Source organism: Zootoca vivipara, chromosome 7 (assembly GCF_965207765.1).
Source record: "Zootoca vivipara chromosome 7, rZooViv2.hap1.1, whole genome shotgun sequence".
NCBI lineage: Eukaryota > Metazoa > Chordata > Lepidosauria > Squamata > Lacertidae > Zootoca > Zootoca vivipara.
In genome coordinates, this window is record NC_142590.1 from 51,289,740 (window position 1) to 51,411,635 (window position 121,896).

General features: G+C 44.0%; 2 protein-coding genes and 1 long non-coding RNA gene across 14 annotated transcripts; 1 reads left to right on the forward strand and 2 right to left on the reverse strand.

Annotated features, from left to right (window-relative positions):
- Positions 1 to 33,719: 33,719 nt before the first annotated feature.
- On the reverse strand, positions 33,720 to 83,044 carry LOC118088681 (uncharacterized). 2 transcript variants are annotated; one of them, XR_004693043.3, is made up of 6 exons: positions 82,787 to 83,044; positions 76,078 to 76,154; positions 53,482 to 53,625; positions 52,343 to 52,491; positions 35,126 to 35,297; positions 33,720 to 33,996 (listed from the first exon to the last, which is right to left on the reverse strand). It is a non-coding gene; the product is annotated as an uncharacterized LOC118088681 (long non-coding RNA). The 2 variants fall into 2 exon arrangements; XR_015951081.1 differs by lacking the exon at positions 52,343 to 52,491 and having other exon boundaries at positions 82,787 to 83,025.
- Positions 83,045 to 83,183: 139 nt separating this feature from the next.
- Positions 83,184 to 105,559, forward strand: HMGA1 (high mobility group AT-hook 1). 7 transcript variants are annotated; one of them, XM_088674194.1, is made up of 6 exons: positions 83,184 to 83,596; positions 84,375 to 84,461; positions 91,583 to 91,691; positions 94,859 to 94,942; positions 97,864 to 97,914; positions 103,014 to 105,559. In XM_088674194.1, exons 3-6 carry the CDS (start codon positions 91,584 to 91,586, stop codon positions 103,068 to 103,070), a joined length of 300 nt encoding a protein of 99 aa, XP_088530320.1. In that variant the 5' UTR covers positions 83,184 to 83,596; positions 84,375 to 84,461; position 91,583; the 3' UTR covers positions 103,071 to 105,559. The 7 variants fall into 7 exon arrangements, with proteins under 7 accessions (XP_088530320.1, XP_034978496.1, XP_034978499.1 ...); XM_035122605.3 differs by lacking the exon at positions 84,375 to 84,461; XM_035122608.3 differs by lacking the exon at positions 84,375 to 84,461 and having other exon boundaries at positions 83,521 to 83,812.
- Positions 105,560 to 107,230: 1,671 nt separating this feature from the next.
- SMIM29 (small integral membrane protein 29) lies at positions 107,231 to 119,348 on the reverse strand. Of its 5 annotated transcripts, none has more exons than XM_088674192.1 (6): positions 119,299 to 119,348; positions 119,004 to 119,077; positions 115,300 to 115,471; positions 111,961 to 111,986; positions 111,018 to 111,123; positions 107,231 to 108,722 (listed from the first exon to the last, which is right to left on the reverse strand). In XM_088674192.1, exons 3-6 carry the CDS (start codon positions 115,408 to 115,410, stop codon positions 108,660 to 108,662), a joined length of 306 nt encoding a protein of 101 aa, XP_088530318.1. In that variant the 5' UTR covers positions 115,411 to 115,471; positions 119,004 to 119,077; positions 119,299 to 119,348; the 3' UTR covers positions 107,231 to 108,659. The 5 variants fall into 5 exon arrangements, with proteins under 5 accessions (XP_088530318.1, XP_034978495.1, XP_088530317.1 ...); XM_035122604.3 differs by having other exon boundaries at positions 115,300 to 115,475; XM_088674191.1 differs by having other exon boundaries at positions 115,300 to 115,475; positions 119,186 to 119,348.
- Between the last annotated feature and the right edge of the window lie 2,548 nt (positions 119,349 to 121,896).

Below are 121,896 nucleotides of genomic sequence, written 5' to 3' on the forward strand. Positions count from 1 at the left end.
CATTCACCTGGCGCTTAAAGGTGTATAACGAAGGGCAGCTGAATCTCCCTGGGGAGAACATTCCACAAACAGGGAGCCACTGCAGAAAAGGCCTGTTCTTGTATTGCTACCCTCTGGACCTCTCATGGAGGAGGCAAACAAAGAAGGGCCTCAGATAATGATATCAGGGTTTCTTCTTTCTTACATCATGGATTTATGTTGTGGATCACAATACAAAATAGCTCGTTATATTTGGCACTGTAACCTCACAGAGGGTGGATGACGCCAATTCAGAGCGAGGGGACATTACCCTCACTCTGAGTGGGCAAGGGGTGAGGAATAGGGTTGTTCATGCCTACAAGAACAGGAAGAAGTGGAATGCCTACGTGTTACTGTCAACACCTGGGTTACTGCCTACCACCCAACACAGGCACTTCCCCACCTGCAACCTCACCTTCTGCACCCTCTTTCTAGTAAGACAGAGAAGAATTTTGCCTCTGTCATCCCCACTCCACAAAATTGCTATGCCCAGGAAGCTGTGGTAGCCCTATAAATGACTGTGAATTTGAGCTTCAGTCCAGCCTTGCATTCCAATGACAGGAGTTGAGAGGCTCTGTCTACTTTCAGCATAGTACTGTTGAGAGAGCTAACTAGAATCAAAGAATCCTTCTTCAGAGACAGAACTAAATGAACCCACTGCCCAATAATTAATGTTTATCAAATTATATAAACACATTCTCTCTAATCAAATGTCTTAAATATAATAATATGCCATAAGCAAGCGTACAATTAAATCTAAGTAAAGTCTATCAAGTCAGTAGAAAAATTCCAAATGTAACCAATCTTAGAGGCAATCGTTTTCAAAGCAATCAAACAGTCCCAAGTTCATGCAATCTTAGAAGCAAATCAGCTCAGTCCAATCAAAAGTGCCACATGCATTTTGACTCCTCTTTTCATCAGTGGCTGTTAGCTAACAAGCAAAATTGGTTACATTTGGAATTTTTTTCTGCTGACTTGCTCAGATTTACTAGAATTTAATTGAATGTTTGCATATGGATTATTATTGTTATTATATTAAAGATAATTGTTTAGCTTGAATTTGTTCATATAATTAAATCAGCCTTATGTTGATTATTTTACACAGCCTTGGGCTATATCTCTAATTTGCAGGGTGTTTGGGGGAGTAAGTTCATTGGTCCATATTAGCCTTTTAATTATCATGTTCACATTGTTTGCTACTAGAGCATCTTGCATCACAGCTTTCATCCAAACATCTCAAAAAGCCACTGGGATTTATCAGTGGGACTAGAGGAGCACCATATACACACCAATTCACCTTGCAAGGACCATAGCAATTTTACCTGGCAAGATCTACAAAGAAAATTAGATCTATTAAAATGAGGTCTCCTTTTTGCAGACTCCCTCCCAAACTGATTTGCTGAATAGATAGCAACAGCAGATAGCGTGGTGAGGCTATTCCAGTCTCTTGACTTCTGTAGAGCTGAGAAATGGCAGCACACTGGGGCTGAGAAGGGGAGGGTTGCAGCAAGGAGGTCAGGGCAGTGCAATGCACTGGCAGGAACACCAGACTGCACCATGCCATCCTCCCTCGCTCTGCCCTGGTATGCTGCAGGGATGCAGCCAGGTGGCAGTCAGTTGAGCTGCTGAGCCCCAGCATGCCACCCGCTGCTTCTGGAAAGGTCACCAACTTCTACTAGAGCCAGGGCCTTTTCAGAACTGGCCCCAACTTGGTGGAACGCTCTTTCCCAGGAGACCAGGGCCCTGCGGGATTAGTCATCTTTCCGCAGGGCCTGCAAGACAGAGCTGTTCCGCCTGGCCTTTGGATTAGACTCAGCTTGACCTCATGGCCTCATGGCTAGAATTTGGCTAGCGTTTGATGGATGGCCCTCTTCTGCAAGAACCGCGATCCAGGTTTGCTCTTTATGGCTCTACTGGCTCAGTGGGGCTAATGAGTAAAAGTATGTGAGAATTTTCAGGAGGTGAGGCCAAATCATTTTATAGTCCCATACTTTATGTTACAGGTGCTGATGTAACACGGTGCAGTTACACGGAAGTCAATAGAGCTATAGTGGTTTAATGGATTTTTCTCTTATCCCATCCCGCCAGCATCTGAGTTGCATTTTTCTGCTAGGTGAAAAGCAGGTTCTTTCGGTTTATCAACAGCCTAAAATTAGTGCTGTGCCAAAATCTGCCCTCCAATTTCTCTCTTGTTTTCTTCTCCTGCAAAAGAGGCTTCCATTTTTCTCGTTCACTCCCGAGGCACTTTAGAATTTCAGTAAGCCTGGGTCTCTTAGACACCCCTAACATTGTGAGGCAGCTGAGGGTGGCATGCTTGTTTCCCTTTTCCAGAAAATATTTCTCTAGAACACAGCAGCCTCCCTGGTTGCCCACATTTCCTGATCTGAAAAAGTCTCATGGGAGGAGTTACAGAATGGGCAGGAATTTGGTAAAACTTAGCCACAAGTTTACCAGTCTGGATTCAGTCTGACCCCTGTGTTTTCCTCCCTCATGGCTTGGATTTATGGAATACTTGAAATGAGGCTGCACTTTAAATTTTAATACTGTATTTTAATCTGTATTTTAATTAATTGTTTTTGATGTTTTATTGTAATTCTGTTGGTGTCAGCCGCCCTGAGCCCGGTTTTTGACTGGGGAGGGCGGGGTATAAATAAAAATTTATTATTATTGTTGTTGTTGTTGTTGTTGTTGTTGTTGTTCTTGCAAGCAGCCCTTCTACCTGTCCTAGCACCCAGAAGGGGCTGGTTTCTATTCAGCTCATACTTCATTAGATATATATTTTTTAAACCTTATTGTAGTTAGAGTCTGGCCTAAGTAGACAATATGATGGAGAAAGCTGTGCATTAGTAATATAAGGATAAGAATAATAATTTATTATTTCTACCCCACCCGTCTGGCTAGGTTTCCCCAGACACACCAGCAAAAGATTAAAAATACATTAAAACATCAGTCATTAAAAACTTCCCTAAACAGGGGTGCCTTCAGATGTCTTCTAAATGTCATATAGTTGTTTATTTCTTTGATGAGAGGGTGTTCCACAGGGTGACGCCACTACCGAGAAGGCCCTCTGCCTCGTTCCCTGTAACAGCTTCTCGCTGTGAGGGAACCGCCAGAAGGCCCTCGGCACTGGGCCTCAGCGTCCAGGCAGAATGATGAGGGTGGAGACGCTCCTTCAGGTATAGATATGAAGCCCTAAAGTTGGGCTGGGTGAAGACAAAAAGGCATCAAATGAACAACCCTCTGCTGCAAGACAGCTGACCCATCTCTCCTATGGTCTCTTTATCATATCCTCATATCTGAAGAACCACAAGCCTAAGGTGGCTTCTCACAAACAGCATGTGTAGTGGTAATATAATATAATAATAATAATAATAATAATAATAATAATAATAATAATAATAATAATAATTTTATTTATACCCAGCCCTCCCCAGTCAAAACCAGGCTCAGGGTGGCTAACACCAATAAAATTACAATAAGACATAAAAAAAGAAAACAATTAATTAAAATACAGATTAAAATACAATATTAAAATTTAAAATGCAGCCTCATTTTAAGTAGTCCAGAAATCCAAACCATGAGGGAGGAAAACACAGGGGTCAGACTGAATCCAGACTGGTAAACTTGTGGCTAAGTTTTACCAAATTCCTGCCCATTCTGTAACTCCTCCCATGAGACTTTTTCAGATCAGGAAATGTGGGCAACCAGGGAGGCTGCTGTGTTCTAGAGAAATATTTTCTGGAAAAGGGAAACAAGCATGCCACCCTCAGCCGCCTCACAATGTTAGGGGTGTCTAAGAGACCCAGGCTTACTGAAATTCTAAAGTGCCTCGGGAGTGAACGAGAAAAATGGAAGCCTCTTTTGCAGGAGAAGAAAACAAGAGAGAAATTGGAGGGCAGATTTTGGCACAGCACTAATTTTAGGCTGTTGATAAACCGAAAGAACCTGCTTTTCACCTAGCGGAAAAATGCAACTCAGATGCTGGCGGGATGGGATAAGAGAAAAATCCATTAAACTACTATAGCTCTATTGACTTCCGTGTAACTGCACCGTGTTACATCAGCACCTGTAACATAAAGTATGGGACTATAAAATGATTTGGCCTCACCTCCTGAAAATTCTCACATACTTTTACTCATTAGCCCCACTGAGCCAGTAGAGCCATAAAGAGCAAACCTGGATCGCGGTTCTTGCAGAAGAGGGCCATCCATCAAACGCTAGCCAAATTCTAACTGCAGCATCTTTAATACTGGTGTTTATGTACTAGTCAGGAAACTCTCTGGTGGGTTATTCAGGTGTCAGGTGGAGTTGTGGCCTGCTTTTGACATGTTAATGGAATGATCTGAGAGGTGCGGAAAAGAAGAAATATTATGCCACAGTATCTGCCTTAACTGCGTCACTTTTCAGAGTGCAAACCACACACTGCAACCACAGCTCTTCAAAGAACCTCCTGTTTCCCAACCACAGTGCCCCACACAACACACACACACACTTGAGCCACAGAACAAAGAGGATACTGCCTTTTCATAGTTTGTTGACTTGGGTTTTTTTTTATCCTAAGTATTCAGTTAATATAAAGCAGGAGTTGCTCTGCTCACTTTTGCCTCTGGCCCCACTGGCCTCCTCAATATTTTGGGGAGAGCCAGGCTAAAAAAATAAGGGGGTGGAGGGGGCTAAGCGTGGAGCCAAGTACAAAAGGAGAGGGGAAGGGTACAAAAGGTATAGGGAAGGTGAGTCAAAGCAGTCCCCTGCCAGAGGATGGGGGGGCCACTGGCCATTGAAACCATGCTGCTGTCACATTCAGCTCCACCCCTGGCTCCTCCTGACATCTTGTTGTTGTGTGCACAACATTGGGATGTTGTGCATGCGTGGTACATCACCCTCCCCCATTGCCCTCTCAAGCTAGCGCCTCTGTCATGTGGCCCCCAGGTTGCCTGGAGGGAAGAATGGCTCTCAGTCTGAGAAAGTTCCCCTGATATAGAAGAAAAGTTCTATAAGCCCCAGTAGAGCTGAAGCAGAGAAAGAGAGTCCAGGAGAAAAGAAAGCCTAGCAATACAAAGCATAAAACCATAGGAGAGACATAATTTGTTTCTTGTGCTACTATGAAGATATATAACAAGTCCTCAAAAAAGCTCGGTTGGACATGGTATGTTGTTGCAAGTTTATCCACTTATGACCATAACTATGGAAGAGACCAACATGGGAGAGAGTCAGAAGTGATCCAAGGAGACCTAGGTTCCTGTCAGTAAGCTTTGGCCCATCACAATATTTCCACTTAACCTACCTCCTTTGCTTGTTGTGAGATAATCTCAATGCCTCCCACCCTGACCTCCTTGATAGGAACATGGAATACAAATGGAACTCATTAATAAATGCTGCTGAAGTCAGAGCTAAACAACTTCAAGCAGCCTCACTGTAGGCAAGCAGAGAATATCACTTCATTACCCCACAGATGAAGGGGGAAAGTAGAGAAATAAAATATTAGTCTGTTTATTCATTCCAGCATTCATTCCATGGCAAAATGGTACCTAAAGTGTCACAAAGGGACTCCTAGTTGTTTTTCTTAAATAAAATAATAATAATAATAATAATAATAATAATAATAATAATAATATAGTGTATTAGACATGTGTTGTGCCCAGATACTGTTTTAATGGTATTCTGAGAACTATTGCACAAACATATGTATATGTCACCTGAAGATCTAGCTTTTTGGTGTAAATACTCACAGTGACACTACAATAAATTGATTGCATTCCCTGATTAAGAGGTATCGTTAAAAGCATGCAAATGAGGGGCCAAAGAAGGTACAAAGACAAAAGTTTTCTACAGAATGCATACTTGTTTTGCATACTTTGAAAATGCTATCATACATGGTATTTACTGTAGATTAGGCGGTCTCATTTCCTGCTGCACAGCGCAGCTTCACTTGTTAACCCCACTATTAAAATGTCTTTAGGCTCCCCAAATGTTAGTCTGAAGAACAGCAGGATTGAAATAATGTAACAATGAATCACAGAAGCTCTTGAAAATCCACATGGTGTATAAAGAATACCTGCCCATTTTATAGTTGAGTAAAAGGCGGCACAAAGTTGTTGCAAAATATATATGCAATTTGCTGCTCAAAAGAGGGCTGAGTTCACATGTACATGTCACTTCAATGCAGGAAATTTGCATGCACCCACATGTACATTGGTGTGTGTAATGAACCTGTGTCTTGCTGTCCAAATCTGCTGGACAGACCTTCCTCCACATTTGTCCTGGTGTGACATGTGCCTGTGGCAAAAAATGTGTGAATGTGATGTAATACTCACACATGAATTATATTATGTGTAGAAGAGCCATTATAGACCCCTCCCCACTCTATGTTTCCCCCCCTCCTCTTCAAATGTGGCACAAATCTAGAAATCCTATTTTTCTGTCTACAGCCTTAACCAACCAGCTGTAATTTCTCTTTCTCAGTCCCTTTTCTCCACCCAGGAAACAGAACCTGCCAATAAAGTGATTAAAACCCATTAATCCTAAATAACCTGATTTCCCATGTTGATAGCTCAAATGGACAGAACTACCACCTTGCGTCTGCTGCTCTGGCAGTTGTGAATTGCATCCCTGTCTATTCTTCCCCTTTAATTCAGGACCATTTCCTCCACCTGCACTAATCCTCTGGAGAGCAAGGGCAGACTTATATCAGCATAATACTCCAGTTAGCTTACACTGGTTTCCACACACATGCACACTTGAGAGGTTGTTATAGGGGACCTTGCTCTGGCTGTGGATTTTATTGCAAAGACTGTGTTTAAGTACAGCAGAACAAAAAAGAAATAAAGCTTGCATTGTTTGTCTGCTTTAAAAACCTTTAATCCGCTGGCTGTGGATGGTTTTCTTAGCAGCAAGTTAACAGCCTGAACATTATAAAATGATTAAAATACAGCCTTAATTCACTGATGCCTATATGAATTAGCATGAACTCTTATATAATCATGGCCCAATTAAAAGCCAGTTAACAGTTATCACCACTGAATGTGGTCCAGCTAATGACAGTTATCTCATGATGCTCATGATGTTCCTATCTCTTATGAAAGCTCAAGGCCACGGGGGGAAAGCCTGTAACCAGTCATAAGCCTGACAATTAATAACAATTGACCTCACAGTGCAGACTTTTAAAGAAGAACATTTTCATTGCCTAGAGCAGGGTCTGCTCAACTAAATCCAGGTGGTTAGCAAAGACTTTGGCTCAAAGCTCCACAGAGTTTTGGAAGAAATGAATGACATGCCTCTAGTGGTGGCACTGATCACAGCCTGACTGTCACTGCCTGCTCTACTCAGCATTTCCACTCAGCCTTCTGCCACAATCTTCTAAAGCAAAACCATTTTTTTCCTCACATTGAAAATTAAAAGTGCTGTGAATTGGGCGACCATGATAGACAGATCACAGGATTCTACAACGAGAGTGACAGGTGGAAAGGCAAGCAGAGCAACGGATTAGTCCTGGCAGCAAACATGTGCTAGTAAACAAACTCATCCAGCACATCTCAGTCGGAAGGGGGGGGGGGAGTCCATCTTTATTCCTGAGCTTGCCAAACGCAATGAAATCTTGAAATACATTTTTGATAGCCTCTTTGTAACTAGGGCAGCACATTTCCAAATGACAGTGGTGCCCATGTTGTAAGGAGGCACAAAGTAAAAATAGGTGCCCAGGATCTTCAAACAAAGCTTGCATTTGACTTCAATATATCTATGTACCAGGATAGCAACATGCGGAACACCTGGCACCCCTTCTTTTCAAACCAGCCAATGTTAAGCATCCTTAGGGCTGAGATATATGCAAAGTATTTTCAGTGGAGCAGCTCTTGATGTCCCCAGAGTAGTTTCTTCCCAGGCCATGATGCGTAATGCATGCATGTTAAGTCATTACGGTAATTTCAGGGGGGAAGGTTTTCTTATTGCTACAAGATAACAATAAGCAAAGGAGACTAGATGAGCAAAGCAGCAATGAGCATGCTCAGCTGGGCAGCAAAGATTACACAAGTGGAAATGGAGGTGGAGGTGGAAGGCTTGCAATGTTTAGGAAATGGCTGTTTGTTCTTCAGCAGTTTTCTCCTGACATATTTGAATGAGGGGCACAAAGAATTATTCGGCCACTCGACAGAAAAGTTACAAAGCTATGTATCTTTCTGGTGCTCAGTGGCAACAGTTTTGGGGTTTTGCCAGTGGGGGAGATACCAAAAATTAGTCCTTGGTTGTTTTCCAGCACTGACCAGAAGCCAGCCCAAGAATGCTATAAAGAAATTGTCTGTAATTGTCAGGGTTTGATAGGAGCTTTAAAATGCCAGACTTGTATTAATACGACACAGCCTGTGGTGCTAATATACATATATCATGTGTGTGTGCGTGTGTGCACAGTGCACACACACACACACACACACACATGCTAACAGCCACTTTGGAAACAATATGACTTCAAAAAAGCATCATTCTGATTAGGCTTCCCTATACTTCCCACACAGTTAATGGTGCTGATACTGGTTGTGGGCCTAGCATGGCCAGATGGCCAATATGGACAGCTAAATACTACATCCTATAAATCACATCCTTTGGACTCCTTGTGAAACCAGCTAAATGGTGAACAAAAATAAATACTATGGTCATGAGCATTATGCTTTGTGTGTCCTGATGGAAGAAGAGGAGCGATTGTAGCTTTATCTTATTTGTGAAGCTATTTGGTAGCCAGAAGGCTTGAAACTGTGGGGTAGGACTTGGCATTTACACTACCCTTATTCTACAATAGCTTGGATAACCATATTGGGTTCTACAAAAGCTTGGATAACCATATTGGGACCCACATATGATGATTCTATCATTCAGCAGGTATCTTCTGGGCTTCTTCCTCCTTCAGAACATCAGGAGGTCCTGAAGAAAGGAAATCTTGAGCTCCTCTGCATTCCATTGAACACAGTGGCAAAGCAGATCATTAGATCTGAAGATTATCTCTGGAATTTAGGTAGGAAAAGGTAGAAATTATGACATTTTAGTTATTCATAAAAATTATATACCACTTGATGGTAGGAAAAAACCTCAAAGCTGAGTTGGGGGTGTCCTAATGCTAAGGTACCAGATCGCTCTTTTATCCACAGGTTGTGCTTAAGATAATCCATTATGCTATGAAGCCTCCTGTTTGTTTGAGTGCTACCTTGTAAAATCCTCTTCAACTCTTCAAGCCAAAGGTGAGTCAACAACAGCAATGACTCATCCTTGAGCCTCATAAGTGCTGATATAATCAAATTGATGGTGGTGGTTTTCTGATAGGAAGTGGCTCCCCGCCAGGGTTGAAATGGGCATGGCAAATTTATTACAGCAAAACAAATGAGTGTGGAAGCTTAGATTCAGAGGGGACTAGAAAATGCTGTTTAGCCTTTATGTCCCATCAGCTTTCCTTATATGCAGAAATCCCTGATCCGTTTTTACAAAAGAACTGCTCAGAGAGCTGTCCTAAAGGGAAATACACAACCAATTATGCTTGACTACACTTCACAAACAATGCCTCAGCCTGGTGTCCTGAGATCTGTTCCAAGAGCAACAACACTTTAAACAAATGTGAAGGAGGGAAGGTGGCCTGGCCTTCCTCATTTTGCCCTTAACCTCAAAATGCCATCAAGTTGAGAGGCTTCTTCCCCTCTCCCTCATTAGTGTATAGTCAAATTAGAGCACACAGGCTGCCCCAGCATAGGCAGCCTTTTTTGACTACCTGCAATGGACACACAGACCTTTGGTCTTGTGCTGCTACTGAAGCCAGATACAAATATAAGTTTGTTAGTCTTCTCCTTCCCACTGCCAGCTATTAGTACCTCCTCCTCCTGAGAAGCCAGGAGGGCTCAAGAGACCATTGTAGCGGTTCACTGTAGTGAACTCCCGGAAAGATCTCTAGCCAGAACAAGTGGCTAAATGGACATGGCTACCTTGGACAGCTCCCTGCGTGGACTATTATTACAGTTTGGGGTAGTCTCTAACGTGAGTTCTACTCGGAGTAGACCCATTGAAATCCATAGACATGACTGGTTCAAGTCCATTTATTTCAATGGGTCTACTCTGAGTAGAAATGAGCTGGCTGCAACCCATTGCATATAGCTCTTTGCTGTTCAGGTGTATTCTCACCCAGCGACTTATCTTTTCTGCAGAAGGTATTAAAAATGCATCCCCTCCCCAAAGCGGCAAAACAATTCCATCCTGAGCTCGGTGGACAGGAGTTAAAGAGACGCTTTTGTTGTTCAATCTCCGAAGCAAAAGAACCAAAGGTTGTAGAAGTGTGTGTGTGTGTGTGTGTGTGTGTGTGAGAGAGAGAGAGAGAGAGAGAGAGAGAGAGAGAGAGAGAGAGAGAGAGAGAGAGAGAGAGAGAGAGAGAGAGAGCATTATCTTCGAGGAGGCAGCATAACATCAGGACCATCTCCCCATTCTGAGAGGTGGCATATAGTAAAAGGGGTGGAGAAAGAAAGCTTATCATGGGAACGATTAGCAGAGCACCAAGAAGCGATCCATCCACCGTGATCTAGGGTTTTCAAACGAAAACTATTAATGCAATTAACTCAGAAACAGAGGAGCGGAAAGGAATTGAAACAGCTCGCCAGGAATCTAAACCATGATGAATAAGCATCACACAGCACTCGGTCGACCAGGTGCTGTCTGGGTCTCCCTTCATAATCTCCTTCTTCCTCCCCATCCCCCACCCATCTTATTTCCTTTGCTCACCAAGCAGCGAAAAGCATCACTCCACTGTTCTGGCTTCATTTTTTAAAATAAATAAATAAATAATAATAATAATAACTGTTGTGTTTAAATGCCTTCTTAAATGCTGCAGCCCAAATTGCTGCAGGTTTCCTTTCTCGGCGCCGCTGAACTCCTCCCGATTTAAAACAAAATAACAACTAAAATGTGCATGCAGATGCATTACAGAAATGAATGGGGGAAATGCAACGGTGCCTGATCATTTGATAGAATATCCCTGTTTTCTGCTGCAGCTCTTTCCCCGCCTGCCCTCCATAACGGAGTCCTGTTATATTGACCACGGCTTTCCCATCTCTCCTTCCCAGTTCAGCCCTACAATCCCAGTGATTCATTGCAAACCATTAGCAGGACCCCGGCGCTCATCCTTCATCGCCCCATCCAATCCCCCTGGCAGTGCTGAGACGTTCATTAGCATATCCTCCAACATCAAAGCCCTCAACCCACAGCAAAGTTCCTCACATGTGGCGAGTTCTCCCCTCGCTATAGTAAGAAAGCTGGGCTAACAGCTCGCCACCGAGACACACAAATGCAGAGCTACACGCCCCTTGTTAGCTGCAATCTTGGGGATCCGGTGTTTTCTCAAAGAGGGGGTGGGGAGTGCATTTCTCCAACCCTGGAATATAGGGCAATTGCCTGCTTTTCAAGTTTTTGCCGGAGAGGGAAAGCTAAAAGAAAGCAGGGGGAGAACACAAATTCCCAGCCAATACGAGGGAGATCCCCTCAAACCCCATTCACCGCTATCAAGGCAGATCGTAGGACTCACCCTCAGAAACCAGGCGAAGTTGGGCGAGATCCTCCCATCCCTGCGTTTTTTAAATCCACGTTTTCCCTACTCCCTGCAAGCTTCACTTTCCTGAGGAGCTGAGCACGAAGCTATTCCCAGTGCTTGTGCTGCAAAACTCCTTCGGGTGTTGTGCTTTTAAAACTCGCTCTCCCTTGCCTTCCGCCTAGTAGCCGAATAGATCACACGGTGGTTGGACGCGTCTATTTCCTCTGTCCAAAATCAGGATGGGTCTTGCATAGTTTAGAAGGCAGTTCGTGATGGCAACTCTCGCTCTTTCTTTTCCCTCCCGTCTTTCACCTAAACATAGCCGGAAGGTTGTGCAGCCCCTCTCCTTCTGTGTGGGATACTGCAAGCCTGTGACTGTTGCAGGTTTCCTGCTTCCCTCTCTCACCTCCTGATAATTAATGGATATTGTTGGCTCTAACCAGGCTATCTAGCGGTCTGCGTCTCCCTTCTCCTCCGATCACACACACACAAATGCTTCTTCCGAAGTGCCTTAGATAAGCAATGCTAGCCCCAAGGAGCTGTCCGCTCGGAATGGTGCTGAAAAAGTCGTTCGTTCCAGAGCCAGCCGTTAAAAAGCTCTAGAGGCTGCGGGGGGACGGGGACTCTTATCCTCCTCGGATCTTGCCGAAGAAAAGCTGTATTCCAGGGTCAACGAAGCTGAAACAGGCTTCGATAGTGCACACCATCCAGTTGCCCCCCCCTTTCAATTACAAAGAAATCCTATAATCTTTTAACACATTAAGCAGCGAAATTCCTGCCGGGGGAGAGCGTGAACCGTGCGGTATTGAGTAAAACGCGATCCTTCTTGTCACTCAGGGGAGATAGAAAAGCCCCCCTCCCCAAAAAGTCCTCTCTTGTTCTTTCGTCGTTTGGGGATATCAGCAGGAGGAGAATGGTCCTTGGATGGAAAGATATATATGGAGAGGAAGCAGAGTGAAAGGGCGGGGGGGGGGGATCTACAGTCACGCTAAACTAAATTCAATCTGATAACATCTGCTGAACAGCATGCACGGCAGCCAGAAAGGAGGGAGGCTTGGAAGTTTTGCATTAAGAGCTGCTGCGAAGCTCAAGGCTTTGATTTCTGCCAGCCTTTTAAAGAAGTAGTACACCTTGGTATGGTGGCAAAGGAAGCTGAAAATGATCCTAGGAACTCATGCAATTCTATACAGTATAGGGCCATATTGGCTTCCCTGCTGGGCAGGGGGGGGGGTCCACCTACTCTTTTTAATGAATGTTTTAAAATGCAAACCTTAGAAATGTAGAAAGCAGCAGAATGAATATTGAGATCAGATGTGACACGATGACATGATGGATGTATTTATAGGCACAGACGACATTATAGATGTTAGCCCTATTATGTGTTCAACACTGTGATATAAACATAATGGATAAGGACTATGGAACTGATTGACTTTTTATCATGACATCTGTCACCCATTCAGTTACCCTCTGTAATCTTACCTTTTAAGAAACATACAGTCTAGCCAATATTAAGGACTTCTTCAGATACACAAAGAATACATGTGTGCTAGACTACAACAATTGTAACTGTGACCTTGTATACCATTGTATGACATGAAGCTCACAGTAGAGCTTCACTGTGCATAATACAATCAGGAATAAATATGCTTCTCCCACACATAGTCAGCATAGTTCTCAATTTGTAACTCATCTTGTGCTAATGAGCAGACTCACTGGCAGACCCTAGTGGTGCTGAAGTAGTCACTGCGGCCTATCAATTAATTAATCCAAAACTGGGCCCTCTAGAAATCATCATTGACACAACTAACTACTCCAATCCATCAAGATAATGTTTGATAGATAAATTGGTCATGAAAATCTATCTGAAGAGTATTGTACACTGTCACCTTGGGGCTGATAGATTGAGGCTGGCACAGCTACACCTAATTGTGCAAAGCGTTCCTTGTGTACAAATAATCCAGTTTCATATTCTGTTTTTGTTTTACATTGCAAGAGGGCTGCATATCTGAACCTTTGGAAAGCTCAAATCCCAATTTTCACTAGAGGGATCCCCTAATCTTTGGATGCAAGCCACTCCTTCTCCCACCACCACCCTAAAATCAATGGCAAAATTCCACTGATGCATGGAAATGGGTTGCAGACACACACACACACACACACACACACACACCACAGGGAAATCTGCAGCTCATGAAATGACCTTAGGGAGAGGGAGCAGGATCCTAGCCCCTGAATGATCATTCACACAGTTCAACAAAACAAGGCAGAGTTAGCTTCTACTTTTGAAAAGCTTGGAGTAATCACAATCCTCCTCCACACAGTCATTCCCCCCCCCAACCACCACCACCAACAGTAGATTAATGGTATTGATTGTCCCCTCAGGATTTCTCTCAACTGTTCACATTATAGCACTCCTGCAGAAACATGGTACATCATCAAGATTGGTTATTTCAGCTGTGATCGAAAGGCAAGGAATTCCCTGGGAAATTAACTAGCTGCATGCAGTGAGTAGATGCAGATGGGCAAGATGAATTCTGCATCATCAAGGTTATTACTGTACTTGTTTGAGTCAGAGCTGGCTCCAGCTATTTTGCTGCCTTAGGCAAAAATTAATTCCCCCTCCCCCAACATTTTGTTTTATGTAGTGGGGAGGGGGGGATTGTGTTTCCTCTTCAAGGATTTTCTTCATTGCAGCCGTGTTAGCTTTCTAGGCAAAGAAACAAAAGTAAAGGACTCTTACTCCATCATCTGCACAGAATGAAGAGGAAGGTCTGCAACTGGAAAATGAATGCATAGTTGACTTCCAATACCTTAAAGCAGTGTTTCTCAACCAGTGTGCCTCCAGATGTTTTTGGACTACAACTCCCATCATCCCTAGCTAGCAAGACCAGTGGTCAGGAATGATGGGAGTTGTAGTCCCAAAACATCTGGAGGCACACTGGTTGAGAAACACTGCCTTAAAGCATAATGCCCCATAGGTCTAAGAGGGAGGATGCTGGTCACCCAAGATTATTTTTCCAATTAGTTTAGAGCCCCTGAGATTCTACTATCCCAGACAACTGCCTGTATTACCTATTGGGTTAGGTTTACCCTGAGAAGAATTACCAAATGCCATATGATGGATTGCCAAATGACAGGTTCTGCCTCTTCCATTCCCCTTTCCATTGGGGTACTTTGATTAGAACAGTCATGCCATATGGAAGCCAGGGAAAGGGTTGTTGCTGTGCTAGTACCAGGACCAAGCTATTACCCAAGGTCATACTTTTATTCTGAACCCCCATATACACATGGAGTGGAGGATGGAATATCGTCTATGTTGCTCCATTCCAGCTATGATAAATGAAGGGTAAGGTTGATTGTGTTGTACAGCATTTGTGGCTAAAATAGTCTACCAGAGCAGCTTGCAGTCGTTGTCCTCAATCTTACAATCTAAAAGACACAGGACAAAAGGAAGAATGGGTTGGGTGGGAGAAGGAGAAAAAGCAAATTTAGGCTGAGATGAGCACTGTTCAGATAGCCCGATACAATGGTTGCTTCTAGATGACGGTTGAGGAAGAGCCAAAGGTCTCTCACCAGAGCTAATTGAATAGCTCTGCTTTTCTTGCTCTGCTCTACAGCCTGATGGAGTGGCTACTACCAGGTGATAGCTGAGGGAGAGAAAAGATTGAGTAAAGGTTTTATAAAGTTTATTCATATGCCACCTTTAAAAAAAAAAGCTCAAAATGACTCACAAGAGCAGCGATGGTGGAATCCTACCCCCATCTTTGCTCCTGGAGGAGGTTAGCATCCAGCAGACATTCCTTTCTATCAGTCTCTGCATGCAGAGGTAGGAGCGCTCCACCACCATGAAGGCCCCCCCCCCTGCAACCATAGAAAGTATGATGGAGGCAACACTGCTGCTGGTACAGAACCCCAAAATGCATGTTTCAGGGGTAGAGTGAAGCTGGGCTTGCCTTGCTCTCAAAGAAGAGTCCAACCCAGACTTCCTTGCTACACCAACCTGGAGTTTGTGCAGCAAAAAAGGGAGTAACTGCCACCTCCCTTTTCCCTGGCCAGCAAAATTTCACGTGCTCAATTGCTCCCCTCCACCCTGCTGCTCCCCAACCACAGATAGGATTACTCTGCAAACAGGTCAGTATCGTGGTACCTCAGTTTAAGAACAGTCCTGTTTACGAATGATTCACTTTACGAACTCCGCAAAACCAGAAGTAGTGTCCCGGTTTGAGAACTTTACCTCAGTCTAAGAATGGAAGCTGAATGGTGGAAGGGCACCGGCGGCGGGAGGCCTCATTAGGAAAAGCGCGCCTCAGTTTAAGAACGATTTTGGTTTAAGAACGGACTTCCGGAATGGTTTAAGTTCGTAAACCGAGGTACCACTCGTTACATCAAAAACATAGGCCCAGATACATTTCTTACTTACAGTATTTCCACATTTAGCAAATTGAAAAGAAAACATTCATATCAACATTTTCCTAAATATATGCAATACGTTCTAGGTGGCAGCAACCTCTGTAGCTAAAGTCATTCAGAGCATCCCACTTTCCAGGTGGAAATGGCCTAGACCAGGCACCCCCAAACTGCGGCCCTCCAGATGTTTTGGCCTACAACTCCCATGATCCCTAGCTAACAGGACCAGTGGTTGGGGAAGATGGGAATTCTAGTCCAAAACATCTGGAGGGCCGATGTTTGGGGATGCCTGGCCTAGACAAAGAACAGGGACCAGGCCTGGCAGGACTCGCAGCTAGAGGGTCTCTAGGTACATTCAGCCTTTGTAGCTAGAGTACATGTAAGCATTGAGTCCAGTCCCCCAAACCAGCCACCCCTCAATTTCTCCAATTGTTTATTACATCATGGTTTTCAGCAGCCTTTCTAAAATATGCTGAGTCTTGGCAGGATGGAAAGGATAGCACAGTAACAGCAGCAGCTCTAAGTTTAAAATATGTTTTATGAGAGATGACTGGTCCTTTCCTTCAGTTGCATTAAATATAGAAGCAGCTGCTATAAAAGCCATACTGGGGTTTGATTGACAGCTGCAGAGCCTCAAGGACAATATTTGTCTGTAAGACATGCAGGGTACAAAACACATACTGTTCAAGCCCCCCTGTGCTAAAACACCGGCATCCTCACTCGAAGAAGCCCAACCTTCACACCTGGCTCAGATCTATTGATCTGAACCTGTGGCGGAGAATATGATTTAGTCCTCCATTGCACTGTGACCATTACTGCCATGCAGATGCAGAACTCCTCTAAAGGTCAGTGGATAATTCCCTGTTCACTCCCATCCATCCACTGACATGTCTGCAGAAAACCATCGACAGGGCACTTTTTTGTGTGCTTGCTTGCCAGCAACCTGACTGAGGACCATTCTAGATAGGTCACATATGAAACTAAAGAGCTAAACATTATTACCCACTCCTAAGTCAGGAAACCCAATGAGCAAGGTATAACATAGGTGGTATCTTTCTAAGGTGTGTACACATCCTCGTTTCCCCAAGGAACTTGGCATTTGTACTACATTGATACATGGGTCCTCAATATGGTTCTCTCCCATAAAGGTAAAAGAAGACCCTGACTCAGACAGAGGTAATTGTTTAATGTTTGAGACCTATACTGTTGGTTTACAAGACTAACAAATTGCAAAGATGCATGAATGAACCCATATTTGAAATGGGAAATTGTGGTATTTGGACAATACACCAGATTTAGCATAAGCTGTAACCACTGCCTTCCTCTTGATCTTAATTATATTGATTCAATAAAACATGAGGGTGCATATAACTAAGTGAAAAGCCTGGGATATAATAAAACTTGAGAGCCATAATGGCTCAGCTCTCAACATACAAAAGCAGTAACTGTCTGCAACTGGGAACATACCTTTCTTTGATTTTACTTTATTTTAATCAGTCACCAGAGTTATATTAGGGGAGCAGTCAGGAGTCTTTGCAACATCTGGCCACAACCTTCAAGGGCTTGCATCTGCTCCCTTCCAAAGGACTCGACTTTGCTGTCACTACAGCTAGGTAAAATTGCATTTTCTTTATTTGGCTCTACTCCAGATGAGTGCTTTGCACTTTGCGGGATTGCTTTGAAATTATCAAAATGAGCAGGAGAAAATTGCATAATTTATCTGGTGACAAATCTTTAAGGTATGACTAGCTAAAAAGAAACTAATATTGATTCTGCTCACAGGAACATATCTAGAAAAATTACATAAGATCAATCAAACCATCTAATCAATCTAACCAATTCTAGCAAGCATTATTTTTCCATATATACGAAAAAAAAGTGATCCCATGAGCTCCAATTAGATTAGAATCACTCCTGGTGAACCAAGGTTGACTTTATTTCATCACCAAAGATTAATTAGTTTCTGCTTTGATAAAAATAACTTTAATGTTAATGTTTTATTTATTTGCAAATATTTCTATTCTGCCAAACTTTTTTTTAAAGAAAATATATCAAGGTAGTAAATAACATAAAATTGTGTATCTGGTATGGAAAAGTAACCAGCCCTTTGGGATAGCATACAAGGGCTGATTCTCATGTGTGTGCACATTTCTTGATAAGGTTCAGCAAAATGTCTGAACTATACATGTTGAATTCTTCATACTGTTAGCATAGTAGTCTTCATATTGTTGGCCATGCATAGATAAATCAGCCCTTTGAATTGTACAGGCATCTATTATATGAATGTCATTTGTAGAATTGAGATTTCCCTCATCCTTGCAATAGCAAGGTTAGCAAGAGATCTCTTGGCACCATGGTCACCTGTGATCAAGAATCTAATACCTAGCTAGTTGCCAACTAAATCCTTTCATTCATACTATGGGTACTCTACCATAGTAAACATCAGCTGGGTTGTCACTTTAAGGCCACTAAAAATATTTTGCTTTAGCCTCCCTATCACTATGAAATGGGGCGGCCAAGTTTATTTACAATTATTGATGAGTTTGTTTTGTGTGCATGTGAAATAGCATCTCCACCCATTAAAAATAACCCTAAGTGATCCTGCATCAGTACCTGGGGTGGGGGAGGGGGGAGAGAGATGAGAAATTCAGTCACAGTGTAAGGGGAATAGTTAACTTTTCTCAAAGAAGCAGATGCAGCCAGAATTAAGGCACCTCTGGATCAGACAATCAAGCATACAGAAAATCCTACAATTGTTTGCACCTAGCTTTCTGGGTAAAGGAACAGTGGACCTAAACATGCCATCTTCTAAGAGTATGGACAGTTTTACTGGTAACATACACTTAAACCTCACTGAAGTCCAAAGGAGCATGCAGAGGATTGTCAGCCACAGCCTTAATTTCTTCTCCCTTTCAGTCATCAACCATCCTGGCCTCTCTTCGCCCCAAACAGTGCAGCTTGTTCATTCTGCACAGAGTGGGTGACATAAAGGAACAGCTCCTAGGCTGAGATTTCACTTTGGGCCCAATTCTCTGAGACTCTTCCTCTAGCTTCAGCTATGGAGCCATGTAGGTGTTTATTTAGTCTCTTAGTTTCCTAGGAACAGAATTGCTTATAATTAGAAGTCCTTGTGACTCTGTAGATGAGCGTCACTTCCTTGTTTTCTCCCAAACTCCTGGTCAGGGTGGCTGCCTTTACAATAACTGTGTGATTTATCCTTCTCTCCATGTGCCCCTCACTGTCAGCCCAGGAGCCAAACATTATCAAAATGTGTGTCACAACCAGGAATGTCAAAATACAATTAACATTTAAAAACCCAGCTCAACCCAGCCAACGCTGTGCTGTTGAATGGCATTGTGCCTCCCCAGCAGAGACCTGTGTGTGACAATCAAAGAGGGAATTGTGTTTAGCTACCAGAGTGACTGGCAGGGGAAGGAGGAGAGGGAAAATTGGCTGTAACAATGAAGTGCATTTGCTTCATTAGGGCCAACTCTAGCAGTTTGAGAGGAGAGACGCCTGAAGATCACTATTGTCCTTCGTTCTGCAGGCTGTGCTTGTCTCCTCCACTGTTTGCAGCAAACTGCAGACATTTATCAAATAATGCAAAGAAGCCTGCTGGAGAAGACTGTCAGGGTGGGGGATCTGGTTTTTTAGACAGCTGGTCATCGGTGGGGTGGCGGAAGGATGGGGAGGCAGGATGAAATACTCAAAGATAATTCAGTCCCGTCAGCAAATGGCTCGCCATAAGCAGCACATAATGCAATATTTATCATTCACAGGAATCAATACAGCTTCATCATAGACAAACAAGAAGGATTTGAACAACTCACCTCTTGCCCTCATCACATAAAGGAGAGGAGCAGTCACTGGAAGCCTTTAAAATATCTAAGAAACAGCTTCCCAGCACTGCTGAATACAGTATCAAAATTGTGTGCGGCAGTTGAGCAATATCAGCTTGCTCAAGGTAGGGAATCTGCCTTATATTGAATTAGACCATTTACCCAGAGAGCTGTCTGCACAGGTGCAGAATTCTATCGACCTTTGTGACTGTAGGAAGTCAGCCATATGCTGTGGATGAAAGCAAAGCCTGGGCATGAGCTTGGTTACTTGAAAAAGTTGCAATAATCATTTGCAATAATTTTACTTAGGCTGTGGGTGCTAGACAAGCCTTGAAATCACATAACTGACATGATCCTGTGAATTATATAGACATACCAATTGCCCAGAAATGGGTCGTGCTATGCCAAAAAGAATTCTGTTTGTCCAATCTTTTCCTGAAAGCCTCCACAAGAAGATTCCACAGTCTCATTAGGCACCTTATGCCACTGGTGAATTGCTCTTTTAATTAGAATGTCCCTTCCTAAATCTTCCTCCTTGTAGTTTAAACCTATTAGACAGGATCCAGCTAAAGTACTCGCAAGTCCAAATGATTTCACTGGGGAGGGAACTGCTTGCGCAGAATTCCTCCACTGAAATCAGAGGCTCTAAAAACCAGGTACAAGGGGCAAATGACAGAGGGAAGCCATCATATTTTGCCTTGCTTGTAAGCAACCAGAGGGAACTATATCTGGTCCCTGCTGGAAACAGAATGCTGGACTAGTTGAGTATTGCCCTGATCCATTGGGGCAAATCTTACATTGCTTGCTTTTTTAAAGAAAAAATGGATCTTAAATGCATTCAACACATGGACCAGAGGTTCTCCGCTACTGAACTGACAGATTATGACAGGTCTAAATCCTAGGTGGAGATTTTGAGCCAGTTTTTTCACATTACATAACCCATGCAACTAATATTGCTGCTATTTATTTCTTTATTGGCAATGGTTACAGGTAGGTAGCCGTGTTGGTCTGGATCGAAGTAAAATAAAAAAATTCCTTCAGTAGCACCTTAAAGACCAACTAAGTTTTTATTTTGGTATGAGCTTTCGTGTGCATGTATCGTATGTATCGTATCTGAAGAAGTGTGCATGCACACGAAAGCTCATACCAAAATAAAAACTTAGTTGGTCTTTAAGGTGCTACTGAAGGAATTTTTTTATTTTATTGGCAATGTGACTTGAAGCTGAGCAGCACAAAGAAGTGACACAGTCACAGCTCAGAGACCTTGCAAGCTATTGATGGATACAACAGAGGTGGGAATGATTTCAGGGATAACAAGTGGGAGGGGATGCTGCGGTGGTCAACAGACTGTGTTACAGGGAATCCTGTGGGTGGTGGGTTGGAAGCTCATCAAGACTATTTCCGTCTTCAATAGCAAACATGTTTCTCTGAAGACCCACTTTCCCACCACAGTGAATCTTCCTAAGACACTCCAGGTTTGTGTTGGGTGCACTCTAGGCAGGGATACTGGGGGAAGGGAGAGAGTGTGGTGGTTTGTTCAGTACTGCTTAAGATAGATTTCTGCCCTCGTGAGAATGCTCTCCCATCACCAGTGTTGAAATAAGATTCAGCTGCCAGTCCAGTATGTGGAATGGAGGGTGCCATTTTTGTCCATGAACTCAACCACCCAAATGTCCTTAGCTGGCCCTGGCTCTTGATCACACCACCAGTTCAAGCGGAGCAACAGAAGTCCAACAGGTCTGCCCAGTCCCCCATTTGAACTGAGTGTACTCCTTAGAACATGTCCTAGAATCCTTAAGCATGCAGGGGCTATATGGTGGAAATACAGAAGTTTCCAACTAGAAACTCGGAAAGGCACAAATTGAAAGTCACATACAGACCAGCTCTTCCTCCATAACATGCAAAACTAAGAGAGTTCTGTTATTTATTTCAGCCAGAAATGACACAGGGCAGTCTCTCATAGAGCTACTGGCCTCAAAACCTCCTCCATCAGATCATTTCCCCCTTCCTTACAATGTGCAGATTAACTGCCAATAGCTCCTCTTGGTCCTTTTTAAAGAAAATAGCCATCCTCTTCAAGACTCCAGTTTGTTGTCCTTTTTCCAGTCAAGGTCATTTTCTCTATCGGCCAGAATTGCTATAGCAGTGGGGGTGAGAAGAAGGTAATACAGATGCCTTTATTGAAACAAACAAACAAACACTAAGACAACATATTCTGCACAAGAAAGCCACCGCATGTATTTAACAAAGCACTTGTGATTTTCTTGGTACAATGCTTTTCTAAAGGTAAATTTGATCTGGTACAAGCTGAAATTTCCTCCTTGTGCTAAAGGAAAGGTGTTAGGCTGGGCATCTTTAACTCATCAAACTGAAATATCTGTAAAACTCTAATGAGCTGTAATGTCTATGGAACTAAATCCATTAAAAGTTCAGCTGGAGGAGACAAAAAAGAACACACCACAAATGATAGATGGGGGGAAAAGTAGAAATGCCTTTTGTAGCACCCTGTTTCTAGACCAGCGCGCACAAAAAAAATCCCCAAAGCATCACATCTTCAAGGTACCAAAAATCATAACTAAGAAATGAGGAAGAAGTGGTATTGTTCTGCTCAAAGCCCGTGTTGCACAACAATGAAGAAGCAGGCTTCAAAGGGCCTCTTCCCAAAGAGAAGGGAAGAAAGATTACTAAGAGAGAAAAAGGCTCTTCTGTCCTGTTCTCCATTTAAGAGAGAAAATAAAGAGAGAATAGATCTTCAGCTATTATAAACCACTAAAGCTGCAACAATTCACAACTCTAGGAAGTATAATGAAATTCCCCAACAGAATCCTCAGCCGACATACTTCAACACACAGAGCTCTATCAGTTTTATATGGCCCCATTACCATGGCATGCTGTTCACTGCATTCCAATGTATTCATCCTCCAAGGTACAGATAGATCCAGATGAGGTACAGATAGCACATTCACAGTCCTAAGCATGTGCACCAGCACAGCTTTCTTCCAAACTGCAGAAACATTTTTGTTTGCAAGGCTGTACTGCAGTCGTTACATTATGGAGGTGCTGTTGGCTGGCACTGGAAGATTTAGGCTGAGTTCACATGCCTGGGTACGATGCAGTGACAACAACATTGATGGATGGGTTTTATGTGCAAAACAGCCACTACAGCAGTGGAGGCTGATCCATTATGAATGGAACGTTGCCCCACCATCCTCAGTCTTCCCTCAGATAGCATACAGCTGCCTGCCTTCTTACTGACAAGCATTTAGGGGTGGATCTGCTTGCCATTGGCTCCAGCTCCACCTACTCTTGGGACTGGTAGGCAGAAGACAAGGAGATCAATGGGCTCCAACCACCACTGCGCTACAGACTGAAACACCAAAAGCAGAATTCTCAAATCATTTCATGTTACCTTTAGGTCTAAACTACACATAACAAGAGAGACTGATGAGTCTTCTGACTTCTCTCTTTCTTTTTTACTGTAATATAAAGCTTTGCAGCACTTCAGATTTGATTATTCTGGTGCTATTGGAAGAGAAGTGCTTAACCTGTTCCCTGAAGGCTGTTTTTCAAATAAAAAAACATTCCCCCAAACCACTTCTCCACCCTGGGGTGGAAAGTACAGGAATCTCATCTTTTTTTTTCCCCTTGCAGGTGGGAAAACTACTTGATTGCAAAATAGCCTATGGGGAGGGGGTCACACTGCTGCTGTGATCCAATTCACAACCTCCACAATTGCTTTTCAATTTTTAAAAAAGCCAGAAGAGACACCTTGCATCTCACACATCACATCTGATGTTGGTTCTCAAACACAATATCAATGGATGCCATTCACACATTCAGATGAGCATCACTGACTAATGGGATATGAATCAGGTGATGTCCATGCATGTACTAACCAGCCCATATGATAGAATAACAAAGAAGGTCTTCAGATGGTACAGAGCATGACTGAATAGGGGCATTTTTCATATGTCCTATACACAAGCTCTGTGGTTTGATTTGCACAAGCTGTGTATTCCTCTAGGAGACAAGCATGATAAAAGCAGTGCATGTTGTTCTGGCAGCATAATCCCAAATATGATGTAGCCATGACATTCTGCAAACCCACATCCTTTTTATTTTTTCATAAAAAGCAAAGATAACTATGTTGGTCCTTAAGAAGAAGGGAAAGCACTCCAAATTCCATAGTTGGGCAAACAACATACTGCTAAATAATATGCAAGCTCAGGTGAGATGTTACACAAAGCAAGTGTTGTGGGGAATGTGGAAGAGAAATAAAAAATATTGGCCTGAATCTTGAAGCATTGAGGTCTGCATTTTGACACAATCTTAAGATGGAGACTGCATTAGTCATTGTTAGGTGCTTGTAGGTACCAGGTTACACCTAGGATTCTGGGGTGATTTCTTTTTTCAGGGATAGCCTCACATATACCTGGTAAATCATTAGAATGAAAAACCAGAAATTAAAGAAGTTTCCAGGAAGATGCATCTCTATATTTAAAGCAGTGGCAGTCATGAACAGATTGCATAATGAAAGTATCACAAAGATATAGAAAACTGGTAGAACCCCAACCTACCTGGCAGCAAGTCAGTGTGTCAAGTCCAAAGTGCAAAGGTCAGAAAATGCAGTCCAGGGACAATCCAAGAAGCCAAGTCTACAGTCCAGCAGTCAGGATACAGTCCAGAGTCAAACCTGAAGCACAGTCACCTCAGCTCTGCTTCCCTTTTGCATGCTGATTGCAGCATCTGGGCTTGAGGAGGCATGTGACCCTCACCTGTTCCAAGCCTACTGCAGCTGAGGTATCACACAACTTCTCCCAGAGCTAGCGAGCCCCACCTGGCCAGCTAGGGAGTTGGGCTGTGGGTCCTTGCCTGCCTTAGCCTCCTAGAGCACCACTCCCACTGCTCCCTATGTCGCAGAGCCCACCATGTTTGTGGAGACAAGGGCCTCTCTGGCTCCAGTGATGGGTCCTGCTGCTCTGGTTCCTGTGCACTGACCCCCATCCCCTTGCCATCCTCCATCACCCTGTCAGTACTTCCTTCCCCATCCAAGACTTGCCCCAGTGTGTTCCCGTCCTGGATACACCCCTCTTCCTCCTCCCCATCATCCTGCCAGTTCATGACACTCAGTGGTAGAAAGCATACATTTGGGTTTAATCCTGAGCATTTCCAGATAGGGCTGGGAAACGTTTGTGCCTGAAACACTAGACAGCCGCTGCCGATTGGTTTTGAGGACATTGATCTACATAAACCAATGGTCTTACTTCGTTTAAGACAGATTCCTTTATTTATGAAATGTGGTGGTTGCCATTCATTTAGATGGCTTTGAAAGGGGATTAAACAAATGGAAGACATCAATGGCTATTGGAACATTAATATTCAGAGGCCACTGGAAACCTTGGTGTCACTCAGAGCAACAGTACAGGAGGACTATTGCCTTCAAGCTCTGCTTGTGGGCTTCCAAGGGGCATCTAATTGGTTGTTGCTATAAACAGGATGCTGGGCTAGATGGCTGCTTCCCTCTCTCATGGCACTGTCTCCCTGTCTCATAATACTAAAACTTCTGGACACCCAGCAAAGCTTGCTCTTGGATGATTCAGGACAGGTGAAAGAAAGCACTTCCTTGTGCAGTGCATAGGTAAACTATGGAATTTGCTCCTTCACACACAGGAGGCCACCGACTTGGATGGCTTTAAAAGAGGATTGGACTAATTTGTAGAGGCTAATGCTATCATATACTAGCCATGATGGCTATGCTCTGCCTCCACAGTTGGAGGCAGTAATCCTTCTGAATGCCAGTTACTGGAAACTACAGAAGGGGGGAGTGCTCTTGTGCTTGGATCCTGCTTGAGGATTTCCCACAGGGGCATCTGGTCGGCCACTGGGTAAACAGGATGCTGAATTAGGTTGCCCATTGGCCTGGTCCATCAGGCTCTTCTTATGCTCTTATGTCTAGCTGGGCTGAAAAGCAATTGATTCCCCCAATGGCAAACTTAATATGCCTTCCACAGCTCTCTCCTCTATGTAGATGCAATTGTTTTGTAGCTGCCCATATGGCCGTAACAGCTGCCCTTTAAAGGCAGAGGTTTAAAGGAGAGGAGCCTGTGGCTCAACACATGTCATTAGACTCCAACTCCCAGCAGTCCCAGCCAGCATGACCAATGGGCAGAGATGGTGGGGAGATCATGTCAAATGACATCTGCAGGGCCACAGGTTCCCCCATCCCTCTTTTTAGGCTGCAAGAGGAGGGCAGTACCATGGTGGCTTTCTGTACAATTATCTCAGCCCCAACGCTAGAAGCCCTTTAATACTACAGGAGTTGCAGAAGCTGCACATAGGCATATTTTAGAAGCAAGCATGGATATTTTAGAAAGGGGGAAATGACTCACAGCAGCAAGAGGAGGGAACAGCAAGGGAGGAGGAGGAGGAGGAGCCCCACAGGTGAGAGGAGCAGGCTGTGGGTGCCCTCTTAAAATTGTTCTCTGCAAGGCTGCAGTACTGCATTTTGCTACACACAAAACCCTCCTACACACCAGCCAGCTGCTTGTTGCCAATAATAGGCATGAAATTTCAGCAAGTCAAAATGGGAAAGGATGCTTCCCCGGAAGAAGTCAGATGCTGTTTGTCAGGCCTTTTATACTGTATATCACGCACCACCTCATTATATGTCTCCTGCCTACAACTGCGCTCTGTGAAAAGGCATGGGGATGTGTAAGAAAGAATTAACAACACAGAGGGGTGAACATGACAGTCTCCTATTAGGCAGGGCCACCTTCTGTTCTGGAGATGCTAGTTGCAAAGTGCTGTGCCAACATTCCGCCAAGCAAGCGCAAGGGGCCATGCAGAGAACTCTGGGGAGGTTTTATTTTCCTCGGCTCCACGGGCTTATGTTACTTTGCAATATCCGGATGATGCCAAAGCTCACTGGAGCATGCTGAGCAAAGATCTCCTTTGGTGGACTGAGGCGCCGTCTAGTGCTGAAGCAACGCCTGCTTGGCTGGCTGGGTGGCTGGCTCACTCGAGCAAGCACATCACCTGAAGCGAGGAGAGTCCACATACACACAGACATCCTCTGCAGCTGTTCCCCCAGCAGATGTTTTCATTCGGGGAGGGGAGAGAATCTTATGAAATGCTGGTGCACAATCTATATTTTCCAAAGGCATCCCAGTGAACCGATTCATTTCTGCCACTGGGGAACAGGAGGAGGGAAAATGGAATGAAAGAGAACCGCAGCTTCCCAAAGGGCACAGGCAATCAGAAGCCAGATAGTAGCAATGAGAATTCGGAAAATAATACAACTGTGGTTGCCTTGCACTAGCACCTGATGAGCCTTGCGTAGCTCATTCATCTGTTCAAGTTGGGGGTTATCTTCTTTACAAGCACAAAGATAGGCACTCATGAAATCAGGCCAAGTCACATGTTTTCACTGCAGACAGTTTGTTTGTTTGTTTGTTTGTTTGTTTGTTTGTTTCAAAATATTTATACACCACTGGATTGCAATAAAGCCTCAAAGCAGTTTACAATAACAGGCAAAATGACAAGAGGTTAAAAAGCTAGCAGATATACAATTTGGAAATTGCATATTTCCTCTGAAAACCCCTACAAATGTTAGTATCAACAGGATGACTGAATGGGAGGGTTTCTGCAGGATTTTCCACCTGAGACTGACAGTATATTATCTGGTAAAGTGGGCTTCAGTCCATGAAAGCTTATGGCCACAATAAAGGAAAAGTGCCAAAATATCCTTTGTTGACATTTGCTACTGCAACAGACTAACATGGTTTCTTCTCTCAAAACTGTTAAGATGGAGCTTTGCAGACAGTGGGACTATAGAGTGATCAGCACTCAGTTCTCAGAGACTAGGATGTTTAGCTGCAAAGAGAAGGTATGGCCTCCCTCTCAACTAGTGTCATTCCTACATGCACTATAAGGAAATGATTAGCATTTACTTGTGGGGGTAAATGTTAAAGAGGTGCTGTGCTTGGGGATGTTGTTGTGCTGCAGGTAAAGATGTCCTCAGCCTCTGGCATCAGGTGGCCCAGCCTCACAGTGGGAGAAAAGTGCATTATGTCTTAGTGAGAAGAATCACACTGTACCCTCAGGGATTTTTCAGTAGTCAAACCCTCCCTTTACCCACCAGTCATAAAGACGAGCATTGTTCTGTTTTTTTATAAACCATCCCCACCTTCCTCCTGAGTAGTCTGCCAAAATCTTCTTTATATCAGCAGCAGGGTGTTTTTTTTTATTCTAGCTGTTGGTAAATTCACACATCTCCTTTTGCTGATTTTCATTCATCGTAACATGTATGCCAATTGCCACATATATTGCAAAAGACAGAAGAATCAGAGATAATTTTGTTGCACCTTCCTATTCTCTGGAGCAAAAAGCAAAGAACTTCCTTTCTCCAACACTTCCCTCTAGTGGCAAAATTGTATGTTGAAAAAGAAACAAATCCTGATGTACCCTTGATTGATCTAATTCAGGGTTTTCCAAACTTGGGTCTCCAGCTGTTTTTGGACTACATCTCCCACCATCCCTAGCTAGTAGGACCCATGGTCAGGGATGGTGGGAATTGTAGTCCAAAAGCAGCTGGAGACCCAAGTTTGAGAAACCCTGGTCTAGGTAGGTAGCCGTTGGTCTGACGCAGTAGAAATATATAAAATAAAATAAAATAAAAAATTGTCCAGTAGCACCTTAGAGACCAACTAAGTTTGTTCTTGGTATGAGCTTTCATGTGCATGCACACTGGTTTAGTTCATCTTTGTCTACACTGAGTGGCAGTTTCAGACAGGAATCTTCCCAGCTCTGTATGGAGAAGCTGGAGAGTAAACTTCAAATCTTCTGCATGCAAATCATGTGATCTGTCACTGACCTCTGACTCTTCCCTGCTTTTGATATAGCCATGGCAGTATGGGAAGCGCTGTTTCTCAAAGCAATCTTACACGTCTGTGGTCTGCAGCAGAGTCAATTTACACCTTACATTACATATGGTGCTGGATCAGGCAAGTGGTCTTGCAGTTCTTGCAGTGGCCAACCAGCTGCTCATGGGAAGCCCATAAGCAGGAACTGACCACAACAGCATTCTAGGAAATTAGCCAACCGTATTACTTAGGCCAGGGCCCTAACCACTAGCATATTAATTACAGTATCTGTATATATTTTAAATTTCTAACCCATCTTTTGACCCAAGTCAGGTCCTCAAGGCAGCTTACAAGCAAATAATAATACAATATTAAAAGCCACGTGAAATCAAAATTATTTTTAAAAAACCCAGCAAACACTAACAACAATTTAAAATGCAGCCCCAGGATAATCAGAAGTAAAAGCATTCCTTTCTTTATAAAGAAAACGTTTAACTCCCTTAAGTATGAGTCTATGAGGCCAGAAATCCAAACAAATCCACGAAGCATTTAATCATGTACAGAGCCCCCGATGATGGGACAAGTGTTCAATTTGTAAAGGCAGCTTCCTCATATAAGACGCTGGCTGTAAGCTCACAGACATTGTATATGGATGGTGCTTGCATCTTGCTTTAGAACTCTTTGTCATTCACAGTGTCATCTGTTCAGCATTTATTACCCATGCAATCCATAACATGTCGGATATCACATTATTAAAGAACCAGTATCACTGCATGTACCAATCATTTCAGGAAGATGAATAATACATTTATAAATAACGTTGCCTCAAACTAAAGTGTAACAACTGCAGGGAGGGAGGGAGAACCAAGAAATATTCGTCGGTTTGGGGGGGCTTGGATCAGATGTTATAGATGGCACAGGGATGCTGCCAAAAAAATAAGAGCCCTGTGTCACATTCTCCCCCTTTCTCCAGTGATGTCACCCTGTTGTGCATTTTCCTACCCTTACTAGCAGCAGCCAGTGTTGTAGAGGACAATGTGATGGCATCATAACATGGGTAAGTGTTGCTGCTCATTATGCTGTTCAGAAGCAGTTCAGTGTTGTCTGTAGCTTATAGTTTCATCCTTGGCTATCATGCTCTTTGAATACAAGGAAAACACCAGTTGGCTTCTGCAACTAGAAGCCCAGGCTATAAATCATTCTGCAAAACCACATGTGGAGATTAAACAATATTTAGAGCTTCTCACTAGGATCACTCAGGAAATGGTTTCCACCTTCAATGTGGGAAATTGCATGCTCTTGGTAACATTCTTCATCCCGCAGCAGAATGAAAAATAAAATTTGGGAGAAAAATCTGATAAGGATATCCAAAATCCTTTGTTCTGCACCAAATACCGCTCCTTACATAGTCATTTGTGTTCACACAATGCATGTTTTACCACACATATTGTTTTCTAGGATATTTTCCCCCTATACTGCCTGCACATGTGCAAGGTGAATTCAGAGGGGATGCATCACGGTGGACCTACTTCTCTGCTGAAAAGAAGACTAAGTACTTTTTGTGAATTAAAAGAAGTGAGGTTTTTCTTTTACTTGTTTTTCACTTCAACAAAGCCTTTGCTCTGATCGGGGTGATGTTAGAAATTAAATTAGGGTTGAGGGAGAATTGCTTCAGTTCAGATTTTAATGTGAACCTGCCTAATTTGCGCTGAAGAGAGGAAATGCAGCTATCTTTTGAAAATTGCACTTCTCCTAATCTTGTGATACAGTTCTGCAAACAAATGTTTGTGTACAAAAACATGTATATTATGGCAAAAGTGTGGAGATAGCATATAAAACAGGGGTCGGCAAACTAAGGCCCAGGGGCCAGATGCGGGCCCCCAGGCTCGTAAATTCGGCCCGTGCCAGGAAGCCGTAACCCGCCGCGAAGCTGAGACTCCCAGCAATGGCAACGGAAAAGGCCGTGCGGTGGTGGCTCTGCCAATCAAACATCGTACCTGGTTTACCTCAGTGCGGTGCGGGGACGTCTCTGCCAATCAAACGCCATGCCTGGTTTGATTGACAGAGCCGTCGCCGCTTGGCCTCTTCCTCCCGCCACCACCACCTTCGCCCTGGTGCTCCTGTGGGCCAGAGAGAGGAACGAATGAGCTCACTCTGCCTACCCACTTCACAAGCAGCAGCAGCGGTGGTGGCAGCAGCAGCAGCAGCAGCCCATGAGAAGGTAAGCCTTCTTTCTCTAGGCGGGGAGGAAGCCCGTTTCATGCCACTGCCGCCAGCCCTTTGGCGAATGAGGCAGTCGGCAAACCGAGAAGGCGGCTAGGGCTGGGGGGGGGGAGGGACAGGACCACTAGCCCACCTCGCAGTGTGCATAGGAGGGGGTCTGCAAACTTTTTTCGCAGGGGGCCAGTCCACTGTCCCTCAGTCCGGCCCTCCACAAGGACTGAGGGACAGTGGACTGGCCCCCTGTGGAAAAAGTTTGCAGACCCCTGATATAAAATGAATAATTTTCATGGAAATTGCTTGCATCAGAGGCAGATCTAGCGGAGCATGACGGGTTTGGTCACACCGGGAGCAGAGCTTCTGGGGCACCGCAGCAGGAGCTGCAACTTTGAAGTCCAATGAAAGGCAAGAGGCAGAGGGCGCCAGATTTTGGTGTCACACTGGGCACCACTGAAATTTGAGGTACCAAGGTCCGCCACTGCTTGCATAAATAAATGTGTGCATCAGGCTCTCTCGTATTTTGGCACTGCCCTCCCAGGCCAGGGACAGGGGTGCCTTCTGTCCTCACAAAGCCTCTGAGCAAACTGAGATCTGATTTTAAAAAAACATGCTAAAAAGAAAAGGCTACATAACTCGATGCTCTTTAAATATATTCCATGATTATGATGTCTATTTCGCATCCCTATCCAGATTGCATCCGGGACAGGTGCCCCCATAATTCCACCCTGCTAGTTGCAGTTCCAAGCCATTCTAACACTGGATTGGGGGCAATCGAGAAAGAGGAACAGGCTGTGTGGCTTCCTAGAAATCTTTCCAGTGAGGAAACCGTACTAAACTACAACGCAGACCTCAGTTACAAATACATTCAAACCATACACAACCGTAACTGGCTATAATAAAATGCATAAACTAATAAATGATATTTTGTCAATATTCCTTTATACAATGTAGTTACCAACTGAAGAAGCCCATCTTGGGCGAAACAGGGATGTACCCGGGAACCTTGTCTTTCCTTTTCCTATGGACAGTGCCTTTTTGCTGAACCTGGCACCATTGGACACATCTGCTGCCATCTCTTGGACTTGGGCCCACCGCGCCCTCTTGCCAGTGAATCCACGAGCATCTAGTCTACACCTGCTGCACCTCTTCTCTTGGGGTACTCCTTCAATATCTTACTCGTTTGGACTGCAATCTTCATTGACACTTTAAGTTTTGGGGCTGTACCCTCGCCTTTGACATAGTTTGCTTTTGCGTATATAATAATAAGAATTTCTGTACTCATTCTGTATTAGTTTATGCATTTTATGATAGCCAGTTACGGTTGTGTATAGTGAGGAAACCGTGGCAGAGTTATGTGAAAAGTGTGAGATGAGACAGCTGAAACCACTGCATTCACTGTACTTCTCCCTCCTCCCCCATATACGTCAATACTTTCCTACCTTGGCTCTGAACATATTCACATTCTCCTGAACAAGCAGCTTAAATCACAAAGCAATATGACCTTTCATCTCTATATTGCCACTTATTTTCATATTTCTATCTCCTTACTTGACAGACAAATCAAACTGCTATGCACGCCAATGCTTTAATAGCATATTCTACCTTCTCCTCAGGAATAAGTTATACTGAATATCTTCTAGCACAACGGTGGCCACTCAGAACACACATGCAAATCACCATTTATATACTGGACTAATGTGTGTGGTCTCTTGTCTGTTGTCTCTCTCTAGTGGCTGGATCTGGTACCTATCTGGCATTAACAATGCCTATGGAAGTCTGTTAAGCACCTGAAGAAATCAACCCTTCCATTCATGAAGTCATGTGTAGTTTGCTAGAATTACATTCATACTGGAAACATACTGCGCAGGCAGTGGTCTGTCACTATTTGAAGTCATGCTGATTGCAACTAAGCCAATGGAATTATTGTTCTCTCAGAAACTCAACGTGTGCTTCTGTTGCTCATGCGTTCTTGCTTTAAAATGTTTGTTTTGTCAAGACACAGACGATCGAGTTGGATTATGGTGTTTCCAAAAGCAATGCTTTAACATATGAACATAAGGAGGACAAGCTGGATCAAACCAAAGGCCCATCTGGTCTAGCATCCTGTTCTCACTGTGCCCAACCAAATGCCCATGGGAAGCCCACAAGGAAGACTTCAGTTCTATCATACAAATGCCAGTGTGGGGTCCTATGAAATAGAGCAGACATGAAACTCCACAAAGGATAGATAGCTAAGGTGTATGGGGCAGATTGTGAGGAGCATTAATATGAAGGTAGAGGTTGCAGGAAAACATGATCTGGAACTGGGTAGGTGGTATAGTAGGAGATCCGAGCCAAGTAATCTGGAACCAGGAAACAGAAATAGGCACTGGGACTCAAGGTCAGAGACTGACTGTTGATCAAGCAAAGATTGAGGCTTGCGCTAGAAGTACCATATTTACTCAAATGTAATGTGCAGTTTTTTGGCCATATTAGGTCATGAAAATTAGGATGGGCCTTAGATTTGATGGCGCATTTACATTCACCAGCAAATACTTTTTTTGGTTTCAAGGTTTTTAAAATTGAGGTGCACATTAGATTTGATGGCGCAGTACATTCGAGTAAATACAGTATGCAGCAAGCCAGGAAGTACCAATGGGCTGTTGGGATGGGCAGAGCCAAGTTGCAACCTGAGAGAGCAGTGCTAAATCCATTGATTTTCTACTCTGCATCTACAAGGGAAACCAGGACACAAATGAGGAAGTCACCATTCAGATCCTAATTGATCCTAACAACCAAGCTAGATCCAGAATCAAAATTAGGTCTTCACCTAGTCAAGCACACTTTTTCTTTGCTTATATTTTATTTCAACTACAATGCGCCATCTCTCTCTCTCAATGGCATAATCCCATCCACATGCCCAACCACTTGCAGCTGGGATCCTCACTGATAAAGTAGATGGTGTCATAATGCCTTAGAAGACAGAAAGGCAAGACTACCAAGTCAATAGGCTTTTATTTGGACTGAGATTTCAACTCAGATTGGTGACTGACAGAGACTTGCACTGGAAAGCAGTTGCTGAAGACTCCCGCAAGGCCACTCCGAACTTGAAATCAGTCACCTGTGAATGAAACACATATGTATTTTTGTTGATTGAGTGCTATATAAATCATGTTAAATTAAATTAAATATGCAACCTTTTTATAAATCATAACCATTTCCCCCTCTTTCATTTTTGTTCATGATCTATAGCTTCTGCTTCAAGACTTGCAGGTTTGATATATTCGTTACAACTTTTTTTCTATGTAGATAATGCAAATAAATGAATGGAAAAAGAGACAGATTTATTTGTTTGTTTGTTACATTTCTGAATCACTCTTTCTCCTAAGGGAGCCTAGGGCAATGTACAATAGGGTATAAAATACAAAATAATATCATAAATAAAGCATAACAATAACCATTATAACTATAAAATAACTAAACAACTCAGAAACCTCAACGCGCATAGTACAAAAAAGCATCTGCAGCTGTTTAGAAAAAGGATCACTTGTGCAATGCCATATGTGGCCATTATTGTCATGCAAACAAGCATGGATAAAGAGCAAGCCTTCTGAACCAAATCAGTGATTCCTCCTGCCCATTGTCCTGTCCCCGACTCTGGCCATTGTCAGATGATGTGCTAATAAAACGTTCTAATGGGGAACCTGTGGTTCTCCAGATGTTGTTCAACTAACTCCTATCAAGCCCAGGCAGCATGGCCAGTAGTCCAGGGACAATGGGAGTTGTAGCCCAATAGTTCAGTCGGTAGAGCATGAGACTCTTAATCTCAGGGTTGTGGGTTCAAGCCCCATGTTGGGGAAAACATTCCTGCATTGCAGGAGGTTGGACTAGAAGACCCTCATGGTCCCTTCCAACTCTACAATTCTATGAACATCTGGAGGGCCACATGTTCCCTATCCATGCAAGAGAGGAGCCTATTCCATGCCATCCATTCCAACCCTCCAACAGTGAATGGCATAGAATATAAATGTGAGGCATGAGTATGCTATCTTCACGAAAGATGCTGCAGATCATTCTTCTCTTGTCCCATCACAGGAGAAGTTCAAAGTCAAAGTATTGTTAAAAGAGAGTTTCTCCAGGAAGCAGGAGCCTTAAAGTCAAGGCTGTAAGCTTTCCAACTTTGTCTCACTGTTCTCATTTTGGAGTAAAGTGAGTTTTAAAAAAACCTAACTAACTAACACCTTACTTACGTCCGTTGTTTGCGCTGAAGAAGAACATTGTCAGTTGCCAAAATTGCCATGGAACAATTTATTCACAAGTGTGCCTTTCACCCAATATCAAAAAGATACAAGGTTCTCCCTCTTGGTGGGATTCTTTATGTTGCAGCTCCTCACAGCGAAGAGATGTGTGCTCACTCTCTACCTATTATGTAAAAGAAGAAAGAGCAAATGAATCTTTTATGGAATCCCGCCTAGCACTTTACTGAAAAGAGCACTGTAATGTTGCGTTTACCCATCCATCTCTGAGCAAGCAAAAACTGATGGGGAGGAATGGGGGGGGTTGATTAATATGAGATTTGAGGATCCTCTTGGCTCTCACCATTGGTTCTTTTTGAAAACTAATGAATCAAGGCTGGAGGATCAAAGGAGATGATGTTCAGTCTTACACTAATTAACCTTCCCAGCAACAGAGGAAGCTAGATGAGGGCGGGAGAGGACGTGTCACCATAATACTTTGCACGGTGGGAAAGCCTGCACTCAGCAATTAGAACAATTTTCAACTCTGCTGCTGATTACTTTGTCATGTTCAAAGAAGGGCAGATCATGGTCTGCCCAGGGCTCCATGCATATTATATATAAAGGGGCCGGCTCCCACCTACTTAGGCAGTGAGAGAAGATCTGATTGCTCCCTGCCTTACATAGCAAGGGAGTTTTTAAACAGACCATATAGTTATGGAGGATGCGTGATTGACAGGCGCTAACACTACCAAAATACCTGAGATGCAATCAAGGGCTTGCTGATTTTGTAACTGCACACGTTTTAAGAAAATTGATTGATGTGTAATAACTTGTAATGCTTCAGAATCCCTCCAAAAAAAAGAGTACCCGCGGTTGCTGAACATAAAATATGGTGATGCAAGGCATGATTGTTTACTTCTGTTCTGATTTCTAGGAGATAGTGCAACACTCACTTATTCAAGAAATCTTTTGAGCAATAAGAACTGCTGGCCTGTCTTTAGTCTGCCATTAACAACTAGGTGAGGCAGTAGATGGAAATAGTTTTTTACTGATATTTTTGTATGATTTTCATTGTTACTTGTATTGCGGGGGGGGGATTCGTGTTAAGGTATGTCAACTAGGCGTACTCAGCAAATCTGCTGGGTCTGCATTTCAAAGTGAATTCACCTGATCTACACTCTCCCACACCTGGGAGGTTTTCTCTGGGCTGTTGCCAGCAGGGAGACCACTGACAGCACCTCTGTCCACCTGCACATTTGGAACAGGGAGCTCCAAGCTCCCTGTCCAATGCATGGCCTAGTCATCCTGGCCAGCTGCTGAGATTAAGGTGAGGGTTTATTATGGTACTTTGAATTAAGTTGGTTGTTTTATTTTTTTAAAAAAAATCATATTACTGTATTAGACATGAGAACCTCACCTTCAAACCTTATTTTGTGGCTTCGAGTAGGTCACTCTCTCACCTTCCTTTTATAGGGTTGTTGTGAGCAGGTCAAGTGATAATATAGCAGGGATGTCCAACTCCCAATAGACCACGATCTACCCACAGTATTTAAAAAACTGGCAGTGATCTACCCATTGTCGTAAGAAAAACAAAAAAACCTAGCAGTGATCTACCCAAAGTTTTTTAGCTTTTGGGGGGAAGCAAAAGTTGTGGAGCTTTTTGAAGAAAGGCAAAGTTGTGGAGCTTTCTTAGAAAGCCAAAGTTGTTGTTTTTTTGTTTGCTTTTTTGCTTTTTTCTAAGGAGATCGCTTGGGGGGGCAGAGATCAACCAGGATCTACCAGGAACACCCCGTGATCTACCAATAGATCACGATCTACCTGTTGGACATGCTTGATATATTGCAACACGCCTTGAATGCACAGCAAAGGAGGAAAAAGAAACCTAAATAAGATCAAGCAAACGTCAGTATGGGTTTGAGACAAGCTCAAGATGCTACTGGAAAGCATTTGCCTGTTCCGGCTGCCAACCTAGACCATCATCCTAACAAAATTTCAACCCCTGCCGCCGCCCTCCATGCACACATGCCTTGAAATGGGTCTGGGGTCTGGCAGCCTTGCATCCATCTCATGTGGGGAGGGATGTCAGGAGTTGGACAGGGCAAGGCTTAGAAGAGGTTGTTTGTGTTTCTTTTTTGTAAGCCCAGTGCCCACTCCTCAGCTGGCATATTCAGAACAGACTTGGCACCCAACCACCTGGATCACAATGCAGGAGCAGATGGTCATGTAAAGGCCTTAGAAGGAATTTATTTTGGTTTTGGCCCGCTAACTCGATTGACAAATGGAAACAAAGGCTTTGGGGGATTTTTTGCCTAGTCTGTGCTGTGCTCTGGGGAAGGACTGTAGCTCCATGGAAGGCTGCATGCTTTGTATCCAGAAGGTCCCAGTCTCAGTCCCCAGCATCTCCAATCGGACACCTGTCTGAAGTCCTGAAGGGCACCTGCCAGTCAGCACAGATAACACTGAGCTGGAGGGACCCCTGTTGTGACTCTGTATAAGGCAGCTCCCTAAATCTACTCTGGAAATTCGCTCTCAGTGCAGGGCACAGGGTCAAAACAACATTTGCTTTTTGGTCACAACGCAAGACGGTGCTGAAAAACTGAACCTGAGATGAGGAAATATTTTGGATGCTTTAAGAAGGAGCCATTTATTGCTCCCATAGTTCAAGTGATAAATCTTTGGGTGCACGTTCATATCATTAACTCTCAACCCAATCTATAATCCATGCAAATCTGATATTGTCATCACCATTAAATTACCAGCTCGGCAGAGACTGGATTCTGATTGTGCAAAGTGCTAATATGGTTGGCCTGATCGGTGTTTAACAACATCTGGAAAGCCACAAGTTCCCCATTCCTGCTCTGTGGGCTTCACATCCCTTGAGAATGGCAGTCTGCATGTGGAGGATACGTGCACAGAGAAACTTCAGTATGTTCACATTTGATCTGTCTGCAAAATAGTAATGCACAGTCATGTTGGCTGCTTGATACATTTTGCCACTTTTGTGTGCCCACGTTCTCTGGCTCAACATATTTCATCTCACCCATTGGCCTTTTAGTTCATTAAGCAACAGCCACAACTCTCTGCTGGCAGACCTTTCAAATTGGGGAAGAGTTCTATATCCAGATTAAGATGATCTAAATTGCTAATTTTGATGGATATGAGTTGTGCTGCGAATGCTTAGTTCAGCTCGAGTGAGAAACAATCCTTGTCCTAAAGCCTTACAAATGAGACACCCAAGACAGGTCAAAGAAGCATAATCATTTCCCATCTTAAAAATGGAAAACCAATGAAATTAAGCGGCTTGCCCAAGGTCACGCATGGATCCAAATTTAAAACAAATTGAATAAGTTTCTTTGTGAGCTGGGAATCGTTTGTGTTCTCTGATCTCCTTGGCTCAGAGCTCAAGGAGCCATGCTGTTACAGTAATAACATGAGGCCAATAAGACTTATTAAGCCCTGGAGGGATTCTTTGCAATGCCCAAGCCACAGAGCTGCCTAATAAGCAGAGAATGTTGGCCATGCTAATGTCATTAGTGGTGCCATTTGTTTTAGGCTAAATGTTGTACAAAGCAAAATCCGTTTTAATCCCAATTTAGAACAGGCTTGCGGCTGTCACTGGGGGCATTTTTTTCCCCAGCCTATTTTTTAAAATAATCTGTTAGGCATGCCGGTTGCCAAAATTCTACTAAGAGCTCTATTCCAGGGCCTTATGCTTTCCGAAAGGCTTCTGCACGGTGCACGGCACGTGCAAACAGAGAGAAGGGCTGCAATTCTTGCTAGACAAAGGAAACATGAACGGTGTATTGTCGTTTGAGGAATGAACCACACAGAGGGCCAAATTCAGCCTAATAGCAAAATGATAGTGGGCATCAGATGTCACCTAGCACTGTTTCCATATCAGCATTACATTAGAATGCAGGTGACGGACCCTGTACTTTTCTGTAACTCTGTCAGGGGAAGGGACTGCAGCTCAATGGTACAAAAACTTTGCAAACAGAAGGTCCCAGTTTGAATTTTTAGCATCTCTGGTTATGTGCCTGAGATGGGAAAGAGCATTTGCCTAAGACCCTCAAGAGCTAATGGCAGTTAGAGCAGACCATACTGGGCTTAGTGGAGAAATGATCTGGTATAAAGTTGTTTCCCATGTTCCTCTGCCTTACTAACCTGTCCTTTCTTGCTCTCACCATTGCTAGAAAGGTCATTTTCAGATTTATTTGTATTACTAATTTACTCTGGCAGAAGATAGACAGAGAAACTCAAATGGAACATTTCCTCTGATTCAGCTTTAAAGAGCAAGTTTTCGCTTGGAAAGCTCAGGGCAAAAAAGAAAACGCAAAATGCTTGGGCATGGAGCGTTGAAGTGCAGACCTCTGCGTGGAAAGAGCAGGGCAAAAAGTAAGTGTGGATAAGCTCTTAGTTGAGTTCTGAGGGTAATACGTTGAGCAGAGGTGGCTCACTGGCATCCTCCAGATGTTGCTGGATTCTAACACCTATAAGCTCCAGAAATCATGGCCAACAGCCAAGGATGGTGGGAGTTGCAGTTCAACAACATCTGGAGGACCACAGGTTAGCCACCCCTGATTTATATAACTTGGTGGACAAGGATTGACCCATAGGCTCACCCTTCTGCCCCATTTGTAAATGATGTGTTGTCTCCAACATGTATTGGCAGAAGCCTAACAACCTTCTTTTGGCCAAGAGGAAATTATGAATGAAATCCATACTGAAGCATGCACATGTGCAAACACACAAACAGAGGGAGGTAAAGATTTAGCAGCAAATGAATAATTTAGACCTCAAAAGAAACAGGCACTGCTGTTCTGGTATGAGTTCACAAAAATGAAATATCAGCAATAGACATACCCTCCTTGCAGTATCATGCTCACTTTGGACATCACTAACTGGGGACGGTTCAGAGGAGATTGATGTCAGCTCCATACAATCTGTTTATTTAGCATTCATCCAGATTTGTTTGCCCAAAGTTTGCAGGGAGGTTAGGCGACATCAGTTATTTGTTGCACATTCATTCTGATTAATTTGCTAGGAGGTTATTCAATGTTGTATGAAACAAGTGTTATCCCACACTTTCCAGTACATCTCCCACCACTTTCCTTATTGCAAAAAGACTGATGGGGCAGATTTGTTGCACAAGAGCACCAAATCAAATTAATTGTGCAACCTGAATTTGCCAGTATGTAATTGAACCCCAGCAGAAAATAGCAACAGTCTGGAAGTGCCATAGCAAAGCTGACATACAGTAAATGCAGGAATCACAGCCTATGAGAAAATGACAAAAGAGATGCAATAACCAGGAGTGTTCGCCCTTCAGAAGGTCCATTCTTCACCTTTTTTGATGATAGCAGAGAAGAAACAATGGCTGTAGATCGGAAGAATATCAGCTTAAATAATAGAATGAGGGAAGACTATTTTTCTGCCCACAAGAGCTGCTGAACAGCAAGTTGAGCCACCAATTATTGTTTTCATCAACAGCTTTAGAGAAGCAGCAAATGCTCAGAGAAACATCAACCCAACAACATGTTTATCAATATCTGTACGTTTCTGCATTTCACTTTCTTCTGACCTCACTGTTCACAACCTCCCCGCCTTCCAAACCACATTTCTATATACCCGTGCAACTCAGGATGAAATTTATGCATCTGATAAGGTGGACTGTAGTCCAAGAAATCTTATAGGCATAATACATTTGTTAGCCTTTCATGTGCCACAAGGCTCTTGATTGTTTTTACCAGCCAAAAGAAAAGCCTTTGACTTATTTCATTTTGCTTTGTTGCAGAAGAATGGTGTACACACAGTCTTCTCAAGAGGCTCTGTGATTATGTTATTCCAAGGATATATTTCTAAGACTGCCGGATTGGGGACTTGAAGTGAGCTTGATGCAATTCCTGCCTTTTCGTTCCATATAATTTTGGATGAATCAAAGAGTTTCCCATCTGTAAAATGGAGCTTAAAGCATAGTTTATCTTTTGCATTATAAACACATTTGGAAGCCCTGCCTGCGTTAGACCACAGGATAAGCTGGGGCCTTGGAGTCCTTTACATCATATAAAATGCTCTTATATGAGAGAGTGAGCAAATTATTGAGCCAGGAAATTCCTTTTCCTGCATGCATCTCACTGCAGCCCCATCTGTTATTCTACATGTAGCTGGAGGGTAAGTTGAAAAAGAAAAAATGTGCCCTGGTTCCTTCTACTGACATACAGCACTCCAGAAATGTGATCATGTTTGCAAATGCCAGATATAATGATTTCCAGAGGGGAGGAAGAAACAGGCACATTCTTAGAGCTCACATTTTGAAATGTGTTGAGGGTTTTTTAAACTTCCAAAATCATTTGGTAATAGTAAACCATCTCTATTTTTCACTCCTTTATGAAAGTGTTTGGGGGTGAAATTAACTGTGACAGATAGCAAGCACATGCTCTCTCTGCTCCTGACATGACGATTAGAGAAAAATCTTTCACATATTAGCGAGAACAAATGCTACCAAGGAGAGGTCTAATCACTCATATTCCAGTCCCTACATTTTTCAAATGTTATTACAATGAACTTCACTTCTTTATAGCTTTGCAGCCTTTAGAGGCTGGAGAAGTGGAGGCAGACCTACTAAGGGCAGGTTTTTCTGGTCCAGAAACAGCCATAGCTGGGGAACTAGTGAACAACTGAAACTGATCCCACAGGTTGATCATCATCATTACTCCAGGGACCTCCAACAGGCCTGGACTAGATGTAGCATCAGGTTCAGCACATATCTGAGCAATTTTGACCTCCAAGTGTTTCACAAATCTTTTGCAGCAGGTTATTGAATAGTATAGACATCTTGCTTTTGGGAAGACTTCAGTTTTGGACATCTTGTCTTAACCACAGCTTCTCTCTGAAGCCCTTCAGGATCCTGATTTGCCCTGCCTCCATCCCTTTTCTCCCACTATGCATTACATGAATCCTCTTTAAAACAGCGAAACACTTGAATGAGTCCCATTATAATAGATATTTTAAAAGGTCAACTCCCACTGTGTTTGATAAACTACTGCAGTCATTATCTGAACAGCACAAAAAGATTGTTTCAATGAAGCAAGCAACATTTACATGTACCTCCTGTATTTTAATAGTATGTTTTCATTAAATCTTGTATTAGCAAGCATCGGTCCATAGCAGATTCTCAGTCACCGGAGTTTCTATGCTACAATTCCTCATTCCTACAATTCCTCATTCACTGTTTATATGTGTCTGTAGAGGTACATATAGTTGAGTGTTCCCCTATCTCACAACTTCCTGCCTCACTAATGGCATACACATGAACAGTATTGCACCCAATATTGAAGGGATCCTGTGTCGCATGTACCGGTATGCGCAGCATCACACACCTGTGACATCACACATGCGCATCGTCGATAGGAGGCTGAGCATGCAGTCCAGCGCTGTGTGGCTTCAGTGGCCAATGGCTCCTCCTCCCTTGTGCTCAGGAGGAGCCAGCCACTACTGCTGCATCATACATGGCTCAGCCCCCTGCCAACAAATATTAAGAGAGCCAAAGACACCTCCACCCCTAGGAATTGGCACCTGTGCATGTAACACGGGCCCTTTGCCATCTTGGAGTGCAATGGACAGCACAAAAATTCCCAAAGCAACTAGATTGTTCTCATACTGTTGCCTGAAGATCTGCCACTTTCGCTGGTTTATTTAAAAATGGCCTTTACCACTAAACTCATCTAATGGGCTAGCAGGGCACATGTGTGGAGCCTACCTGCTGAGTTACCTTGACCTCATTTCCTTGATCGTTAGAAGCCGTGTTGTCAGAAAGAAGATGCAGCAGATAAAACTAATCTTTTACTATCTCAGGCAGCTTTTCCCTGGTGTTTGCCCATTTGCAAAATTGTTCAGATCCGCACAGGAAAGCTACTGCATGTTGCTTTGCCAGTGCCCCTTTGCCAGTAACTGAAATCCAATTAGCTTTAATTGCTACGTCGTCACTGATCCGTTCAGTAGGACCATGAGAATAAGGCATGGACCCATGTGAGTACTTTGCCTATTGATGAAGCAATGGTGTCACACAGACCTGGCTCCTAAAGAAGCACAGCCATGTTTCTTGTATCTATTATGTAATAATGAAGTCAATATACCTATCAGCTCACCATGCCTGGAGAAAACAAAAATGGTTGCAACACAACAAGAATCCTGGTTTATTTAGGAAGCTGCATCGGGCTATTTGTCCATTTAGCCCTAGTATGTCTATAAGGGGTTCTCCAAGGCAGAGGCCTTTTTCATATCTCCTGCTCTTCCTGGACCTTTACCAGGGATTCAATTGGGGGCCTTCTGCATGCAGAGCACATTCAGTAAGTCTCTGAACACCTCAGAGGCAGTATGTCTCTGAATACCAGTTGCTGGAAATCGCAGGTAGTGAGAGTGCTGTTAGCACTCAGTTTCTGCTTACAGGCTTCCTACAGACATCTGATTCACCACTGTGAGATGCCCTTTGGCCTGATCCAGCAGCTTCTTATGTTAGTTTGTACATTTTTACATTTATACCCCATCTTGTGAGAAATAATCTCACAGCCAAAATAAAACTTCAAGCTTTGCTAGACAAGCAAAGGGTTAAGACACATGGAGTTCCCCCCTGTATAAATTCCTAGAGAGAACACTCTGTGAGGTCATGTCCCCTGCTTTCCCTGCCAGGAAAAGTAAATCCTTAGTACAGGCATCCCCAAACTGCGGCCCTCCAGATGTTTTGGCCTACAACTCCCATGATCCCTAGCTAACAGGACCAGTGGTCGGGGAAGATGGGAATTGTAGTCCAAAACATCTGGAGGGCCAAAGTTTGGGGATGCCTGCCTTAGTACTTCCTTCATCCTCAGAGTTCGGTTATTTCTCTCTCTCTCCAAGTAACTGAGGTAGGTTAAGGGACCTGATACACTCAAGAAATGTGCAACGCCACTGAGCTATGGAACCCCACTTTGTCACTGAATAGTTGAAGGACAGAGCAGCAGGACTCCACCAAAGATTTCCCTCCAGTCTGAGCATTCATTGGGTATGGTTGTTCAACCAGCTGTTGGCCCACCAAACAGTAGTACTGTCCACCCCAGTTTTACCATCTTGACAAGGATATTTCATGTGCAAGAGATGACTACGCACAGAGCATGAACTGCAAAGTCATCATATTGCAGTGCAAAGCATAAAATAGTGCAAAACACCACTCAGAATGTGAATTACTGCCAAGGCCACTGAGAAGTGTTATACATGAACACCTGGAATTAAGTTTTTAAAAAAATGACAGGGTGTTGCTGCAGAGGGTTAATGCTGCTGGCGTTCAACTCTTTTAAAATAATATTGCTGGGTGAGCCTTTAAGTGCTGAAGTTGCAAGTGGGAAGAGAGACTCTGAAGAATAGCCGTTTAAGAGAGAGACTACAAAAATGAGGTCACAGACATGGGGAGGGAGGTGTGCTATCATTAACAGAATCACAAATAAACGTGCTAGCGGCTGGGAGTCTTGTATTTTCCCAGATACAATTGCAGCTGGATCGCTGGGAAGAAGTGATGCTCTCGCCACAGAAATGGATCTTTGAGGGAGGGCATATGGTCTGTGTGAAACTTGCCACTATTGTATACCAATAGCTGATTACTGTATATCAAAAGACTCTGAAGCAAGCAAAACTTAGCAGCTAAGGCTGCAACCGTCAGCGTATCTGGCAGGGAGTAAGCCCCAATTGGACTTTAAGCAGAGGCTTGACAGGCATATGTCAAGAATGCTTTGATGGTGTTTCCTGCTCAGCAGGGGGTTGGACTGGATGGCCCTTGTGGTCTCTTCCAACTCTATGATTCTATGACTCCGTCAGAGCTGCTTCTCAATAAACATGCTTAGGAGTGGACTACCCCTCTTCGATGGGGCAGAGCTTCCCACTCCCAAGGCAGCAACAATAAGCACCACACAGATTCTGCTCTAACATGGACCATGACTCCCCTGACACATCCTTGCAGAGAAAAGAGCGGGTTGCCCAGCAGGTGTTTGTTCCTCAAGTCAGCAGCGATATGGCCTTCCAGCAATAATGGCTTGTGTTTCTTTTGGAACTTTTCCATAATTCATACAGTGGCCTCCTCTTAGCCATCAAATATTTATGCCCTGGTGATGCTTAGTAAGAAACATATTCTTCCTTGGAGCATGGCTGAACATTCAAGGCTAGCATGGATTTTCCTTTGTTCAAGTCATTATGTTCAGAATCGATTGAGCTTGTCAGGTGGATGGGGTGCGCTTCAGGAATGAAAAGAACACAATGCTTTTCCCTACACCCAAAGAGCAGCTGCCTGATTCTGCTTTTGCAGTCTAGTTCCCCTTCGACCACACCGAGGAGATAAGAATCCTCTCTTTGCAGCAATAAAACACGGGCTGGGCGGAAATGGCCTGCCAATGTTCTCCACACTGTTTGTGGGTGGGAAGATTCAGGGGACATTTTGCTGAGTATTCTCCTGGGGAGAGCTGAAATTCTTCAACATTCAAGAAATCAAATTTTCAAAAATTATTCAGACAATTCTTTTCTGAGAATCTTTGGCTGGGCACTAAAGATAACCACTCTTCTAGAGTTGAAGAGCCTTTGAAAGACGGAAAAGGCTCTATCTCCCTCTAGTGACCAAATGGGTTAGCATTTGATGGCTCGATTCAGAGGTCCACTTCTCACATGGTTGCTTCTCACAAGCTCCATCAATTGTGAAGGGCCACTTTGCTCTTGGGTTTGCTCAAAGGGCAGCCTCCAGCCACCCTGTCCAGTGTTATGAAAGAGAAGGCAGTGGAATTTGCTGCCAAGGAGTGTGGTGGCGTCTCCTTCTTTGGAGGTCTTTAAGCGGAGGCTTGACAGCCATTTGTCAGGAATGCTTTGATGGTGTTTCCTGCTTGGCAGGGGGTTGGACTGGATAGCCCTTGTGGTATCTTCCAACTCTATGATTCTATGATTCTATGACATAGCCTTCTTCCAGTGCACCCAACCTGCCTTCAACTTCCTCCTGGTCACTTGTGGGTCATAGTGCCTGCTTTTTTCCTCTGCTGGAGGTTGAGTCTTTGTCAGAGGGGTCGAAACAAATCCTTCCCTCCTTGCAGCTCAAGCTCTGCATCAAAGCATTCATTTAGTTGGGCAGATAACATTGTCCCATCAGCCAGCCTGGGTTTCGTACATCCTCGGGCATCTAGATCTACCACATTGTGCTCAATGAGACAAAATCCATCCCACACCATGGGGTTTGGGGCTGACCTTCTACTGTGCCACTGCTAACCCATTGACAAAAAATCCTAGAGTGGCTGTTCTCTGTGAGAATAGGGGGGGGGTGAAAGGAAGCAGATACAATAATAATTAATGCATGACCCATAAAATCCCAGTTTGCAGACGTATGCTCTTGCTGGGCAGTTAGAAGGCAGTGTTTTAAAATCCCATCCATTATTCATAGAGTAGTGCCATTTTAATAGTTAAAGTTGTTTCCAATTAATTTTTAATTAAATCCACTTTTTTAAAAACACAACATTTTGCCTGAAGCAAGATCCTCTGACCTACTGTGAAATCATAGCCTGTTGTCAGGACCAATTCACACATTGCCAAATTCCTACGCAGAAGATGCTTCCATGGAATAGAGATGTGATTTTTAGCATATTTGTTTTCCATACTTTCTCAAAGGACTCCAGAGTTACCCTCACAGCTCCCATGCAAGGTAGGCTACACTGAGAGAAAGTGACTTTTCCAAGGCCGCCCAGATCTCCTAGATCCAAGTCCATCATTGATGAGGACGCTGCCATCTATATACTGGTACAAAATGCTTTATGAAGAACATGCTTGACAAATCCATGTCGCAGAGGACTTACGAACATTAAAAAGGCATGTGGAAAACAAAGAGGAAAGGGGTGAAATGGAGACAGGAATAAACAGGGAAAGAATATACAATTATTTTAAAGACAGGTATTTTGGCTTAGTTGTGATATAGTATTGGGACCACTTAGTTGTTCCAAAAATGTCCTGGAAAAGGTCAGCTTTGAGGAGAGGGTAGTGGTCACATAGATGTGTTTTGGAGGGCAGTTCCGGGCATAAGGGGCAGGAAGGTAGGAAGGGTGGAAGCCGATGAATTATATCCAATGCAGCACCAAGCAAAATGTTCTGTCAGCACAAAGAGTTCTTGCACAGCAGAAATTTCTCCCTCCCTTCTCCCCCTGAGTGCCCCCTGAATCCATTCTGGGGTTCCCCCAACCCTCTGGTGCAGATTTGTGGGTGGATAATGCTGGGCACACATGGGTAGAGACGAAGGGGGAAATCCCTTGTGGGGGAGGCACTCTGCATGTACTCAGAGGCCCCCAGTGCCATTACATTACGCTGACATTCCCTGACATTGAAAGCAGATTCAGGGGCTTAACGCTGATGAGCCTTGGCTCAAAAGTATGCCCTGAAAATGGGGTTGGCATCTTCTGTGACGCTGAGTAGGAAATGAAATTCTTACCCTTCAAAACTGCCTACTCCTCACAGGCTTAGTGATCAGAACAAAAACGTTATAGTGTCTGGAAGATAAGTCCACTTAGCAGCTGCAAAGCAACTCCACGCACTAGAAGGGACCAGCTTAGCAGCAAATTCTCCTCTTACAAAACTCGTAGGAAGGCTAAAGCTCCCATTTGTTTTAGCGCATAGACGGCAGGACCAACCAGGTTATGGCAGAGAATAGAAATGTACACACACAAAATCCCTGACTTTGCTATCAGAAGGCTACGCCATATCTATAATGCTTAAAAATAAAACCTGCTTTGAACAGAGCTGAGCTGAGCTAAAATGACACCATGAGTTTAATTACTCCCATCTTGTTCAGAGCGATAGGAACTATAATAAAACATGGCCCAGATTTCACGGTTTTTCACACCATAAGCCAATTAAAAACTGCCTCTGACATGAGCCCTGCTGCAATTAACCAAGAGCAGACTTGCACTCAAAGGACATGTGTAAACAGAGGGCAGTCGCAAACCCATCTAGCTCGCTCCCCTATCAAGCAGCGAGGAGCTTAAGTGACAGCATCCTAAAAGAGAGGCTGCCTGCGCTGGGGGTTATTCCAACAAGAGGAGCGGGAAGTGCATCAAGTCCTCAACACCTCTAATGCAAAAAAAGATCCAAGACTCAGCAGTTGTGAAACCAAAGAGGGACAGATCCGTCTAGCATGCTGCGAGTAGGACAAGGGGGTGTGAAATTAGACAATGCCACAGGCGATACAAGAAAAGAGCTTGATGGATCAGTTTTCCTCCTGAGTAACGAAAAATGATCTGGAGAAACTGATGCACAGGGAAATCCAAAATTAAGAGCCAAGCCTTGGCAGGTGCCTGAAGCTATTTCATATAGCTCCTGTTCCTGTTCTGCCTTGAGGCCGAGATTTGCAGAAGTGAAAAGAAGCCGAATGCAAACCCAGGGCACAGCTTGTAAAACTCAAGGGAAGCAGAGAGGCTGGGGGATGGGGAGAGAATGTAGTGCAGCAGCAGAGTACTGTGTTCTGGTACTCTAACCATCACAGCAATAAGAGGAGCTAAATAGCACCCTACATTTGAAAAAAGGGTGTCTTTCCTCAGCAACCAGAAACACCATAACCAGACACTGGAGAGACCTGTCAGAAGTAAGTATGGACCAATGGTACCAAACAGTATGGGAAACAGCCTTACTAGAAAAATTAACCAATAAGCTGAAACTGACACGGAGACAAATAGAAGAAGATGGCTTCACCCCTGTATGGCTCCCTTTTATCACATACACAGCCCAACAAGACAATGACAAAAATCCACCAACAGCATGCAAATCAATATGGCTAACCTGATCCAAAACTCCCACCCACCCCACTCACACACGAAACAAAGACCACCACAGCCAACCACAAATGAACAACCATATCCTAGGCCAACCCAGCACCTCTCACCACCAAAGGAACACAAGTGAACAGCAGAGAACCTACACAAGCGATGCTGACAAAAAAACCACATATATTAAGCAAAATAGAAACATCGATACCCGACCCCACTCCACACCCACCCTCCCCCCATCTACCTCTCTCCCCCCCTTTCTTCCCAATGTCTCAATAAATGAAACTGATTTGTAAAAATGTTATGAGAGACATTGCACATATCTTTGTAGACCAAGAAAACCTTTAATTAAAAAAAATAGAAAAAGCATGTCTTTCGTCAATACATCTTGCCCAGGTGAGATGCCCTTCAAATGCAGCAGCAGACTTACAAGAGACCCTTTTCCATAACATGATCCCGCATGGCTGACGACTCCATGCACCCAATGTAACCATGCAGTAGGACCTTTCCTATATAGCTGGCACCCCTTTCTAATGCAAAAATAAATCCTTGATACACCCTGTCCTTGTGGTTGCATGAGCCACAGGTACCCAAGAGGCATAACGCGGAAGGACCGGGAGGGTCATGGTCCTGGACGCATAATTTTGAGGGGGCACAAACTAGGCACCCCTCTACAGACATTGGCTTCTGTGGGGATCCTTATCCCACCCAGGTGCATTCTGGTGGGCCCCATCCCAGGCTCCCCGTCCTTCCCTGCCTTCCCCTGGGGGTCTCTGGGCCCCAAAGCCCAGCTTGGCCTCACCGCCATGTCTCCAGCCCCCTTGCTGAATGGCTGCCCAGCCAGTACTCACTCTCTCCTCACTTGGCACACTCCCTAGACAGTGAGTGGGCACAAATGGAGGGAGGTGGGCAAGGGGCGACCCCAGCATGGCACTCCAGCCCAGCGCTCCTCTCCATGGGCCTCAGGGGGGGTTCACAGGTCAAACCATTCTATGAATAAGGTGATGGAAAAGGGGGCAGGTTTGGAACATAACCATGCAGACAGCCGCATTTGCAAGATGGGAACTGAACATGGAAACAGAAGCTGATAAAAAAGAACCGTCAGAGATGGCATATGTTGTTTTTAGGGGCTAGCTAGCGACACCTTTGCTTGGAAAGAGCAGGAGACGGCAACTGGATCTGGGGAAAGAAGGCTCGGCATACCATGCCAGAAGGCCTAGCAGTGGAAGCCAATGCCAGAGAAAAAGGTGCCAGGTGCCAGGCAGACTGACAACAACTAGAAGAGACAGAGACACCAGAACCCCCCGGGACTGCTAACAGAACAAGTCTGTGCCGTGCAGAGGCGCCAAGGTGTCACTGATTCTTGTCCTTTAGCTTAGTAGTGTCAACATGCTTTCTAGTCTGATTGATGACTCAGGAAGTCACAGAGCAGCCCTGCTCTACTGCGCTCTGATCTCACCCACGAGTCAGTGCATCAGCAGGAGCAGCTGCGACCAGATTTACTGAGGGAATTATTACCGCAAGGGTCGCCTGCTTCAGATGCCTTTGTCTGTATATGTCCTGCAATAAGTTACTCCCTAAATTTTTTGAAAATCATTGCAGGAGTCCAGAATCATAGGGAGCAATGTTATTATGTGGGACAAGTGAGAGCGTGCTTCCCAAAATAAACCCCACATGAAGCCATACCAAGAAAGGTAGTAATCCCGCCTTCCTTTCTGCCACCAACATTTCCAGTCCTGGCATACAGTTTATACACTATGCACACTGTGGAAGTGCATTAGGTGAAAGATTTTGATGTCATCCCATTCTTGACAATTCCGCTTTTCATTCTAGCCATAAGATTCAAGTTTCCTGGTGTGCCAGGTTCTAGCAAGGCATATGCAAGGCCAGCTACCTGCTGATTTCCTCCATAGACGTCTTACCTAACCTTGAATTATTTTTTAACAGGAGACATTTTCCCCTGCCCAGTGTTTTTCTGCTTCTAATTTTTAAAGTCAGTCTTTTGGGCCCAAATTAGATGCAGTGTGGAATAGTCATGATTATGATTCTCCTGCATTAAAAAGATAGGTGCAAAGAAGAGATACTGGTTAGATTAGGAATATGACACTAGAATAGGTAGGGTTTTTCTGATTAAAAAATTTTCTGATTAAAATTCTCTTGCCTGTATCTACCAGTAAACTACAGATGGCAGTGAGGGTTAATTGGAAGAATGCTACAAAAACAAAGGATTAATCTCATTCTTCAATGCTATGGTCCTGATTCAATTCAAGGGTCCCTGTGGCTTCCATTAAACAAGAAACAACAACCCATGTCTTGTTAGGTTCTTATTAATATGTATAGTGAGTACACAGTGGAATCGGCCTAATCTCCAGGATTTTCTGCAGAGCAGGTGCCAACACTGGACATTCAGTCCCAGGAATGTGATTCTTCTCATTTGGGGATAATGTTTCTCTTCTTCCATCTTGCCCTCTGCAGGCTTCCCATCTATCTAAAATTAGGTTGTAAGCTCTTCAGAGGAGGGATCTGTCTTCCGTGGTTGAATGCAAATGGCACTTCTAAGCTAAATCTATTCCTAAATTTTCCATACAATGGCTTTGAGACTAGGATCAAGCCCATCTCTACCACTCTACACAGGGCATCTTTCTAAGGAAACACACTCTTGGCTCTCCTACCAGATGATATCTGCTTTAGCCCTTAGAACAAAAACCAGCATCTATTGTCTCACAACTCCATGCACTTTCATCCGTGGCTCCTTATCTTTGGAACTCATTTGCCTCCAGACATTCATATGGCCTAGTTCAACCATATGAATCTTCTCCAACCTGGTGCCCTGCAGATGTTGTTACCTCCACATCAGCCTCAGTCCGCAAGTCCAAAGGGAGTTACTAGTTCTATAACATCTGGAAGGAGACAGGCTCGCCACGCTGAAGAACTGCATGAAAAGTTGGCTCTAGCCTAGGAAAATATAAATCTGTTCATTTTTTGAGGTGCCACCAGAGTCCTTGTTGATTTTGCCTTTTCACAAGTCTGTTTCAAACCATAAATCTGAAACTCTTGACTGTGGCAACCAGTTGCTATTGAAATGAGGCTTCAAATATAATAACATGAGTCCAATTTCAAACCCAACCTCCAGGACCAACGTCTCTCTCATCTTCACATTTTGTCTTTCCAATTGGGGCTATGTTGTCTGACAAAGCCAGCCAGCCTCTCTCAACAGGGAGCACTTTTTCTTTTCTTTTTTTTCTCTGGAGGTCACTTGGAAAGAGCAACAGCTCCTTCTAGAGGCCCTTTGCTAATAACACAATTTGACCCGTAAAGCACAGTACAAAAGGCTTCCCAGAGAGAGGGAAGGAAAGATTTTGCATGTGCTATTAACAATGGTAAATAGATTACAATTCAAGTTACAAAATCCCACAAGAACCTTTGCATTCTGTGGCGCTTCCAAGCTTCTTCAGATTCTGTTGCAGCATTCCTGAAAGCTCGTACATTCAGAAAAACCAAAGGAGAGTTTCTTCAGTGTCAGGGAAGTTAAGTGATTGAATATCTCTGTTTTTAGCTTTGCTGAACCTCCTGCAGCAAAATAATAGGATTTTTTTTTTAATAAAAAAAAAGATCCAGAATCAGATCAAAAGTAGAATACATTTGAATGATTTAGTTAAATCAAAGCAGACAAATAATGGGAACATAAATGAAATTTAAGAAAGCCATATATATATATATATATATATATATATATATATATATATATACACACACATATTTATTTATTTATTTATTTTATATCTTCTCTTTCCTCCCAAAGGACCCCACTTAACAAGTGATAAAACAATAAAAAGATATTGAAAACATATTGAAAAAATTCCAATTTGTATGCAGACTAGGAAAGATATTAACTTCAAAGGCTAATTGAAAGAGGAAGGTCAGGGCCGTCTTTAGCAGATGCGGCACGGGGTGCAAATATCTGCCCAGCGCCCCCAAATTACCATGGATAGTGTTGGGATGGCCGTAGCTGCGCACTGCCAGCCATCAGGGGCACAACTCTCCCCCATGCCACTGTGGGAGAGCGATTCCCGCAGAGGCTTGGGAGTGAGGTTGCGCCCCTCCCAAGCCTCCGTGGGACGAGAGTGCAGCTTCCCTCCCAAGCCTCCTCAGGAGGAGAGCGATCCCCACAGAGGCTTGGGAGGGAAGCTGCACTCCTGCCAGCCCTATGGTTGGTGGGGCGCAGCTTCCATCCTAAGCCTCTGCGGGGATTGCTCTCCTCCCGAGAAGGCTAGGGAGGGAAGCTGCATGCCCGCCAGTCTTATGGTTGGCAGGGTGCCACTGGCGGGCGTGCAGGGAAAGGGGAGGCCGCCGGCAAAGCTGCGCAGCTCCACCACTTGCTGGGACACTCCTGAGAGGCCAGGGCCCTGGCGCGACGCACCATTAAGCCCTATGGGAAAGACGGCTCTGAGGAAGGTTTTCAGTAGGCACTGAAAAGACAGAGAGACTGTGCTTGTCTAATAGTCAAGGGGAGGGAAATCCAAAGGGCAGGTGCCAAAACACTAAACGTTTGATTCCTACCTTGCGCAGAACAGACATCTTGATGGTGTCTGCAAGAGGCTCTCAAGTGCAGCACAGTGATTGGTTGGGTATATAAGGGGCAAGATGGTCCTTCAGGTATCCTGGTCCCATGCTGTAAAGGACTTTGCACATCAAAACCAGCACCTTGAACGATATAACGATTAATGGGGAGGGAATGAAATACCGGTATGAAATAAACTGTAAATACTAAAGCAACAGAAAATTAATCTAAAGGGCAAGGCAGTACAATGGGGATAAAAAAGATAGCAGCAATTTACGTAAGAATTGTTAATTAAAAGAAATTGACAAATGAAGGATAATTAGCCAAACAGCTACTGATATGGCTATATATTACTAAGTCCCGAGTTCCATCCTCTTAATAAACTTTCTCCTGCCCAAACTAGTTCCAAAATATTCTAAGCAATCACTCAGGAGCAAGACACACTGAATCCAATGAATCGCACTCCCAGGCAAGCACATACCTATTATTGCAACATAACTTCCTTAACTATTCTAACTACATAGTATTTTGGCATTAAATGATAGGTATAAGCAACCTTGCATGCCTCCTGTTGGTACAGAGCAGGCTTAAGACTAACAGTAAGAGAAAATATAGAACTGTGTATATAGGACTGCAGGCTAAATTTCACACGAGAAAACACAGGAATGTAGTACAAATTGAAGCAGTATGTGCAATAATGTGGACTGCCCAAGGCTTTTCCATATACATATGGCGGTTGTCTGGTTGAAACAAGTGATTGCAATGCTATGTCGGTTTCTGAAGCAAACCTCCCCATTGATCACAAGCAGCTGTGCCAATGTGTTGAATGATTCTTGTGCATTGCTGTGTAGACATCATCACCCACAGGACTGGACTATCTGAGCCAAAGTCCTATACTGTACTAAGCGAAAGACCCATGATCTTCTTTCCCACAGTTTTTCAAAAGTATAATCAAGCATAAGGTCATTCAGTTTGGGGTCATGGTGCTAGTAAAATGGAGATTCACCCCCATACCATACCATACCATACCACTTTCATCCCATAACTACAATTTGCCCCATGGAGCCCCATTTGCCCCATGGGGCCCCAACCTGGTGCCCTCCCTGCTCCCAGTGTTTTGTACTACAACTCACATCAGCCTCAGACAGAGATTCTGGCAGCTGTAGTTCAACAATATCTGGAGACCACCAAATTGGGGGAGGCTGAGATGATAGAGATCCTGTTATGGTGCATTTTAAACAGCGCGATCCTATATACCCCTGCTCCAAAATCAGTTGCACTGAGTTCAATAGAGATTATTCTCCTGAAAGTGAGTATGGGATTACAGTCCAAAACACACCTCCCACTGTCATGTCTAGTTGCTACTCCATACATCTTGACTAATGGGATTATAAGAGGTTTTTCTGCATAAAGAACATCTCTCAATACAGGCTCTTTGCTGCCACGGTAGCAATTTTCCTCCATTCGTTTTCCAGGCGTGTTCTCTTCCAGTTTGTAAACACACTACTCATTTAAAACCACTTTCTATCTTATCTATGCATCTTAGTCAAGGCCATCCTGAAGTTCTACCTTATAGCAATGCATCTAAAAATTTGTCATGGTTTTCTTTCGGCAGGCATTCCTAGAACGCAGCCAATCTATCTTAATCACTTTGATTTAGTCTTTGCGACAATATCTGTTCTTCATACAGCCAATAAAATTCTTCAATCTTTCTGGTCCATAAATTCTCCTCACCATTTCCCATTAATTTGTTTTTCTTCCCTTTTTGTCATTGTCACACACTTTAGAGAAAGGCAAAGTGTTCGAATTATAATAATTGAAGTTTAACATTCTTGGAAATGTTTTTGCTTTTGAAGACTTAGTTGCAAACTTTGTATTAGTACCAAGGACTGTGTTCCAAGATCAAGCAGTTACTTCTTGCTAACCTTACTGACTCAAGCCCCCTCCTGCCACCGCCGCCGCAAAAAATAAAGTGGACCCCATTTTTAAAGATCTGGGTAAATACTTCCCTTATCACACACCAGAAACACACAAAAATAAATGCATTTGTTCAAACACAGGGAGATGAAAAATAACACAAAAACTAGCTGCTTTGTCAGGCACAAACAGTGATACCCTACAGGTCAAAGAAAACTTTGAGTCAAAGTCTAGTGAAATATACTCGGAGTCGGAGTCGAGCGTGAATTTCATGCTCTCTATTCAGCTTGTAGTAGCAAAAGGAGAAGAAGAGAAGAATGGCTCTTTCCCCAAAACGTCTGCTTATATATATTATTTACACAATGGGCCTTGCGTGATTGGCTACTTCAGGGCTGCACCTGTAGGCCAATCAGGTTGCAGATTCACTTCTGCCAGCAGCCTGGCAGGCCAATCAGGTTGCGGATTCACTTCTGCAGGTCAATCAGGTTGCGGAATCACTTCTGCCAGCAGCCTGATTGGCTGCTCCTGCAGACCAATCAGGTTGCTGATTCACTTCCACCTGGAGCTGGATTGGGTGGCTCCTGCAGACCAATCAGACTGCTGCATTCTGGATCCTATTGTTCTAGGATTCAGCTCAGTACATAACACCTAGGTTGACAATTGAAAATATATCGAAGAGCGCCACTTACAGTTCTGGGGTGTAGCTGGTGCCAGTTTCCCTGGGCACCCTACTTCTGTGGCAACTCTGAAGTTGAGGATGTCGTCACCAGAGGCATAAAACTCCCTCTCTCCCTCTCTGTCTCTCTTTCTCTCTCACCCCTACTTACCTCCTTCTCTCCCTGTTCCTCCAAATGCCCCCTTTCTACCCAGGCATTTCCACCTGCCCCTCTTCCAATTCCTTCTCTTCCCCTCTCTGCCACCCATCACCAGAGGACTGAAAGTATCTCATGCTTTCTTCCATTAACCACCACCCTTCCATCTCTCGCTCTCCACCACTGCCACCTTTCCTGAGTGACTCTTCATCCTACAATGCTTAATTGTCTACAGTACCTTTGCAAAGGAGGATGGGGGAACCAGAAAAACTGGTCATGCCCCCATGATCTCATTGACTATGTCCCCATGACTGCCTAGCACCCTACCAGGTCTAGTGGGCATCAGCCACACTGAGTACTTCCTATGGCGCCCACAAAAAGACTCAATAAAAAAAAATCCAAGTGGCCCAAGCTCCTGTTTGCGCTAGCTCAGCCTCTCCTACACTGAATACATCCCCTTAAACATGCCCATCCATATCATTGGATGCCGGGATTGTACTCCCATCCTTGCTGAACAGAGGAGAGGTGCTCACAATCTAAAAGGACATGGCACAAGAGAACAAAGCCATCGGAGGGAGGAGGAAAAAGCAAGCTCAAGCACAAGTTCTTAAAGCCACAGTTCTGAGTCACTTCAGTGCCTCCAAAGCAAAAAAAGAAAATGTAGTCAGGTTTTGCCCCTTTCTCCTTTCCACCAGCATTTTCTTTGTTGATCTTCAGAGTGCATTACTGAGTACACAACACTGCACTCTGTGTAATTACTGAGGTGGGCGCTGAGGCACTCTCCTCAGTGGGAGCACCCAATAATAGTCTCTCCCTCCTTCCCCAGCCTTCTCCTTAGTCTATCCCAGGAGTCCCCAAACTAAGGCCCGGGGGCCGGATGCGGCCCAATCACCTTCTAAATCCGGCCCGCGGACGGTCCAGGAATCAGCATGTTTTTACATGAGTAGAATGTGTCCTTTTATTTAAAATGCATCCCTGGGTTATTTGTGGGGCACAGGAATTCGTTCATATATTTTTTTCAAAATATAGTCCGGCCCCCCACAAGGTCTGAGGGACAGTGGACCGGCCCCCTGCTGAAAAAGTTTGCTGACCCCTGTATCCACTCCCTGAAAGAGCTGGAATTGACTCAGCCCTTCAGGGGCATGGGGAAAGCAGCTGCTCACAGAGGCAATGTTCTCACCATGTCCACCCCACTCTTCCTTCACTGATCTGTTCCGTGACCCCTTCCTTTAGGGTATTTCTTTTCCTGGGAAGGATTTCTGCTCTTCAGCAAACCTTAGGTGCCAGATGAAGATAACCTCCCTGCTGTGTGAGGATGGCACCATGTCCAACAACGTAAGCAGTGACACTCACAGTTTCCACATAAAAAGTGGAGGGAATGAAGAGGACCTGCAACAAAATGTTGCAGTGTGAAGGGCTTTTGTACAGGATTCGAGACACTTCATTCCCCACCCCCCACCCCAACACACACACACACACACTTTCAGTTTTCATCCCGCTCCATCAGTCAGTCACCACTTCTTGCCCACTGAGCCCTGCTTGATCAGCCTAAAAGACTCATCTGGTCTTCCATTTTTTTCTCATGTATCACACATATTTTTTCTGCCCTGTTCTACCCACTCCGTTCTATTCTCCCCTCCCACCCAATTGTTAGGATTTCCCCCCCTCTCACTAAAATGTCCTAGTTATTATGAGGTCCTTTTGGTACGGATTTTACCCAAGGCTGTTTTTTCCCAGTCAGAACTCACTGGAACTCAGTTCTGGCACCTCTCAGGTGGGTGCCATTGCCATTGTAAGAGAACAAGGGAGGCGTTCATGGCAAGCTCTGGCACCTCTTTTCCTAGAAACATAGCACTGACTTTACTCCTTAGGTTCCCCCCCCCCAAGATTTTCAGACATCTGTAAACCTTAGGGTTACCCCAACTTTGCCAATATTTTTCTATCTGTTGTAAGTGTGTGGTGAGCTTCTGACTACATAAACACACGAAGACTCAATTTGGTATTTAAATTTTAAAATTCTTATCACTTGATTAAAATGGTTATCTAAATCTTTGTATAGACACTAGGCAAGGATTTTGTCTAATTTTGTCAATTTTAGAATCATGCTCATCCCTATTGAGTAATGTAATTTTGTTCTCAAAGATACGCACTGATGAATTCCTCAGTTCGAAAGCTTAGCATCTTTTGCTGAAAATACCCTTTTACCGAAGTTGTTTTGTCTTTATATTCTGGGTTCCATTTTTTCTCATTTTGAAAATAAATGAAGCCTGCATATAAGTTCCCAGTGGAACATACCCTTAATGTTTCAGAATCTTAGTGGAGAAAATTGCTGAATATTTATATCACTTATTTTTTCAGCATATTGTGCTTGCCCTCAGAAAGCTTAATTCCTGCTAGTTTATTCTGAATCGTATTCCCCTAATTCAGCCATAACATGACATTTCTGTCTCAAACACAACAAGCTTCCTTCTGTTCCTCCTCTGGGTTCAGCAACAATATTATATATATACTTTAAAAAGCTACTGCTAGGCCAATAATTCATCAGTTCCTGGGGAACTGAAACACAGTTTTAAACTCCCACTAAGTTGGCAACTCAAGGAAGGGAGTGCGGTGAGCACATTTCATTTTATAAGGATGAAAACAGATTGTACAAGGGCACTCTCAGACCTTTATAGCTTTTTATTGCTTAGACCAGTGTTTCCTAAACTTGGGTTGACAGCTGTTTTTGGACTGCAATTCCCATCATCCCTGACCACTGGTCCTGCTAGCTAGGGATGATGGGAGTTGTAGTCCAAAAACAGCCATCAACCCAAGTTTGGGAAACACTGGCTTAAACCTTTATAGCTTTTAATAGCAGCATGTAAAAAGCTTCAGATGTGTATACATGAACTCAAACACCAGAAAAAAGACAATTATTAAGGATCATAATCTGAATTTAAAGAAATTGATTTAATAAAAGTTGAATAAATATATTTGACTGTTCAACCCATTTGATAGCCTACATTTTTCTTCTACTAGATAGAATTATCTGCATCATTGCAAATGTATATCAGAAGTTGAACTGGTCAGTATGTTTGTGTACATACATTATTCCATGTTTTATTTAGCAGGAAAACATTTGTGCACCAAAAATCCCTCCTAGAATACAAGGCACTGCAAAATATTTGCCAGAACAGTTTTCTTGTTTCAGATTTGCAAAACTGAAAGCAGTCAAACATTTTAAAATGTATTTGCAATGCTCACTTATTCCCCTCTCCATAACAGAAACTCTGGTTCCCACTTCACAAAGAAACAAAATATTCCACCCACAGTCAGTCAAGGCAGATGCAGCATAGACTTAAGGTGATGATTACACAGCAGCCTCCCATACAATTATCTGGGCAAGTTTTTATTTTATATTTTATATTTCGACTGCGTCAGACCAACACGGAGACCTACGCGAATACAATTATCTACTAGACACTATGCTCCAGCTGCACACAAGATGGCAGCAAAATCCCACAATCTTGGGAGGGAGGCATTGCTTGTACTGTGGTACTTTGGTTCTCCAACACCTTGGTACTCAAACAACTTGAAACCCAAACACTGCAAACCTGGAAGTGTTCCAGTTTGCAAACTTTTTTCGGAAGCCAAACATGCTCCGTCTTGAGTGTTACGCTTCCGATTTGAGTGCCACACTTCCGCTTTGAGTGGCACATTTCCATTTTGAGTGTTACACTGAGGTCCGTCTTTTTTTGCTATTTATTTTGCATTTTTGTTTTTGCAGCTCTTTTTTGTTTTGTTTTTGTGACCGTGTGGAACCCAGTTCAGCTACTGATCGACTGTTTGTGTGACTGCAGTACACTCTTCATTGCTTTCATGTTATGGATCAATGGTCTCGTTAGATAGTAAAATTCATGTTAAATTGCTGTTTTGGGTGTTGTTTTTAAAAGTCTGGAACAGATTAATCCATTTTGCATTACTGTCTATGGGAAAGCGCACCTTGGTTTTGGAATGCTTTGGTTTTGGAATGGACTTCCAGAATGGGTTAAGTTTGAGAACCAAGGTACCACTAAACATAAAGTGGCATTTTCAAGTTCTCTTTAAAGCAAAGTCACAGCCTCTCGCTGGGATGGATACAAGACAGTCTGTAGTGAGTGAGTCAAGGGGCTAAAGAAAAGGACTTACCCAAGGACACATTGCAAGTCTGTTGCTTGAAATAGAATCATATAACCGTAGAGTTGGAAGGGACCCCAAGAGTCATCTTGTCCAACCCCTTGCAATGCAGGAATCTTTTGCACCATGGGCACCACATTAGTGACCCCAGGTCTACTACCTATCAGCAAGATATTGTGGTGCTCTAGTACTATTCCTAGGGACAGCTAAGTCAGTAGAGGATGAACCCACAACTCTGAGGTTAATAGTCTCATACTCTTCCGGCTGAGCTATCCCACTGAATCCATGAATGAGATTGTGGTGCTGAAAATTTCTCTATCCCAATGATCTCACTAGAAAGGTCATGGTTATTCTGCCACAAAATCACCGAAGCCTGACACAGACCTTGAATTTGTTTGTACTGTACCTAGAACTCAGATCAGCCACCAGTTTTACAGAGGAACAGCTTCAAGGGTGTGATGGACGGCAGTGGGCCAAGGCACCCGTCTGCAAAGCAGGCTGCCCTAAAATCCCATTGTCAAATCCATCATTCTCGCCACCCAATGTCTGTCTTTCAAGTTGCAAATGGGAAGCATTTCTGTGGCCAGATTTCGCCCTAATATCTTTGTTTGCTGGCGCCAACCATGAAAACAAAAGGATAGTATGTCACACTGGTGATCCATCAGCTGTTTCAGAAGAATTTGTACAAATCTGGGATGGGGTCATAGCTTAATGGTGGAGCCCCAGCTTTGCATGAAGAAGGTTTCCAATTAAAAGCAGATCTCAGATAACCTCTGCATGAGACCATGGCCATTCACTGTCCGAGTAGACAACACTAGCCTAGGTGTACCAATTGTTTGACTCAATCTGTGGCCAATATTTAGTATTACTGATTAACTTTGTATACCAGCCTTCCTCCAAAGATCAAAGGGTGGTTTACAACATCAAAATACAAAATCAGAACACAAAATACATAATAAAACAAGAGCAGAAACAAAACAATAACCCCCCCTCCCACAAACACATTTAAAAGGCCCTAGAATGTTCAACCCTCAGGTTATCCATTCACCCTATATCAGTGCTTTCCTATACTTTTACTCTGGAAGTATGCTACATGCAATTGAAAATAGCAGCAGACAATGGGGTGGGTGTGACAGAGGGTGGCTGCTGTGTAGTCACTGCGAAGTCCCACCCCCAGGTGCTCCTGCTGATGCATTTGCACAGTGCTGACCTCTCCACTGCTTAATGTCCCCACTCTCCCTCCCAATAAGCAGCAGAGACTTGGTTGCTGGGAGGTCAGGTGGTGCCACCCCAGAGTTCCCAGAGTTCCCTGGGAAGAGGGGTTGGCTGCCCAAACCACTCTGGGAACTCCAGCTCTGTGGGGGGAATGGGTGTCTCCCAACAACTCTCGGCACCCTTAAACTACAGCTCCCAGGATGCTTTGTGGGACGCCATGCCAAGTGGTATGATACTGTATTTGAAAAGTATCATGTAGGTGACACCGTCATTGACTCTGCCTGTTACTGGCTCTTGCGCCCCCTACCCTTGTCCCCTCCTCCTTCTTTCTGCCTTCAACACACACAAGCCATCACTGGCAAAAAGCATTTAAGCAGAGACTGGATGGCAATCTTCCTGAAATGTAATAGTTACATCCTGCATTGTAGCTCCTGTACAAAACAAGGGGTTGGAGTAGATCAGGCACCCCCCAAACTCGGCCCTCCAGCTGTTTTGGGACTACAATTCCCATCATCCCTGACCACTGGTCCTGTTAGCTAGGGATGATGGGAGTTGTAGTCCCAAAACAGCTGGAGGGCCGAGTTTGGCGGTGCCTGGAGTAGATGATCCACACAGTCCTTTCTGAATCTTAAATTCTGTTCTTCTCACCACTCGGGGGATTGAAGTTATTCAGCAATATGTTCTTATCATATCCAAGTTAGAAGCCAAGGAAAAGGAAAACAGTGTTTTGTCTTGAGCCTGTTGAGTCATGCTTCCTGTGAGGGGGTGCCATCTTCTTGTTTCATGTGTGTCAGACAAAACAACTCTAGTGGCACCCTTTTGAGTTTTCTGGTAAAGAGCCCAGAAGTATAAATGTGCTAAAGGTACAATAAGCCCGTGTATAGAAGGATCTCTGCCAGCTCAGAAAGAAAATATAGAATCATGGAGTTGGAAGAGACCACAAGGGCCATCCAGTCCAATCCCCTGCCAAGCAGGAAACACCATCAAAGCATTCCTGCCATATGGCCACCAAGCCTCCGCTTAAAAACCTCCAAAGAAGGAGACTCCACCAAATATATTTTGCCCCTTTGTGTGTCTGTGTAAAAAACCCCATGGAAATGGTTTCCTCCGAGCTGCTCAGGTGTCGCTGCGGACAGCCTGCATGGGAACAATAAATGGAACTGCAGTCATTTATACCTGCTGGAACCTATCCCATTACTTTGAAGGCAGCAGCATTGATTTTGTGGTGGCCAAAGGTCTTGTCCATTGACTGAAATGGAGCTACCTTGACTTACTAATTGAGAATATAGCTCAACCAGTGGAAATCCATGAAATGTTGCATCTGAGTTAACTTATTAAATAAACCCTTTCTCTGTATTATTTCATCAGGATGCTTCTAGATGGATGTTTATTGTGGAGCTGGTGCTTCTCACGCTTGCAGTGCCCATACTATGTGCAGGGAAGGACTGGAGCTCAGTAGCAGTGTATCTGCCTTGCATGCAGAAAGCCTCCGGTTCAATCTCCGGCATCCCCAGGTAAGGTTAGGAAAGACTCGTTGCCGGAAACCCTGGAGAGTCTCTGCCAGCCAGTGTAGACAATACAGTACTGAGCTAGATGGAGCAGTGGTCTGACTCTAAAAAGCAGCTACCTAATGCTGGCAACAAAATAACAGGTCATATTTCCCCCTTTATTTTTGTGTGGGAAATCCATTGAGTTAAAGGGGGGGGCAGTGCTGTGGCCAAGACCCATTTGAGGTATCTCAACAACCAGTTTACAATATTAAGTCCCCATTTGGCCTGGAAACCCTATTTCTTTCTTTCTTTCTTTCTTTCTTTCTCTCTCTCTCTCTCTCACTCCCTATATCTCTTTAATACACACAAAAACAGCATGTCAACACACAGTGCTTTTCTTCTAGAAAAAAGGTGCCAGTACTGCATACTCTTGAGTACCCCCAGAAAAAGCACTATAAACACACATCCAGTCTCACAAACGCATCTTACAAAGTTCTCTGGCACACATCTGACCCCTGCATAGCAAGCTCAAATCCCAGATGTCCTTTATTGTTAAAAATGTGTTCGTGCTTTTCCAGTCCTTACGCTGCCATTGTCCTCAATTGTTGGTTTTGCTTTAGTTTTATTCCAGGAATATTTTGATATTTTTTTTTAGATTTGACGTTATATTTTATTGTGAGATTCTCTATTCTGATAGAGAATTGTTGCTTTTGTTTTTGTTTCTTACTATGCTATGTATTTTTGTGTTTTTGTATTGTAAACCACCCTGTGATCCTTGGCTGAAGGGCAGTATAGAAAACAAACAAACAAATATTCTGTGAACCGCCCAGAAAGCAGAGCATAGAAATGTAGCAAGTACACATAATAAATGTCCTGAAGAAGCATTTCTGAGGGACCTCAGCTGCTGCTTCTCTGCTAGGCTCTAGCCACTAATTCGCTTTGGCTATTGGAGGGGTGGAAGAATAGCAATAAATAGGATCTCTGGTACACAGTAGGGGAAATGATGACACTGGGGCATGAATGTATTAGCAGAGCACTAAGGTGGTGCTGTGGGTTAAACCATAGAGCCTAGGGCTTGCCAAGCTCCCGTTCCTCGGTCCCAGCTCCTGCCAACCTAGCAGTTCGAAAGCACGTCAGAGTGCAAGTAGATAAATAGGTAAGGTACAGCGGGAAGGTAAACGGCGTTTCTGTGTGCTGCTCTGGTTCACCAGAAGCGGCTTTGTCATGCTGGCCACATAACTGGAAGCTGTACGCCGGCTCCCTCGGCCAAAAACGCGAGATGAGCGCCGCAACCCCAGAGTTGGTCACCACTGGACCTAATGGTCAGGGGTCCCTTTACCTTTTTTAAGACCACAGAGTAGCCTTCCCCAACCATGTGCTCTCCAGATGCTGTTGGACTCCAGCTCCAATCAGACACAGCCTGGATGGCCAATAATCAGGGGAGACAGGAGTTGTAGTCCTGTAACATTTGGCGTGCTCTGGTCCATGGGGTCACGAAGAGTTGAACACGACTAAACAACTAAACAACAACAACCTTTGGATGAGCACCAGGTTGCAGGCTGGTACTATCGAGCATCCAATAGTAAGTGGGGAAAGAGATATTTTATTGTTGGATAAGCATTTAATCAATTAATTCATGGGCTGTGGTGTCCTGGAAGTCAAATTCTATAATCAAACACTGGCAAGTTTGTTAAATTCCGCCCCAGTGCTGTTGTACTAAATGAACAAAATGTATGTTCTTACGTATGTTTTTACAAGCTGCCACAAGATGACATTTACATTTGTACACAACCACAGAAAGCACCCAATATGCAAAAAGAACTGGGAAGGTATACAGTAATATAAAGATAAAGAAAAAGGGTGGAGACGTATTCTGACTTGCAATGACTTGCTCAAGACAGAGAACTGTGGAGAGTTGTTGGAGACCAGCCTGTGGAATGACGAAACCTGAGAAGCTATAAGCTAACCTTGAATTATTAATGCGTTCCAAATGTCCTAAACAGATGGGTGTGGACAGTGGCAGAAGAGCACATATGAGTACATATGGTTCTTTTTTTTAAAAAAAATGACAGCACTTTTAAAATGCACTTGTGAATTGTGGCTTGCTAGCCGAGGGATGATAATGAGACCTGGGTGGTAGCAAACACTGTGATGGGGCAGTGCCATTCACCTGACCTCCAGTCAGTTGTAACATGGTGGCTAGGTCAGCATGGTGCAAACACAGTGGAAGAACCAATCCGGTGATCCTGCCAATGCATTTGCACTGCGGCAAACTCTCCATCGCAGCAATGCAACCATTCAGAGGTCAGGTGAGTGGCAGCACCCCAAGTTGACTGCCACTGTACCTGAAAGAAAACCCCTGCTGTCCATTGGTGGCTGCCTGTAGCTACTTTCTCTTTGGTTTCACAGCCCACTGCAAAACAATTACTGGGCACCACAACTCCAACTTTTTTCTGTGTTTTCTGTTAGCGGGTTGTTGTTTTTTTAAAGCCTCCTTCTTGTAGCGCCTTTATGAAAGCCTTTTGTTCCTCCTGGCAGCCTTTATCCTGTTCCAGCTTAGGTAGGATTAAAGACAGATGTCACATTTGTAGAGCAGATGGCATGTTTTGCTACTGCTCTCATTGAGACCAGTCCAAAGGTATCTTTTCTTTTCTATTCCAAAGAGAGCTCTGGGGAAACCTGTTCAGCAGCTTTATGAAGTGGTGCAATTTGAATGGGAAAACACTAGCTGAGTTGGTGCCAATGATGGTATCACCAACACCATCTTACCCCCAACCTCTGGATCAGTTTGGCAACTGGTTTTGAAATATTGGCAGGTGGGTGGGGCTAGATACAAAAGTGGGTGGTGTAGTAAATGGGTTCTTACCTACACCTTCTGTGGCACAATGGGTCAATGTGTCTGGCTATTAACCAGAAGGCTGGTGGTTCAAGCCCACCCAGGGACAACTGTGGGCAGGATTCCTGCGCTGCAGGGCGTTGGACTAATTTCTCAAGAACTTACTTCAACAAGTCAAAATCAGACAAAACTGGAGCAGGGTAACTTTTGAACAGCTTCACGCAAGCGACAGCTATTCACAGTAAGGACATGCTACCGCAGAGATCTCTACCGTTGGGCAGAGCAATGAGTACTAGGCCTCTGGCCGGAGCCATGTTGAGGAGAGTGCCTGGTGTTGCTAGGCAACCATCAACTATTTTCCCTCTGGAATTGGTAAAGCATCTGGCTGAGGCTTTAAAGCATACAATGGCCAGGGGAGTCGTGACGGAGGCACCCTCAGTAAGTTAGGCCTAGTTGGAAATGATAGCCTTGTATTCAGCATACTAAAATATTTAGAGCAGGAATGGCGCACCTCAAGGCTTCTGGCCCCTACGACTCTTCCCAGGCCACGTAATCTCCTGAGCCACATCCAGTGCTAAAAAAGCCTTGGCCAGCATCACCTCGCCAACATTTCTTGTGCCTTCACCAAATGTTTTTGCCTGTCTGGAATGCATCCATGAACCCTGATAGTGCTTCTTGTTTGCCTGGATACTGCACAGAGGTAAATTTCTTGTTCATTGCTCTGGCCACATTTTTCTCTGGCCATGTCCACTTTTGCCTCTGGAGCCACTGGCATATTGCTCCTGGATAGTTGTCCAGAAGGAATGTGGTCCTTGCCCTGGAAAAGGTTCCCCATCCCTACTTTCTAGCCATAGCAGAGAGCACCAGACACTTGCAGCAGAAGGACAAAGGGAGGACAGCAACAACAAAACCCTTCAGAGACTGAGAGCATATTACCGTATATGTATATGGTCCCAGGTTTAATCCATTCCCTGCCATCTCCAGTAATAAGGCCCTCTGCGCCAGAGAGCCAAAGCCAGACATAACAAGCAATGCTGGGCTGTGTTATAAGTATTTAAGGTCTCAAATATATAAATTGAATGTACAAAGCAAACGTGTACATAAATACATAAACCACATGTCTGAAACAGTACATGAAGACAGTCCTGAAACCATTTTGACTCTCCCAAACTGACCAAATGTTTCTCTGCAAGCAGGGAAGAACTGAAAAAACCTCTCCATTGTCTCTGTGCTCACAAATCCTGCCTTAAGGGCACATTTAAGGTGTGAATAGGCAGGGCAGTCTCGAGCAGGTCGCGCGCCCTGGCGCTGAGGGGCGGAAATCGCTCCGGCGCCTCTGCCCTCACAGGGCGCAGCATGGCTTCCGCGCGGCGCCCTGCCTACCGGCCCCGCGCCACCGGGACTCTACCTAGAGCCGGCCCTGTGAATAGGGCGAGCCTGTGACCTGGATTCAGGAATTAAGTAGTTATAATAACAAAAGAGTGGCCAAAACCCAGATAATACAAGCAGGTAACCTGCCAGACAGGAGATAAACAACACACTCAGGATTCTGTTTTAGACCACCGCCTGTGATGTATGTATGATGTATTGGGGAAGGTGGTCCTGGGCTACACCCCTTCTGTGATGGATGTATGATGTTTCTGGGGGTGGTCTCGAGTTTGAGGGTGGGCAATTCTAAAAGTCTATATAAGGGCAGGCACACCTTTGTTCTGGGTCCCTCCTCTCTCCTGCATGTGAGGGGAGCACCCTGTTGTAACAACTTTAATAAAGATCAGGCTTACTAGCTGCCTTGCTTCTCAATATTCTCTGGTTTGCCTCTGTTATTTTCTCCTACCAATAAAGAACCTAAAAGAGGACTCTATATGTGCTCTTGGATATCCCATAAGGAAAAAGGAGCAGGGGTGTGTTTGTGTGTGTGTATCAGCTGATAGACAAATAATTTGACCCGTTACAAGGTGGCTTTGTGTTTAAAACAGTACCTAGTCCTGTATAACAGCCCCAGTCCTCTTGCCATGAATCCCTGGCAGTTTTTCTCCCCTTCCCTTCTGCCTTTTTCCTCTGCCCTCTTCTGTGCTGTTTGCCCTTCATTTCGCCTTCTCCTCCCCTCCTGCTGCAGATCCCGTGAGAACATATGGCCTGGTGTCAAACACTGCTGAGTCACCGCTGCGTATGACCAACATGTGAGTCATGAGAGGGAAGTCCCTTCCTCAACTGGGTACTTTTGCAAACCGGAGCTGAGTAAAAGGGAAAGTTGTCAAGGAATGTTGGCAACCGATAGGTTGCCTTGGAGCAAGGACAAGGTTCCTGCTATATCTCCCCGAGTTATTTCCCTTTACCACAGTGAACTCGTGCCACTGACGTCGTCCAAATCCTCGAAAAGAACAGCAGGCCTTGAACAGCTGCTGGAGAATTGTCACAGAGAATGCTTAAGATTAGTGTGTGGAAAATGAACAGCAGCAGCAGCAGCAGCCGTTCCCAAATTCTTTGGATGCTATGCTTTTGGTGTGCCCCAGGATTACCACTGCTACTAAAACTCAAGACTGCTTTGGGAGAAAAGTCCTAAAGGGAGAGAGGAAGATGGGGGCTCAGTCTGACCTCACAGAATCACAGAGAAGAGGAACAGAGCCCAAAGGTCAAGCAGCAATCCTCTACCAATGCAGGAAATCTGTTGCTGTAGCACTCCTGATAGGTGTCCTCTAGAATGCACAGCCCTGCATTCTAGGAACCTCTCCCTTACTATGTGTCAAGGGCTTTGTGTGAGGTCCGCACCACACCCACACCCACCCACACACACACAGTGTTCCTCTGCTCCCTTGTGTGAACAGCAGTAGAGCTTTATCATGATTGTATACCTCAGGCTGCAATCCTATATACACTTACTTGGGAGTAAGCTCCACTGAAAAATGAAAACCAAGAGACTTTCTTCTAAGAAAAAAAGTTATTATTACTGTTATTGTTATATCACCTTTCACATATATGTCTCAAGGTGAATATATAAAAAACTTAAAACAACACAGAAAATAAGGAATGCTGTTTGTTCCACAGAACAGAAGCAGCCACACTAAAAGCCCTGCTGCAAGTTATTGCGGAGCCGGATTCTCGCCACTTTGGAATTTTTAGGAGAAACTACCCTACAGAAGTATGTAAGGGAGTCTCCAAAGTATCCTGCCTCTGAGCTATATAGGGCCTTACAGGCTAGTGTCAACGCCTTGAATTTCAAGATGTTTAGGTTTGTGCCTCTCACTCCAGATCATTGGCAAAGGGGCTCTTAACATATGGGCAGCAGCAACGGGCTCTGTGAAGGTCTCTGCTAGAGTGCTGGCTGGTCCTCTTGAGATTGGTGGGGCAGAAGACAGGGAGACCTACAGTAACCGGATCCAGAGCCAATGACAGACAGAGCCAAGTAATTCTAGTTTTGTCCCCATCCTCCTCCCTGCTGAGTCCTACAAATACAAAATTAAAGAGAAGGAAACTGTCAGGCAGTGCTACCCTTTGGGCTGGTTGTAAGTATGAAGACAGGCAAGTGGGGGCTAGCTGAGGGCAGACTGTGGTTGGTGGGGCAGTGTCCCAATTGCAGTAATGAACCAGCCACTACTATGTCCCTTGCTGCTAACTCACACATGCACGCAAAAACATTTAATTTTCACAAAAATTGCTTGGTTTGTATGAGCTATTATTTGTTGTTACTAGGCTGGTAAACTTTCTCAATTTTCTTCCGTGTAAAAAACATATATTCATTGCTTTGGTAAATACAATAATGACTCGGGAATTAATTACAGTTAACCATCTTTCTACTTTATTCTTATTCTTGTTTCATTGTATTGGATGGACAAAACCATCTATTTTGCATTGATCTGCTGTCCTTTTTCTTGTTAAGCTTTTATTTAAAATGCCCATAGTTAAAACAAGAATAAATAAAGTATGGTGGCATATTAGCTGCTGGTTAAGGATCTACACGGTTTCTTTTTGTGGCAAATCACACATTTCATAGATCAAGTCTGTCATTATTACCATTGGCCAGCACCTCCCCCCGCCCCCTTATTTGGCTCTAAAGCAAGTGGTTAATTTAGAAATGCTAGTTTCGAAAAGTCCTTCCAAGTGTCATTTCCAGATCATGCCATTGGTGGTGTATTTAAGGCAAGCTCATTCTGCAGCCTTAATGGTGCAAGCAAATGGTGTTGCCAGCATGCCTAATTGCCTATGATCATATTTACACCATTATGACATCTTAATACCCTTAGTGCTTTTTAAAACTCCTGCACTATTGAGAATGAGGGGCTACCTACAAGTTTCATGCAAACACACAAAAGTCTCATCCCCATTTTTAAAAACAGCTTCAGAATAGAGGAAATTGGAGAGAAGCAGTATTTTGGAAGTGGTGCTTAAACTTTTCCCTTGCAGCAGCTTTTTCATTCCAAATTATCCCCAAGCTGCTTCCTCTCCTACAGAATATTTCCAATTGTATTCTCATATGCATCCCAGTTTTCCCAGCAGTGGGAACTCCAGGGTGCAACGCGTCTCCAGGCTCCATTTCCTTTTGAATCAGGTCCCTGGAGATGTATGGCATTTTGTAATATTTGCATTTAGCTACAAACACAGAAGTTAAACATAAATGGAAATGCACAGTTAATTCCAATGGTTGTCGAAATCTCACTGCTTCTTCAAATCCCCCAAAGTCTGTTTTCATCCAAAGTCTAAAACTCAGCCCGCCCCCTCTCTGACTCTGCAGTTACAAAACTGCCAGTCTATTATTCTCTTTGTCACAAGACTCCTGGGTAACACCGCCCCCCCAGCTGGGAAGAAGGAAGGAAAACATACCCCTCTTTTGCCATACTGGCTATCAACTTTCAGCAGCGTCTCCAGTTTTTACCCTAGTGGGCTTACTGATGGTGAGCAGCAGGGCCACCTCCACAATAGCAGCAGGTAATTTCCCACCAGTTTCCCTATGGAGACACCCACTGCTACATAAAACCAAGCAGGGGGAAATGGATGAACAGGGTGGGGGGGTGGGGTAGCTAGAAGAAAGCATCAACAACTGCTTGAGGATGCCAGCCTTGCCTATCCTCACAGCACCTATCCACAGGGCACCTCCTGAGAAGCCTATCACTTGTGCCTGCCTCCTGATTTGCTTGCAAAAAAAGTTATAGGATGTCCACTCTTTGCTTGAGCATCTGTTCTGATTTGTTTGTGGGGAGGTTACACAACAACGAGCATTCATTCTGTGTTGTTTGATGGGAGGTTGGATGTTTTCCAATTATCCCACACTTTTTTGTGCATTTCCCTGTTGCTTCCCTCACCACAAAGAGTCATTTTTCAAAAGTGGATTTGTTGCCCCCAGAAAGCTTTGGTCCACTTTAATTGCACAAACCTCAATTTCTAATAAGCAGCTGCATACTCAGCTCTCACAAAATAGTGACAGTCTGGACTCAGCCACATTCATCCTTGCCTCCCTGTCTCTACATATTCCGCACAAGGTGATGAGATGACAACAAAATCCACACACAACACTGAAATTACAATTTCTCAGCAACACTGCTTTGCAGCATCCCTCACTTACAAGTTATGAGACCTGGGTTTGGGGGGGGGGGGTTATCAGGCAGAATGGTGTCCTGAGAACTAAGTTCTGTTAACAAAACAACTTTGGGAGGAAGAGCTCCAACAATAGTTGTGATCAATGACCTGCCTCCCATCCATTTGCTACTGTTGTTCTGTGGCAGCGATACCCGTTGCAATAAACACTTTGATTGAAGAGCTTGCCAGATGGACTCCCTGCAACCTGAGCCCTATTTAATGACTTCATATCTCTCATTGAGAATCCTTACCGTAGTTAATCAGTAACACCTTTTTCCTCTCTGTGGGCCTCTTTCCAGTCTTTTTTGGGTGGCCCCTCTGAATCATCCTAATGAAATTTATCAGTCCACTAATACCGTAAGTCACAAACACACACTGATTTCTTGTCATGCTCTCTCACATGTGCTCCTGAAAATGTTTCCTCTCCCTGTGTATGACGCTTGTGACTGGGAGACCAAGCAAGCAAGATGTGCTTGGCAAGACTGCTTTCTAGTTGAGGCCGCTGCTTCTAACAACAAAGTGAAGATGGGCCACCAAGGCATCAAGCTTTCAGCAGAGCATGGTTGCCCGGCAAGGGAAGCTGCAGGGAAGCAGGACTGCGGCTAGGCAGACCAGGTACCAAAACCAAATACAGTAAAGCCCTTTTAACCAAGAGGTCCGAACAGTGCTTTCAGAATAGTATGACCTAGGAGATTGTGCTGAAATCACATTATTTTGGTTACAGTGTTTCATGCTTTGCATATTTTGACAAGGAATGCATTAAAAGTGCCAGGAGTCAGGGTATAACCAAGGTTTATCAACAGAGGAATGCAGAGGAGAATTAGATGGGATACAAGTAGGATAGCTAGATGAAAAAAAGAGAATGGGGATCATTGCTTGCAGGACAAGCGACAACTGCTGAAATTCCCTTTTTAAAAAAACATTTTAAAATTAAATATTAATTAAAATTCCCTTTTCTACACAACTATTCAAAAGTTCAGGAGCGCTGTCCCCTTTTTCACTAGGTCAGGGCTCTGCGGAGACTCAGGCAGGAGTTCCAGATTGGCTCCACCAGTGTGTCCACTGTGCAGCCCTGACCTCGCTACCACCTAACCCAGGCATAGGCAACCTTGGCTCTCCAGATGTTTTGGAACTACAACTCCCATGATCCCGGACCACTGGCTCTGCTAGCTAGGGATCATGGGGGTTGTAGTTCCAAAACATAAGATAAGATAAGAGATAAGATAAGATATCTTTATTGTCATTGTCCCCTTGCGGGAACAACGAAATTACTCGGTTGCTACATCCACTCAGATAAAGCATTCCACATAATCCAAAAAATCCATCTGGAGAGCCAAGGTTGCCTATGGCTGACCTAGCCTCTCCCCACTCCTCCTCCTGGTAAGTGATAGGGACACTTTTGCTAGGAAACTATTGCTACATCCCCACCAACACCAAGGGAGCCATTCCTACCTAACAGTGTGGCAAGGCAATGAGGTGCTGGGTGGACTGGACAATAAGGTCTCATACCAAGCCAAGTTTTGCTTTTACAACAATTGTTTTCCAAGACTAATTGCCGGGGAGCAAGGAATGAGTGACTCTGCATGTCCGTTGTTTGTATGCATTTGTGTGCATGTACATGTGTGGTATGGGCTTTATGTATGCATGGGAGTATTTGGGGGGGGGCTATGTGGGGGTTTGGCCATCAAGCTAGTGGCCATTGGGGCCCTTTAATATTTATTGGGAAGGGCTGGCATTTGACAGATGCCCATGACTCTTCAAGACAAAGATCAGGCAACCGTACGAGCCTTTTTAGTTCTATGAATTTCAGAGTGGAACATTCCTTCTTCAGGAGCTTCAAAAGCTCACAAGTTCTTTAAATTTAGAGACACCTTGTTCTTAAAACCTGAACTTAAGAACCACTTTTGAAAAAGTGGGAAGGCAAAATTTTATTTTCTCCATGTCTATAGAAGAATCTCTACATAGAGCTAAATGAGTCTTGTACTAGAGAACGTCAGAGACTGATCTCCTCTTTGTCTTGATTCTTTGTGGTGCTTTTTAAAAATACCGTTTTACCCATGACTCTTCCCCAGAATTCCACAGGCCTAACACAGTTGGCAACCCCTACTCTAAGCTAAATAGAAAACAACCATTTTACCAACCCAGAACAAAATATAAAACACCAGAAACAGCCCACATTAGGCACTTTTGTCGAATATTATTAAACAGATATTGAGCTACAAACATTTTGGCCAGGTAGTGGTCAGAGTGCTGGATTAGGACCTGGGAAACTAGACTTCAAATCCCCATTCCACCATGAAGCTCATTGGGTGACTTTGGTTGACAGCCCCTCAGCCTAACCAAAATGGGGAGGGAGAAAACCATGTGTGCTGCCTTGAGTTCTTTGGAGGAATGCTGGGATATAAACGCAACAAACAATAAATAAAACAAACTTCAATTTCCCCCATATTAAATGGTTGATCTAATAATCCAGAGTGCCTGACCAGAGTTCTTGAAACAGGCTAGAACACCTCCCATCTTCAAAATCTTGCCTTGCTAATATTAGAATATCTGTGATCAGTTGCATCCACATACATGTCAAGACATGGAAGAAAAGGATGGCAACACCTGTTCAATCTGAGCTAAGCGGTGCGCTTCCCAGCAACACCTTTAGAAACATTGGTCTCCTCTTTCCCAGGGGAAATTCCTATCAGGGAGTGCACAGGTGTTCAGAAGCAGAGCATGGCTCCAGAGTAAACAAGCATCTGTGCCAGCAGCAGACCTCAGCAGGATCAGCACCTGGGACCAGGGATTTACCTAGCATGTTTGTGCATGAGGGACTGGGGAGAGAAGAGACAAACAGGAAGATCTTTTAAAGGTGTGGCTCAAGGTTTTTCTAAGAGACATTTCCTCTGCAAATTCTCCCAGCAAGGAAAAGAAAGCCCAGCTCCCTTGCCTCATTTTTGTCCCCCACTGAGGTTAGATCATTGCCTGCTAGTGTCATAGGAACTCAGTGGCCTTGTTGATACTCAGTCGAATATGAGAGAAAGATCACTAGCCTTGATGAACTTGTGGTAGTATATCCTAAGGCAGGAGTTGCCAGGCTTTTTAGGTCAAGGGGCACATACCCTATTTTCTATAAGACACTCCCATTTTGGGGGATTCAGATTTAAGAAAATGGGGGGAGATGTATCTGTGTATAAGACAACCCCCTAATTTTTTACATTATTTTTTAGGGGGGAAACCTAGTCTTATACATGGAAAAATACGATATGGTCAGTTCTCTTCCCCCTTCCCCTGTGCTTGTCCTCTCTCTCTTTCACTCTCATACACACAGACAGAGGGACAGACAGACAGACAGACAGACAGACGGACAGACAGAGAAAACACAAACACACATACAGTAGTTCGCTTTCTCAAGGAATCTGAATGAATCTGACCTTTAAAACCACATAGAGCTCAAAGAGGGAGTTGGAAACTACTATTTGTGGGACAGGGAGTATCACCCTCCCCACCTCATGATTAAGGGAGCAATGGGGCGGCAGGGCTCAGAGGTTTTGTGGATCTGAAGGGAAGCCATCAAGAGCACCATTGTGCACACGGGTGCCATGTTAGTGACCCATGCTCTAGGGATATGAAGACAGCTTTGAAACATGTAATGCAGATCTGTAAACTAGTGAATTCAGTGAGGCAATTCCCCACCCAACACAGTGTTGGACTTAGTCTGACCCCTGTGTTTTCCTCCCTCATGGCTTGGATTTATGGACTGCTTAAAATCAGGCTGCATTTTAAATTTTAATACTGTATTTTAATCTGTATTTTAATCAATTGCTTTTTATGTTTTATTGTAATTTTATTGGTGTGAGCCACCCTGAGCCCGGTTTTGACTGGGGAGGGCGGGGTATAAATAAATATTTATTGTTGTTGTTGTTGTTTAGTCATTTAGTTGTGTCCGACTCTTTGTGACCCCATGGACCATAGCACGCCAGGCACTCCTGTCTTGCACTGCCTCCCACAGTTTGGTCAAACTCATGTTCGTAGCTTCGAGAACACTGTCCAACCATCTTGTCCTCTGTCGTCCCCTTCTCCTTGTGCCCTCAATCTTTCCCAACATCAGGGTCTTTTCCAAGGATTCTTCTCTTCTCATGAGGTGACGAAAGTATTGGAGCTGAAGTATTATTATTATTATTATTATTATTATTATTATTATTATTATAGTGTGGCTCTTGCAGAGAACCAGGTTTCCTAAAGAGTTGGTATTTAATTTGGATATTTGACTGCTTTCCATGCTCTTCTCATTGTCTGCCTTGTTTAATGGTAACTGACATGGATTGGCCATATGTCCAGTCACATACTTGGAATCCGAACATCAACCCAGATTCAGTCGTGCCCAAGTGGAAGTGCTTGTGTGAATGCTTTGTTATGGGCAAGAAGTAACGCTCAAGAAGTGTATGAGCTGCTCCTTATGTGTAACCATTTGTGGGGCATGCCCTAAATTCTAACCATAGGCCTTCATGATGTGAAAGACAGTGAATCTCCACATAACTCACCAAATTCTTGCACCAGAAAAATTCAAGATAATTAAGGTTGCTCCCTCTTTTCCTGATACTAGCTCCGTACCTTGAACAGCTTCATACAGGAAAACCTTCATATGCTGAATAGCTGTCCATCCTCCAGTTGTTAAAGGCACAGCAGACCTGCCAGGAACAAAGGAGGCAACCCTCAATTCCCATAGCAGTGGACCAGAAACAGTAACATTCAAAATAGTCAAGGGGCATAAACGAACTCTGTTTTGTAATATGCCAAATTCATAGCACAGCGAATTTCCGAAACAAGGAGTGAAGCAACCACTTTGGTCAAGGCTTCCCATCTCTCATGGACCCTTTAAAGGTAAAGGTAAAGGGACCCCTGACCATTAGGTCCAGTCGTGACTGACTCTGGGGTTGCAAAGCTCATCTCGCTTTACTGGCCGAGGGAGCTGGCGTACAGCTTCCAGGTCATGTGGCCAGCATGACTAAGCAACTTCTGGCAAACCAGAGCAACACATGGAAACGCCGTTTACCTTCCCGCTTGGAGCGGTACCTATTTATCTACTTGCACTTTGACGTGCTTTCGAACTGCTAGGTTGGCAGGAGCTGGGACCAAGCAACGGGAGCGCACCCCGTCACGGGGATCCGAACCGCCAACCTTCTGATCGGCAAGCCCTAGGGCTCAGTGGTTTAACCCATTTGCTTATTTTGCAAAAGAGATGCAGGGCTTCACCTCTTGTTTTCTCTTTGACTTCCTAGCGACACCATAGTGAAATGCTGTTTGTTTATATCTCCAAGGCCAATATCCTTCTCTGGTGCCAACAGAAGCACTTGGCAAGAATCTGCATGCCTTCTGGTCTATGCCTTCTCCTTGCTAATTTCTCATCCCTCATTCCCACTTGATGTCTTCCATCTTCATCTCCTGAGCCCTCTGGGCATAGCATCTGTTAGTCTGAATCATGGTTCATTTTACCTAACACAGGGGGGCTTGCCCCATATAACAAGGTGCTACAGTGTTATTAGTAATGAACAGCAGCAACATTCATTATCTGCCATGCTGTTAACATCTGCACAGTATGTGTGCATGCATGCATTTTTTCCTGCATACCTACAGGGAAAAAGTAGGGAGAGACCCCCTCCTAGTCTGCCCAACCCTACCCCAAATTTGACTCCCAAGCTTCTCTATGCAAAAGTGTGCATTTTACTAAGAAAATGTTAAAGCATACACATATACTTCCCCTTTTCTCCGGAACTTTTATCTGTGTACGTTTGGTGCTCATGTGCTTCTTTTGCCGATCGTCCAGAGTTCAGGAGCTCTGTCCATAACCAAGATAAAATGTGTGGATTTGGTCCATATTTTAAGCAAAGGCGGAATTGTGCATCGGAGCAAATATCAACAAGACCCACCTTTGGTTTCAGAAATATGTCTATTGGTCCATCTAGTTTGGGATTGTCTATATAGACTGGAAGCTGCTCTAAAAGGTTTCATACAGGAGAATTTTCTGCTGCTGAATTGGGATCCTCTGACCCTGACAAGTGAGTAAAGATAATAATCAAGCAGAGAAAATCACCACTCCCTCATTGATTCACTTCTGTCTTCCCAACTACTGCTCTGATTCCCTCTTTTCCATTTAAGCCAGTGAGGAAAGGGTGTGTAGGCTTAGTGTTCCATGGATGAGACAGGTGAGCTGGCAGCAAGCTGGCTGGCTACAGAACCAGACTTTTGCAGAATGAGGAGCTGGCAGTAGGAGGTGTGCAGGACCCCAGCCTTCTGCCTCCAAATCCCATTGCTGAGCTTGTCATCTCACTCAGCCTCATAATTGCACCCCAGAACTGAATTTATTTTATATTCTGCAACATTTGAAAGTATTCTTCCGATGGGTGTGCCACAGAATACAATCAGCGCAAGTCTCAAGAAAAGTTTTTATAAGGTATTATTTTGATAGTATTTAACAGAGAGGCATCTCAACCAGATATATAATATGGCAAGCCATCTATGCTGAGGATACAAGATGCCCAATGTCTTCACATATTTTCCTGAATCGTCCTAAAATAAGGAAATTTTGGACAAATAGACCTAAAGTATTTGAAGTAATCAGAGGACATATTTTACCAGTGAATCCATTGATCCTTTTGTTTGCTATATTAAAGATGCAGTACCAGCAGATGATAGACAGATGGCCCTTTACTTAATGAGGGCAGCACATATAACTACTGCTTATTATAGGAATAAAACTTGGCATACATCCATGGAGGAGTGGTTGACCAAAGTTTGGGATACATCCTGTATGGATAAACTAATTTAATCAGAGTACAAAAGAGTAAACAAAATCATGACTATTTGTTGAAAAATGTACTTTTCCAAATCACTGGTGTAACAAAGGATAAGAAAATTTCATACACTGTGTTGGGAATACTTTGAACTCTTCAACTATGAATTTAGTAAAGTGGGATATTAGGGGGGAGGTTTAGCTGGCTGACTTAACTGTATTTTAAATCACTGTTGGTACACACTTTCAAAAATTAAACAATAACAAAATTAAACAAGCCAACAAAAAAAACCTATGGCTTCACATCATGGTTTGTTACCAGAAGGTAAACCATGATTAGTCTGCTGGACTAGGTTGAGACATTCAAACCAAACTGCACTTACACTTTGGCTAAACCAACCAAAGTATTGTGCACAAACCAGGCAAATCAGAGAAAACACTTAGAGAAAAGGAATGAATATGGATAACTATGAGACTGAGTTATAGATGTATACATACAATGACATAGCAACTGCCTACTGACACCAGGAAGTCCCCGTCACTATATTCTTTTGGCATCTGCTTAAAACATTTTTGTTTAGGTAAGCCCATTCAGACATGTAGAAATTAAATGTGTTTTTAGCTACTGTTGATTTTAGTCATCTTTTGGATGCTTTTAAGTACTCAATGGAATTCCATGGAATACTTGTTTTTAACTGTTTTTAATCAAGAATCTTAGTTCCTTTTGTACATTTTTCTAAACCACTTAGACATAGCTGCCAAGTCCCGGTTAGAAAAATACAGGATCAGCGCTGGCACCGGAAGTCGCTTCTATGCGTGCCCATACATGGGTAGAGCGGCACCGGAAGAAATCCGGGGGAATTACAGGATATTTCACCATTCGGGATGACAGCGGGAAACGGCTTTAAAAACAGGGGTTTCCTGGCAGAAACGGGAGGCTTGGCAGCTATGCACTTAGAGAGGTTTTTTACAATCAAGTAGCACAGTACGTAAATTTTGTAGAATAAATAATAAATCATACCAATCCACACCAAAATCTTGAGTACAGAAGTATTTAATTGAATGGCAAGATAAGACTGACATCACAAGAAACAAACTGTGATCATTCTCACACTCTAAACAAATACAAAGAAAAAAAAGAAAATGTTATTAATTGTATCATTAGGGATATTCCTAGTCTAATATTAGTACTTAGTCACAAATAACAATAAAGATCTGCATGGCCTCAATTAAGCAACTTGGGGAAGAAAATTTGAAAAGGAATTGGATAGGTAGACTAATCTTAAACTGTCATATTTTGGAAGAGTATTGACCATTAAAATGATTTATTTATTTTGTACAAATGATTATTATTATTGCTGTAAGAAAGACTTGTCAAAGAATGGAAAGGGATGTTTTACACATTCCTTTGAAGGAGGGAAAACAAACACATCAGTTTTAATGTGAAAAGAGAGTAGACCTTGTTGTTCCATATAGACTTTTATACTACAGTGCAAAATCTCTACTGTAAGGTACAACTTTTAAGGCTATAAATTTATAATCAGATTTTCAGCCCGTGTCCATTGTTAATCCAAGTTGCCCCGTGTAAATAATTCCTCCATCAGATTCATAGCTCTAAAAATCCAATCCCTTCTTAGCAGATTCCTTAGGCAAGTATAGCAACATAGTATAATATAGTAACACAGGTGAAAAAACACAGATTTGTTTACAATCATTCTGCACAGCACGGGTTATTGTTCTGGGGAGAAATAACTGGTCACATGGAATTGACTTCTCTTAACCTCCAGCTGCTAAAATCACATTAAGAGACTTTAAAAATGCATAAAATACTTTCACAATATTATTTTTCCATGGAAACAATTTCTACTAAAACCACCAGAATGAACAAATATAAAATGAAACAATGCAGAAAAGAAGGTGTGCTCATAAAATCACCTAAAGAAATTCTCACCTATTTACATAGGTTGCAGTCTTAAGTACATTTATCTGGCAGCAAACCATATTAAAACATATGAGGCTGACAAAGTATGCAGACATAGGCTTGTGATGTAAATATGATCACCCAGTCCTAATCATGCTTATTCAGAAGCAATCCCATTGATTTCAGTAAGACTGACTACTGCATGTGTGCCCTTACTAGGAAATAAGTTACAGGTAGGTAGCTGTGTTGGTCTGCCATAGTCAAAACAAAATAAAAAAATCCTTCCAGTAGCACCTTAGAGATCAACTAAGTTTGTTATAGGTATGAGCTTTTGTGTGCATGCACACTTCTTCAGATACGCCTGATGAAGTTAAACAACAGATCAACAGAGCCAGACTGATACCCAGAGAGAACTTGCTGCAAGACAGACCCAAAAAAGAAAATAACAGAACACCACTAGTAATCACATACAGCTCCCAAGTTAAAACAGTTCAACGCATCATCAGAGATCTACAACGTTTCCTAGACAATGACAGTTCTCTTTCTCAAGCTCTGGGAGGAAGACCTTTCATTGCCTACAGACAGCCACCCAATCTTAAACAACTCCTCACCCACAATAAAACAACAACCAGACTTAACACGGACACTGGTACCAGAGCCTGCAATAAACTCAGATGCCAACTTTGCTGCCACATACACCCAGACAACACCATTACTGGCCCCAACAACATCAAACATACCATCTCAGGACTATTTAATTGCTCATCTTCTAACATTGTGTATGCCATCAAATGCCAACGGTGCCCTTCAGCTCTCTATATTGGACAAGCAGGCCAAACCCTACGCCAAAGGATAAATGGACATAAATCTAACATCAGGAATCACAAGACAGAAAAACCAGTAGGAGAACACTTCAGTCTCCCAGGACATTCAATACAAGATCTCAAAGTAGCTGCCATGTTACAAAAGAATTTCAGGAATGGACTGGAAAGAGAAGTTGCTGAATTGCAACTTATTACCAAACTTAAAACTATGGAGAGACCTGGCCTGAATAGAGACATTGGATTCTTATCTCATTATACATGATAAAGCTATTTTTAGCCATCTCACCCCTTGCTTTTTCCTGTAAGACCAATTGCAGTTGTTAATGGTCAACGGGTTTACCACACCTATTAGCCAATCACCCATTCCCACCACCCTTCTGAGTAATACCCCTCCCCACCCTCTCACTATATATAAGGGTCTGGTGACTTTTGTTTCAAGGTATCTGAAGAAGTGTGAATGCACACGAAAGCTCATACCAATTACAAACTTAGTTGGTCTCTAAGGTGCTAGTGGAAGGAATTTTTTATTTTGTTAGGAAATAAGTCTCATTCCATTAAGTGGGACTTGCTTTCAAGAACATACCGGTAGGTAAAGGGCTCGATTCTATGTATGCTCACTTATTTATAAAGCTTGGAAGACAGACAATCTATTCACACTAACTTTTATGTGCCACTCCCATTGAATTCAATGGAACTTATGTGCACACAAACAATTTTGGCTCTAGGTGTTATGATTGTGCCCAGATATAATTTAGGAGTAATTCTTTCTTCTTTGGCGATCACTCGTATCTGAGTAAGATTGTCTTCCATAAACATGGTTTTAACAATGGGTCCGTAAATGACCGTGGAGGCCAATTCTGGATCTGCACATCCTTCCACAGTGGGGGCATTGGTTTCCTGGCGGGAGTTGATCACAGTGTGGATTTGCCAAGCGTGCCTTCCTCTTAGCACATTTCTCCCTTGCGTCCTGAGATCGAGTGTCTTCAAAGCCCATGGCACCTTTGATAAAGGCTGTTCTCCAACTGGAGCGCTTGCAGGCCAGGGTTTCCCAATTGTCAGTGTTTATACTACACTTTTAAAAGATTTGCCTTGACAGTCTTTAAACCTCTTTTGTTGACCACCAGCATTACGCTTTCCATTTTTAAGTTCGAAATAGAGTAGTTGCTTTGGAAGACGATCATCAGGCATCCGCACAACATGACCAGTCCAACGAAGTTGAAGAATCATTGCTTCAACACTGGAGTAATTATCAACCAGCCAGTAAAAGTCTATTTAAATTTACGTATAAAGGACTTGGTCCAGCCAAAACTAAGCACTTTTAAGTCCCATGTTTGTTAGGCCCATATAGGATAACGTTGTCTACTGGTTCCCACTTCCAAATTCCTTGTTCATAACAAAGCCATATCAGAACCTGAATAAGGAACTCAAGTTCATATGCCCCTTCACCCCAATGTAACCTTAATAATTAAATGTACAACACACTTTCAACCTTCAACAGCCGTAGGCCAAAACTGCAAATTTACAGTTCCCTGAGAAGAAGGACTGATTGTTAAACCACTCTGAGAACTGCAGCTCTGGGAGGGGAACAAGAGTCTCCTAATGCTGCTCAGCACCCTTAAGAAACTACATTTCCCAGGATTCTTTGAGGAAAGCCATGCTGACTGTTTAAAGTGGTATGATACTGCTTTAAATGCCTGGTGCAGATGAGGCCTAAGCTTTGGAGAAAACCAAATCATACCCATCGAACGTCATCAAATCACCCTCCACTGGGAATTAGTAGCCTACCTCAGCCTCACTAGGATTCCTCTTTCTCAATTCGCATGAGAGTGGCTGTTGTTGCTTCTTTAAATAAATAAATAGAAGCCCTAACGCTGGGAGCTTTCTCCTGCTTTAAAAAGTTTTGGAAGCGAATGCCTGCGCATTTCTTGCTCAGCTCATCGGGTGAGGCTGTCGTGATTCTGCCATTGTTTTCCCCCTTTTGTTCTTGACAGTTTGCGGCTCCTGCAGCCACCTTTCTTTCCAGCACTTGCTTCTAACTGGAGCAGTCCTTTTAAATCACCCTTGCTGCTTTCTTTACATTTCCTCCACCCACAGGTGATGATGCAGTCTCCGAATGGCTCCGCCCCCTCCCCTTTACCCTCTCTCTCTCTCTCCTCTCTCTCTCTCCTCTCTTCTCTCTCTCCTCTTCCATTGGAAGGTCTAAGCTCCCCTTAGCCAGCCTGCCCTTATTTAATTTGGAGTGTGATTTTGCTATTTTTAGCTTCTGGATTCTCTCCAGTGAGACTTAGAGGGGTATTTTTTTCCCCTCCCCTTCCTTTTTCCATTTCCATTTTTTATTATTTGAAATTCTGCAAATGATTTTGACCCAGCTTCCTTCCTCTTAGAACATTTTTTTAAATTTATATAAATAAGAGGGGGCCTGTCTGCTCTCGCGCTCTCTCTCTTTATCTCCCCCCCCCCCACCCCGTGCGAGTCTCTCTGCCTTCTGCTTCAGATCTGCATTTGCAACCATCAGCAGCCAGAAGGGGGGGTTTATTTTAATTTCATCACAACACACAAGGAAAAACACACACAGATTCGCGAATAAGAGCAATTGTAAGTTTCTGATTTCTAAAGGGGGGGAAAGTTTGGGTTTATTTTATTAGCATTTGCAAAATTTATAACTGCGTTTTGCAAAGTCATTTTTAATTTACAAAAAAGAGGGATTCTGTGTGTGCTCGGAATTTGCAATAGGAAGCAAGTAAGGCATGCGGAATAATGCACCCTCCTGCCTTTTATTCTCATCGTGCTTTGCGAGTGGAGGAGGGATATGTAAGTAGTGGGGGGATTCTTGGCGAAGCTTGCTGGGTTGGGAGAGGCAAAGTGGCCTTGTATTTTTTAGATGGCTGGGTGCGATTCTGTGAAGCACTCCTGCCTTTAATGCGAAATCCCAGGGCACTTGGTTCTGTTTTCTTTCGGGGGTGGGTGGCTTGCCGGGTCTCGGTGTGATGGATGCGATTTCTCCTGCCCGCCTCCCCCCACCCCGGCTCAGTGCGGAAAGAGAGGAGGTGAAGGTTGGAAATGCTTTGCCTGGAAGGTTGCGATCGGCTCCGGGTTGCCTCTCACAACTTGCTCGCTTCTGCAATGCTCCGCTACGCTGTGGCGGCTGGTGTTTCAGGTTGCCCTGCCCCCCCCCTCCTCTTTCTCGCACGCGGGGCTGTTTCGTTTTCAAATCGCGCGACACTACTTTCCTCCACTTAATAATTTTTCTTCTTTTCTTGCAATATATTTCTTCCAATAGACATGCAGATCTGGAAATTGTGTGTGTGTGTGTGCAAATAGCAGGTAGTGCATTGAGCTAACTAGAAACACCCCCTTCCGCTCTTTTTTAAAGGGGCAGATCCCAGGCTATTCCTTTCCATTTAAAGAGAATCGGTATGATAATCAGAGCGATAATATTGCAAGTGTCAAAAAACGGCTGGTAGGTTTGATTACGCTTTCTGCTTGGTGGGGTTGCTTCTCTCTCTCTCTCTCTCTCTCTCTCTTATAAAAAGGCGTTTTACAGCCTATATAGTTTCCTGCTTGCATTCCTGAGCAACTGGTTTGCTATTGTTGGGGGTTCCACGCTTCTTCTGCCCATGAATGTGTGTGACTTCAGTTCGGTGCAAGGGGGCACCCGTCTCCCTTTTAATTGCATGCTCTTGCTGTATCTGCCTATCTTAGTCGGTGGATTGCTCACTTTCGAAATACTGGGGGAGTATAATTTTAAAAATGCGCCCAGTATTAAAGCGGTGTGACCGGCCGGCTTAATACTGCTGCTTGGCTAACTCATAGTTCAAGTGAGGTTAAACCGTGGGGAGGGGGCAGTGTGGAGAGAGAAAAAAAGCTCAGCATTGCATCTAACTCTTTGAGATTTTGTGGGTGCACCCCCCCCCAACTATCCTTTCACTTTGTTTTAAGACATGTTTGATATCGGTAACGGAGGTGGAGGAGCCGTAACTGTTCAAGATCAGCCTCCCTCTCCCTTTCCTGTCCCAGAAAGCCTCCTGCACAGTTTAAAGGAATTCTTTACCCCATGCTTCCTTTTGACGAGGGAGACCACCCTTCACCTATGAAATCTAGGCTTCCTGGGGCTGGATTTATGATCTCTGCAGGACGGCTATAGTCTCGGGTTGTTACCCTTTCTGTATGGCTTCAAACTCAGCAGCACCTCCTCCTCACCACCCCTTATCACTTCCTTTTATTGTGCTAGTTTTAAGCAGAGTAAGTTGCTTTGCTTTTGAAAGCCCACCATCCGGGGCTTCAAAGAATCCCCTTGGAAAACCTCCTGCCCTCTTCAATCAAACAGGCTCTTCAAGTTCTCGGTTTTAGTTGTGTGTGTGTGTGTTCCCCAGCATGTTGTAAGAAACGGACCCATCCCTTAGAGATGTCCCCGGGACGCCACGCTGTTTGGAATCGGGCCAGCCATCTTGGGCTTGAAGAGTTCTGGGTTTAAGCAACCATTTGCCTTTCAAAACTTATTTTGGCTGTTAAGCAGAGAGAAGCAAAGTAGTTAATGGCGCAAGTGAACTATTACCACATCCAGGGGGCGTGGGAACCTGGGAGTGGAATCGGCAGGTTTGTGTGTTGGAAGAACAACAGAGGATTGTTGTTCCTTAGGGTGGCAGGTTGTGGCTGCTGCTGGCATTTCAACTTCCTTTGGAGCGGAAGTGGCTCTCTCTCGCCTCCAGGGATGCAGAGATTTGTGGATAGGAGGATGGTGTGACCTGGCACTAGCTAGCACCTTCTTTGTCTTTTTTTTAAATGGTCAATTTTATAAAATAAATGTAATCCTAAATTGGTAGGAGACATGTTGACAGTCCATGTTGAAAACAGGTCTGAGAGATATGTGGTTTGCTTGCGGTCCCAAAGGCAACTCTATTTGTGGGGTGCCGTTAGTAAAGAATTGGCATATTGGTATTTAGTGCAGAAATAAATAAAAATCATTTTACCAAGTCATAGAATCAGAAGGGACCACAAGGAGCATCTAGTCCAACCCACTGCAATGAAGGAATCTTTTGTCCAACATTGGTCTTAAGCCCACGACCCTGAGATTAAATGTCCCATGCTATACCAATTGAGCCACCCCAGTCTTACTAATCTAGTTGTTAGTCTATATCCCATGGACAACTGTGCTTGTTGAGACGTAAGGTAGAAACCAGAGAGCTTACTGTCCTGTTTCTGATAGATCATCCAGTTGCCTCTAGAACTTTGTTTCCTGACTTTAAATGAGTCCTTGCTTTCTCTCCTAGAGAATTACCTATTTGAAACAAATCGGAATATCACTAGCTTTTGCAGTTCAACTCAATAACTGTGATATGAGCGTGTCATGCTAGAAATCTGGATAACACTTCTCACTTGCAGTTATTTGTACCATCTTATTTTAACTGACTAACTGATAATATTGCTGGCAGTGAATTTGTAGTTCTACCTGAATCACATGGGCACTAGACAGACATATACACAAACAAATGGATTCTCTGCAAAAGAAATTACTATCAGTTGCATACTCTCCAACATTTCTCCATTGAAAATAGGAACATCCAATTTCATAATGACAATTATACTGTTTGGCTTCTCTAAAAATAGGGACACTGGGAGGTTCTGGAGTTCTTAGTACTTTCCATATACTTCGATCATTTCAGGAAATTTGATACTATGAGCACAAGAGACAAGGCCTTTTCTGTGGTGGTAGCATGACACTAGAATGCTCTCCCAATTACATTTAGTTTTCTGTTGACAGAAATGTTTGTCAACAGAAAAATAATAAATATAGTTATGTTCTCATTAAGAACTGACAAAATCTTCAGACCACTTACTCCTTACAGGAGAGGTTCACAAAAGACCAGAGTTCATTTTCTTAGATAAACTTCATCACTATATTTCTATGTCCGGCTTGTATGCGAAGTTTTTTTGTTACAGTGGTACTGTACCTTGGTTCTCAAATGCCTTGGTACTCAAACAACTTGGAACCCAAACACTGCAAACCCGGAAGTAAGTGTTCCGGTTTGCGAAGTTTTTTTGGAAGCCGAACATGCTCTGTTTTGAGTGTTATGCTTCCGATGTATTGATGCTTCCAGAATGTGATCTGATGGCAGTGGTTTAGTTTAGTGGTTTAGTCTCTGGTGAGCAGATCTATTTATCTGCACTGAAACCCATAACTCTGCAATGATCTTGACATATTTGAGTTTCTGAAAGCAAATACTTTAAGTGCAACCCTGAACTAGCTTACTCAAAAGTGTCCCACTAATTTCAGTAGGACTTCTCCATAATAAGGTTTCATAGAATTGCAGTCATAAAGTGCCTTTTAAATATTTAAAGTTTTAAAAGAGTGTTTATATGAGTCGGTGGCTTTTTGTTAAAAAAAACCCCCACATACAACAATCTTGAGGATGTTTTTAAACTAATGAGTCACTTCCACAAATGAACATGAGTCAATTTACATATTTGTAAAAAGACTATGTGTTCAATGTTTGTGTGTCTGTCAAGGGTAGAGTTTTATTTTTAAACATTATTCCTAGAAATATCTACATCCTGCAAGCTGCCAATTCCAAGTCCTGAAATAACACTTAGCAGCCGTGTAAAAGCCCTTATAATGGGCAGATAAGGATATTTCTGCAGTTTAAAAATAAATGTAACGGTCAGAAAATGGACCTCTGTCAACGTTTTAGTTTACAAGCTGTGAGGACGGTTTCATTAACATAATCTTAGCTTTACTATAGTTGGAGCCTTTTTATCTGCTTGCTATACACTTGGGAATAAGAGTCAAAATGTAAAAGTTGGTCTTCCATAGACAGCTACAGGTGGAGCTTGGAAAGTGCAATACAGCTTTGAATGAATGAATGAATGAATGGCAATACAGTGGTACCTCGGTTTACGAACTTAATCCGTTCCGGAAGTCTGTTCATAAACCAAAACCATTCTTAAACCAAGGCGTGCTTTCCCTAATGAGGCCTCCCACCGCCGGTGCCCTTCCACCGTTCAGATTCCATTCTTAGACCAAGGTAAAGTTCTCAAAACAAGACACTCTTTCCGGTTTTGCAGAGTTTGTAAACCAAATCGTTCTTAAACTGAGGTACTACTGTACAGCTTTACCTGAGTTTGCGAATCCTGTTCAAAAGTTCATAGATTTAATAGTCACATTCTTCAAACCTTCACATGAGGAGAACCCCAAGATGTCCATCTCACGTTACCCTTGCTGTAGACTAAGGATCAACTGAAGACATAATGTGGCCCTCTAGATAACAACTCCCATCAACCCTGGCCAGTGGTCAGGGGTGACAGCAGTTGTAGTCCAACAACATCTGCAGGGCCACAGGTTCCATTTCTCTAGTGTAAGGCATTTTTTATTATATGACTTGAGTTCTTTACATGTTTGCTGTAGCAATAAAAGGAGGTGATACACAACACAGCCTTTGTTTCGCATAGCCGAGTTTATGTGTTCCTTTGTGGCTGGATCTCGGGTCTGGCCCAGCCCTTTCCTGCAGTTGCTATAAATCTCTCGCCCCCTATAAATCTTTTACCACTGCATACCAAGAGCCCTAACTCTCCTTGGTCATCTCATCACAACCCTCTCATCTGGTTTGGGTTTCCTCTGCTCTAGCAGAGTATTCCTATAAGGGTTTTTCTAGCAAGATGATGGAGGCTGCCATTCTGAACTGCTGCCACCTCAATGTTTTTTCTCCTTTCTTCTTAGAATCTGTATGCCTGCATCTAGATAAGCACATCTGTGCTCAAAATGTGTACAAATGCTGGGAATTTCTCTATGCTATTAGAATAGAGAATATAATGCCGCTCTATCTATTCTGGTCCATAGAAGAATTCCATGTTTACTCTTTTTTTTGTTCAGGTGCTGAACTTCAGTTGCCCAGAAACAACCTCTGGCTAATGAGATTGTCCAGCCAGCCAAGTACTAAATGTGAGGTTGGGGGTGCCTGTCTTCTAGAACTGGAAGCAGGGTAGTGCCGGCACTTCCTCCAGTAGCATTTCAGATTGGTGCAGTGGTACCGGTATTTGTTGTGTGGGAGTTGCTGTCTCCTGGTCCAAGGGGTCACCATGGCAACTGCTAGGCAGGTAGTCAATATTTCTGTGGCCCTATTTGTGTTCCCTGTTTGATCCTGGTGAGGAGGAGTTAGTTGATGGGGGAAGAGTGCTTAAGGGCCAAATGACACAAAAGCCTACGAGTAGATCTGTATCCTGACACATTCATCGTTATCATAAATCGGAGGCTGTGAGTAGGAGCACTTGGGGGACTAGGGTTTAAATCTTTTCCCCAATAAAATATCTTCTCTTCCCTACCCCAAGCTGTTAGCTCTACAGCACACAAAGAAGTAATCTCATGATAATTTCCTCTTCTCATTCCTTCCAGGGGCACAATAAACTCTGTATGACTCCTGCCCCACCCAGAGCAAGGTGGTGTTGCCATGGTGATAGTGGGCACAGTGTATGCATGGGTTCTGGCCTTCAAGAGAAAAATCAGCCTAGGCTAGTTCAAAATAGCAGCCCTGCCTTATGCCTGACTCTTCCTTCAATATTATTAGGACCAACTAACAATAGGATGGAAAAGGGGACACTTATCAATTCCTTCTCATCCAGCTTCCCCGAGATCATCAGTAAAAAGTGTTCCTAATCTTAATCTAAATGGCACAAGCATGGGTGCAGAACTGACCTCCAGTTTAGGGCACTTCCTTACTGTGACAAGCAATTCCAAATCTGAGTGCTTCCTTTGAATCAACGGGCTTTGCTGCATTATGTAGAGGTGAGTCTTGCATTACATCAGGGGTTGGGAACCTGGGGCCCTCCAGATGTTGTTGAGGCTCCAGCCAGCCTGGCCAATTGTCAGGGTTATTATGGGAGTTGCAGTCCGTCAACATCTGGAGGCACACAGGTTCCCCATCGCTGCTTTGTAAAGATACTAAGAGGCTGAATACAGAGAAGGGCCATTGTTCCAAAAAGCGTCGTGAGTCCCCATCGTAATTGCCTGTTTCCACAATACTTATTGGTATTACTCATGGGAGCCCATTGTTCCAGTGTAAGACAATGGTGGTAAGGAAGGAGGCACAGACTGCTGAGGGAAGCTGTGAAGGTAATGTTGTGACCGTGAAACTTGAGATTATCATTTTGATGGCTGGAGTGTCAGTGGTTGCTTTCTCAAGATATCATGAGCTATTAGTTAATAATAATTATACTTGTAGGGCAAGATGGAAGGATGAATGAACATAACTCAAATGACTCTGTGGATCCCTTCTGTGTGAACTGAACAAGTTTTGTCATCTTGTAACCTCATATTTTCTTTTTAGCCCACTCTTAGCCTTTTTCTCTGCGCCTTATATTGTATTCTCTCCTTTCTATTCCCAGATCTATTTAACTTCCCCTTTTCTACCTATCCGATCACTTTTTCTTATTTTTTTTACACTACCGCAGTTCTCTCTATATCCCTATCTCTACCCCTGCTTTCTTCCTTTAGACTTCAAGTGCTTTTCTGCTCTGTCTTCTACTGAACTTTACAGCTGCCCATAAGTAATTCAGTCCTCCTTCCAGTCCAGATGTTTCCACTGGTAGCAAACCCAGGTTTACAGTCAAGGGAATTGTAACCAGTCCTGGATCTTGTATCTAGTGGTATGGTGTGTTTGCAGACGTGTTTCATGCACTACATTTTAAGATGAGTCCCAAAAAATGTAACGTGAACTGCCTCTCTGATGGAGGCAGGCTCTCAATCATGGCAACCTAGCTGCAACTGGTTGGAAAAACAGGACAGTGCTACCATATGCCTTTGAATTAAAGGGGAGGGAGGAAAAGTGATGCAAGCATTTTCCCACTCCCTGCTGTTAATGGGCATATGAGAGCCACAGAATGTGTCACAAAGAGGTGTAAGCATGTTCCAGACAACTAGAATTCTCTAAGATCCATATCTGTCCATGGGTCTTGAGTCATGCAGGCCTGTTCTAGAGCTCCCATTTCTTTCTATAAAACATTTGACCCACATATCCAGATTCTGGAGCGTGGGAAGCTGCCTTTTACTAAATTAGACCATTGGTTTATCTAGCTCAGTATTATCTGCACTGCCTGGCAGTGGCTCTCCAGAGTTTCAAACAGGAGTTTTTTCCCCAGCCCTACCTGGAAATGCCAGGGATTTAACCTGAAACCTTTTGCATGCAAGACATGCACTCTGCTACTGAGCTGCATTCCTTCCCCAGCTTTATCTGATACTGGTGGTCTATCAGATTTTTGATCAGTGTAATAAAAATACTACTTGCTGTTTTACTCATAAGGGGGGCGGGGCGGGCTGTGTTCAGATTGTAAAGTCTACACTTAATCTCCTTGGTTGTTTTTTTTCCTATACAAGGTCTCAGCTGTGTCAGAGTGCCTAGACTTCAACAGTGGGGCCCTTGCTGCTAGATAATTCCAATTTTAATACAGTATAAGTAACCGTCTGATGATCCTGAGGTGGCCAGTTTGTGTGACAAAATCTACTTTTTGGATTGGCCCCGAGCGTACAGCTGGTCTATGTTGTGGGAGTTTTCACCTACTGTAACTTTTGTTTTTATTTCTGCCTTTTAAAAGAATGAAGATGAGTGAATCCAGTGCAAAATCGAGCCAGCCCCTGGCTGCCAAACTGGACAAGGATGTAACTGAGAAGAGAGGACGAGGGCGGCCCAGGAAGAAGCCTCTGGTTTGTAGAAAGCTTCCCTTCACGTTTTGCAAGCTGTGCTTTATCACTTCTCATTGACTACCAATAGAAAAAGCTAAAACATGGTAAATGCAGAGGAGCACTACTACCATGTAAAGGAAAGTTGTTGATACAGTATGTGGCAGGAGATCAATAGGACACCAGCTTTTTATTGTCCTCTGGGGAGAAGGGCATATTATTGCCTGATGTTGGCAATAATCAAAATAGTGACTTCTCTCCCACCCCTCTCCACCTTGGACATGGCTTCCTGAAAGAATCTCATGACCTGGGTATCTCTTGGTACTATGTAATCATCATAATGTTGTCCTCCCTGACCATGTGTTCAGAAGACATCTGAGCCACAAAATGATAGTTGGCCTACCTGCAATTGATATTGCTACCTTTGTGTGCCTTCTGCATCCCAGCAGGGTCGTCCCGTCCCCCCCCCCCCCGCCACTTTACAGTAACTATTCTGATCCTAGGGGAAATTGAGTTTCCCTGTAGAGATGGCTTCCCCTGTTATGCGAGTCTTAAACCAGGTTCTGGCTGAAGGAATATTTCTGCCACAAGCCTTCATCGTTTCAGGTCATCATTCTGTGCTTTGATCTCACTGTCCTCTATCCCTCTTGACTTCCTTTTCTGTGGTTTCTCGGTGGGTATTGTTGATTGGTGTCGGTGCAGTGGCTTATAAAACCTGCCCCGCAGTACCTTTTAATGCCGGCTTTCTAGTGGCGAAAAGTACTATTTTTCTTAGGTTCTAAGAAATGTGCCACCTGTATGACTCTGATCCTCCCTGTCTCCTCCAGGCCTCTTGGGCTATGTGTGTCAGGTAAATTATCAGGCATGGGAAGGGAGCAAGTTGTCACTCAGTCATGGCGCTAACCTTTTCACTGCAGTATGTTTGAAAAGGTGTCTTTCATCTAAATGCATGGATGCTTCTAGAATTGGGTTCCATTAGGGCTGGGGTGAGGGAATGTGCCACTCCGGATGGTGCTGGACTCAACTCCCAACAGCACTTTCCAGCATTTCATTTTTTTCACTTGGATTCTAGCTGACCATTTTTCATGGCTAATCCTCCCAAGGCAGCTCACAACATATTAAAAGAATGTGTTCCAATGTGCCAATGGTCAGGGGCGATGAGAGCTTTCGTCCAACATCTGGAGGGCCACAGGTCCATCATCCTTGCATTGGCCCCGGGAGTGACTTTTGTACGTAGCTGGAGTTAAAATAAGGCTGGGTTGAAAGAATTGCCAATATTTTCCCATCAAACTGATTACCTGCCACAGGAGCTTAAACATAATTTTGATTTTGAGTGGCAATACTCTTTAACACTGAGTTGATCTCTTCTGGATCCTTCTGTGCTTCTGCTGTTTTCTCCATATTCTAATATATTTATTTTCTGATAGAAGTGAAACAAATCTTTTTGTGGTTTCTTCCATCCTAATATTGGGTCCTGACCTCTGTTGCTGTGGGTCATATGTGTAAGAAGTAAAACCAAAACCTAGCTGCTGCATCTGGCATTTCTTTTAGCTGGTCCGAGGCAGCAATGCCATCTTCCTCCTCCCATCTGCTCAGAGTGGATTTGACTTAGATCAAATTGATTTAAATCACGATTTAAATCACTAGTCAGTAAGACTTGATTTAAATCATTTTTTTACAGAAAGACTCATTCTTGCTTGTATAATCTTAATATTTACAATCAGATGAAGATTTCATTTTTGGAATAATAAATTTTCAGAGTAGTTTTTACAGTTATATTAAAAATACTGATTTGGTTATATTATTAGAAATACATAGACAGATAATTATGAAATTATTGTGAGGTTTAATAAGTTAAGTGTTTATTTTGTGACAACTTTTCTGCTGTATTTTATTGGAAGGAGAAAAATAATAAGTTTCTTAATAACAATTTAAACAATTTATTTAACTAAAACAATAACATTATAGCATATGTATCCATGTTTGTTAACTGATGTGGTGAAACAATTTGTTTAAAAACAACTTAGACTGAGTTTTAGCACACAAGAAAAACGTAAAACAAATCCTTATTTCCTGTTGAATAGCCTTTGGACTATAATGTAACTTAAATAGAAAACTATCTTTAGGGGGGGAAATTTCCTCCAAAAGCATTTTATTTTAAAAATCCAATTTAAATTTAAAAAAATCTGATTTAAATTTGAAAATGGATTTTATTTATTTATTTTTAAAAATCATTAATTTTATCCGCCCTGCATCTGCCTGAGCTCTCTGAATGAGACTGTTACTCTTGGGAAGGAGAAGAAAGGGCTGCTGGTTTTGTATTACTGATTGGCTATTAGTCGCAGCTATAAATGGAATGTGACGGGGAAATAAAAAACAGTAGCTGTGTGAAGCTTAACTTGACAGAAGAGATATAATTCACAAAATACGAATGAATATCCAGGTATCCGGGCTGTGCTTTTGTGCATTGGGGTGGGTGTCTAAATTAATAAACATACTCTCCTGAACTCACAGAAAAGGATTTTGTCTTAAGATCTCATGGCTTGTATAGAGAAGCAGCTTGTCTCTTTCCACCCTCTACTACTTCCCATTCAAAAAACTTCTACCAAGTTGTTTTTTTTAAGTGGCAGTGCTTTCTGCTGCAAAAGAATTACAAAGCTTGTGCATGTGTCTTGTGACCAATTCATCATGCAGTCTTGAGTTGATCTTTGCCTTTCACCATGCATTGTGGGAAATCTGAAGAAATGCAGGACCCAGAGCAAACAGCTCTGCAGTCGAAGGCTGTGCTCACTGCATTGCAAAGCACCAACTTGGTCAGTGTACAGAGAGGAAAATCTGTGTGTCCTACACTACTCCGCACCAGGGAGGCATCTTCCAGCACTGTGCTTCAAGCGCTATGGGGCACCTTCATTGCCTAAACCAAGACTGATAATGTAGGTATGGTGTTAACACAGTAATGTGAGCCTTTGCATCATTTCCAGCTGTTAACGAGATGAACTAATACCAGAAATTACTCTGTAGTGATTTCCCAGTAGATGTCACACTCGTTATTGTTTTTTTAAAAAGAACCTTTGCTGCAGTTTTGTGGGATTTCTTACTTCGGTCACTGAGGCTTCTGGGAAGGAATCAGAAGGAACTTAATCTGCTCTTTATTGGCCGGCTGCTGACTATAATGTTATTTCTTTCTATAGCAAGAACCCACTGAGGCACCAACACCCAAGAGACCACGCGGTAGACCAAAGGGGAGCAAAAATAAGGCCACTTCAAAGGGAAGGGTAGGTATTCTCGAAGCTGGGCAGCAAATTTGAGTTCCTTTCCACCAGCATGTACTCTTTCCTATACTGCGCAACTGAAGATGACTCTTAAAACTGCATCTGGAGTTCTCTCTGGACACACAAAAAAAGAACAAATCTTTTTCAATGGAAGAATGAGCCAGTCACAGGAAGACTGCCCACACTCGTTTTATTGAGATACCTTTTATTAGGACCTAACAACAATAGCAAAGCGGTGAGCTGTAGTTCTAATAAAGTTATTCCAGCGTTCTCATTCTGGATTCCCCCCCCCCCCTCCAATGGTTTCTTGCTTATTGTCTTTTTGCGGGGGATGTTTTCCAATCTGTTCAGTTTGGGCATTTGAACTAAAATATAATCCCCGGAAATTTTAACAGCAAACCAAACTGTCGGAAGAGGAAAGTTGGGTTCTAAGTCTGGCCCGTTCTCCCTAACAACAGGGAACATTTGCAGGCAGAATCAGAAGTGGAGTACTTACTCCTCTCCAGCTGCCCACCAACTCTCCTCTGAAATCCCCCCCCCCCCAAAAATCAGTTTTTAACTCTTCCTGGGGATGGAGGGGGCTTTGAAAGAGAAGATTCAGTAGATGCAGGAGTGTTTGAGCACTCAATCCTCCCTTGTAAATGCTTGTGTCTGCAAACATTGAGACTAGAGACCATACATTTGGCCCTGTGTCAGCCTTGAAAACTTAATTCGAAAAAGAGGATGTTGGGCTTGTGGAGGAAGATGAAGGATACCAGAATCTTGCATACATCCAAATCTCAGCTATTGTGTGCAGAAGCTTTTTGAATTAGCTGAACAGCTGGTGACATTTGTTTGTGGTGACCATTTGTCCTGGCAGCTGGAGTTTGCATGGCTGTAAAGAGCGGAAAGGGATATGCCCCATTCCGTTGTGCAGGAGGAAGACAGGGAAAGCTTATTTTAATGGGAATTGAGGGGTGCGGGTGGGTTCTCCCCACACCCCTCATTGATGCTGTGTCACAGGCGCCTGGCCATCGCATTCTCCATGCTGGTGGAGAGCAAAGTCTTGATGCCACTGGGTGCCATGTGGTTGAAACTGGGAGAGGGTTGGGAAGATAAGAAGTAAATGACCCCACAGTTGGTGACTTGACAGCTGTTTCTATGTGTATGAAATCCAAAACAGTGGACTCCTTCACAAAAGAGCTTATTCTTCCTTCCCCCCCCCCCTTCCACAAGTAGATACCAATAAGGATCTTTTTAAGTGTCCAGCTGCTTTTGAGCAGCAGATGCCTGGTCCTGAATTGGCAGCCAGGCTGCAGAGGTTATTTCAGTGGACACCTCAGCTTAACCCAAGCCCTTTCGCCATCTGTTCCAGTGATAAATGCAAAGGGAAGGGAGGATCCAGCAAATGCTGGAAACAGTTGCCCCTGCCTGTTGTGCACCTGGCTCCCCACAGCCGCTGTGCTCCCTCCTCCCCTCTCACTTGAGGGCATGGAAAGAGAAGGAGGGAAGTCATTGATATTTTAAGGTTGTTTAAATGAATATTCTAAAATGTAAAACAGAAAATTTAATAAAAATTATATATAAAAATGGGACTCATGGGAGTTGTAGCCCCAACAACATCTGGAAAGTCACAGGTTCTAGATCACTCTTGTAGCTGGGAACCAGCTGGTTCCTATCTGTCAAAATGTCAGTCCAAGATGATAGGGATCAAACATCAGTCTTCTTCGTTGGCCCCTTCTTAAAGGTTTTGTGTATAATAAGCATCAATAAAAGATATTCAGGGGGAAAAGATACTTCCACAAATTTCCAAGAATGGGGTGTGTGTATGTTTTGGTATTAAACCTGTTTTGAAAACACGCGACTCATATCCTGCATGCTTCTGAGTCATGGGGCTGGAGCCCAGATGGCTCCTTTTGGAAATGGCTGTGATGGCAAGGGATGGACTTGTGGCACTGACCCCAGAAGGAAAAGCCAAGAGACACAACTGCCAGCCCCAACTGTTCAAAGCCCTCATGAGTCACATCCTCTGATTGTGAGATTAACTTAGAATTCATGAGATTTTGTATGTTTGTAATATCTCCTTTTTGAGTACATTTGAAGAGTCTTGTTTTTTTTATTTTCCTTGGCAGCTGTGAAGGTCGCCAAATGTGCAGTGTGTGTGTGTACACCAGTCTCCCAACCAGGTGACCTTCAGATGGTTGAGACTACAACCCCCATCAGCCTCAGTCAGTGTGGCTGGTGGTTAGGGATGATGCGATTTATAATCCCCACATCTTTAGGGCACCAGGTTGGGGGAGGCTGGTATATAAAGAGACACTGCCAGGCCAGGGCCCCCCAAACCAGGTGCCGTCTTCTCCCCCACTGTGTTCCCCACTCACCTGCTCCACTCACACTTCCACTGTACAAGGTGACTGTACAGGTGATTTTTTACAGGATTCTCCACTTAAATCAGAATTGGACTATACGACCCTCTTTCTTGAAGTTGGGGGATCCCTTTGGTTGTTTCTTAACATTTGCATTTTGTATATCTTCTGAAAATTTAAAAAAGGTTTTAAAAAGAATAATACAGTAGAAGAAATAATAACAAAGAATCAGACTATCTAACCTTCTTTATATTCTAGAGCAGGGATTGGAAACATGTGGCCCTCCAGAAGTTCAGCTGCAACATTCAACCCTGGGCAACATGGTCATTGATCTGGATGGTGGGAATTATAGTTCAACAGCAGTTGGAGGTTTAGAGGTTCCTTGTCCCTGTTCTAGAACAAAAGGCTTCCTCTCTGAGGAATACCAGCTGTTAACATGAAACCTGCACTGCTGTTGGTATTTAAGAAAGAAGCAAAAAAATCCAAAGACTGAAACAATGGTCTGAAATAGGTCTGAGTGTCTGGCAAAGGCTTGGTACGTTACCTTAAAGCTTTCCTCTTTCTATTCTGTCTGCCCAGAAAGCTGCTGTGACACCTGGGAGGAAACCTCGAGGCCGACCCAAAAAATCTGTAAGTTTTTGTTTCTGTTCAAGAGAAATAACACTTCTACTGGAAGAAATGGCGTGTACTTTTCTATTTCTGTTTTAAGACAAGATGCCAGCCACGGCAGCTAGCTAAAGGCTTGGTATCCATATCTGTTCCTGAATACTGGGTTCTCTAGATAGGGAGAGATAGTAAATTGAACACCATGTGGTTCTGTTACTTTTCTAATTTGGTGCTACCTGTTGCTATTGCTTTTGAACCTTTGGTTCCTTTCACCTGTGACTGCATGCGCACACAAATATCCTTACTCCTCTACAGTACAGTCAGCAGGAGGCTGGTATACTCTTCCTATTGTCCCTAGGAAGTGATATGTATCTTGCTAACTAGGAAACAGAAAATGCTTAATTTCAGCTTAGTTGAAAGCCCAAGTTAAACAATGCTGTGATACAAAGAGGGTGCAGCATCCCTGTATTTGAGCTTGTTTGGTGGCCCTCTGAATTCAGAGGCCAAATGGGGTAATGTCCAACTGAGGCCCCGAGAAACTGCTGCAAAGCAACAGATCCTAGTCTTGCCTGGCAGCTATTTATGCAGCACGGAGGAGCTTGTTGGGACTATATTGAAAGCCCCAAGGGCTGTGCTGCCCGCAGGTATTTCTATCTTTGGTCGCTTGGGGGTTTCTCGACATACTCTGTTTTTAAGCAAAGCATCATTTGGGCTTCTTCCTCACGCTATGTTTTCATTTTGTAAGTATTCCTAGTGTGTTCTCCCTCTTGCCCACAGCTGAGTAAGAGGAAGTGGCTTGTTCTTTATTAGCTGGCATAGTTTTGGTGTTAAAAGTGTGGCATTTTGCATTCCTGCAGAGTGAGTTTCAGACAGTTTCATATGGCCTTGCTTGTTTTAAGTAACCACTGTATTTTGCAGCCAGTAAGGTGTTCTGGACTGTCTTCAAGCATTCACAGACAGAACAAGATTTTCCAAATGCAGTAAGCAGTACTACTAGGACCGGTCACTTATCAGACTTTACTATAACTTCACACTGTTTCTCATTTCTGATAATGTTGAAGCTCTGTTTTATGCCCTTCCTATTCGTGTCACTCTGGAAATGAGATGGGACCACTGTAAAATAAAAAAGTGGTTTATATGAACGTGGGTGGCTATGCTGAAGTATACAAATTTAGATTTTATGCGTGCACATGCAAAATCACCTCTGAACTCATACAACTTAGGAATATTGATGTCAGTTGAGCCTGTAAAGGTGAGAAGTAGAATAATACACCCCATTGTCTTGATGGGGAACTTCTGGAGTCGCACTGAATGCCAAATAGGGACTCCTGTCCTTTTTGCAGTGGGTTCTTGTTGTTTTGTTGATTTTACTTTGGGGATAGGGGGTAGACCAGGCATCCCCAAACTGCGGCCCTCCAGATGTTTTAGCCTACAACTTCCATGATCCCTAGCTAACAGGACCAGTGGTCAGGGAAGATGGGAATTGTAGTCCAAAACATCTGGAGGGCCGAAGTTTGAGGATGCCTGGGGTAGACCAACACTGCTGCTCAGACACAGCTAAACTAAAATAATGGATTTCTCATCTGTTTTCTATGGGTACCTCTTGCTTCTGTTTTGGGAAAGCAAAGCTGGGTGGACTGTGTGGATGTATCCTATCAGGTTAGTGGTTGAGGTATAGATTGTTAAGTATCATATGAGGGCTAGGGGAGAGATGGAGCTGTGATCTGCTCAAAAGCCTCAATTTAGTATCTTGGACAGAGGCATTAGGATTGCAGGATGTGTGCCATAAGTCTTTCACTCCCTTTTCTGTAACTAGGATGTTTAAAGACAAAGGAACGAATGCTTGTTTCCCGTTCTGAAGAACCACCTCACTGCAATGGCATAATTAATAAAATGCTTATTAAGCATTTTAAAGCACTTTTTAGCATATTGGCACACGGCAACGTTTTTTTCTGCTGCTAATTTTTTTAAAAAAGCTTTTAAGTATTTAGAGGCAGGTGTGCCACTGTGTTTCCGAGCGCAGAACGCGCTGCTCTCTCCATCCTACCCCCCGAGCATTAGAAGTAGCTGATGGCGCCGCGGCTCAAAACTGTCCCCAGCCACCAAAGTATGAGCTGAATGTAGGGCAACCCTGCCAGAAGCAGCTGACTGGAAACACTCCTAATAGGCAGAGGCAGCCTTCCAAAACATGGAACCAGAATTGCAGTGAGGGTTTTTTGTTTGTTTGTTTGTTCCTCCTTCCGACGCTGCCATAGAACAATACAGACAAAAGCATCTGGCCTTTCAATTTAGGCCGCAGGAATGGAGACCTTGGATTCTTCTGCTATCGCTAAACTGCAACATTCTTCTGCCTGAAGTCGACACTCTGCTGAGATGACTGAGGGTGCCCATGAGCTCAAATCTACAGATGAAGTTATAGGCGTTTCTGGATTCCCACGGGCATCCGGTTGGCCACTGTGAAAATCCTAGACTAGATGGACCTTGGCCTGTTCCAGCAGATCTCCTCTTACTGTCATGCTCTTCTTGAAAGGATGGAGGGTAACAGCACATAGGCTTTGAGATTCTTTCTACAACCCTGTGTAGGTGAGAATAAAGCCAACAGGGTAGTCTGCAGAGCTACCTAAGAGAACACCTCTTCTCATATGTATCTACCTCTGCCCTAAGATCTCCCTCCTTGAAATGACCCCTCATTCTGAAGCATGGCGGGTGGCCACAAAAGAGGGGCTTTTTAGTAGTGGATCCCCATTTGCGGAATGTTCTCCCTAAAGAAACTTACCCGGCACTCACTATAAAGCTTTTGGTGAACGGCAAGGACCTCCCTCTTATCCCAGGCCATTTAACATCTTAGTATTTTAATGGTTCAGCATTAAATTTTAGTCTGTTTTAATCTGATGGTGATTGTTTTGGCTTTTGTCTGTCTGATTATGCAGAAGTAGAAGGTGTTTCTTGTTGTGGCTTAGCTAGTTCACACTGGATTGTGCGGAATGTACATCTCCTAAAGGTTTTTGCATGTCACTGACAATGCATAATTTTTTATTGGGGAGCTATGTGCTGGGCACGTCAAAGTGCAAGTAGATAAATAGGTACCGCTACAGCAGGAAGGTAAACGGCGTTTCCGTGTGCTGCTCTGGTTCGCCAGAAGCGGCTTTGTCATGCTGGCCACATGACCTGGAAGCTGTATGCCGGCTCCCTTGGCCAATAACGCGAGATGAGTGCCGCAACCCCAGAGTCGGTCACGACTGGACCTAATGGTCAAGGGTCCCTTTACTTTTATGTGCTGGGCATAGCAATTGTGCTGATAATAGCATTGGGTCCCGCCCCCCCCCCCCACAACTGTGACAGTGAACTTGCAACTGCAAACCTGAAAAGTCCCCTATACCTTCTTACCTGGGAGCAAACCCCATTGTCTCAATGGGACTTTCTTTCAAAAAGACACATGAAGGATTGTTCCAGTTGTCCTTAAAGCTGCTGCTGGAACACATGAAGGATTGTTCCAGTTGTCCTTAAAGCTGCTGCATGCTTTTCTATAAAATCAGCTAGAGATGTTAAGTTGCTCTAAATTTTATATTGCAGGTGTCCAATGCCTGCATGCAGCCATTCCAGTTCTCTTTAAGCAAGTCTGCCAAACGTTTTCTGGTTTTAGGCTAGCAGCCCACTCTCCAAGAAGCAGAGAGAGGTTAAGTAGCATCAGTCATTTCCTCCTTTGCTAAATGAGGTCTCTAGCCCTGGAACTTGCTGTACAGACTTGGCAGGCACATTCCACAGTGGCTTAAATGTATATTTTTATGAATGAAACTCAAGGAAGTGGAGGTTGCTGACTCACACGCACACTCAGCCATGACTCATCTCATTCTGACAGCATCGGTATTTTCTTTTCAAGAGAGCAGGCGGGAAAGACCTCCTTGAAGAAATATGTTCCCTTCAAACACAAACAATTGCTTTTTAGGGTTGGATGGGTGTGGATAGCGGTTCTACTCATTGAGTGGGCAGAAATGGTGGATTCAGTGCGAGTTTGGATTAGATGGCTTTCTTAATGCTTGTGTCCCCCTTGTGGCAGACTGGATATATTGACTAACCACTACATCTGAGGCTCTTCATGCAGAGTTTGTACCATGGTATTGGAATACATTAACAGCCAGAGAGTGACTTTAAATAATGGGGGAGAGTGTAAGGAGCATTCTGTGCTAGACTGCATTCCATTCCAGCATTCCTTCCAATACAAGCCTCCTGTTCCTAGATGTGTCTGCTATTGTACTATACCATCAATGCTAGCAGGATGGGGATCTCTACAAGTTTCTGCCCATCTTTCTGAATTTTTGAGGACATTGAGTTTTACTGCAGGTGTTCTTAGGAGCTAGCTGCTGCATGGATTTGAAAATGCAACAGTGCTCATATTGGCTTCCCTTGAAGGAACAGGAGTGGGACCAGGGAGAAATATAGAGGTCAGCCAGTTGAATACTTGTGAAAGCTCTACTTCAGGCATCCCCAAACTTCGGCCCTCCAGATGTTTTGGACTACAATTCCCATCTTCCCCAGCCACTGGTCCTGTTAGCTAGGGATCATGGGAGTTGTAGGCCAAAACATCTGGAGGGCCGCAGTTTGGGGATGCCTGCTCTACTTAAAGGGCTGGAGAAGAACATTTCCCTTGGGAGCATGGCCTTTAGGTTTCCATTTGACCCAGAGTGCAGTAAATTGGCCCTCCACCTGCTTTTCAATACCATAGTTCAGTTTTGGGTTATATAAAGTAGTCATTTTAGTTCTTTAAGGCAACTTTCTCCAACCTGGTGTCCTCCATATGTTCTTGAACTCCTGTTGGTCCCAGCCATCCTAGCCCAATGGTCAGGGATAATGGACGTTGCTATCTAAAACAGCTGGAGGGCACCAGGTTGCAGAAGGCTGCTCCAGAATAAGACTGCGTGGGAGTGTGTCTGATGCAGCCAAATCCTACGCATCTTTGACTAGCAAATAGAGTGATCTGTATTGGAGGAATTGGCTCGCAGGTAGCCTGATCTCTTATACATGCTTTGGTGATGATACAATGTGGATTAGTCTTGATCAAAGTACAATAGACACATACCTCATCCCCAAATGACTCTTCAAATCCTTTTTCTCTTCCTTTACAGGAGAAGGATGAAGAAGAGGTCAACATCTCCCAGGAGTCGTCGGAAGAGGAGCAGTGAAAAGAGTCAACTGGTTCTACCTCGCAATTCAGTTTTCCTGTCTCTTGTCAAGTTCTGGGACTGAGGAAGGAACAAAGAATCCTCACCCCTTTCCTGACCCACCTTTCCCAATGTTCAGTCAAAACGGCAACACTGGAGTACAGTGTAAGACAAATCAGCCATCACGATTGATGTGTCATGTTCAATGGGAGAACCCATGTATCTTGTTTTCCCCTCTCATTTGACAGGGTTAAAGTTTTAGCCTACCAGTTCATGTAGTTCTATAATATATTGGTTGTTTGGGGGAGGGTGTTTTTTTGGGGGGGGGCTGTCTCTTCAATTACACTCCTTGTAGAGAGAGGAGTATATAAATCTTTATAGTAACCACTTATTCATGTTGAACAGAGTGGGGCAGTCTAGTTTTTCCTTATCAACCCTGATCTCCCCTTGTGCATTGTGTGCATTTTTCTGGGAAGTGAGCATTTTGGAAAGAGCCAAAGCATTGAAATGGAGGCCGATGATAAGTTTTTGCCGTTTTCCTGGTTAATGGTTTTAGAGGATGTTTTGTTGCCGGTTTTTATGCTGTTTCCTATGCGTCAATAATAATATGGCTCCTCACAGTAGGCCCCATGCATTTTAGTCAACAGCAATGCAATCTAGCCCCAGTCAGCTGCCTTGGAGCTAAAGCAGTTTAGGTTTGCTATAGGCAAGATTAGTTGGGAGGCTTGGTTTGGCTCTCATCTGCCAATTGGAAAGCTCTTTCCAACAACTGCAAAAGTCCCCCTCCGATCTGCTCCCCTTGTAGCCCCAGCTCCTCCACAGGGGTCTTGCACGTGGAAGCCCACATCCAAAATATTTCTCCCCCCCCTTTGTGCTCAGTCATTCTGCACACACAGAATGACTACTGATCTTTCTTGAAACCGGCAAAGACTTCGCCAAGACCAAGGAAAACATGATGGCAGAATCCCCCCCCCCTTCCCCGGGTCTCTTTTTGGGTTATTTTCTCCATTGGAAATAGCACAGTTAGTGTGTTTAGTTACAGTTGTCTTTCCACAACATGTTTTCTTTCAAGGTTTTTTCTTTTTCCTCCATTCACAACTACCTCTGGATAATTTTAAGTTTCATTCTCTTAAAACATGGAGTTGCTGCTGTTTTGTTGCTGCTGCTTCTGATGCTGCTGTACCGGTTACAAAGTTTTATTATTCCAACAGGTTCTGTCTGGTTTCTTTCTCTGGAACTGACGTTTTACACTATAGATGATTTAGTTTGAGTTGACTTTCTAAAATGATTGTGCTATTAAAAAGGGAAAAAATACTACATTTGTCAGACTGGTGAGTAATTGGGGAGAGGGAGGCTTTTTTTTTTTTTAGCATACTGGCCTCATTTCCATGATCTCCTGTTAGCTGCCCATAAAGAATATTGGGTTCCTACCATATTATCCAAAACTGTGAGCTACTTCTGACAAACTGTAGGTGTGGGCTTCTTTAGGTCCCCATCCTTGAAGGCTAGAGAAGACTGCATTGGATAGCCTTTAATGTTGGTTCAAATTTTAAGAGCACTTCTGGATGAAGAGCTCGGTGTGCGTTTGGTCTTGATCAGTATTCCTGACAGCCACAAACCAGTTTGTTCAGGGGATGCCATGTAAATTCCTGTGCGGATTGTTTCTTGTTCAGCTTGGGAAATGAGTGTGATTACCATGGTGGCAGTCCAAATTGGAGGCTGCGCTGCACTCCTGTCCCCAGGACCTAACTTGGTTCTAGTATCTGTTGCTTACATGCGTATACTTTGATTTTAATAATGCAGTTGCTCAGAGAAGCTGCTGACTGGATGCATAGCCCATAACCTGACAACATCTTAGTTCAGGGCTTTCTATCCAAGGGGTAGCTTAAGATTGCTGCATAATTCTTTAAAATTGCTGGGTCTTTCCTCTTCCAAGTCCAATAAGTGGCCCTGTCTCTCTTGTGCCCAAATGCTCTAGAAATATGCAGTAATGGCCCTGTTGTTGCTGAAATCGACATCTTTCTAAACTTGGATAACCTGATTTGCACAATGCCAGAACAAATCACTTCTTCAATTTCCAAGTTGAGGATTAATGTGGTGCTTAAATTATATGTTAGCATGAAGTTGAGGGGAGAGACTAAACTTCACTGTTTACCATTAACCAGCTACCTGTCTGTTTCAAATTTTCACAAGGTTATAGTTGATGTATCAGGGAAATAGGAAGAAAGGGACAGTCTTTATTTCTGCCTCTTAAAACGTAGAGTTGGTTGGTCCTCCCCCCCCCCCCCCCGCTTGCTGTTTTCAGCTAATTAAGGCCATGGGTCTGAAATCAAATGTGAGTTCTGAACTATGATGTCTAACTTGCCTCAACTACTCAAGAACAGACAGCAGAGGGGGAAGGATGGAGTGAGCAGTGGTTTGTAGGCTGCTATATGAATCTCTGATCCATTGCTAAAGATTCCTTGATTTCCTATTTGCAGTTTACTTGAATAAAACACTTGATGTTTCAAGCCTTCCCTTTTGTGTTTTGTTTCGGGAGCATCTATGAATGCTACCTTCTAAGCTGGAGTAGATGAGACCACAGCTTACACACAGCAGGCCAAATCAGGCATCTGAACTTGAATGAGCTTCCCCAAAAGCCACAAAAAGGAATCCTGCCTTGGCACTGCCTCAAATCTGGCACTCTTTTCTTTTGCTCCGAACCCAAAAGCATTGGGCTGCGTCTTGCTGTTGCGTACTTGGAACATAAACTAGATTTACATCTTGGCGCCACCAAATCTGATATGGCTTTAACAGTGAAATAGCTGGCCTTATTAACTCAAATCAGGTACTTCCCTCCTTCCAACAAACTGGTCATAGCCCTCCTGAAAGACTACAATCTTATCTGTGCACATATATCTGGGACTCAAATCCCACTGATGGGGATTCAGTTATAAATCAGTTGCATATGATTGCAATTCAAGGGCAAACCTAGTTTGGATCTGACTGCTTGTAACCGTATGCAGCATCCTTCTCTGAGAGCCAGTGTGGTGTAGTGGTTAAGAGTGGTAGACTCGTAATCTGGGGAACCGGGTTCGCATCTCCGCTCCTCCACATGCAGCTGCTGGGTGGCCTTGGGCTAGTCACACTTCTCTGAAGTCTCTCAGCCTCACTCGCCTCACAGAGTGTTTGTTGTGGGAGAGGAAGGGAAAGGAGATTGTTAGCCGCTTTGAGACTCCTTCGGGGAGTGATAAAGCGGGATATCAAATCCAAACTCTTCTTCACTTCTTCTTAGACAGATGTAAACACTGCTCATGTATATTTGAAAAGGAGGAAGTTAATGAAATGTGTGTATACATATATATATGCATATATGTATCTAAGGGCCAAACCAGAAAGGCAAAATTCCTACATAGCAAAAAGCAGACAAGCAAGCAAGCAGAGACACAAATGATTTATATGTATACTACCCATTCAATAGCCATAGACTCCCTAGGTAAGCCCTGCCACCTTACTGTTCTTAGTACATACACCAGTAGTGTCTAAACAACCGTATTTTCTCAAGTGGTGAGACACCTGGCCACAACTTCCTGTTGGGTACTAGGCTAAATCCAGCACCTTTGAAGTAACTTGAGAATCTTATAGCCTACTCCTCTCATGATAGATGGGCCAGCTAATGTCTCCTGCTGATGCTCATGTAGCTAATAAGGCTTCCACATGGCCAGTAACGACACAAAGCTAAGTTAAATTGGAATTTCATTTCTGTGCACATATAAGGCTACTTGCCTGAGAGCAGAACTCAAGTCCATAGGGATTGCCCTCCCACTGCCACTATTAATGTTTCCCAAACAAAAGTGATCATTAGAAGGTGGCCGCCTACAAAGGGATTCTTTTCTGAGCTGGTTCAGTCATTGATTCCTGGCAGCATGATCATAGGTTGAATAGATCTAGAGGAGCTTAGACAAAAAGCTACACTTGGAAGTGTACAAATGAGTTAAACTGCATTGTGATTGCTTTATTAGGCTCTTGCCTTCCGAAGCCTGCAAACTGCTTTACTAGGATGCAACTTTAGGCCATGTAAACTCAATCCCCAAACCTGTTACATCAGTTTAACCAACATGTGAATTAGCCAGGTGTGTGCTCAAGAATGACAAGGAGACAACTGGTGCAACGTGCGCTATGACAAGTTCCCTAGTAGTCAATTTGTCATGTGCAAATTAAAGTCTCTTTATTTCCACATCCACAGACTTTGTTTTTGTTTTTCTCTTGACAGCTAAAAATTACCTAGAACCAAAAAAGGCATTAGGTGTCAAGACATTTGCACTGCAGGGTCACAGAGCACCAGCCTTGCTCTCTAGTACAGGTTGCATACAAGGAAGACCATAGTGAGTAGCCAGAACGCTGTTTGTTGGGACAAGGGAAAGAGAAAGGCAAAGAAAACAGTTCAAATACAAGTATTGCCCATGTCACATGTGAAGCTCTTAATCATGCCAATAGGTTACGTTCAATAGTTAGTTCCCAGCTTGGCAGCCAATCGATGGCAATGTGTTTTCTGATTCGGCAAGGCCAGCAATGTATCTTGCCCCCAGTGCTTGCTTAAGCCGCTGTAGTTGGGTTAAAGGTAAGTTATAAAGCATTACAGGCTACAGGAAAAGCTTGAAGTTTTGCCAGAGATGCTCCTGTTCAAGGCGAACTTTATTTACAAAACAAAAACCAGCGCCCAGATACAAAATCGTCATTGTAGAAAGAAGTACCCAACTCAACTTAAAACGTTTGGTTGAAGAAATATATTAAGGCCCCTTCTAATTGACACACTAACTAGGGAGAAAGAACCTGTGACCTTCCAAAGGTTGACAGAGTACCACTTCCATCATTGATCACTGGGCCAAACTGGCTGGGGATAATGGGAGTCCAACAACCTCTGGAGAGCCACAGGTTCCCCAACCCTGTGCTCCCTGCATGGTGCTCCCAGCAAAACTGCATCCTCCTGGATACACTGTTGGGCACATGTTCATTACCAACTGTAAAATGAAGGATATAATACTATAACACCACCCCACCACCCCAAGAAAAGATTAGATGTGCAACTTGTTCATTTTCCCTGCCTCTGTAGAGGGGCACATCACGGGAACCCAGCGACCAAGTGATGTACTCATTATGTATGGAGACATTTAGGGTAGCTGGCATTTAGCAATTGCACTGTAATGTCTGACACTGCTGTCACAAAAGGAAGCAGAGGTCTGTTGGGTTTTGTTTGTTTTTCATAAAGCTGAGCCTTTCAGGACTGTAGTTCATAGTACCTGAAGTTTCAGGAGCTTCAGAACCTCCACCTACATCCACCTCAAATGAAATAGGAATGCCATGCCAAGCCAGAGCTTTTCCAGATCCAAATGTGCAACTTTCTAGGCTGCTCTGTGCACGAAATCTTCATGGGCAAGTGTGTCGGCAGCAGGACCCACACCTACTCACCTCCCTCACTAGGAACCTAGGGCAAGAGAACACAATTCTCAAGTGGAAAGAAAGGCAGCAGGTTCAAAGTTAACGGCCCTTGAGAGTACTTAAAGTTGGCATGCATGCCAAGTAGATGAGGTCATGTGTCCACAACTTGTCGTTAGTCTGAGCTGAACAGTATTAAGCTTTCACGTCCATAAAAGAAGGGCGGTAGGGTTGGTATCCTCCCCAGGCTCGCATCACCTGCAACATACAATAGACACTTTCATTGCATCCACCCGATCAAGTACATCCATCATACCTTCATCAGCAATCGTCTCATTTTCTGAGAATAAACTCTTCCCACAACAGAGCAGTCTTATATTTGCAACTGAGAGCAATCAGCTGGCAGTTTCTGTTTCAAAGGGATTGTTTTTCTCCTTGCAGAGTTTTGAGCCAAATCAGCTGATTGACTGGAAATCTCCTGCATCATGCCACAGCCAGAAAAGAGAAAGCAGACACTCTACGAGTTCACTGCTCAAAATGAAAAGGCAATTGACATTTACCAAAATGAGTACGACAATTGATTCTACCAGTGCATTAATTAAACTTCTGCTGAACATCTCTATTATGGGACACCTTACATAACTAACTCTAGACACAACATTGCTTCTGCTGGTAGAAGTGGTGGTTAAACCAATGGAAACTGAACTTCCATTTTTTATTCTTTGGGTGCAACGTTAGCAGGAAGAGAGCTTGCACCATGCATGCCAACTACACAGTTGCCTGCATTGCATCTATCTTCCAAAACACATTCAGCTAGCAAAACTCTACAGACAATGCAGATGTGTTAAGTTTTGTTTTAAAAAGGCAATGACACCAAGGCTTCAAAAATGCTTCTGGGTCCTAGGCACATGCCCCAGGCCATGGGTAGGCAAACTAAGGCCCAGGGGCCAGATCCGGCCCAATCGCCTTCTCAATCTGGCCTGCGGACGCTCTGGGAATCAGCATGTTTTTACATGAGTAGAATGTGCCCTTTTATTTAAAATGCATCTCTGGGTTATTTGTGGGGCACAGGAATTCATTCATTAATTTTTTTCAAAATACAGTCCGGCCCCCTGCTGAAAAAGTTTGCTGCCCCCTGCCCCAGGCCATGCACACAGTTGAACAAGCAGTAAAATTCCCAAATGATCAAGAACCTGAGATTCCTCCCCTCCCCACAAGCCCTGGTAGCGTTAAAGCATTTTCATGCTTCTGTTAGCAGGTTGCGGTCTTTATTAACACAACGGCATAGATACTGATTATTCTTTGCTAGAAGAATCCCTGCAATGGGATTATGTATTGCTTGGGTCACTGACCCAATCTTCAGCAAAACTCCATGATGGGGTTAGCATTATAAAAATAATAATGCTTGGCTTCTTTTAGGCTTTGACCACACCCTTTAAATGGTAACTCAGCTGCAGTGCTTGTCTGTGGCGTTCCAATGGCTTAATGCAATGGTTCTCAAACTTGCGGAAACTGACAAACAGCAAGCTGGAAATGCCAGAGAATTAAGCACCTGGTTTTTCTAAATGCTACTCCCTCCCCATTACTATTTTTCACAGAAGAGGCTGAAGATGGAAAGACTTGGGGATATTTTCAAAAACGCTGTGCAAATGCAGCCCTTGACACACAAAAGATGTCTACCCCAACTCTAACGTGCTAAAATGGTAAGAATGGGTGCAGTCACTATTTTTTTTCCATTGGGGTGGGTCATCTTTGATCTATGGAAGAAGAACACAGAGAGATAAGGCACGTGCTGTCTGCATTTAGCTTTTCAGCCACTCTGGGGGTGGATCTCAGAATTGGGCTGCATCCCTCACCGCCAACCAGCTACAGCTAGTTGGACTCAAGACTCATCAAACAGGCACAGACGTGGCTTAGCTTTCTCTTCTAGTCCGCTTCAGCTGGGATGGGCAGTGCCTCAGCTTCGACATACAGAGTCAAGTTGCTCTTTACTCCTGAGCATGCAAAAGGGCTGCTAGACTTAGGGTGGAGGGCAGGAGCCCTTGTCAGAGGAGGAAAACTGCATTTCTTCTCTTGCAGCAACCACGAAGAGAGAGTGCTTTGTAAGCATGGATCCCACTAGATTCAGAAAGGATCCCGAGGTCCTTATTCCAAAGGCCTTGCCCTCTCATCTGTCTAACAAAATTGCTGTACAGGTTTATTCCCCCTTTTGCACCAGGCCATTTTGTTTGTTGGAAAACACCCTGACTCTCCCGAGATGCAGAAAAGGAAAGAAATGCAGGAAAAGAGATGGGTTGGATGCATTAAGTTAGTATGCGAGTGGGGAGAGAGAAATGCCCCAAAAGATGGATGGTTAGAGGGGTAAGTGTATTTTGCATGGGCCTGCAATTAATTAATCATATTAGTTCTTGAAAATTTGAAATCGAGCCTGGGTAGCTCAGTTGATAGAGGACCAGACTTTTTCCTGCACAACGGGCTTGGATGAGATGGCCCTTGGAGGCCCTTCCAACTCTGATACGATTTTATGATTCTGTAGGTCCCAAGTAAGCTCACCTTTGTGTCTTCTGGCTCTACCAGAAGCTCCTGCTCAGCCTCATGGAGCTCCTCTGTAGGATCATAGCTGTACATCGGCAGCAAGTGATGGCGTAACCGGTCATACCTGAGAGACAGATCAGCAGAAAGAAATGATACCACTTTCCCATTTCCCTGTGTGGCGACTGGTTTTTATACAGGAGCAAATACAAAATTAGGGTGGATGGATTAGTTTGCGAGCAAAGTGTTTCCCTGCACTGAAAGCCACCCCTATTCCCAGAAACCATTTTCCCCCAGGTAGAAAGGGAAGGGGCAACCAATAGTTAAAACACTATTAATCTTCACACACACACAAATAATTAGCATGAGTCTATCTCAAATAATCCCACAAACTGCCCAAAGCATAGAAACTGACTTATCACATATGTAAAGGTAAAGGGACCCCTGACCATTAGGTCCAGTCGTGACCGACTCTGGGGTTGCGTGCTCATCTCGCATTATTGGCCGAGGGAGCCGGCGTATAGCTTCCAGGTCATGTGGCCAGCATGACATAGCCGTTTCTGGTGAACCAGAGCAGCACATGGAAACGCTGTTTACCTTCCCGCTGTAGCGGTTCCTATTTATCTACTTGCATTTTGACGTGCTTTCGAACTGCTAGGTTGGCAGGAGCTGGGACCAAGCAACAGGAGCTCACCCCGTCACAGGGATTCGAACCGCCGACCTTCTGATCAGCAAGCCCTAGGCTCAGTGGTTTAACCACAGCGCCACCTGGGTCCCATCACATATGTAGAACCAGCTAAATATACAGCTGATAGCCGTTCACACAAAAGCTCCTGTGTTCTCAAGCAGAGACAAAAGCAGTTTTCTTGAGCAAGAAAAGAAAAGTTGGTTCTGAAGAGCCACATGACCCAAAACTCCCCATTTCCAATGCAAACTGATTGGTCACCCAGCACAAGCCCCTTACCTTCTCTTCTTCTGAATGTACATCATCTGCAATGTGAAAAGAGAAACAGCCATGAGAGAAGCATGGATTATTTCTCCTTTCGAGGAATGAAGCATGGAACAAGAAAGAAAAGGATTAACAGGGCAACAGACGCCAGCAGCAGGAGAAGCATTTCCTACACCCGTCTGCGGACAAGGAGCAAACCTGACAATGGCGATGTCACATGATATTAGCCTGCAGCATGAGAACCCCTGGCTCTCGGTATTGGATGACAACAAAGATATCAAGAGAAGCCGCTCCATGACAGTATCTATTTATTTATTTAAAATATTTTCATACCCCTTCTCAAGGAGGGAGCTTCGCAAAGCACACTGCGCTCCCCATTAGCCCTTTCCACTGAAAGGAAACACTTGTCTCCCCTGAGGAAAACCGCTCTTCAGCACTTAATTGGCGCAAACGGCAATTTGCGTTTCCCCCGGATTGCTGTTTGTTCTGGACTATCACTAAAGAGCGGGTTTTCCCTTGGAAAGGAGCAAGGCAAGGGAGAAGCTGCTCCCCCTTTCTAAGCTCGTTGCAAGCAGAAGTGCGAATAAGCCCAAAGTCCCATCCTAGTACTGTATCCATTTTTTAAGCGAGGCAAAGGCCAAAGAAGAAACAGCTTATTTTAAGTCCACAACTTCTGGGCAACCTTAAGGGAAATGGCAGTCACAAGGGCCAGATTTAACACATTAAAATGGTCAGTTTGTTTAACATAGAACAGGAAAATATTTCAAATTCCCTCCACTTGGGGCAGGGAAAGAATCAAGATTCTCAAGAGTCATACTCAAGTGCTTGATTCCTCCTCTCTCTCAATACTGCTATTCTTTTATGAGTCTTTTAGATTGTAGAAATAAATGATGATGATGATTATCATGGTAAGCCTGAGGGCAGGGAGTATCTTACTGAAATTTGCAATTTACTCTGGGAGCTCTTTTTTGGCTGAAGAGTAGAAACATAGGAAGCTGCCTTTTACAGAGCCAGACCATTGGGTCCATGTAGCTCAGTACTGCCTGACACAGACTGGCAGCAACTCTTTGAGGTTTCAGAAAAGGGCTTCTCCCAGCCCTGCCTGGAGATGAAAGGAATCAAACCTGGGACCTGCCACTAAGCTGCAGCCCATACGGATGAAAACACTTCAAATAAGTAAATAAATAATATGCATGCCCTGCAAATTATGAAGGAAACACTCATGTCGAGCTTCTGCCTTTAAAATACTCCAAAACAGAGGCCCAGTCCTTTCTCATTTACTCCTTCTATATTCTTAAGACAAACTTAAAATGAACGAAAGTGCATTCTTCAAAACCAGAACAGCAATTACGTTCTTTAACTCAAGATTTTCTACACCCAACTACAAAATATGTCGCTGAAAGCAACCCTTACACAGCAGTATCTAATTTCAGGTGCCCAGGTAAACGAGTACATGAACTTTATCTAGACCTGGCTTAATACCCTAATTGCTGAATCTAATTTGCAACCAGAGCCAGCTGCAAAAGGTGACATTTGAATTCAATGGGCCTCTAAGCACAAAACCAGCCTTTTATTGTTCAGAACTGAACTGAGCTCACAGTTCTTCCACACTGGTTAGCATTCTTCATTTCAGCAGCCTAACCTAGGTAGGAAAAGCCATTTTGATGTTGCTATTAGTAAGCAGTTGGGAATTGAAAACCCATGCCAATCTAATTCAGATCCCCCCCGAGATTTACCAGGAGATCTAGCTCTACCTTCTGCCCACTTCTGCTTAGCAGCCCACTGGTTTCAGTAGGGTTAAGTAAAAACTAAAGGTTATTGCAGTGCAGGGCAGGGGAGTTCGGCTGTCTTCTGGCTCAACAGGAAGGGGAAATTGTTTGGAAAGAAGGTGCAACTTTATAATGCAGAAGTGAGAAGGCAGAAAAGGCGGCAAGGCTCAGCAGGACACAGCGAATGACCGAGCTTCCCCATTCACCCATCTCCCTTTATGGGGCTCTACAACCAGTCAAATGTTCCCCTCACCACAGAACAAGCAAAGCATCAGCCAAACAGACCAAGCGCTCCTCACTGCACCCACTCATGCACCTCACCAGATGTCATGCTAATTCCAGATGAGGCTCAACAGTTTCTGAGACCAATTTGGCAACACCACTGGTAAGAAACGGAAGCACAGCTGCAGCCAGAACCAAATACCGAGACAACAGCGAGCTGCCCAGCCGCTTGATTTGAACCAGCTACTTTTACAAAAGATCTGCCCAGGGATTTATACTGGGGGGAGGGGGGACATTCTGAGGGGGGCAGCTCCATGTATTCATGTATTGCTGTAATGAAAATACATTTTTGAACCTAAGCCTCTGCTTAACTTGTTGTTGGTAAAGATGGGCAAAGCTGCCCCACTAGATCAGTGTGTTTTGCTACTGTTGGTGTTTCAAAGTATGATTTGGCTTAAATAACTTATGTGCCATTCTGTATCCTGGCTCAATTCAAAGTACTGGTTGTGATCAGGACCCCAAATATCTTTTGGAGGACCTCTCCCAATAGGAACCTTTCTCCAAAAGGCCCTCATTTGGGTGCCATCTTTGAGAGATGTTCAGAGGGTGGCAACAAGACAGAGGGGCTTTTGGTGGTGGCTCCCCTTCTGTGGAATGCTCCTCCCAGTGGTGGCACCATCCACCTCAGCACCAGATTAAAACTTATTTCATCTCCCAGGCATTTCGACTGTTTGTGACGAGCTTGTTGGTGGCCTATCGGATGAAATGTTCTGGCTGCTGCTGTTTTTGAAGTTTCCCTGCTGGGTTTGTTTCTAGGTTGTTTGAAAAGTTCTAATGAAGTTAAGCCATTTTGGCTTTTTAACCTTTTTGTAAGTCACTTAGAGACCTTTTTCTTTCAGTATAGAATCATAGAACTGTAGAGTTGGAAGGGACCCCGAGGATCATCTAGTCCAGCCCTCTGCAATGCAGGAATATACAACTGTCCCATATGGGGATCGAACCTGCATTGTTGGTGTTATCAGCACCATGCTCTAACCAACTGAACTATCCACTAATAAAGCAAATTAAGAAGGAGGAGGAGGAGGAAGGAAGGAAGGAAGGAAGGAAGGAAGGAAGGAAGGAAGGAAGGAAGGAAGGAAGGAAGGAAGGAAGGAAGGAAGGAAGGAAGGAAGGAAAAGAAAGAAAGAAAGAAAGAAAGAAAGAAAGAAAGAAAGAAAGAAAGAAAGAAAGAAAGAAAGAAAGAAAGAAAGAAGTTTATTAGATTGCACTCTGCTCTCAGATTATTTTTAATTACCATGTTAGAAACCCAATAAATAAATGTGTGGCATTTAGAGCTCTTCTGGCTGAATTCAAGACAACTCACCACAACTACGATGACTCCGACAACAGTGATAAGAAAAAATGGCACCAGAACGTAGCCCACCAAGGAATCGTTGGGCGGCCCAGCAGAAGTGGGCATAGTGGTGTTACTCATGGCATAGAAAGCTGTAGCTCAAGGGGGAACAGCAAAGCAACTTCCGGCTTCATCGGACAGTCTGCCTGACAATCACAAAAACAAACAGTCGAAGGATTAAAACACATTGTTCAAGCGGCCATGACCCTCTCTTCTCCTTCTCCCCCCCCCCAAAACAACAACTGCGCATGAGGCGGTACATTAAGTCACAAGCCAGTCACATGTTCCCGCCCCCCCCCCCTTCGCATTAGATTCGGTACTATAGTGGGGCTGAATAAAACCCTTTAAAGTGGTATTTAACCTCGAGGCATGGACCCACAGTGTCTGAAGCAAGATAAAGGATTAAAAGGCAAGCGAGGAGGTTCTTTGCTACTGCTCTGTTAAGCGATGCTGTTTGCCCCAAGGCAGTTTGATGTGAAAGAAGCTGCTCCAATGGAAAGGAAGGACAAGAGCACTGCAAATACAGCAGTACAGGACTGGAAATTTTGCCCATTCAGCCATGTTTGGCTCGGTTTTTTTGCCTGTGTGTGGGGGGGGAGCAGGAGAAAAGGGAGAACACCACCTGCAGCTCCCTGCAATGTATACAGAGCGCAACTCCCACTTCAGTCATCTTAATATGCTCCATCCACCAGTCCAAACCAAAAAGTCTATGCACCATCTTTTTAAGCAAAAAGGGCCCCTCCTAATTCAGGGAGGGGAGGGAACCCCATTACTGTATTAATAATAATAATTTAAATAAAGTTTTTAGTTGCTTTATCTTGCCCAGTGCAACCCAAAGTGGCTTACAAACTATTATTGTTACTGTTATTGTTATTTACCCACCCTAAGGGCCCAGGGCAGGTTGCAACATTAAAACGCAATATTAAACACTGTTTAAAACAACTCACAATCACAAATATAAGTTGGGTCCTAAAAAGATATACCCGTAACTAAAGTGTCAAAAGCCAGAGTAAAGAGGCATGTCTTTCAGCACCCTCTGGAAGCTGTACAATGATGGTGCCAAGTGGACTTCTGCAAAGAGGAGTTCCACAGCTTAGGGGCCACCACATAGAATGCCCTCTCCTAGGCTGCTGCCACCACCCCACAAGCCTCTGTGGGTGGAGGAACTACCAAGAGGGCACCCCCTGCTAATCTCAGCACCTGAGAGGGTCTCTAGGGAACAGAGGCATATCTAGGCTTCCTTGTCCCTTGCACCCTTGGCAATCATTGGCTCTCTCTGCCTTTCCTAGTGCTTTTTGCAACCCCCTGGGCCTGTGCCCTTCGCAGGGGCCAACCCAACCCTAGGTACACCCCTGGTAGGCAAGGAGCTCTCAGTGAGGGAGCGAAGTCTCCCTTCAGTGATAATCAGGCTCCCCAAGCCCTGTAATTAATGGGGGGGACAAGCTGTGTGTTTAAGGGCACAAAATCTACACTACTGGCACAGTCAGAGGTGCTACTGGCTAAGCAGAAGGTTACCACTTACAGACCTGTTGCCAAGAGAGCAGGGTGGCTGTGCTTTAAGAAAAGCTTGGGGGGCATGGTTTGCACACAGATGATTCCAGGTTCAATCCCAGGCATTTCTGGGGAGATCTGTTTGAAGCCATGGAGGACCACCGCCAGCCAGGGTAAGACAATACTAAACTGGATGGGCCAAGGCCCTGATAAAGCCACTTCCTAGGTTCCTAACATTTCCAGATAAAGCCACTTCCTAGGTTCCTAACATTTCCAGAGAATACACAGCGTCAAGACAACCTGTTCAGAAGCTTTCAGAGGACTCCCCTTTCATCATTTTGATTTTCATCTGCAGAAGGAGCCAGTTCATATCTTAGGGATCCTCAGACACCACAAGGAGAATGCCGTTTCCCCAAAACTAGTTCATTCTAAATGCAAGTGAAATATGGCTCTAATCCTGAGACATGGCCACGACCTAGCTTTGAATTGGTTCAAGCCATGAGATGTAGTAAGCCCTGTGACACAAGTTCTATGTGGAGCCCCTCCCCCAAAGGGCACAAGCCCTGATCAAACAGTTTCCACCCCAGTCTCCTCATTTCCTCAAGCTTTAGGATGGGCAGCAAGGCACTTTGGAGTAAGTTCTCAAGAGGAGGAGGAGGAGGATTGCTGCTCCATTTATATCCCACCTTTCCCCCCAAGGAGCTCATACATGCCTCTCCTCCGGCCTCCATATTACCATCATGACAACCCTGTGAGGTAGGGTAGGCTGGGGATTGACAGGCCCAGTCCAGTAAGCTTCGTGGCTGAGTGGAGGTTCGAAATCTGGTCACCCAAGTCCTAGCCTGCCAGCCCAAGTACATATTTATGAGGGAAGTGTCATCACATCAAACGTTCTTACCTGCTGGTGATGACCATTCCTCCTTATCAACACCAGGGAGTTGTGCAACAATGAGATTAAAATTGGGGAAGGGCTAACGGGCTATCGCCCAAGCAAAATATTGCAGATAACTCTATAAGGCTTATCAGAGGTCAAAAACTTGCAAGCCAGCCCACCTGCACGTATACCAGTGTGCTGCAGAATGGCTTGAGAAATGTATGTCTGGATAGCTTACTCACTGCCTAGGAGGAATTGTTAGTTCACCTAACTATGGTCCCATCTGCACTATGCATTTAAAACATTATCATACCACTTTACACAGCTATGGCACACACCCCCAAAGAACCCTGGGTAATGTCATTTGATAAGAGTGCTGAGAGAGTTGTTAGGAGACCCCTAGTCCACTCACAAAGCTACAATTCCCAGACTGGCTTAATAATACATAATCCTCAAGCTGCAACCTTCACCAGCCCTTCTTTGCACTCTCCTTGAGTGTGGCAAAATATTATTCGTTTGTTTGTTTACTTATTTATTAAATTTCTACACTGTCCTTCATCCAAGGATCACATGACGGTTTACAATATAAACACACACAAATACATACCATAGTAACAAAACAAAACAAAAACAATAACGCCCCCCACCCACACACTTCATGGAATTCTGATAATGATTCTTGCTTGTCTGGATTGGGGGGCTGTAGAAGGTCCCTCAACAGTATATACAAAGAGCAACAAGGCCCTGCTCCCAAAAGGAACTAAACTGTTCGCACTAATGGACTCCACTACACTCTCAAGAGCACAGGTTCATTGGCCTGCCCTGAACTATGGTAGATCTGGGCTTTAATTCTGCATTCACCAGCATGCAGCTAGCTAGCTGATTCCCATCGAAGTTCATTTCAGAAAGGGTACCCCTACAGCCAGCCTTCCACCCCAGCTCACGTACAGCTTCCCAGCGCTCTCAGGCTGCAATCCTACACGCAAAGAAGCAACCTCAGTTTAACAACTTACTCCCGAGTAGGCATGCTCAGAATCAGGCTTCAAGGCTTCAGTCCCGCGCTGCGCGTCTTTCTATTCGGGAACAAGCCCCACTTAATTCCGTGGCGCATGCAACCGAGTAAAAACGTGCAGCAGCACAGAGGATTAGGTTGCATAATTATGCAGGGACGCGGAACAGCGATTCGCAACGAGAGCAATCCCAGCAGCGTCACTTGGCAACTGGAGTCAAAATCCGGGGAGGGCCAAGCCTTGCCCAGCAAATTTAAACCTCTTTCTCCGACTCCGAGTAAGAGCGCCACACAGCTTACCCCTCCAGCACTCCCGGAGGCCCACGGGAACTGTCACGGCTCCAGTGAGGGATCCATCTTCCTTTCTCCCGAACCTAAGAGAGAGAAAAGGACCGCGCGCCGAAGAATCGGTTATGGTGTTTGCTCGCCAGGCTTCCGACGCCCCCTCTCCCAAGCCAGCTCTTCTTCCTCGTCTAATCCACCTCTCCATTGGCTTTCATTGCTACAACCCCCGTCCCATCGCAACCCCGTCCGCCGCCGCCTCCGATCGCTCCAAACAGACCCGCCCCGGCCAGGCGATCAATCGCCTCCTCACCTGCGCTGCCGCCGCCGCTCACGCCCCTACCGCCGCCACCAGGAAGAGCCGAGAGGCGCGTGACTGACAGCGCAGATCAGAGCGAGAAGAGCCGCGGCCAATCCTCGAGGGGCGAGGAGGAGCCGGAGCCGGAGCCGGAGCCGGGCCCGGGCAAGCGTGGGCCGGACAATGTGCTAAGGGCAACTGGGGACGGTAGAGGGCAGCAGGCGCCTAAATAAACCCGAAGGAAGGCCGTAATGACGAAAAGCGTCAGGCTGGGTTTTTGTTTTTTGATATTGCTGTACAGTACTGTACTTAGGTTGTGTTCACACTCCGGTTTACTGGGCACTCACTGCGTTTTAATCCGTGTTCAAACGATGTTATCCGAAATGGGTATGCAGCCCGTATTTTGCAAAAAGTTACTACTGCCTGATGTGCTGTTTCTCAAACCAGCTTCACAAAGATTGGAGTCTTTAAAAAGTTCCTCCTAATTTGTCTCCAGCAAATTAACATTTTAACATAATAATCCAACCCTACTCAGTTATGGCAATTTACTATGATACTCTAGCAATGAGGATTCGGAAGAGGATGCTGCTGCTATCCTAAACACCATCCCAGCTGATCCTTCCTGAGAGCTTTGCTTTTAGCTCTAAACAAGCTTTGTGTGCTTTTGTTTACTTTGCTCATAGGACAGCTGGGTATGCTGCAAAATGCAGTGCCAGTGAGACACCTGCCACCTTAATTTTCTCAGAGGTATTTTAGACATTTGTGCCATGGGCCCTGAATCCCTTAAGTACTTTGAAACACTCCTACAGTACTCTAGGATCTGTTATGCCCAGTGTGTTTTTATCACATTCTCAGCCATTGGAGTGCCTTCCCTGACTTACTGCCCTCCTGATGTTTTTACAATTCCCACCAGCCCCAGCCTGTATTTGTTAGCTGAGGCTGATGGGAATTGTAGTCCAAAACAACTGGAGAGCATCAGGCTGAGGAAAGCCTACGCTAGAGCTCACGCGGTCTTCTTTTTAGAAATTAAGCATCGCTGGTGGCTGCCTGTATGAATGCGTGGGGCAGGGGCGAAAGCACGCGTTTTCTTTAGAGGGGGCTCTGAAAAAAGGGTTATATTTAAAATGCATGCTTGTCGTAAAGTGAAGGACCCAGAAAACCTTTTTCCCAATGTGAGTCCCAGTCCCAGGCGTGTGTGCGGCGAGGCTGTTTAGATGCACAATGAGGGGAAAGGCCAGTGGTCTCCTCCTCCTCCTCGTATTCTAGGACTGAAGGTTGGGGCAGGGAGGGAAATGGTTCGGGAGACAAAATATTTTGTTTCTTTTGGGGGGGGTGTAGGAAGAGACGACACGCCCCTCTTGCGCGCAGCTGACGCTAAATTCGTTTCGCGCACGCGCGCATCCCCACGCCAACACGGTACTGTACGTACAACAAAGGGGAGGCGGAGGAGAGGAGCAGCAGCGAGGCAGCCGCGAGCCCCTCGTCCCGCCCCCAGCCCTGTCCTCCGAGGAAGCAGGAGGCGAGGAATGCGCGCGCAGAGAAATGCGGCGGAGACAGAGGGCAGGTGACCTTTCAGCCTCACCTGCCAGGGTATACTGTACAGAATATGGTGGTTTAAAAATAATAATAAGAATGAATGAATGCCGCACAGCTGTGCGTTTCTACTCAGAAAGTCCCCTTGAGTTCCGTGAGGCAGACTCCCAGGTAAGTAACAGAACTACAGCGTAAGGACAGGGAGGTTTTCAAATTATAATAATGAAAGGTGCCCCCCCCCCGCCGCCGCCGCACAAGAGGGCGCAAGTCTCAAGTCATATTCAGCACGCCTCCTATGCATTATATTGAAAATATGTACAACAATAGTGCTGAGTGGGTTATTATTGTTACCTCCATATTCCATATACTTAAAGAGCTGTGGCCAGGAGAGGGCATTCTCTGTGGTGGCCCCAAAGCTGCAGGATTCCTTATTGAAAGAGGTGTATCTGGCACCTTCATTGTATAGCTTTCCTTGGAGGCTGAAGACGCGACTCTGAGATATAAATTATAATTATTATATTTTATAAATATATAATTTTATATATAATTAGGATGCACCCCGTCCTCCTGAATGTAAATTTAATATTGTATTTTTATATTTGTTGTAACCCACCCTGAGACGTTATGCCAAAGGGCAGGTAAGTCAAATAATTTAACATCATCATTATCATTATTATTATTTTATTGAATTTATAGACCACCTGGAGGTCTCAGGGCAGTTCACAGAACAAAATTAAAATATAAAACCACCAAATATATCATCAAAATAAAAACAACCCAATAACACCCCCCAAAAAAAACCTACATTTTAAAAGGGCATATGATGTCAATCAAATCAACCAAAGGCCTGGTTAAAAGGGAATGTTTTTGCCTGCGGCCTAAAGGAGTACCGGTATAATAAAGGCGCCAGGCGGCCTTCCCTGGGGAAAGCATTCCAGAAAAGGAGCCACTGCAGAGAAGGGCTGTTCTCATGTTGCCACCCTCCAGACCTCTCAAGGAGGAGACACACGAAGGAAGGCCTCAGAAGATGACCTCAGGGTCCAAGTAGGTTCATATGGAAAAAGGCAGTCTTTCAGGTAT

Excerpts from the sequence above, each read along its gene's own strand:
- HMGA1 (XM_088674194.1), top strand. The coding sequence starts at position 91,584 with ATGAAGATGAGTGAATCCAGTGCAAAATCGAGCCAGCCCCTGGCTGCC. Across the intron at positions 91,692-94,858 it reads GGCCCAGGAAGAAGCCTCTG|CAAGAACCCACTGAGGCACC; the intron begins GTTTGTAGAAAG and ends TTCTTTCTATAG. Across the intron at positions 94,943-97,863 it reads AGGCCACTTCAAAGGGAAGG|AAAGCTGCTGTGACACCTGG; the intron begins GTAGGTATTCTC and ends CTGTCTGCCCAG.
- SMIM29 (XM_088674192.1), bottom strand. The coding sequence starts at position 115,410 with ATGAGTAACACCACTATGCCCACTTCTGCTGGGCCGCCCAACGATTCC. Across the intron at positions 111,124-111,960 it reads TACATTCAGAAGAAGAGAAG|GTATGACCGGTTACGCCATC; the intron begins GTAAGGGGCTTG and ends TCTGTCTCTCAG. Across the intron at positions 108,723-111,017 it reads TAGAGCCAGAAGACACAAAG|GTGATGCGAGCCTGGGGAGG; the intron begins GTGAGCTTACTT and ends TGTATGTTGCAG.